At 40.9% G+C, this 121,896-nt stretch overlaps 3 protein-coding genes and 3 long non-coding RNA genes across 12 annotated transcripts; 3 read left to right on the forward strand and 3 right to left on the reverse strand.

Annotated features, from left to right (window-relative positions):
• Nucleotides 1-3,094: 3,094 nt before the first annotated feature.
• On the reverse strand, nt 3,095-27,637 carry LOC310675765 (gap junction beta-6 protein). Of its 2 annotated transcripts, none has more exons than XM_083436843.1 (2): nt 27,426-27,637; nt 3,095-4,769 (listed from the first exon to the last, which is right to left on the reverse strand). In XM_083436843.1, the coding sequence occupies exon 2, from the start codon at nt 4,745-4,747 to the stop codon at nt 3,956-3,958; it is 792 nt and encodes a 263-aa protein (XP_083292969.1). In that variant the 5' UTR covers nt 4,748-4,769; nt 27,426-27,637; the 3' UTR covers nt 3,095-3,955. The 2 variants fall into 2 exon arrangements, with proteins under 2 accessions (XP_083292969.1, XP_083292968.1); XM_083436842.1 differs by lacking the exon at nt 27,426-27,637 and adding an exon at nt 16,639-16,810.
• Nucleotides 16,991-71,366, forward strand: LOC310675852. Of its 6 annotated transcripts, none has more exons than XR_014510239.1 (3): nt 16,991-17,333; nt 19,546-19,662; nt 69,850-71,366. It is a non-coding gene; the product is annotated as an uncharacterized lncRNA (long non-coding RNA). The 6 variants fall into 6 exon arrangements; XR_014510240.1 differs by having other exon boundaries at nt 19,546-19,658; nt 69,837-71,366; XR_014510241.1 differs by lacking the exon at nt 69,850-71,366 and adding an exon at nt 63,351-64,253 and having other exon boundaries at nt 19,546-19,658.
• Nucleotides 20,044-22,813, forward strand: LOC310675883. Its single transcript, XR_014510279.1, has 3 exons — nt 20,044-20,483; nt 20,750-21,982; nt 22,759-22,813. It is a non-coding gene; the product is annotated as an uncharacterized lncRNA (long non-coding RNA).
• Nucleotides 44,691-81,864, reverse strand: CRYL1 (crystallin lambda 1). Its single transcript, XM_083436747.1, has 8 exons — nt 81,650-81,864; nt 76,096-76,203; nt 71,386-71,512; nt 62,187-62,348; nt 60,027-60,221; nt 51,462-51,567; nt 49,460-49,566; nt 44,691-47,644 (listed from the first exon to the last, which is right to left on the reverse strand). The coding sequence occupies exons 1-8, from the start codon at nt 81,688-81,690 to the stop codon at nt 47,516-47,518; spliced, it is 975 nt and encodes a 324-aa protein (XP_083292873.1). The 5' UTR covers nt 81,691-81,864; the 3' UTR covers nt 44,691-47,515.
• A 3,564-nt stretch (nt 81,865-85,428) lies between these two features.
• On the forward strand, nt 85,429-120,715 carry IFT88 (intraflagellar transport 88). The gene is made up of 27 exons (XM_083436335.1): nt 85,429-85,609; nt 85,710-85,776; nt 87,711-87,806; nt 88,249-88,311; nt 89,348-89,404; nt 89,990-90,043; nt 91,952-92,015; nt 92,109-92,178; nt 93,711-93,801; nt 94,530-94,634; nt 95,129-95,231; nt 96,068-96,182; nt 96,990-97,221; nt 97,798-97,868; nt 98,372-98,458; nt 99,515-99,614; nt 104,613-104,699; nt 106,329-106,515; nt 106,988-107,096; nt 107,305-107,455; nt 108,965-109,080; nt 110,224-110,276; nt 112,568-112,633; nt 114,249-114,355; nt 119,581-119,641; nt 120,196-120,297; nt 120,442-120,715. The coding sequence occupies exons 3-27, from the start codon at nt 87,717-87,719 to the stop codon at nt 120,561-120,563; spliced, it is 2,463 nt and encodes an 820-aa protein (XP_083292461.1). The 5' UTR covers nt 85,429-85,609; nt 85,710-85,776; nt 87,711-87,716; the 3' UTR covers nt 120,564-120,715.
• On the reverse strand, nt 99,846-104,606 carry LOC310675895. The gene is made up of 2 exons (XR_014510292.1): nt 100,392-104,606; nt 99,846-100,047 (listed from the first exon to the last, which is right to left on the reverse strand). It is a non-coding gene; the product is annotated as an uncharacterized lncRNA (long non-coding RNA).
• Nucleotides 120,716-121,896: the final 1,181 nt, after the last annotated feature.

Below are 121,896 nucleotides of genomic sequence, written 5' to 3' on the forward strand. Positions count from 1 at the left end.
TGCAACTGGATAAAAGCCAGTGTGGTGTTCAGGTTAGTGCTGTGTAGTGGCTGGAGAGTTGGACTAGGACCGGGGAGACCATTTGCCTGTGAAGCTCACGGTATGATCTTGGACCAATCACTCCGTCTCAGGGCTTGAGCCTAGAATACATGGGTCCAAGTAGTTTTCTGCTTGTCTCATTTTCAGGAGTAAGCTGGCAGTAAATCACATCGTTCAAGTCAGAGCTAACTATGAGCAAAAACACAGTGCACACTGCATTGCAGCGGGTTGGGTCTCTTCCAACTTTACGATTCCGTGATTCTAGCCTACATTCTTGCTATTGCTCTTTTGATTTAGTCTCATATATGACCTTGAGTGGCATGTGAGCTCTCACACAGTGAGGGGAATGTAATTAACCAAGATTAACTGAACTTGGTTTTGATTTCATGCACAGGTTCCAACACATCATGCTGCTCAAAGGAAGTATCTTTTTTTTTTAAAAAAAATTCTTATTACTTCACATCATGTTCTATGGTTTGGCCCAGGGAAAGAAAACAAATTCAGAACTTGAGCTGTGGCTCAAAATAAGCCTTGGGGAAGATATATTCCTTCCTCATAGGCGTATCATGTGGCTTAACTTGTTGAAACAATGTGTGACTAAAGTAAAAACCTTAACAGTGAGAATTGTGCTATACGTTGTATGCACCACATGCTCATTCTTGTTTGCTGGCTACAGGTAATATTTGTATGTGTGTGTTTTACAGAAGATATTGGCACAGTCCACATGAACAGAGCTAATAAAGAGAATTGCAGCCCTTCTGTGGAAGCAGAAAAAGTGTAGAAGTGTAGAATATGGTAGTCAATACAGAATGCAAACTCTCAGTTTCCATGTTCAAAAGCATGTTTCTTGCTCTTATGGCTGTGGCTTGAAAGTGCGCAATCAATGGCTGCTGAAATTTCAGGGGTCAGAGATTAAACCCAATAACATTTTCAGCAGCTGGGGTGGGGGGCAGAAGTTCAATAGCTTGGCTACTTCCATCTCAGTGACATTTTAATGTTCAGCAACAGCATCGTGGTACCACTGTGCTTCAAGTGGAGCCAACCCTTGTTTCAGAGGCTCCGATTGTCCTCAAATGTTTCTCAGAGCTTTAAAAACAAAACAAAACACCACCCAGTTTTTTCCTCCTGACATAATATTCCATCTATGCATTGGTAGCTTGCAGCTCTACCCACAAAAGAGGTAGCCTTTCTGAAGCAGCTCTGGGGTTCAGCATCTTGTCTAGCAATTTCAAGCACTAGATAACACTAGTCCACCATGGCTAAGCTGCAGACTCGGAGGCTTCTCATTTCCTCCCACTGCATAGATACCAATGGCCTCCTCTCCTTTCCGGCTCATGGTAGCCATAGTCTGTAGCAATAACACTCCTCTGCAAACTATGGTTAATGCAGGGAGGGGGAGCCCATAGTGCTGCAGCGTGGTCCCACTTTGATTGTGACATCTGAACCAAGCCTACAGTTTCCAAATAGCATTGTTGTCAGTGACTCGTCTCGAGCTCTCTTTCTATCTGCCAAACTGCAAGTTCCATAATGTCCACAACCTTTGCACCAGGCACAAAGGCTTCATGTGGGCAACATGCCGACCCCAACCCAAGCCCTTCATGATCCTCATTATCAAATCTTCCAGCAAATCCTGTTTTCTCCCCAACTCCCAAGGTGTGTTATCAGAAATGGGTGTTTTAGGGATCATTCTCCTCTGTCAGGCGAACAGCCCCCCGTTTCTCCTGTGGTGCAATGGGCCAATGCATTGGTGGTTTCAGCCCACCCAGGGAAAGCTGTAGGCAGAATTCATAACCCTCAGGCTCCCTTCCAACTCTACAATTCTAGAATTAGAATATTGAAGCCAGAAGCTAACTGTATGAAGCACACACGTATTAGATGACTTCTGTCTTACCAGCAGTGGTAAACACTGGATAGTCCCCGTATCATGCTGATTTCTAGCTTCATGAGAGTTTTGTTTTGTATGTTGTGTTGTTTATTTTTCAATATGGTGCTTTGCTTCAACATTTGCTTTAAGGTTATGAGGTACAGGAAAGGGGTTAGGGTCATCTTACCTTTACCATGGCTAGCTGAATTTGCACAGGTGCCTAAGTGTGCGTGTTTACCTTTTTACTGTTTACCTTTGTTTTGAATCTTTGCCATCGGGGCTGTGGCACTTCATTGCTGTGGCTGCTTGAACTCACACAGCCAGGGCTCCTATAGAAAATGCCTCTAAATATGTAACGGTGGCTTGTTCCCCTCAGCTCTTGTTGCAGTGATGCCATGGCTGGCTCACCTATGAAGCAGAGTGTAGTAGCCACCTGAGGTGGTGGAATCTCATGGGATGGTGTGTGGTTCCCCCCCATGGGTGCCCCCCCACCCCTGCAGTCATGTGGCAACAGCAGCTTCTGGCGAGATGTTACAAGAGTTCTGCGCAACCCTAATAAGTGAGACTTTGGTAGTAGGGTAGCGGGGCTGGAATCTTCCCGTTTCTTCTCAGGTGGCGAAATGGGATAAATCAGGGGTCAGCAAACTTTTTCAGCAGGGGGCCGGTCCCTCAGACCTTGTGGGGGGCCAGACTATGTTTTTTTTTGGGGGGGGGAATGAACAAATTCCTATGCCCCACAAATAACCCAGAAATGGATTTTAAATAAAAGCACACATTCTACTCATGTAAAAACACGCTGATTCCCAGCCTGCCCACGGGCCGGATTTAGAAGGCGATTGGGCCGGATCCAGCCTACCCGTGCGATAAGCTGCCCCTGATTAATGCTGTTGATAAATTAGAGGACCTTACTGATTAGCGCAAAGGCCAGTCAGATCTTCCAGATGAGATGAATGCTGTGGAATGCACAATACTAAAGCTACAGCATATTAAAGGAGATTCAAAGCAATTTCACATCCATTGCAAGTACCAAGCCTGCCCCACCTTAAACTTGGTGAATTCCACACTTTTATCTTCAAATCTTTTCTATCATTTGGTATCTCCCAGAATACAGCCGAATGTGGGGTTGTTGTTTTTTACTTAGCTACTAACATTTTTTTTAAACTGCATGCAAAATATTAAACACATACCAAGTTAAATATATTTTTTCCTTTATTTGAAACACTTTGTTCTAAAAATTTGCTCATACTGGTTGAGAGAAATTTCTTCACATTATTTTCAGCCAGTTAACCTCCCTTTCCCTACTACTGTCATTTCCAGTCTACAGGTTTTCATTTATTTATTTTAAAAAAACAATACTCCTTGAAATCTTCTGCAGCGTACGAAACCAAAGTGTCTTTGTTATTCAGATATGACTATATCATTCATGGATTATAGTACAAATAAATTTAAAACTGGTAGTATGTAAAATAGAGTATTCATAGAATTATTTACAGCATGTAGTCATATGCTTAGAAATGATTCACTTCCAGCAGCGTGAAGACATCGGCCGTCATGCTAGCTTTCCACAAAATATTAAAAAGAGACGCTACTCATTCATACATGTTAATACCAAGGAACATGGAATATCAGACCATATAAAAATACTTTAATTTAGATGCAAGCTCACAATTAAAACTGCTACCACAGTAGTAAAGTGTCTCATAATACTAATAGTATCTAGTCTGGAAGGCAGCTATTCCTTTCCCTTTGGCTTTAGGATGAGTCTCAGCAAGAAGTTACTAACAAGTATTACTTTCTAATGCAATCAAAGCTGACTTGGTACAGATATGCATAATACGATGTAATCTCTTTAATTTCCAATACTCTTTACATTCCTAGGTTGTTATTGACCTTTTAAAAAAAAGACACCACGTGCCTAATTCCAACATGTTGTAATACTCATGTTTCCCCACTTAATTTATTGCTTAGTTAAATCTAACCAATATCACAGGCAGCTATGAATGTGGCTATTCATTTATTTTGTATGAATCGCATGTTAGGCTTGTGGCCACTTTAGCTGCTTGGAAATCCTGTGACTGTGTTCTGGCAGCTGTCAGATATGAGCTCGTTCATTTCGTTTTGTTTGCTTTCTTCTTTGTTCTCATGGTTAGTGTGATTTTTTGGTTTCCCTGCTCTTCTGGATCTTTTGACACAAACCTTCAGCAGCAAATAGGAGAGCTCGGCCACATTCAGCAGAATGCAAATGCCGGACACTGAAATCATGAAAATGGTAAAGACGGTCTTTTCAGTGGGGCGAGAAACAAAGCAGTCCACTACGTTGGGACACGGCCAGGCGCTGCATTTCAGTAGCCGAGGCATGTGATATCCCTGGTACATATAGTAAAACACATACATGAAAGAAGCTTCGAAAATCAGCCTGAACAAGATGCTGGCAGTGTATGTCCACCACAAGGGACCTTCGATGTGAAATTTCTGTTTCTTTATCTCTTCTATGTCCTTATATTCACAGCTTTTATCTCCCTTTCGGAACTTCTTTTTCCTTTCGTGCCGCCTGTATGCGACATGCATTGCCACCAAGAGGGCAGGGGTGGAGACAAAGATGAGCTGGAGGGCCCAGAGTCTGATGTGGGAAATGGGGAAAAAATGATCATAGCAGACGTTTTTGCATCCTGGTTGCAGCGTATTGCACACAAAATCATCTTGCTCATCACCCCAGACTTCCTCCGCTGCAACAACAAGGATCATAATACGGAAGATGAACAGGACAGTCAACCAAATCTTTCCAATACTGGTAGAATGTTGGTTTACACCTCCTAAAATGCCCTGCAGCGTTCCCCAGTCCATGTTATCGTTTGAGTCTTTGGACCTATTATGACAAGAAGAGGGTGTAAAAAAAAAGAAGGAGGATTGAGTTATAAAATACAACACATTAAACATAAGCTGCTCCGACACGTATCATGGGAAAAAATATTTACTAACTGAAGAATGATTTAAAAAGCAAATGAATCTTCTACTAAATTAAAGTTCCAAAATAATGTGTGCCCAGAAAATAATTCTAATTCAGCTTCTTAGATAAATACTAGTTCTGCTATAAAATATGAATGAGGCTGCTATCCTATACAAACTGACTTGAGAGTAACTCCCATGGAGCTTAGCGGAACATTTTTTAGTGAACAAACAATGGATTGTGCTGTTAGTAGCATCCCATTAATGTGCATATATGGTGGGTTTTCATGATATTCTGCATCTGTTTCTTAAAACGGGCAGTTTTTGCATTTCATTACTAGGCTACATGTTCCAACTAGGCATAGCCAGAACTTGTACAGCAACTGGCACCAATAGGGAAATTTATTCCCACTGCAAACAACTTCTACAAACAACCACAGTAGGAGAGGAAAGGTTAAAACCCCCCTTCAGGCTTGCTGCAATCCTGATCATTACATGCCCACGCCCCCCCCCCCAAAGCTGTTTAAACCTGAACATTAAATGCAAAGATGCATTTAATGTTACGTCTAGTTTGGCCCCAAAGCTCTAAGAAGCATGACTCACTGTACTCCAAGCACGGCATAGAAGCATTATTGAATTTGTAATAGGAATGGAGAGGAAATACTTAAACTCGCTGGAGAGCTTGATTTCCACACATTATCCCACTTCACATCAAATTGCTATGAATTATCTGCTTAATATTCTGTTGAGAACCAATTCCACCCTCAATGGAACAAAACAACAGCAAAGCACACACCACTGCATCAAGAGGCTTAAACTGCCCTTTTAACCAGGTAAATGAACATATTAGTGAGGTATGACAAGAAGTCAAGAGTGATATTCTACGTAGTCATACTAATGGTGCATTGAAATAAATGCATGTCTATTTCAAAGGGTCTACTTTGAGCAGATATCACTCTAGGAATCTTACTGCTTTCTTTAAGTCAGAAGCAGTGCACAAAGAATCGGGGGGGGGGGGGGGGACGGACTAAATTTTCTGTGCAATTTAGATTCACCAGAAAAAGATTTATCTTTTTTACATATCCCTGCTCCAAGGGAAATGCCTCGTTCTGGCAACAGTGCACTGCAGTGATTCAAAGCTAAACTACTGGCCTTCGATTGGTGAGTAAGGTCACAGCCTGTTCTAACATAGGTTGCAACAGCAGCACTTCACAATATAAATACATGGTAGAAAGTTAAAAAAAATGCATGTTTGTGTTGAGGATGGATCCTGGGTTTGAAAAGTTTGAAGACTATTGACCTAAACTATATACTAAACTGTTACGGACTAAGCTTGGATCCGAGAACAATAGGCAGGTAGGATCCTAGAATGCAACAACTGATTGGCCTGCAGGAAAAGACCAATCAGGCTCCAGGAGGGAAGCAGAATCAGCGAATCAGATGTGACTCATTGTGTAAATAATGTATATAAAAGCCTGAGGTTTGGGGGAAAATTCAATCACTGTTTTACAAGCTGCAATAAAGAGCTTGAAATCACTGCAGGACTCCGAGTATATTTCATAAATTATATGTACTAACGTAAAATTTAACATTCAATATATCAAGCAAGTAATACATTATCTACAATGAGTGATTTCATACAAAATGTATTGTTGTCCTAGGTGTCCTAGGCATGGAAAATTTAGCAACATTCAATCATTGATCTTCTACTTAAATCTGGAAGAGGACTATCAATTATGCTGCCAAACACATTATAGTCAACTGGGCAACCTTCCTTTCCCCAGCTCCACTGTGTGTGTGGAAAGGGTTAAATGCCCCTCTCCCTTCACTGCACAATCCTCCCATTGCAACTGGGAAGTGAGAGAAACTGATATCAAAGCTATGCTATTTGGAAATGGAAGCGCCAACAGAATATAGTTGGCTGTAAAGAGAAGAGACAGAACGTAGAGAAGGAAACGTCTAGAGCAATCTATCCATGCCATAACGAACCAAGCAGTAGTACAAGAGGCCTTCTGCAACTATTCCATTAAAGTGCTTGTTTTTTAAGTTTAGAAATTCTGAGCTCTAGTGGGAAAACCTGAAGCTGAACAGGGAAAACATAACTTCAAGAAGGATGCACTGCTTATGTTGTGAAGATGCCCTGTAAAGAGTGAACGGAACATGGTCATTCCACAGTAAGTTCAGTCTCCCACAGTAAGAAGCACTCCTAGTTTCTTATGACTTAATAAAGATCAACTCTTTACATAATAGGTTTCTGCTGGTTAGGAAGGCAACTTCCAAAATAGGAAGAATTTGTTTCAATGGATGAGTAGTAGTCTTTCTTTTTTTAAAAAAACACAAAATTATGTATGAAGAAAGAGAAAAGGCAATCAAAAACTCATGTTTTGAACTGGGAATGATATATTTGATTTTGGATTGAGATAAAACCTTTTCTGGAGGAAACTGGCATTCATCCTGCATTCATCAAATTAGTGGAAATAACCTTCATAAAGAAAAGATATGATGAATGATTTCCATCTTATAATTTTTAAGTCATCCTGTAAGGCTGTTCCATTTCAAAAGTTCAGAGGAAGCAACACAAGTGAAAGTGAGCAACAGAATAACATTCCATCGATCTCTCTACCTGACTTAACCATGGGATAAAAGAGGCCATCACAAAGCGGTAGGTCTTACAGTGCTTTTGAGAGCTGCCAATGCTTAACTTATGATTCTATTTGTGGTCCAAAATAGTTGACTCCAGACCTTGGGTTTATGTTCTATTCCATTCATTTCTGCATAATTAATTTCTGCATGATTATTTTTGTTTCAAATCACATTTTGTTTACAGATGGGATAGTGTAACATTATATGCAGGATGCAGTTAATTCTGATCCATGTATGTGTCATGGATAAAACCTTTCATAACCCTGACTCAAGCTATGAGCACTGGGCAGGAAACAAGCTCAGCCACTTGCAAGCAAATTTGTGTGTCACACCCTTTTACCCAAGAAAGCACCAAAAATATTTTCTGCTCTGCTGGTTGAACATAATACAGCACTGCTGTTTAGAGTTAGAAGCTGCTAGACAGAGTCAAAATCTTAGATAACCAGGATTACTTAAGGGATCAAAGAAACTGAAGGCACTGTCTTGCCTTACAAAGTTTACAATATCTCTAGCTAATCTAGAAGATTAACTAAGCACCAAGTTTAGAAACATGTTATATTTCTTGTTTACAACAGGGATAAAATAGTTATATCTGAGTATCAGTTCTGAGCTGTGCTTAGATCCATTTATATATCACATGGTACTATGGGTACACCAGGGCTTGACCAACATTTGCTCAGTAAACACATGAAGTGTGAAAAGGCATTTGTTCCCAACTACACAGTGGGCAGGTGACAGGAAGCTACACCCAAATATGACCACCTATATATATATATATATATATATATATATATGTGCGCACGCGTTCACTGTACCTCACTGTACCTCCTCAAGTTGTGGGACATGCTTCTTCCCTTCACATTCTACATGATTACCACAGAAGTCATTGATCAAACATCAGTACACTTCAGGTTACATACGCTTCAGGTTACAGACTCCGCTAACCCAAAAATAGTTCTTCAGGTTAAGAACTTTGCTTCAGGATGAGAACAGAAATTGTGCTCCGGCGGTGCGGCAGCAGCAGGAGGCCCTGTTAGCTAAAGTGGTGCTTCTGGTTAAGGACAGTTTCAGGTTAAGAATGGACCTCCGGAACGAATTAAGTACTTAACCCGAGGTACCACTGTATATGAAGCTCAAAAATACACCTTAATAACACAAAAGTTAGTGGCATTTCTACAAGACATCATGTTAGAACCTGGCCACCGATATCATGAATTTCTGTTGAGCCCAGATTTGTGCTTCATTTCTTTATTAGTCTTATTGCTTTATTAAGCAATACTTAATACATACTTGGGAGACAAGAAAGATCCAAAGGTCTGCTTCCACACTATAGGAAGAGCTGTAAAGAATATGCTGCATTCAGTGCTGGCCCAATAAAACTTGCTGCCCAAAGCAGAGCCCAAATGGTTCCCTACCACTGGTATCTACACTGCATCCTATGAGCCAAATACAGCTGGCTGGGTTTGCATCCCAGCTGACGACATGCATTAGGAACAAATAACTTTATGTCTGTCTGAGCCAAAATAAAGTTTTGGAGCAAGGTTTGTAAAATGCTTGGATATGTCATCAATAAGGACCACTCAACTAATCCAAATAATGTGATCAATATAACACTAAGGATGTGGTCCAACGTTTCCTAGGAGAGCATCATAGGGTTCTTAGGAAGGACTGGATCAGCTCCTACATTGACAGCTCCAACGACCAACTCAGCTGACATTGGTTTTGTAATGTTGGAAGATGCTAAAGGAATCCAAAGGATCCAAAACCCTCCTAGACACTTGTCAAGTCACCAAACAAAGGGGGAAATGAGACATACTTCTGCTTTCCCATTCCTTCCCACCAGAAACAAAGGGAAAGAGAATGTGCTTGTATGTGTATGTGCATACACAGTTGAAAGCCCTGCTGGCTAGAGCCCAACAGAGCTTTAGATAAGGCAGTAGAACCACCCTCCCCCAGTCTTTAGCTGAAGTTGTAATCCTATGCACACTTATCTGGGTGTAAGCCCTATTGAAAATTATGGGACTTCTGAATAGACAGCTATCTGTCTGCCTCAGAAAGACGTCTGTTGCCTTCTAGAGGCACTTCCCCACAACAGTCTATTGTGGACTTGGGCATGCAAGTTTTTCTTCAGTGTCCAAGCAACACCACCACCATAAAAATACCTGTAGAAATGGTAAATCCAGACTGAGAAAATAATATGGGACAGTATTTTGGTGAGGAATACCATTTCTTGCATGCATGAGCAGCAAGCACACAGTTCACATTGAACTTCTGTCCGGAAATACCCCTTTGTCTAGCTAATGCAGAATATGGTATGGTGGCATATAATACAAAAATTGCTCATTAAAGATTGAATGGCTTCTTCAAAGAGTTAGTATCAAGTCAATCCGCTTCAGTTTAAATTGTAGTATAATCATCTTAAAAGTACCCTCTTCAGCAGTAAAAGTGGCTGGAAGAACTGCATAAAGCAGCAACCAGCAACAGCACCAGTGCATAAATACATGGTTCATCATATTGCAGTTACAGAAGACCGTGGTTGAGTTTTGTTTAGAAAACCTCCAAGCACCATCTCATATGGTAGTCAATAACGTAAGGACCAAATAAGATAAAGGTAAAGGGACCCCTGACCATTAGGTCCAGTCGTGGCTCACTCGGAGGTTGCGGCACTCATCTCGCTTTCTTGGCTGAGGGAGCCGGCATATAGCTTCTGGGTCATGTGGCCAGCATGACTAAGCCGCTTCTGGCAAACCAGAGCAGCACACGGAAACACCGTTTACCTTCCCACCAGAGGGGTACCTATTTATCTACTTGCACTCTGACGTGCTTTCAAACTGCTAGGTTGGCAGGAGCAGGGAATGAGCAATGGGAGCTCACCCCATTGCGGGGATTCGAACCGCCAATCTTCTGATCGGTAAGCCCTAGGCTCTGTGGTTTAACCCACAGCGCCACTCGCATCTCCCAATATAAGATACTGACTAGTGGACAATTCTAGGCCAGGAGGGTTTCCTTTCTTTTTTTCTTTTTAATAATGTTTTTATTTATTTTCATGGTACAGAAGATAAATAGAAGGGTTTCCTTTCTGACAGATAAATGACCACCAAGAACTGCTTTACTTACCATGAAAATAAATAAAAACATTATTAAAAAGAAAAAAAGAAAGGAAATCCTCCTGGCCTAGAATTGTCCGCTAGTCAGTATCTTATATTATATATTATACTAATCCTGGATGCTACTAGCAAATAAAATATTAACTCTTGTCAGTCTGTCAAATGACTGTCTTTACCTCTCAATTTGACTTCATCTCCGTGTATCAGATGGCTACTAGAAATCATCACAATTACAATATGCTACCTCAATTCACACATAATGCTAAGCCATAGTGCGGTTTATTCCAATGTTCAAAGGCAATACAGGACACTAAGCATGGTTTGTTCACTTGCAACTAATCACAATGTGAAACCATGGTTTGTTGTTCACTTCCAGACCATGGCTTCTTTTAGGAATGGTTTGGAGATGACCAAACCAAACAGCCTTGTCCAAATTCAATAACCTTGGTTAGCTTTGCAAATATGCTAGCTTTGTTATACATAATAAAACAAAAACAAACAAATAACCCTCCACCCACAAATATTTAAAAGACTGTAGAATGTTAATCAGAGAAAGGCCTGGTTATAGAGAAAAAATTGTCATCTGGCGCATAAAGATGTGTAATGAAGGCGCAAGCCAAGCCTCCCTGGGGAGAACATTCCACAAATGGGGAGCCACTGCAGAAAAGGCCCATTCTCGTGCTTCCACCCTCCAGACCTCTTGTGGAGGAGGGCCTCAAATGATGGGGAGAGGTGGTCTCTTTGGGGAAAGCATAGATTTTTTAGTGATCAGCAGCATGGGATTTTACAAATTGTGCTTGCTATGCTAGTTTTCTTTCTATGTGTATTCTACTTTTTTATTATATTTTCACATACCTTGAATGTAGGTGTAACTTAAGATGCCTTTGAACAGTAATATGTGAGATAGTGGGTGGTGAAACCTGATGCATGATTAACAATGTTAGATGGCATTCAGATTGTTATCTGTTTTCAGTAATGGGGGTGGGAGGAATACATAGCCTGTTTGCAACAGATTTTGGCTAGACTGTAAGAAGCCCACTGGGTGAGGGATACACACACAAATGGAGCCATTTGGAAACACCAGACCCTTGGACTACTTATTAACTAAGATTGCAGAGAGAAAACGGCATTTTACTTTCTGGGTTAAGTTAAAACGTGCAAGGTACATGCACTTAAGAAACCTCCTTGTTAAATGTTTACCATTGAAGAAGTCATTCAATGTGGATTTCAGTACCTGGAGAATCTCTCGAGTGCATTTGTGATATTACAGATGGCATTCATACAACAGATAGATGAGAAATTCTAGATGACATCCATCCTCCAGAAAATTGTGGTTTCTCAGCTACTACAGAAGAGGTACATGTCCTCCTACTAACACAAATCCAAGTGAGATATTGTTACTTCTAGAAATGCCCTTTTTTGCTGTCCTTGGTGCCCCTTGCTATAGGAAGAGCAGCACCACACATTTAAAACACATAACTTCTCCAAAGAAACCTGGGAACTGTAGTCTTTTAATGTTGCTGGGAATCGTTGCTTGGAGGGGGGAAACTGCAGATCCCAGGATTCTTTGGGGAAATTAATGTGCTTTATTTTTTATTATTAAAATTTGTATACCACCCTTCATCCAAAGATCACAAGGCAATAATTCTTGTATCTATAAATACTAACAAAATATCCACTATGTTTCAGGTGCCATGGTGGTGGGTGGTTTGTATGTTTTAGGGATATCTGAGCTGCTACCATGCATCTCTATATGCAACCTCTTTGAACCTTTAACAGTTTGCCAAATATAAATCACTGCACAATTAAAAAACAACAGCATATGGTCAAGAAGACTGTCAAAGCTTGATTCTGATGCAGCATCTCAGAAACTAAGAAACTTTTAGAGCCTGCCATTCATCTTAAATCCCAGAGCATTTTATTTTATAATTCACTATTTAATGTAATGTAACTTATTGTTCTTAAATGCTATGTCACAATTCACATTAAAGAATGGTAAATTGTTTCTTAAAATTCTTCCTAGCCTTGCACAACAAAATAACTTATTTGAAGCATATTGGACCTGGCTTCTGAGACGGCTCAGAGTCTTTCCCTTTGCTAAAGTTGTAGATACTCCATATGATTTAGCCATGGAAACTGGACTTATTCATACCCTATTGAATTGTGAGGTTAAGGGCTGACACTGCAACCTTACATTCATTGCCTGGATAAAGGAAGCCATGGTAGTTGCCAAGTGGTTGATATTCCAGTCATGGAAGGCCAAAATTCAGCCTGGCATGGAGATACAGGTCATGGATATAGTAGACATTCTGGCAAAGGTGTAAATGGAAATAAACAGACCTGAAATTTTTAAAGAGATCTGGTTCATACCTTGAACATTTGACCACTTTAATTTGCCCCTGGACCAACAAACATATTGGTAAATGTTCCTTATCCATCCTTTAATTTTTATCCTTTGCATGATGAATGGGAAAAGTGAAGAAAGAAAGAGAGAGGCAAAAATATTGGGCTAGGAACAGAGGAAGCTGCGTTTAAGTCCATTTAGTTCAATATTGTCTGGGTGGATGGGCAGCAGTTCTTCAGGGTTTCAGAAAGAAGTCTTTTCTAGCCATACCTGGAGCTGCCAGAGATTGAAACTGGGACTTTATGTATGTAAAGCATTTGCTGTGCCATGAGCTAGGGTCTTTCCCTGCTTCGTATTCTAAAGATTTTCAAAGGATACTTTTCAAAATGTTAACTTAGGGCCCACTGAAATAAAGATTAAAAGTTATTATTCCAGTGATTTCAATAGCACCTGTGACTAATAGTATTCTGTGAGTATGGTGGATGATTGCCCCATCCACATCAGAATGCTCAACCTGGATTAAATTGGTTAGATTTTTTTTGTAAGAATAGGCAATGGTTCCCATCCAGGGACACTACTAACAAGTAGTGTCCCGGGATGGGAACCAATGACTAGTTGCCCATTACAGCAAATTTTGTAGAACTAGGCAGGGGAAAATATCTATAAGATGGGCAGGTAACAGATTACCGTAATTTGAGCAAGTTATGTTAGTGTTTGTGCAAAAGCGTGCAATTACTCAGAACTCTTTTTCTAATTCTGAAGTCAGACATACCCAACTTAGCAATTCCTTTATTGTTCTATGTTCTGTGATGTCCAAATGGAAAATTGTACAATAATGCCTTAGCTACTAGTCTCTCAGGGCAAAACTATATGTTATCTGGGCAAATGTGTTACTTGACCAGAGGTCACTGGAAGCAGTAGGACAAGAGCTATAACTGTTTCCATTTCCAGACAATGCATGTATTTTTGTAAACTAAGAAATCTTTAATAAAAAACAATAAACAACCCATAACTGTTTCCATTTACTACATCACACTACTGATGCAGTTGCATTTTGTAGCTTAAAATTTTAAGTATTTAAGATCTATCAACTGCCTTTCTACAAAGAAAACATGATACTATTTTATTCTTGTTATCTGTATCACTTCCATTAATCACAGTGACCAAGAAACCGCACACTTTTAATTTACTGATCAATAATGTGTTGGAGCATAGGTTATGTTGGACCTGTGACAGAAACTCCCAGAAAGGAATCTAATGATTTTACAAACTAAAGTCTGTTTCATCTTCATGTGAGGCTTTTGTAAAAAAACAAAACCAGACTAGGTGTGTCACAAATTAACTTTAATTACTTCTGCCTTTATTTATTTTGCTGGATGGTTTGGGTATGTCATATACAGCTAAAAGAACTACACATTTACGGTAATTGGCTGCAAGTTAACAACAGAATAAGGAAATCCCCATGACTGCCCAATGTGATGTGCACTCCTTGCGATACTAGGCAGGAGAATACGGCAAAAGCTTTTATACTCTGTAGAGAACCCTATGCAGAACTCTTAAACGCAAATGAGTACATTGCCAAGCCATCCGAACAGGTGGTGGAAGGATGAAAAGCAGAGAGGGAGCCAGTTAAGATTTATAGAAAAGTTTTGCAGAACACCCCATTGCTCTTTACTTCAGTGGAGAAAGTTAATTAAATAAATATCTACAATAACTGTACTCCACACATACACCAAAATTGGGTTAAGATGCTGAAAAGCATCATTCTGCTGGAGCCACCAATAGAACATTTCTGAACATTTGGCTCTCCAGAAGTTGCTGAACTACAGTTCCTATTATCCTTAGCCTTTGAGCATGCTTGGTGGGGCTGATGGGAGTTTTAGTTCAACAACATCTGGAGTGCCAAATATTATCCACACTTGGATTGGAATCACAATTACACCACCAAAACAGATAGAGCTGTCAGTATGTTTGAAGGAAGTGATTTATTTATATTTGTCTAAATATAATTTCTCTAATAATCTCAAAGCATTATTTTAAACAAGAACCCAGACAGGCTCGAGCTTTTTGCTGCTTTTCTGGATCAGAGCTAATGATCTGCCAAAAACTGATCAATGAGGCAGGGGCTATAGAGAGATTTGAATTCATATCTTTCCAAGTCCAAAAGTTTACATATGTTATATATGTAGCATGCTATCAAATGTATCAAAATCACATCATCATAGGAATATGGAATAACCACACCTACATGAAGCGAAGGGAGCAATACACCATTGTAAAAGGTAATTACATTATGAGGACCAAACAGAACTGAAGTAGTGGCCACCGAATCAGATGAAATTAGTGGGCAGGGTAGAAGAGTAGAAAAGAAATATGAAATAACTATTCACAACAAAACTTGCCAGATCTGTTTCTGAAGTGATGAAAAAGTAAATTAGAGGCTTTTGAGTCTAGTAATCTTAAGGTGCTATTAGGTGTGTAAGTGCATTCTTGGCAAGGTCAACAGAAGTACCATTTGAGGACTAGGCAGTCCAATTTCCAAACAGTAACGACTTTAGTCTTACAATGGATATCTGAAGGAGGCATTAAGAGCTCAGTTTTATGACTTTGATTAGATGATTTGTCCAAGATCTCATCATTGTACGTGATAGAAGAAAACAATACACATAGACTGATTTCCATTCTTGTGCCTCTTCAAAAAAAGAAAAGAGAAATCTGATTATCTGTTAACCTATTTTTGCTCATAAACTTGTTGTATTGTCTTTCCCTACAATTGCCATATTGATCAGCCTGGTGAGAGACCAGAAGTAAACAATGTAAAGCGCAAAAGAGCAATTGAAGAAATAGATTCTACAGAAAGGCATCTTCCTGAACACCATGTTTACCAAACGTGTTGCGCAAGTTGATTACAAACTAGCCCATTTATTTTGTAAAGAGGCATATGGGACTCATGACTCTCTTTATCCCGAAACTTCACAACTAAAGGAACTATCCAGTGAGGAAGTCCCACTAAGACTAAATGTAGTGGAAATCTGGAAAGGAGATGCATGAAAGGGAATTATTTCTTTCACCAAAACCCTCAGAGAATTAAAAAATAAAAATAAATCACACACCCACCCCAAAAGTGTGTGCATGGGGGAGTCTTGTGGCATCTTAAAAATTATTGTGGCCGGAACTTTCAAGGGCAAATCCTCTCTTTAATTACTCTCTTTCGTATTTGCTTGCTATGACAGACTCCTTCAGGATTATTATTTTTTTAACACAAGAGGAAATGCTTTATAAAATAACTTGTGCTGAGTAGCACCAAGCTCCATCTTGTCTACATGAAGCCAACAGCCTCCAACCATGGGTGCCATGAATTTGCTTTGCTCTCTCTTCACCTCCCTTCCCACCCCGCCTATACAAGTTAAACCCGGCTTTACCAAGTCCCAACCAGGGCTCGGGCTTTCGGCTTCCCCTCCGAAAAACCCAGCACGCAACAAAACGACAGCAAATATTCCCCTTTTGAGCATGTGCAGAGGGCGCTTTCTCTAGTCCGTTTGGGATTAGGGGTAGGTAGCGCTTCTGTGATCGTTGGGAGAACGGCGGCATACGAATTCCACTAAATTTTTATTTTTAATGAAGAGCATGGCGCCGGCTCGAGAGGGTCGCCCGGCTCCCCGGGGTTGGCGGCAGGCGCGCAAAGTCTCTCTCACCTGTCAGCGTCTGAGGGAAATCAAAGCCCCTGAGCGCCTCGCCGAGCGCACCATGGGCTGGAAAAGGGCGGGAAAAGCGGGCTTCGCCGGCGACGGGCTGCCCCCTCGGCGCTTCGGTGGGCGGCGGTCGTCCGCGTCTCCTTCACTCTGGGGCCAGGCGGCAACGGCGGCAGCTCGCGGTCTCTTTCTCTCCCCCTGAGAGCGTCAAAAAGTTCTTCCCTGTTGCTTCGCCGGCGGCTTTTAACCGCGCCCCCTACCTGCCTCCCGCCCTCCTTCCCTTGACGTGCCGGGACAAGAGGAGGAGGAGGCGAGGCCTCGTCTTCAGGGAGGCGGGAAAAGGGCGCGAGGGAAGGAGAAGGAGAAGAGCGGGCAGGAGAGAGAGGAGCCTCTCTCAGGGTCGAGAGGCGACGCCGAGTGGAGGGAGCCGGGCGAGGCTTCCCTCAGACCCGGCGCCCCGCAGGTGTTCCTGGAGGGCGGTTCCCGTCACCCCCGACCGCGATGGTGCATGGCGGGCACCCGGTTGGGGAAGTCCGCGCTCTCGACACCCCCCCCTTTTTTTTTTGCTGGGGCAAAATCGGCTATTTAATGGTAGAACCTCCAACTACATACCAAAAGCATCCAAACCGCAGAGGGTAGAGTTAGGACATTTTATTAGAGCCACCTGAACGTCCCAAGAGGGCTTCAACCGAGTTCAGGTAATAAATGCAGGTGTGGTGGAAAACTACACGCAGAGCTGGTCTGACCATGCATGAATTAGCTATATTTGTATATCACTTTCCAGGATACAATGCTCTGGGGAACTTCTGCCCCTTCCCAGCCAGAGTTGAGCACATTTGAATCCCACAGATTTCAGCAGGAGAGATCATAAAAATCTTGTTTTTAATTATGCATGTGGTGCTTTTATATTGTATTTTTATGCTGTGAACCACCCTGAGATCTACAGATGAAGGGCGGAACACAAATTATAATAATATAATATATTATAATATAATATAATATAATATAATAAATATAATAGTTGGAAGGAACCCTGAGGATTATCTATTCCAATCCCATACAGTGCCAGAATAAGTAGCTGTCCAATACAGGGATCAAACTTGCAACCTTGGCATTTATCAGCACCATGTTCTAACCGACAGATCTATCCAGATCTGACCCAAGTCTATACACAACTCCATCCCATAGCAAGACATGTTTAATTTGGTGCGAACAGGATTAATTATTAATTAATTTGCTTAATTAATTTCAGACATTTGATTGGCTATTGAAAATACCTCTTGAAAACTTTGCAAATCATGTCACCACTAGACAGGCACGAACTTTGAAGAAAGGGTGTGCAAGATCAACTGTTGGGATATTGGAAAGAGTGCTTGTGTCATACATAACACTCCCTTTCTGCAAGGATTAGGAAGGAGAGGCAGGGCATTCTGGAAGCACTTGTGAAAGCTGGTCTCCAAGTTCATATTTCTTCATTCATGTGGGGGAAAGTGTTGTCTCCTTTCACAAATTGTGGAGCAATTATTATGCCTCATAATAAAAGTCCCCTGGATTAAATCTGACATGGTCCCCTATTCTGTGCCAAAGTTATTAAGTGCAAGGATACGGAGAGGAAATTGCACAGGGCTACCTTGAAAGCAGATAATCTGCTGAATGGTGGTTTAAGTTGAAACACATCTGCATCAGGCAATAAGATATGCTGTTGCTATTGCTAACACGTGCCAAAAAACCATTTGAAGATAAGCTAAGTTTTCTGTGAATCTACCTCACAGGAATAACTAATGTGATTTAAATATAATTGATATCCATATCTTCGTGAGATTTTTGAAACGAATGGAGCTTGCTTGAAACAAATGCAGCTAACTTCAGGTAGTAAGAATTCAGCCTATTGGTTAAAAAGAGAGTTGAACACCTCTCCATTCTTTGCTATCATTGATATTGCACAGATGCAAAGGAGAAGTAATTTTATTGATTTAAATATTTATTAAATTTCTATACTGCCCTTCATCCAATGATCACAGGGCTATTTGCAACATCAAAATATAAGACAAGAACACAAAATACATAAGAAAAACAAAACAAACACATCTGTACACCATTCATTTTCTAAATCACTGTCAGGGAAGAGTGACCAGCCCTGACAATCACCTAGATTGCCTTTTGAGTGACTAAAAACAATTGATCTGGTATATGACATCAAAGTTTGATTTGTTGCTGAAACACTGTATGTTTTGATAAATAGAAGATACAACTGCTTGATCCTTTGGATCTTAGAGCACTTGCAGACTCACTATTTTTGAGTAGGATTCAATCAATCAGGTTGGCAACAAGATTAGATTTGTTACACTAAGGAAAGAGATAGGAAAATGCACTGGAAAGTATAGGGAAACACATGCTTTTAACGCAATGTCATCTAACCTCCCCACAAACAAATCAGAATGAATTCTCATTAAATAGCAAACAGCATCCAATTTCCCTCTAAACAAATCAGGATGAGTGCTCAATGAACATGTTGGCTGGGACCACATTTAATGCTGCAGTCAGCATGTTTCACAGATAACTCTTCAAACTCAACTTTATCACCTGAAGTCAGCAAGCATTCCCCACCTCCCCAAGTATATTTTTGTTTCAAGGTTAGTTTACCCAGTTTTCAGATCTCACAACTGAATTGCTTACCAAATTATTTCTAACAAACAAAATATTTCCTATCTGTTTGGCTTTAAAATTCTGGCTTTCCTGTATGCTATATCATTCAATGAATAACTGATATATATTTCTCAACCTGGGATAGCTCTGTTATCCCAGGTTGGGATAGATTAAGAGCATGAGATTGCAGGGGGTTGGACTAGATGATCCTCACGGTCTCTTCCAACTCTACACTCCTTTGATTCTATGATTCTCTCCCTTTAGGCATCTCCATTTATCTTATGCTGCCCACCAGTACACAGCTTGGTTTAGTATTTCAGCTTGTCAAACAACAAAGAATGAACAGCACCTGTATTGTTCCTCTGACTCTGGAAAAGGTACGTGTGTTTTTACTTGTTAAAATTATTGGCAAAAGCAGATAGCCAAATGAACCAAACTAGATGGTTTCTTTTTCCTAGCTACTTTCAGACAATACTTTTGCAAGTGATAAAAGCACTGAATCAGCATACATAGACCGCTCAATGCGAAGAACTGTTCAGACTCTCATGCTGCTTGTTGCACTGCTGATCTATACATAATATCAGGTTCAGCACAGCAACTATGCAAAACCACAAATTGCAAACTGATACCTCTTGATTGAGGTATGTTTCATCACCAACACATGGACTTTTTTTTTACTTACTCCTGCTGTTTCTGGAGGAACAACTGTTTTGAATAACTCCTACAGAACTAATGGGCTAAACCAGGCATAGGGCAAACTCGGCGCTCCAGATGTTTTGGGACTACAACTCCCATCATCCCTGACCACTGGTCATGTTAGCTAGGGATGATGAGAGTTGTAGTCCCAAAACATCTGGAGGGCCGAGTTTGCCTATGCCTGGAGTAAACAATTTAGTCTTGCATATCTCAGAAACTCCCAAAAATTATTAGAATCTTTTAGTTAGCTGAAAGTGCTATCTGCCTATATCTGTGCACCCAATAAAAGCATGCAATGCTTTCTGTAAAGTTTTCTCTTTCTGTAGAGATTTCCTAAACCTCCAGTGCCAGGATATATACATATGCTGCAAGGGATGCCATATTTTAAAAATTTGGTCTGAATTTAGTGGTCAGGTAATTTTAAGCATAGTTTAACAAACTTTACATTGATTGACTGATATGTAGATGCCAGAGAGAGGGGTGAAAGAACTGTTTTACGAAACTTTGTTGTTTAGTCGTTCAGTCGTGTCCGACTCTTCGTGACCCCATGGACCAGATCATGCCAGGCACTTCTGTCTTCCACTGCCACCCGCAGTTTGGTCAGATTCATGTTTGTAGCTTCGAGAACACTGTCTAACCATCTCGTCCTCTGTCGTCCTCTTCTCCTTGTGCCCTCCATCTTTCCCAACATCAGGGTCTTTTCCAGTGAGTCTTCTCTTCTCATGAGGTGGCCAAAGTATTGGAGCCTCAGCTCCAATACTTACGAAACTAGGAATGGTCATATATTCAGATGTATTGCTTTACTTTATATGTGAATGGGGAACCTATGGCCCTCCATATGTTGTTAGACTACAGTTCCCATCAGCCCTGAACACTGGTCATGCTGAGCAGGGTTTATGGGAGTTGGGAGTCCATATTTGGAGGACAAAGCTTTCGCATTCCTGCTTTAAATGCATCACCAATAGACTTTTAAATTGCCTTTATATATCAATAAGGAACAAGTATCTGCTTCAGTAAATGTGATATTATTTCATTCTTAATGGCCAATGGCAGCTATGTAATGGGAATACGTGTCTAGTTTAATATTCATTTGCTGTGTGTGGATGGCTATGGGATCAATCTCAATCTCATGAGATCAAGAAACCAGCTTGCTTGAGAATTAGATGCCATTCGTTAGCTACAAATAGTTTTTTGTTTTTTTAATGATGAAGCTTTAAAATACAACTCAGAGCTCCTCCTATTTACTTCTTTCTGAAAGAGGTCAGCATTCTAGACTAAGTCACACTAGTAGCTCTAATGTCAAACATGCCCCCTTGATGTTTGCCTCCAAAGGTCATTCTTGAAATAAGTTATTTAGATAAATCTTATTGTAAATAAGAACACTTACTAAAATCTTGTATTAGCTTGATAAGAGATAAATTCCAGTTGATTAATGTGGAATGCAGAGCATCTGGTGTTAATTCTTATTTTTATAACAGTATTATAGCATATTGCAAGAGTACAAGTGGAACCTGCAACAAATGGTTGCAGTGCATTACCCAGCCTAAAATGAGAGTTCCTGTTCAGAGTTCAAGCTGCCCATCCCTTCCAAGCAGGATATTCCACTTCTCCCTATTCCATTTTCCTTTTCCAACTGTTGTGCTGCATTTCATGACTACTGAACCCCTAAGGGAATTATACTACTGTAGTGTTGTTATTTTTTAAGAGTCTTTGTATTTCTGAAAACCCAGAGTTCCCCTAAGCATGCTGATTTTCCTCTTGTTTTCCAATGGCCTTGCTGCCAGCACTCCAACTTAAGCTCTGTTATGAGAGCACAATATTTCAACACAATTAGCCTTTGATGTACATGGCAAGACACACACTCGTTAAAGCAGGAAAAGAAAAACTCACTTGAGCCCTAAAATTACACCCACAGAGTCATTTCCTTTTCTGCATAATTACCACATGACAATATGAAGTGTCACAGAGGTCTCCTGTAGGTTGTTCGTTAGCTATTGCATGGCAAGTTCCCGCCCCCCACCAAGGATAAATGAAGACACCAGACACCAGAATTTAAGGTTAAATGGGAGAATTAGGCCACAACTTTATTGAATTCAGGAATGAGAGGCATTGGCTTAGGCATTGGTCCTATCGACTATCCGGCTCCAGCCCATTTGCTGGAGACATGGGAAGGGTTAACACCATAGAGGGGGAGTCTCCTGCTCAGGCACGTCAACTAGGAGCTCCCCTGGGTCACTGCTCGGGGGCGTGCCTTAGGCCCACACCTCCATAGGCTTCGAACAGGGCCACGCCCCCGGAGTCCTTTATTGGACCACCCTTCGTTCACTGGGGGGAGGTGATGGCGTTCCTCTCTCCCCCCCCCCACAACCTCTAAACCCCTTCTTACCAATGCCTAACCGCCAATGCCACTGAGTTGTGACGAGTTGCTACGAGGTAGGCGAAAAACCAAAAGGCTGCAAATTGCCAATTGGGAAAAATTCCTACCATGCCCCTTGCAGCGACAGACCGAAGTCCATAGCAAAGTCAGAAACCTACCTAAAGGGAGGGAGGGTGGGAAAACGTGGGGGCTAGCCGGCAAGAGAGGGCGAGCCCTGGCCGCGCCGACCCTAAATAGGGCAGGCCCCGCCCCTCCAGCCACCCGATTGGCTGGCTGGGGGAACAACGCGGCCAGGATTCCCTTGCTCTCACGGGGGCCGAAAACCAGCCCCCGCTCACGTGGGGTGGGCGTGAAGCCTGCAACCCCACCTCCTGCTCAGGTTCGGAAGTGGCTTTCTAGCTCAGGCAATGGGATCCTTAAGTTTTAAGATCTATACAGTATTAGAAGGAACAAGGGTGTATTTTGGGTTTCTTCATTTAAGTGAAAACCTGAGGTGGAAGAGTCCACATGTGAGGTGAAATAGAATGTTGCCAATGTGGCAGTAACTCAATGACTTAAGATTTCAGCTGTTATGGTCAATTCATATTTTTCTTTTTTATTTAGTGAAATGTTTAGACCACTAAACATCAAAATATCCAAGCAGTTTACATTGTGCATTGCAATAATCCAGTCCTGAGGTATGAAATGCATGAATCACTATAGCTAAATTATCCCAGTCTGGGATCAGTTGTAGTTGATGTATCAGCTGAAGCTGGCAGATGACACTCTTAGCCACTGTGGTCACTTCCAGTGACAAAAATTAATATAAGAGCATGCCCCAGGCTGCAAACCTTTTCCTTCAGAGGAAATGTGACCCCACCCAGAAGTGGCAAATCTTATAGATTCCTTGTGGTGTATTCAGTTCTTACATTGCTGTGAACAACAGCAGCAGCTATCATCATCACCACCACCACCACCCACTCTTCACCAGCAGATCCCAGGATGGGTTACAACTTTTTAAAAACAGGTAAAACTGAGGATAACCGAGAGTTTTGTGTGTACCATCTCATGTGACAGAGCTTCAGAGGTCATTTTGTATCAGTTTGGCCAGAGTACCCTAAAATGCTCAGGGTGGGTGAAAAGCTGTCTGATAAAAGTTTATTTATTTAAAGAAGCTCCTTGCAGGGTCATCTGAGATGTCAAAGCAGGCATAATGGCACAGCAGCCTACAGGAGCCTGAACAATTTTTCTGCAGGCTTCTGCTTGGAAACAAGAAAAACCAGTTGCTCATAACTTGATTCTCTGAGAAGGGTTGTGCATCAGGCCAAAAGGGATGAGTGTGGTTCCATAGCGGAATGACCTGTTTGAAGCTGAAAACATTTTATTCCCTTTGCATGCCTGCTTGCTCATCTTTGTGAAAGTCATGTATACTTCTATGGACAATTCACATAGAACTGTAACCAACAAAACCAATGACTGTAGCCAGTGATAACTGCTGAGTGTTCTATACTGATTCCTGTTGAATCCAGAAACAATCCTCAGCCAGCTGCACTGGGCTTCCTTCATAATTATACCTTTCTATACCATGCTGTCTGATCCTCCCATCCCATTTGATCATTTATTCTAACTTGTGACTCTGGATAACATTTGTCTTCCCATTCCTGAGCTAAAGCAGGACACATGAGAAAGGAAATCTGCATGCTGGTTATTAAGGTTACACAAAATGGCTTAACATCCTTGCTCCTCCTTCCACTTTAATAAGATCATAGCTTCTCTTAAGTCTCTCAAGTGTCCTGACTGCAACTATCACCCATGAATGTATGGAAAGTTTTATGGGAGAGATAAGGCTGCAGCTGAGCATTATAAACGAAGCTGTCAGTTGTAGCATTAGTCCAAAACTTGGAATATCCCAGCTGATTTATCTTATGTATCTTTCAATCCATCCCTTTGTTCTCCAATTTACATAGCAACCCAGTGTGGCTGGGGGAGGGAAAATTTGAGACACAGAAAGCACCAAATCCAGAGCTATATAGAGGTCACAAGGTCACACGCTGGGTGGGTTTCCATGACTTTTAAAAAAGCCCCTCCCATTGGTTCCATTAGGGTAGGGTGGGGAGATACTAATGCTAGCTCCAGGACCAATGTACTTCTTCCCACTACACGCCCCCCCCCCAATTCTGGGGGCACATCAGGGAAATAGGAGGACAATTTTCTGTCATGCCCCTCCTTGGCCCCCTTGTTTTCAGAGCAAGATGTCCTTTATGCGGCATCTAGGAGAGGGAGTTCTGCAAAATCCTGTGATCCTGAATCACTCTCCCAGGATCCATAGGATTGTGCTTATTGGTTTAATTTCTGTCGGTTAAATTAAACCAGTTTGCTTCTAGTTGCCTCTAATACCCACTAACTGTCATTTTAATACACTACTCCTTATCAGATCTTTTGTTATGAGTCATTGCTGTATTTCTGTACAAAAACCAGGCCTGAATCCCAACTGCAAGGAAAATCTTAAATTACACATTTGACATTTATATGTACCCACTTTGAGGGTTTTTTATGGCTGTTTGTATTGTTAGTGGTATCTTAAGAACAATATCATAATAAATGATATTTATTAATGCTTCCTTTAAATTTCATTCATGCTTCCAGTAACTTCCAAAATGCTGCATCAGTGCAATCATCTCCTAGCTATAGACTACTTTGCATTCACCCAATTTCATTATTTGCTCTCTTTTTTCCATTCATATGCTGTTATCTTCCCTTTTGCCATCAGCTGCACTATGGTTTTTTCTGTTGGTATCTAAGGAAGGAAAATAAATGCTCTCGTAGCCCATCCAACACTACCCTTTATGAATGCTATTTATTAATGAATACATTGACTCAGATGGACAAGTTATATTTGTTCACATGTTACAGTCCAAATTAACTACTTGCCAATTGGCCAATCTCTCTGTAGTGGGTATTTTTGGATATATTTTTTGCTCCTTTTTTGAGTTAGTGCTACTGTAAGCTTCTGTCTTGAAACAACATTTCTTACACTTTCTTATGCCTTACCAAGTTTGTTTCATGTTACCTAGTGGCCATTGGAGACGTTTCCATTGCTGAGCAAAGCTAAATAATAATATCATTGCACTGATGCCAGTTGAAGTAACTGGTCATCACCCACTTTTAACACCCAGTCTCTTTCCTGTATATAGTATGGATTAGCAAGTACTTCCCAGTTCTGTAACCTGTGGTTATTCATACCTAGACTATGTGATTATTCATTACTGTTTATTCATGTCTATGTTGTTGCTTCATAATGGAGACTATGTTATTTCCAAATTGTTATTTCAATGTTACTTTTTAAAAATAAATAAATCACATTTTGCTACATTAGAAATCATTTCCTATCAATATCAGTAGCATGTCTTGCTTTAATTTAACTTCTATGTGAGAGGTGGCTAACCATCTTCGGCTGAGGGCGGCATTGCCAAACAGCCACCTCTCAAGGGTCACATGCCAATGGTTGTCATGGCCAGTGTATGCACATGTGTGTGCATACAGGCCATGCACACATACATTCACCACATATGCATTCACACAGCACTTTCCCTCTATTCCTCGCTCTCTCATAAACACACCACGCATAGTGCTAGGTTGAATATAACTTACGTGTGTGACTAAGAAGAACGTTCCATCAGTTCAAGCATGACTGCTTGCCCAGTGGAATGACCCCACCACACCACTGCCATACTGTTCTGGGGATTCTTCCAACCTTCTAGAGCAGATTAGGGAGGATGTCCCATTGCATTAGAGGGAATCCTTGCACTGGCTTCTCTTAGTGCACGGAATTCCTTTAATATGACTCATACACTCAGACATCCATGCAGACACACACAACCAGAATTTGCAGCCCTCAGCTAAAGTGTCCCACAAATGACAAAGCCTCCTGCGATCTGACATCTCATAAGTTGATCTCCTCTATAGCTTCAGTCAGAGGAGCTACCAGCAGCAAAGTGCTGCATGCTGCCTCATGCTCTACAATAGGTGAGATAGTAGTAGTAGGATTGCACTTGTTTACACTACTAGCCATGCCAGCAGCCTCAGAGCCAGGGAGAAGGGGAAATGTTCAGTTGTGTATTCACTGCTTCTGCCTGCAACAGTGAAGGTGCACTTAGGTTGGGTGGAGGAGAAATGAAATGGTCAGTGCTGCTGCTTGCAGTTGCAGCACCTCTTGCATGTACCTCATCCCTGGGGGCAACTGCCAGTGTGATGTACATACCTCATGATGACCAAACATAATACTGGTAATAATAGGGATAGGACTGTGGTGATGACGACAGTAACATGATGAAAATGATTGTTAAATATATATGGTGTGATGCTTTGCTGCCTATAACAGTGAATGTTTGTGGGCACACAATAGCACTCAGGCAGGCACTAAGAAAGAAAGAATTTAATAATACAGTGGTGCCCCGCAAGACGAATGCCTCGCAAGACGGAAAACCCGCTAGACGAAAGGGTTTTCCGTTTTGGAGGTGCTTCGCAGGACGAATTTCTCTATGGGCTTGCTTCACAAGACGAAAAATGTCTTGCGATTCCTGGGGGTTTTTTTCCGCTCCCCACCCCCTTTTTCTAAGGCACTAAGCTGCTAATAGCCTTTTAGCAGCTAATCCGCTAATCCCTTAAGCCTTTAATAGCCTCTAATAGCCGCTAATAGCGCTAATCCGCTAATGGGCTTGCTTCGCAAGACGAAAAAACCACTAGACGAAGAGACTCACGGAACGGATTCTTTTCGTCTTGCGAGGCACCACTGTACTAGTAATAATAAGAGTACTAAATAAGGCAGACTATGCTTGGCTTCCAATACAAAATTACTTAGGTTTGATGAAGGGGTGTGTTTGATAACAGCCACAACACATACAGAAAGAGGCACTAAGAAATGACTAGTTTAATAATAATAACCACTTTACAATTACTTGTATAAAATAATTAAAAATCACCAGGACTACACACATATAGTGAACTAAAAGCAAACTATTTTGCTAAGGAAAAGAGAGGATCCATTGACTTGCCTAGTAATAAGAATAAGCAAGCAATCAGCAACACTTACACTCAAATTCAGTCATAAAGGAACTCCCTCCTTCTCCTCACACTGGTGTTCCCATTATATGAAAAAAATAATCACACTTTTGGCAGACACAAAGCAGCATATATATTTTTTAAAGACGGAGTCCATAAGGTCCTTAGGATGGGATCCCTACTTTAACCCAGGGTGTCTCATGCAGATCCCACATGGAGAACCCCCAAATCCCTCTGAGGCAACCTGCCCCAGTTCAAGATTCATTTGAATCCAAAGCATATCTCTAGCTCCTGAAATCTTTATAATCTTTGCAAGACTAGACATGACTAGGTGTTGGATTGTCAAGTTGCTAAATCACAATTCATACCTCTTTCAAGATAAGATCCCTTTGAACAATTCTTTCTGACATCACTGCAATAGATCTGCTAGTGTGGGCAGCTCCTAAATGTTGACTGTTTCCTGATTTAGGCAATTAACTTGAAATACGAAAGCAAGATACAAAGTGTATCTTATTTATATGTTCATTCAGGGCTATCTGTTTATCTTATATGTTCTATTTCATAGAAGAAACCTTGGTAATTTTTTGCACCTAAAGAGCCCTGTTTAAAATTGTCACAGCCATAGGAACCAACTGCTAGGGGCCAGAGGGGCTTCACTGCCCCAATACATTATTTGAGGGGGCAGTGCCATTCAAATGGTATGCGTGCACCGCATCATGTGATTTATTATGGCAGGCAGGGCTTACCTGCCGCTCCTATATTTTATTCAAGTTCACAGCCATATTGTTCCATCTCAAAAGAGGAGTGGCAGGGCAGGCAAGCCCAATAATACTAGTGAAGTCTAGTGATAAAGTCCAGTCCAGTCAGCCAGGCAAAAGACTGCTTGCTGGTCAAGACCCTGGATAATTCCCTTTGGGCACTGTTGGCTAGAGAGCTGTTGCCTCAACAGTATACTGAGGTCTTGTGAAGATTGGTTGGCTAGATACTTCCTATTATCCTTCCCCACCCCTTTGTTGAGGAGCTGCCTATTCCTTTAAAATGCAGTTACCCTGCTCTCTAACCAGGGTTAGACCAAGGATATATTGCTGCATCAGCAGCCTATAAAGCACTGCCAACTCCATCTTAACATGGGGATGCAATCTTGTTTGCACTCGTCAACTGATTTTACTATTAAAATTGTTCAACTCGGACACTGAGATCCAGCACCAAGAGCATTCTGGTGGTTCCCACACTGTGAAAAGTGAAGCTACAGGGAACCGGGCAGAGGGCCTTCTTGGTAGTGGCACCCTCCCTTCAAATGTCAAGGAGACGAGCAATTACGGTACATAACATTTAGGAAACACCTGAAGGCAGTCCTGAAGGAAGCTTTTTAAGGTTTAATGCTTTATTATGTTTTTATATATGCTGGAAGTTGCCCAGAGTGGCTGGGGCAACCCAGTCAGATGGGTGTGGTACAAATCAACAAACAGCAACAACCAACGTGGGAATTTAGAGGCATGATTCTTCTGAACTGGTGTGGGACAAACAGGGAGGGCTGTTTACCTTCATATCCCAATAACTTGGAGCATTTGGCTGGCCATTGCATCAAGATGTTTTGATCCAGCATTGATATCATGCAATGATATGTTATGTAATTACAATTTCATGTTTAACATGCTTTCAATATGAAATTCTCCAAATGCATTTAAATAATGTTTTTTAATTGAATGAAGGCCTTTTGAGGTCTTTGCTTGGAGAGTAGTCGTATTTTATTGCAACTGAAGGGTTTCCTTTTCTTGGCAATTTGTGTCTCCCTGGTTAAATATTACTAGATAAGTAAATGTTTCCATTTTCAGATTTGCTTCATAGTACACTTTTGTACTCAAGATCCGTGTACTTTAGGGATCACAGAACCTTGGGACTGCAAAAAACCCCAGCACACAATAAAGTGTAACCTTAGTTGGACAAAGACTGATGTTAACCAACTTTTCTATTCCAAATACAAGAAAGAGACTAGGCAAACAATCAGAGGACTTGATAGCTGCAGTCTTCAGTCTTTTCAGATCCAGGAACCATCTTTAACCCAAACATTCCTTAATTTTTTACCATTTATTTGTACAATGGTAGTACTGCTGTTGCAATTCACCAGTTCAAAATGAATGGTTTAGAGTATGATAATGTTCAGACAGAATTTAACCAAACTCTAAACTCCACTGATCTTTCCAAATACTAAACTTTGTTGTATGTTCAACTCTTAGCTTTCAGAATGAGACAATTTGACTTGTATTTCAGTTATAATGTAGAGTGGTACCTCGGGTTACGTACGCTTCAGGTTATATACGCTTCAGGTTACAGACACCACTAACCCAGAAATAGTGCTTCAGGTTAAGAACTTTGCTTCAGGATGAGAACAGAAATTGTGTTCCGGCGGCACGGCGGCAGCGGGAGCCCCATTAGCTAAAGTGGTGCTTCAGGTTAAGAACAGTTTCAGGTTAAGAACGGACCTCCGGAACGAATTAAGTTCTTAACCCGAGGTACCACTGTACTCACATGGATAATTTATTACATTTCTGGAACTTTATATCAGAAATCCAGACTAATCTCAGGTATTATAAAGGGCCTTTGGGAATTGTACTTTATGTCTGCAAAGTGTTATTATAAGCCATAATAAGATTAGGCTTGGAATAGTGAAAACACATGAGAATATAACATCCTCATATTGATATTGTTGCATGCCACCCTAATCTCTGAGTGGTGTGAGATCTCAGGGGTTCCAGGCTCTTACCCAAGATTTTGTTGCCTTTGGAATGAGGCACAGCGGAGACTGTGGTGTCTTTATGATATATGGTTTATTTACACATATACACAACCTGAGGCTATGATGGAGGGGTTCACAAGGTCTTGCTTCTCTCAAAGCCCACAGCCTTGGATTCAAACAGAAATCAAACATCGCTCTGACTCTCTGGCTTCCCAGCCTGCTGCTTCCAGCTTCTATCTCACATCACTCCACTCTAGTGTTTGTCTTTCTAACTACCAGCCAGTTGAGGGAGGGGGCCCAACCATTTGTCCTCTAGTGCTGAGCCACTCCCTTTGTTCCCTTAAGGGCCCAATACCTAGGCTAGCATCCCACCAGGAATTGAAATCCTTGCTTACATTTTAACACTTGCTGGATCCATATCATAAAGAACAAATACATGTTCCTGTTTCAAGATGGATATCTGTCTTAAGATGTATTTCCAACAGTATTTTCAAACACAAGGGCTTCCAGTTGGGGCAGTGTGCCCTATTCCCCCACCTGGCCTTCTATGTGCCTTTTATTTTCATTAGGTATAAAATTAGATTTTAAATACCACAGTGGAGGAAAAAGAGATCTGTCTCTTGTAATGTGTGTAACCTTTGCCCTTCTCTCCTCCTTGCATCCTGCCTGCTTCATCCTTGTGTTATGTCTTGTCAAATCCAGTTTGTGTAGCTTTCAGTTGGGATTACATTCAGTTTACCTCTTCCTTCCTTAAAGAAATACTTTGAGAATTGCAAGGATTTTCTTTACAACAGGATATTATTGTCAATAAATGAAATAAAGATATAAAAGATACACAACAACAGAAGAATAAATAAGGAAAATTTCAAACCAAAAGGATGATTAAGAAAAAGTTTCAAAAACCATTATAATTTTCCACCTAGTCATATAAAATTGAAGATTATATCACTGCTAGAAACTATGTTTCTACACATGACAGGTCTTAAACCTACACCCACACATATCATTTTAAGTATACATAAAATATCTTCCAGTCAATATGACTGTTAATATTCTTGCAGCTGTTGCTATAAGTAGCCGCTTTTTTCTGTATACTTCATATGGCATATCACTTACTATAGATAAACATAAGCCACAGCAGCAAATATCATTAATACTAAATATACTTTTATCTGGGATAAAAGTATATTTAGTATTAATAGTTCATTCGTCTTGGGAAGCATAAAAATTATACTGAATGAAAATACTGTATAATAAAATTATGGTTGACACAATCCAGTCAAAAACGTTTTAAAATTATTTAGTGGTACACAAATGTTTACTGGCTTTGCTTGGATCATGTTCGTTATGTGCGACCTATATCTCTCTATACAGCAAAGATTATAAAGTCTATAGAATCCTTATGATTCAATAACCTACATGGATGTCACTTCAGTATTGGAAATTAACATACAAGCTGCAACTATTTTGTTGCATATACAGGAAGTAGAAAGCAGCAGCTGGCTGTAGCTTCCCTACGTATGCAGACTCAGCAAGTAAGCATTTATACTCATCACATCTGAAAGAGTTCCTAGAGTCTGGACTCAGAAGTGAAGAAAGATATAGCATTCTTTCCATGAAAGACATCCAAGCACAAGACATGCTAAATGACAAGAAAGCTAACAATCGCACTCTCTTCAGTTCTTTCTTACGTGAATGACTGACCTATGAAAATAAGTTCTATCATCCATCTAATAGTCATAAGGGAAGGGGAGATGGGTGCATTACTGAGCAGAGCCGAAGTCTGGCAACCTGGGTGGGGATATTTCTGAGATGTCAACACCTTGCATAATCCTCATGGCTTTAATTCTGTGTAATGGAGTTGGGATAGATTCTGAATGTTTCACATGCTTCCTTAGAAGTTTAGTGTCAAGCTCAGAATCTGCTTTCAGTAAAGCTGTGGCTTAAGAATTGTAATGTTAATGTAAACTCTTTTGGAGCAGTTGTTAAGGAGCCAGTAGAAGTGCTGTTTAGGCTTTTCATGACTAATCTCCTAAATGCTGCTGAAGATTATGTATCCTCCTTAGTAAATAATATATATATATGACACAAAACTTTTAAGAAACAACTGTCAGATTAGTTGGCTTTAGTATGCTATCAAGCCCTTGAGGGGAAAAGGCTGCAAAAGCTCTACAAAGCTATAAACTACACAGTATACTGAGGGTTGCTTTTTCTGTCTTTTTAAAGAGCTACAGATCCCTAACAGAGCCCCAATGTGCAGGTATTTTCGCTCAATCAGTGCTTCTTACCACAGCAAGGGAGGAAGTTGTGGATACGCTGTTTAGTTTTAAAAGAAGAGTTCAATCTCTATATCTGTTAATTATGCACCACTGTTTTATGTAGTGTGCCATCTGCTGACTGAAAAGATAATAGTTTAGTTTCCTACTGCCTCTACTACTGCTGTCATTAATTATAAGCATGTAAAGATATTCTGAGTACTGATCACCTGCCAAACTGACCCGCAATCTTACCTCGCTCTTTCTACTTTAAACTATGAATTATATTTATATAATTCAAACAAGGATTAACTACATCTTTTTATCTGTCTTTTTTTTTTTTAAAGCTGGTTTGGAATAAGCCAGTAATCAGCTTCAGCTTTGGGGCTTATACATAATGGCCATGGAATGTTCAAAATTCAGTCGAGATAGTCACATTCCCTGAAATAGGTTGATTTTATTATGCATATTGACAATAAAATGTAGTTGAGAAATATTTCAATTTTTCTATTTGCATAACATGCATAAGAAAAAATGATATTTATTTTTCACTAATATATGTATTTGTATGTACTGTATACTTTTTTGTTGAAATGCACTGCAAAATTTTTAGTGAAGGTTTTGAAAATGGTTCCATTTCACTTCACACACTGTATTGTTATAGGAAGTGCTATTTAGGTACTGTATATGTTCACATTAGGGACGTGGGTGGCGCTGTGGGTAAAAGCCTCAGCGCCTAGGGCTTGCCGATCGAAAGGTCGGCGGTTCGAATCCCCGCGGCGGGGTGCGCTCCCGTCACTCGGTCCCAGTGCCTGCCAACCTAGCAGTTCGAAAGCACCCCCGGGTGCAAGTAGATAAATAGGGACCGCTTACTGGCGGGAAGGTAAATGGTGTTTCCGTGTGCTGCGCTGGCTCGCCAGATGCAGCTTTGTCATGCTGGCCACGTGACCCGGAAGTGTCTTCGGACAGCGCTGGCCCCCGGCCTCTTAAGTGAGATGGGCGCACAACCCTAGAGTCTGTCAAGACTGGCCTGTACGGGCAGGGGTACCTTTACTTTTTTTATATGTTCACATTAAAATGTGAACTGAACCAAATTTCTCCCCCATTCCTACTGGAGTTAAGTCTCATTGTCTTTAAATTCTTAGAATCATAGCACTGTAGAGTTGGAAGGGGTCCCAAGGGTCATCTCGTCCAACCCTTTGAAATGAAGAAATCTCAACTAAAGCATCCATAACAGATGGCCATCCAACCTTCAAGGAACAGGTGGTTAAGACCCTCCAAGGAAGGAGAGCTGACCACCTCCTGAGGGAGTTCCACTGTCAAACAGCTCTTCCTGATGTTTAGCTGGAATCTCCTTTCTTGTAACTGCTTTGTCCTAGTCATGTAATGATTCCTCCCCCACACTGATGGACCTGTTCAAATAAAACATCCCTCCCCCAGATTCTATCCAAATTAAGGGAGGATTGAGAGTGGATCTTGGGTTTGCAGGTTTTTCTTTCCTGCTCCTCCCTTTCCCACACTTCATCCGCCCAGGAAGAAGTTGCCAGGGAAATGGGTGGATCTTGCAAGTGGGAGCTTTCATTCACAGCACACCCTGTCCAGTTAGTATTCCAACTCTATTCCAACTCATTAGAATTCTGTGATTTTGTGACTGAAACTCTGGGGAACTCTGTGAGTCAGTGAAAACAATACTAAGCTATATGGACTAATAGTCTTACTCTGCATGAGGCAGCTTTTTATCTTCCAACAACTATGGTGCCAGAGGAGGTTTTAAATTGAGAACAGAACCAACATGTGGACAGAATGTAGTTCTTGAGCAAGGAAATTCAGAAGTGAGAGCTATTGTTCACCTCCAGGTGGTGCATTGTTTCGCACTTTTCCTGTCATTGTTTATACACACAAACACACACTGATTGATTGTAATAAAACCTCTAAATGGTTTACTAAAAATATTAAAATTATCAGCAGTAAAAACAGTTAGTTGTGCTCTTTAGCTTACACAAATCAAGTAAGGTAATAAATAAACATAACAGACCAAGAAAGGACCAGTTATGTATGTATAGCCCCACAAACTCAGACATCAAATCATTGACTGGAAATAAAGGGACAGTTAAGCCCAGTCATGAACAACTCTGGGGTTGCAGTGCTCATCTCGGTTTACAGGCCGAGGAAGCTGGCATTTGTCCGCTCCGCAGACAGTTTTACCGGGTCATGTGGCCAGCATGACTAATCCGCTTCTGGTGCAATGGAACACCGACACCAGAGCAGCGCACAGAAATGCTGCTTACCTGGAAATCCAGACCATCATTTCATTGTACCATATTTATTCTTATCAAGCTAAGGCAAACCTTAAAAATATTATAGTTCTTCTGAATAATTTTTGCACAAATAAAGTAGTGGAATCTGAAATCCAGTTTTATTAATGAAATCAAATAAGTTATTTCACGGGGGGTTTTCCTAGTCTGTGTCTGCACTGGATTTAAAGTAGTTTTAATTGCTTTTATAAAAATGAAATCTATTTACATGCATTTTACTGTTGCTATTTTATTGTTAAGTTGCTTTAAGATTGTTCATAGGAAGTGATTCACAAAATAGAAATAAATAAAAATTATATCCCATTCAGTCATGCTTGCCAATTCTAGAATATGAGTTTTAACTTACTGGCTTTTGAACTTAAACATTACATTTGGAAAATACTCAGAACTGGTAAAAATTAATAGGATTTATAATCCTGTCTTTATATTAACATACTGTATATACGGTAATAATACTTAAAAGTAAAGGTAAAGGTACCCCTGCCCGTACGGGCCAGTCTTGACAGACTCTAGGGTTGTGCGCCCATCTCACTCAAAGAGGCCAAGGGCCAGCGCTGTCCGAAGACACTTCTGGGTCACATGGCCAGCGTGACATCACTGCTCTGGCGAGCCAGATATAATACTTAGCCAGATATAAATTACAGTGGTACCTTGGTTTGCAACTGCTTTGGATTATAACCACATCAAACCCAGAAGTGCGTGTTCCTTTTTTTAGATTACAACCCAATTTTGGGGGGGAAGCCCCATTGGCGAAAGCGTGCCTTGGTTTACAACCTGTTTTGGTTTACAACCGGACCTTTGGAACGGATTATGGTTGTAAACCAAGGTACCACTGTATATGCTTCTTTATCTGGTTCTTAATGTCCTTGCAATTATGTTCCTGTAATAAATGCGTATTTTGGTTAAATTATTGAAGTTCTGTTCTGACTTGTTGTGTAGTCATTGTCATTGGGCTTAAAATATTAGAGCAGAACTTTCAGGGAGTAGGCTGGGAGAAGTTGGACTTCACTATGTCAAAGGAGGAAGAGTTTTGTTTCTTGCCAAATCTCAGAAGACTCCTGGTGATGTATTTAGTAGCTACTATTTTATAATAAGTAGGGACTGATGGCAGAATTTCCCTTTTAGATTTGAAGTACCAGTACAGTGGTACCTCTAGTTACGAACTTAATTCATTCCAGAGGTCCGTTCTTAACCTGAAACTATTCTTAACTAGAGGCGTGCTTTTGCTAATGGGGCCTTTTGCTGCTGCTGCGCCGCCAGCACACAACTTCTGTTCTCATCCTGGGGCAAAGTTCTCAACTCGAGGTAACTCTTCCAGGTTGGCGGAATTTGTAACCTGAAGCGTTTGTAACCTGAGGCGTTTGTAACTCGAGGTACCACTGTACTAAAAAAGAAGTGTAGATTTGGTCCATAAGAAGTCATGACTTAGGGGTTTTTTAAAGCAGGAACTTGCCAGAACTCAGTTCCAGCACTTCTCATTGCCATTATAAGAGAACAAGGGAGGTGTTTATGGTAAGTTCAGGCACCTCTTTTTCTAGAAAAATAGCACTGGATAGGAGTTACTATATTAGCACAATTTTGATTTTGTGTCATATATCCACTTGCTTGTCAGTTAAATTAAAGGTGTTGTTCAGTGAACAGAATTCTATTATTTGCTCTGGAAGCTGTAGATTGGCTGTAAAAGTTGAGAACATATGGGAGCTGGAATAGCTCAGTTGGTAAGAGCATGAGACTCTTAATCTCAGGGTTGTGGGTTTGAGCCCACATTGGGCAAAATATTTCTGCATTTGTAGGAATCTACAATTCTGTGATTCTGTTCTAAGAGACAGGAAGCACAAGTTTCATTCTCTTACTTTCTGATCCATGTTTTTCTTTTCCAATGTCTAAATCTGTAGTCAGATTATCAAGATCTCAAACTAGAGAGAGAGAGGGAGAGAGAAATTCTCCATCGCAGATGTTTTGATTTTCACATCAGGTGTTTCAAAGAATGAGGAATATGAAACATGAGTCACTTGTATTTCCTGTCACCACCTTTGCATGTCATGCATCTGAAGCTATTCAAGGTCACACACAAAAACCTCTTCTTAGTTATGGACTCAGCAGTAAGTCTTGGATAAATTGTTATTTCTCAATTTCAGATCTGCATCTGTAAAATGGGAATAATAGTGGCCTCTTTCTCAGGAGTAATCAAGAGAAAGATAATAAAACTGTTTCCACACAGCAAATGATCTCTGTTATTAATTAGAAATTTGTTATAATAAAGTCAGTGAGACATAACCATTTAAATCCATGTAGTTCACTTTAATTAGTTATTTGTGTTGGTGCACCAGACCATAAAGACCAGGTGCAAGCCTTACCATGTTTACTCAGAAACAAGTCCTATTTAATTCAATGGGGCTTACTCCCAGGTTTAGGATTGTCAGCATAAACAATACTGTAACAAGTAATAACTTGCCATTTCAAATCTGAAGCTTTCAGCTTTATGAACAGTATATAGCTCTACTTGTATTATCTAAGAAAAGAAATATTTTAAAATTGCTTGTTGCCTAAAACTGGTTATACTGGAAATCAGTGTTAGAAACTGAGATATCAAAGCCAGGAGCTAAATGGCACCTTAAACCTAGGTTATGGGCGCAATAACAGAATGTCTAGGTGCACTTTTTTATAAGAAGAATACAACGCTGAAAATAAATGAACTGCAGCTAAAATACTATGTTCATTTTTCACATGGTCTAGTCCTTCCCCTGCCCACCCTCCTAATATTCTTAAGAGGGTCTCTTCTCCAGTCTTCAGAGAGTAGCTGGAAGTGGGAAGCAGAAAAAGGTCCCCCTTTCCTTCCACTCTGCAGTTTTAATCTGAAGTCTTAGGCGCAGTACTGCGCCCAGAGCTCAGAAACTTCTCGCACTAATGAAATTCCGCAGCAAAATGCGCCTATTTTGAAACTATTCAACCCACACATGTGGGCAGCTGGAGGCATAAATTACAATTAATGTATCCTCTACTACCCATTAAAACCCATCCCATAGCTTGTGTGTCACTAATGCATGGATAACTGGTGAAATCCACTGTCTCAAGGTAGGGTTGCAAAGCTGGTGCATCAGCCTATGCTGACGCAAGGCAATCCTGGCCACAGCTGAGCCTCCCAGTTAGCAGTGTGTCCAGGAGCACACCCAAGCAGTTATTGTAGTGGAATCCATCCAAGACTAGCTGTAATACTTCGCGCTTTAAATTGCCACAAGATCCTCATGATAGTTTTGCTGCAACAGACTAACATGGCTAATGGAATGTTTCCCTTGATACTATTCTGCTGTTTGTTTTCATTACTTAATTTTGCTACTTGATTTCCGATCAAGACTCTTGATCTATAGACGATGTTGTAAAATGCCAATGCTGTGCACTGTTTTCATGATGCCAAATACAGTGGTACCTCTGGTTACAAACTTAATTCGTTCTGGAGGTCCGTTCTTAACCTGAAACTGTTCTTAAACTGAGGTACCACTTTAGCTAATGGGGCCTCCCACTGCTGGCGCACGATTTCTGTTCTCATTCTGAAGTAAAGTTCTTAACCCGAGGTACTACTTCTGGGTTAGCCGGAGTCTGTAACCTGAAGTGTTTGTAACCCGATGTGTTTGTAATCTGAGGTACTACTGTATATAGGACCCATGAGGAGAGTGGGGGAATATTATAGTTCTCTTTGAGATTTTCCTGACAATAATTACCATAATCCTAGCATAAAGATAAGGAGAGTTTGTTGAGCAAAGGTTAGGTGCATTATAGGGCTACCCTGTAAGGACAGCAGAAGGCAAATAATGTGTGCACTGCTTCAAGAGGCAAGTGTAACAGTGAGTCAATGGTGGAATCCACACACATATGAAAAAATGCTGTGAAAATGCTTTTTTAAAAAATTGTTTTGAAAAATCCATTGAATTTTGCATAGCTCTCCATCTAGTTTCACACTTGTATATTGCACTTTACAACATATTTAAAACATTTTATTTGCAGCTGTATAGCTGAGTCCACTATCTGTTCTCCGTGTTTCATGTTGCTGGCTCGGCATACTGGGTGGCTGTCATTTGGAGGAATGTATATACCTCTTTCTGCCTATCCTCAAAAGAGGCAGCATTGCAACCCAAGTGTGCCCTCCTTCACCCCACTGAACTTCCTTAGAAACTAGTCTTGTAACTTGGTCCTTACAAAGAGGGCATGCTGAGCAAGATTTGAGAGACACAAAAAAGTCCCGGGTTGCAATCGTACACTGACACAGGAGTAAGAATTACTGAACTCATTGGGACTTAACATCTGACTAGACAGGTAGAGGACTGAACTGTTGGTTTTATTACCGCCTTTTCTACAGCTGCTGCTTCCAGATTATTATTCACCTTTCTTGACAACAAGCTAGTAGGAGAGTAGACAGCCCACCAACCTAAAAATTATACTCACTAGTAACTACAGTGAAACCAAAGAAACCAGCACAGGGACCAAACCCTGCAACATATCCAAATACCTACTCAAGCAATACTGTGACATGACCTAATGATATTGTGCCTGGCATCATGGGCTTATTCACCTGCTCATTCCAATATGATATGTGATATCATCTACTAGAGATGCCTCTCTACACAGAAGAACAAACGGCTACAAATCTTGACACCAGAAACAGCAGTAGCCAGAAACCATTATGAGAACATGTCAACATGCAGGGATATAACTGTCAAAGGAATTTCCAAGAAAGACTCCAGTGTGCAACCACTGAATTACTACAGAGGAATCTTTGTTCAGGAGCAGGCTTCACTTCCTCTTCTGTCTTCCTGAGAGTCCAGAGAAGCCCTGTTTATCACGGGGTGGGGAGGGATTACAGATTTCTAATCCCATGTACCAATACCAGGATATTTGTCTACTATGAGGCATGGCTGGCATAGTGGAGTGGGTGTCTCTTGGCTGCCATTCTGACAATGGCATTGCTGCTGCTTACCTGGGTGATGCGGAAATGCGGCTGGGTGTTGGCAAGGGCAGGGCTCCGTGGGTGCAAAAGTTGAGCCAACTGCTGCTACCCTACCTAATTTCTGCACCATCCAGGTGAGTAAAAAGGTAGAAGGTAAAGGACCCCTGGATGGTCAAGTCCAGTCAAAGGTGACTATGGGGTTGTGGCACTCATCTCGCTTTCAGGCCAAGGGAGCCAGCGTTTGTTCACAGACAGCTTTCCGGGTCATGTAGCCAGCATGACTAAACCGCTTCTGGCGCAATGGAATACTGTGAAGGAAACCAGAGCGCACCGAAACACTGTGTACCTTACTGCCACAGCGGTAACCTATTTATCTACTTTTGTAGATGGCATGCTTTTGAAACTGCTAGGTTGGCAGCAGCTAGGACAGAGCAACAGGAGCTCACACCGTCGTGGGGATTCGAACCGCCAACCTTCCGATCAGCAAACCCAAGAGGCTCAGTGGTTTAGACCACAGCGCCACCTGCGCCCCTTTCATATCCAGGTGAGTGGCAGTGACAGCACTGTCAGAAGTGCAGCTCCACAGCAGCACTGATCTCAACAGCCACTCCTGGTTATGACCAACACTGCCTTAGGAAGTCTAGACATTTTGCTGCTATGTAATTATGTACCGTAATTATCACTGCCTGTTCTTTTTGCCTTTCTCTACTCTTTGACCTCTCCGTTCCACTATTATAGACTTCATGCATTTGATTAAGCAGACTCTATTATTAAAACCATTGTTAGCCTTTAAGGTGCTTCATTGTTTTTCTTGCATTTAGGCTGATTGATATTTTGGGATTTCTTTGATGGATATATTATTTTGTATTAGGGATAAGTGGAAAAGCCAGGCATATCCTTTATCATTTTAAAAGGAAAAAATCCAAAGGAAAAAGACTGTGGTGGTAGTTTAACTAATTATACAATTGTGTTGACACAGTCCCATGAACTGCATTCCAAGCATTATACCTGAATCTTTTCCAGAGTGTATAGTTGCATAATGGTACTTTTCCACAGTTCCATATGTTTGAAAACCCATACATGGGAATTGTAAAGGGGGGAAAAAACACTAGCTGGTGTAATATGAGCAAAGGTGCATCGTTTTGTAGAATATCAGCCTCTCTGAACAATAGGCCAATTTATTTAGAAGCAGAAGTCAGGCCTCTAAAATCTGTACATCATTAACTGGTGAGGGTATGATAAGGTAGAACCACTGGATTAGATCCATACCATGTTATTTGAACTTGGGTTTCACTGAAATCAATGTGAAACATTTGCATTTACATGGGAAAATGCTGAGTAGACATGATTAGGATTGCACTGTTGGCCACAGTCCTACTGATTTCAATGGGAAAGTTTGAAAACAAATGACTTTCCCTGGTGAAAGTCATTTATTTAGATAATTTATATGCAGTACCACCTTTTGCACAAGTCATACAGGTAAATAGATAATATGCATAAAATAATAGTATCCTTTAAAAATACTTAACAAATTATTAAAGAACCAAGGATTAAAAACCTAGCTATAAAAACACCTAGCACCTTTAGCTATAAAAACACCTAGCTAGGTGCTATAAAAACACCTAGCACCTTTAGAGAATCCAGACAACTAACAAATAAATCCCTACATGCAGGTTGCACATCCCTGCATTGTCAAATTGTCAAAGCAGTCCACCTAACCATTGTTGGCAATATTCATAAGACAAGATGCTATATCCAAAGGGCACCAGGGAGCAAATAGTTTGTCTATTTGCCCAAACTCAAACCATCTATGGTTTACTGAAACAAGGTAACTTCAAACCTTGGTTTATAAAGTTGCTTGTTTCAATTAACCATAGTTAGGATTAAACAGTTCAGCGTTCATATGTAGCCCTAAACTGTGGTTAATCAAAATAGAAAGAAAAACTTCCAATTTCTGCACAGCCACACTAGAGGAGCAGAAGGGAGTGAAATCACATGAGCCCAAGGCTCATCTAGCCTCATTCCTGGAACAATAAAGTTTATCACCACATTCAATAGCAGCCAGTAAGCCTGCTTTGGAGATACTGACCAGGTTCCGGCACTCCCCACTCCTGCTCCCATCTAGGCTGAATCAAGTTATTTTACATCCAAATATTCGCACTTGCCATTGTGGTGTTCCGTAAGCAGACCAAGACTATTTTGTTACATTGGGCCTTCTGTTGTTAATTATGTTGTGTTCGTGCTAGTTTGCCATTTTCTTGCAATCAGTTCTCATGATTTAAAATTATTGTTGCTGTGTTCGAGTTGTGTGGTTGTAAACCACTTTGAAACCAGTCAGCGAAAGGTGATGTAGAAACTTTGAAAATGAAATAAATTGGCAACGTATTATGAAGTTGGTAAAGTAATATATAAAGCAGTTTATATACAAAAGCATTATTAAATAGTTATTGATAAAGTTTCAAGAACGGCTCGTAGAATACCCTAGGCTTTTTAAGCAATTACTAAAGTCACTTGAAAAATATATTCTTTCAAGAAAATCTCTTTGCAAACTTGTCTTTAAGCTGTCCCAAAGCTGTGGTGGTGGTGGTGGTGGTTTTCTTATGCAAGGATATTAACATAGCTATCCCTCTGGAACGTGTTGCAAATTTGTGATGTAAGAAACCCTAATTATCAAAGGAGATTATAATTATATACCCTTTCATTTCAGATACATAGAAAATAATGAATTATGACAACCAGGATAGTATGTGTTGCTGTAGTCTTAGATGACTGCTTATATAAACCTCATTCATTTACAATTACATCGTAAATACAAATCCCTGATGAAAGTCAACGTGTGCCTGCAAGCTACTTGGACTAGTAGAACTGGTGTGGTCAAAACACATCACCAGTGATGGTTCCATAGCAGATTTTCCCAACCCCAGTGCCTCAACAGATGTACCGTCAAGTACTTCAGCTGGAAACATTGTGAGGTTCAAACCAAAATCCTGTAGGACTAAATATGTAAATTCTTCACATACATAGAAATCCATATGGCTACTGCTAGGTTTCAAAAGTGAAACATTTGTTGTGGCTTCCTTATACCATGCATCACATTCCACGTTATGACATTTAAAATTGGCTCTCTTGCATGAAGCACATCCGCCCAATTCGACTCAGCAATTTAAGACCCTTGTGGTTCCTTCCAACGCTACAATTCTAAGTCAATAGTATAAAGGTTTAGAAGTCTCCCTTGAAGAAAAGCTATATATATCGATTCATCTTCAGAGCAGTCCTACCTCATAGATGATATTTTCTCATGCACCTCAGCCCCAGCGAGGAGGTCTCAAGGCACAACTTCACGGTCTTCTCAAAGAGATGGCGCAGCAGTAAACCAGGCTTCTCCTCCCAGGGCTCTGCTTAATGAGGGGAGGATGAAGCAGTTATGGAAATCACCTATGAATGCAGCACTTATCACCCACTATCAGATGCTGCACCCACAAGGGATTACATGAAAGCCCACCAGAAGCCAGGCTCCTCTGTTGGATGTCATATAACAGGTTTTCAGCTAATCTGCCTAGCTCCAATACAAAGCACTAACATTCACCTACTTATAGGGATGCTTCGCGTAATTAATGTCCAAATAATAACTGAATTGCTCTTCAACTGCTTTACTCCTCCTCTGATACGGTTTAGTTCCACTCATGGTAATTTGCAACATGATTTAGCAGAACACTTTAAGTGGGTCTGCCACATTAGCAGAAGACTGCGGCTACATTCTCAGCAATCTCAATGAATATATATTTACTCCTGAGAATAGCAATTTTTAGCAGCATAAATCAAAGCCACTACAGCTAAAACTAAAATATTCCTCAGAATTCCAGGACAGCCATGAACTTACTTTTAATGGCCCTGGCAACCACCATTTAACTTCTAAGATTTATAATTATGGTAACTTCTTAACACAGGGGTTCTACCACTGAGTTAAAGAGAATCTTGTCCAAGCTTAATCTTAGGGACAGGTAGAATATAAATTTAAATATGTAAATATTAATTCATGTACTGGTTAAAACAAATTGTCCATTCTTGCATACCACGTTTTTCGTGGGGCTACCTTTGAAAGTGACCCGGAAACTACAACTAATCCAGAATGTGGTAGCTAGACTGGTGACTGGGAGCGGCCACCGAGAACACATAACACCGGTTCTGAAAGACCTACATTGGCTCCCAATACATTTCCCAGCACAATGCAAAGTGTTGGTGCTGACTTTTAAAGCCCTAAATGGCCTCGGCCCAGTATACCTGAAGGAGTGTCTCCACCCCCATCGTTCAACCCAGACACTGAGGTCCAGCTCCAAAGGGCTTCTGGCGGTTCCCTTACTGTGAAAAGTGAGGTTACAGGGAACCAGGCAGAGGGCCTTCTCAGTAGTGGCGCCTGCCCTGTGGAACGCCCTCCCATCAGAGGTCAAGGAGATGAGTAATTATATAACGTTGAGGAAGCACCTGAAGGCAGCCCTGTTTAGGAAAGTTTTTAATGTTTGATGCTTTATTGTATTTTTAATATTTTGTTGGAAACTGCCCAGAGCAGCTGGGGAAACCCAGCGATATGGGCGGGGTATAAATAATAAATTATTATTATTATTATTATTATTAGCATAATTTCAAAATTATTTACACAAATTAAAATGAACATTAACAGCAAGATTCTCAAACTGCATTAAAACCATAGTGTAATGTGGTGGTGTGGGAATTAGACAGTCACTTTTGCCTTTTTATGATAAGCACAAGATGAAGTACATAAACAGTTGAATTCTCTGTAAGGTTCCACAGTGTTATAGACTGAAATACATTTACCACTAGCTGCAAAAACTTTCCCGTCCAAGCTAGCTACATTGGCGTCAGTAACTATCATTCAATGAATCCCTGTTCAGACCTGTACAGATAACAGCATGTGGTAACTTCAAAAGTAAACTTCACAGTGGGATGATGTATTATCCGAATCTACCCTAGCTTATCTCAAGCTCAAATTTAATACTGGCATAAAAATAGCCCACAAACATAACAGAGATTTCATTACATATGTTTATTGACAAGCAAAGTGAAGATATTTACCAGTGTTAAGAGAGCTTCAATATTTCAGAACAGAAGCAAGTTAGAACAAAATGACTTTTAAAAAGCCACACTCATGTTTAATAAAATGAAATTAATGTTATGGCAATTATTTAGAAGTTGTATTATAATTCCACCATGATGTGGTTTAAATAAAGAAAAGAAGTTCTCTTTCTGTTAAATTTGCTAATGAAGTTTTGAACATCATGTAGCTATTAGCATAATGGAACCAATCAGTCAGTATAGCTCATCCCCGTCAACAAAATAGCCCTGAACACCATGCAATCATTAACAGACAATTGAAAAGTCATCATCATAAAATGGCAGCACAAAAACAACATCACCAGTAACCAAAAATAAAACGATTATACAGGGCTGTGATAATTAATCCAAGCTGAAACTCAACTAAACAAGATGGTCTTTACAGATCTACAGTCTAGCAGAAGCTAGGGTAGTCTCCCAAAAGAGGAAAATCCAGATGAGAAAACACTGTGCCCAGCACCTGCCATCCAAACGGAGGACAAGGAACTCCTCTGAGCAGAGTCTCGCCTGCTGAAGTTTCTTCTGTATCTATAATCCTCTTTAAAACTTCACATTAAGACTAGGGCTAGGCAATATCTGATTTTCAACACTAATATATCACCAGCTAAACATTATGATATATTGATATATCACAATGTCTGAAATAAGGATGGAGCTATGCAGAGGCATTTGTTGGCTTCATGGTTTTTCCTGCACCATGATTTTTGCACAGTATGTGTGCGCATGCACACACACACCACGATTCACTATATATTGCCCGGTCAAAAATTATAAAGCCAGTATCACAGTACAGTGGTACCTCAGGTTACATACGCTTCAGGTTACAGACTCCGCTAACCCAGAAATAGTACCTTGGGTTAAGAACTTTGCTTCAGGATGAGAACAGAAATTGTGCTCCGGCGGCGCAGCGGCAGCTGGAGGCTCCATTAGCTAAAGTGTTGCTTCAGGTTAAGAACAGTTTCAGGTTAAGAATGGACCTCCGGAACGAATTAAGTACTTAACCCGAGGTACTACTGTATGGCCTTCAAACTGGCTTTGGATGATATACTGATATATCACCCAGCCCTAGTTAAGACATGGAGGAAAACTGAGCAGCTTGCCCAATGTTGTGTATAAGTTATGCTACAGGAGGACCCTATGAGGTATCAACTACACTCCTCACCTGTGAAGGCATCTGCCAAGGTTACTGATTCATTCCGTCTGGTATATAAAATACTGATATTTGTCCCATGACCTAAGGCTTTCAATCTCACAAAAAGGTAGTTAGTTGGTTAGCAATGATGAAAACAAGGTCATCAGTTTATCTGCAGAAATATTTTAAATCTGATATAAATTGTTGCCAATAAGAATTCTTCTACTTCATAAGACTAAAAAGGGAAAAACTGATTTTAAAAATGCTTTTCTCATATATATTTTTGTATATTGAATATGGTACAGTAATTTGTGGCATTGGTTGGTTCCACCTTCATAGTGGAGAGACATGCTTTGCAAGCAAATGACTCCAGATCCAACCCTTGGTATCTCCAGGTAGATACGACTCTTGTTTGAATTCCTAGAAAGCCAGTGCCACTCGGTGCAGACAATACTGGATGGACCAATGATCTAATTTGATATGACAAAGCATTCTTGATTCTTTCAACAACCAACACATAGTTGCATAGCTTCTACACAGACTAGTACAAGAAATGTGTCTGCAATGGTATTTGAAACTTGGAATCACTGTAGAGAACTGAACTAAACAGAAGGAACGGATTCAGGTAAGATAGTCAACACAGTAGCCCAAAGGGTTATTTTTGAATGAGCTTCTCTTATCAATGAGCTGTATAGAACCCTGTTGAGAAAACTGTTTAGCTACCAAGCTATCAACATCATATGGGTCCTGAATTTAGTACTCAAGGCTTCAGACAACACATCTGGAACAAGTAACATAACCTATGGCATTGTAAACTGCATTTGTTTACTTGATTTTAGGAAAAGCTTTTTAAATCCCTAAAGTCACGTTGCAATTGGAAGAACAGTCAACAGAACCAGGTTAAAAATGACATCTTCCAGTCAATATTATATGTTCCTGTGTAGATTTATTGCCATCACAGACACCATACCAAAGTCTATGATGCAAAGTTCATAATGTTAAAGGCCCTTTAACATTAATGAAACAGACTTGTCTCCAAATGCTTATAATCTCAATTGATCATAAATCAGGGTGTGATGTCTGGAACGCAACAGAGCAGAATGCAGCCCAAAGAAACAACCAGTCATTATTTTTGTCCCAGCCTAATTTTATATTCCCCAAAATGCAAGCTCAAACACATCTTGGGCTAAATTAACCACAAAGTATGATTATAACAAGCATAATTTTAAATGAATAACATCAGTGTTCTGTACTATTAATATTTAAGGGAGGGCTGATAAGAAGCCATCCCGGAGTAAAATTACTTAAATTACATAATAATTAGTAATTTCTGTAATACAGGATGTTACTTAAAATGAAGGAAGTCTTGCATTGAAGGTGAAATTTACAATCAAATATGCGGTCCCACTGAAATCCATGCATCTGCCCCAAGGGTTTAGGATTGTAGCTTTAGATAAAAAAATTTCCAGCCTTAATTAACTTGACTACAGTTATGTGGATTGACCAACTCTGGCATTTGCAACTGAGCCTTCCATGCTTTTAACATCTGCTTGTGGAAGAGATGCATGTGCCCATTCAAATACCAATCCAATGATGACTGCCCCTTTGGTTTAAAGATTATGCATATCGTCAGATTTAATTTCCTTTTTCAGTTTAGCCAGGCGTGCAAGACATTCATCTCGCCAATGTCTTCTGGCATTTAGGTGTTCAGGGTCAGCTGGGGTCTTTTCACACATTGCCTGGTAAGAAAAGGTAAAAAAAATACAAGTCACAAATAGGAGAACTACAGTCATACCTCGGGTTACAGACACTTCAGGCTGCGCGTTTTCGGGTTGTGCACTGCGCCAAACCCAGAAGTACCGGAACGGGTTACTTCCAGGTTTCGGCACATGTGCAGAAGCGCTAAATCATGCATGCGCAGAAGCGCTGAATCGTGACTCGCACATGTGCAGACGCAGCACTGCAGGTTGTGAACGCTACGGGTTGTGGACATGCCTCCCGCACAGATCATGTTCGCAACCCGAGCATCCACTGTACAAGTAGGACCTGTAACAAAATGTTGCATTGTGTCCTTCTACCTAAAAGAAGTGCAAAGCAATTTCAATTTGTTGTGGAAGCAAAGGTCCTTTCCATTCAACCAGTATATAGCACAACAAATGGTGAATCCAGGTATCTCCCATCCATCTAGTTAGGGCTACAGTTTTGGAGATATCACATTAATGTTACTCCTCGAGAAAGAAGTTTGTACAGGAATCATAATGTGTAGACTAATTTTAAAGTGTTTTTTTTTTTAAATACACATCAGACAGTGTAATCAAAGTGGGATGCAACCATGGTTTATCCTGTTTATTCTTATCTGGTCCTGAACAATGCCATTGCGTTTTTTTTATTTTAATTTTTTATTTATGGTTTTCGGTTATATACATTTCAATAGTTTTGCAGTCATTTAAACATTTCAAAACTTGACTTCCTTCCTCCTCTTTCTGCAGTTCCTTAAATTTATTTTTATCATTTCCTGCATATTTTAACTTAACTTATTCTTTTATTAATCTGCTTTAATTGTATACTCTTATGAAACTGCAGGTTATTACAATAATCTTGCCAATTTGTCATGCCACTGCGTTTTTAAGCAACATAAAAGATTCCTGGTCCTTGGCCCTGTAGGCGTAAGCACATGCTGGGCATTTGACCTCCTTTTTGTCTCCTCATAGACATTGTAAAGCAATTTGTCTGTTTAGATGTCATTTTGAGTGTATCCTTAGAGAGGTAACTTACGTAAGGTGAAATACTTAAGCCTCTGCTTTTGTGAGGCATAAAGACAAGAATGGGCCTTGAAAGTTAAGAGAGACACTGGTGCCAGTAAGATAAGAATGAGACAGGCTGTTCTGGGAAGATTATACATTAAAGGAACTGAGTGGAAAGAATAACATGACTAGCAAGAAGAGGTTCAGCTTTGTATCATGGAAGCATTTTTGCCCAATGTGTAAGAGTGCTCCAGATAATGACAACCAGTTTGTTGAATTAATGAGGTGACCCAAATATTCCAAAGATGAGCACTTCAACTTAGCTCTGATGAAAATACAGTCTTAGGTCCTTTGGGCATGTATAGTGGTTCCTCCACCCCCCCTTAGATCAAACTGTCATTGCCTTTGGTGACAGCCATATTGCCTTCTTATTTTGCATGTGGTTAATGTAATGATGTAGGGCGTATAACAGTTAAAGCTGGCGTATAACAGGTAATGGTGGTGCGTATGCACAATTCATTCTGTATGCTACACTGCAGAAGTGCCACCCAAAGTGGTAGCAGGCCATGAGCAATTGCTCATTGAGTCATATGCCTGCAGTTCATGCAAACTGGGCCCAGGTTGACTCTGCTGATCTCAACAGCTATTAATTTATACAGTATCGGAATTCATTGTTCATTAAACTTCCAAACAAAAGCCAACATGTGTAAACTGTACCAAAAATGGGTAAGAGCTGTTTCCTAAAAACAAGATATTAAATGCAGGCTGTAAGTTTGATGGATGTCATGTTACTCCAATTTGCACATGTACCTGATCGATTTTCTGTTCCGTTTTCCCTGCAAAATCCGGTATTGGACCAAAGGTTTTCAAGACACGTATCATACCTTCACGGTATCTGTCACAATAGTTCAGCATTCCTGAAATACAATAGGAGATCTCTTGTTGGTCTTTCCTAAACAGAGAATTCTACATATACAAAGAACCATAAAAGCAACAGAATTTCAGACCTGAGAAGAATTTCAAACTTGAGAAGTACAAATCATGTAGACAAAAAGAAAATATTTACAAGATGTCTGAAGTAGCTGGTGGTTGTTACTTCACATAGATCCATTGAAACCAATTGATCTGCTCTGATTATATTAATGGATATCACCCATTGATATTTACTCCATCTCTTGAGTGATTCAAACTTGGAAGCATTAGCTATGAAATAATCCTGCTGTCATGAATACTACAGAAATATACAGAGATTATGATGGGGGAGCTGCCTGAAGCATAGTATCCAATACAGTTTCCCCTACTTGTTTTGCAGGTGATTTTTTTTTATAAGCTTAAAGTAATTCAGAAAGCTTGAAAACAAGCGTATAATGTTACCACATAATGTGGAACCTCAAAAGATTAGGCACCCACACAGGAGGTACTTTGTGTTAAGATAATACTGTGATAGGTAAATGAGAAAATGTCTCTAGAAGCACTGTATTGCTGGCAGGTTTTTTCACTAAAAGGATCTGATAGCGTTTCTTTCTCTTTTTAAGTGCTGCTATGCCAAAATTTTAAAATGCCCAGCTCTGGTATAAGAACTCACTGGACCCAAAATCAGCATTCACCATTATCATATTAAGTCAATTAGATATCCTTATAGTACTTCTCTTGTTAAAAAATGTTAAGGGCTTCCTTTCTGTCTGTCAGCATTCAGTTCTCATGTTTCTCCCTCTCTCTGTGTTCTCACTGACTTGCTGTTGGCACTTGTTCTCTAATCACAAGGCTACTGGCACAGTGCCCTACAGTCAGTTCCCTTCCCATCTATGAAGGATTGTCATTGCAGAGCAAAGACTCTTACGACCCTACTCAGAAGCAAGCCCCAGTAGTGCAGACAGGACAGCAGCCATAAGCAACATCCTTGGGAGGAGCAGCTAAAGGCATTCATTTCCCAAATAGTGAAGTCCATTGGATAGCCTATAGGTTTATGGGTTGTTGTTTTTTTAAATTCAGACCCTTCAAAAATGAATCAGGTTCTCCCTTCCAGAACAAATGGAACAACTCAACAAGTTCCATTTGTGTAGTATCCCCAAAGGTTGAGAATAAGTTGGACCCAGCAAGCTTTCACAGGTCTAAGGGATTGGTATTATTTTCTTTTCTTAGTCAAGCCAGTGAAGTAACTCTTGTCTTTTTGTTCCTGGATCTGTAGCTGGAGATGTTTAGCAGATGAAATGTACCAAATGGACTAGAACAGTCTGGCACTTTTTTTGATAGATCAGACCAGACCAGACAGAGCTCACCACAGGCTGAATTAACTTTGTTTTTGTTTTCTACATAGAAATGCAAAAAAGTTTGTGTGTGTATGAGACAGCATGCGAGTAGAGCTCCTTGCATGTCACAATACAGAACTGGAAGTTTATTGTTGTTTTGGTGGATCATATATTGTGTCGACCTAGTCTTAGGGTGCTTCTATGTGATTACACTCTGAATTGGAACACTAGTCACCCACAAGCTGCATGTAAAAAACAATTTTTACCAGGCCTGAATTGGGGATAAAGCTACATGCCAAAGCAGTAATCCTTTATCTAAACCCCATGCTCCTCTTTAATGAAGTACCTCATGTTGCCAATTCTTATCATTCATCATGGTGATGTTTGGAACAGCTTTTACAAATGGCTTGGAACATCCTGATACTGAAGATTACGGTGTAAAGAAGAACAGGATTTAGATCTTACATCTGACCTGTTAAATTGATATTCACAACAACTCCATATCATGAAACACTTGCCTTGGAAACTCCCATGTTTAAATCTTAGTGGAACAAATGGCATACCTTCTGCATTCAGATGCATGGTTTCCAGGGGTCCAATAAAAGCGTACCGCATTCCCAAGCCATCAGACATTACAAGGTCCAGATCATCAGAAGATATTACTCCATCCTGCATGGCGAGAACATTACACTGGTCAACCACAAATTTGTTGTCTGCATTTTTTCAGCTGATTTAGGACAAATCTGATGCGCTGAATCCAAAAATCACATTGGTTTTGCTCAATCAGGTCAAGTTTCTGAGCTATGGCCACATGTCGTTTTTACGTTTTTGTTCACATGTACGCTTGTGTGGAGCATTTTAGAAGAAGTTGGTGGGGGTACAATGCCTTGTCAAATAATTGTTTTGATTGGAATTGATTATTTTAATGACAAGAAGTATTCAGGTCCAATAGTTCTAGGTGATTATGTCGAAAAGGGATCAGTTCGAAGTCATAAAACCTCAAAATCTTCCATATATTGGTGCAGCAAAGCATAAAGTTGGGGGATCAAAACTAAGTTAATGGGGCAGCCGCCCCACGAAGTATCCTGATCTTCAATCAGCACGTCGTCCTGTAGCTCATTGTGATGAAATTCCAGTGCCTATCTTTGGAAAACTTCCTGACATTAGTGACGAAGATGCCTCCAGTGTTGAAGGACATGAAGAAGAAGAAGTGGTTCTTGAAGATGATGCTCCACATCCATTTTCCCAAAAGGAGTTGAATGATCTAGTTCGCGACCTCAGCTTGTCAAAGGACTCTGCCAAACTGTTGGCATCCAGATTGAAGGAAAAAAAGTCCTCTCTGACAGTGCTCGCATCAGCTTCTTCCGCAACAGGCATTAAGAGTACCTCCGTTTTTTCTTGGAAGAGAAGGACTTGGTGTACTGCGCAGCTTCTGCTCAAGCTTGGAGTGCCACAGTACGAACCCAAAGATTGGAGACTGTTCATTGACAGCAGCAAGTGATCACTGAAATGTGTTCTGCTACACAACGGCAACCAGTTTGCCTCTATACCCCTGGCTCACATGAGTACACTGAAGGAGAACTATGAAGCGGTGAAGTATGTGCTGGAGAAAATTGGTTATGATCAGCATAAGTGGTTTATTTGTGTTGACCTGAAGATGGTGAACTTTTTGTTGGGACAACAGTCTGGCTTCACCAAGTACCCATGTTTTCTGTGCATGTGGGATAGTAGGGACCGTGCTCAGCATTAGACGAAGAAGGACTGGCCTGTGCGGGAGGTGCCTTGCAAAGAAAGGAACATCATCAACGACCCTCTGGTGGACAGAGACAGAATACTCTTTCCACCGCTGCACATCAAGCTTGGCTTAATCAAGCAGTTCACCAAGGCTCTGGACAAGGATGGTGACTGCTTCATTTACTTGTGCCAGGCTTTTCCAGGATTGACCATGGAGAAGTTGAAAGCTGGCATCTTTGACGGTCCTCAGATCCATCAGCTCATCAGAGATCCAGAGTTCGGAAACTCAATGAACGAAGTGGAACTGGAAGCGTGGAAGGCATTTGTTCTGGTAGTGAAGAACTTTCTTGGCAACAATAAGGCCAGAAACTACACAGAACTTACTACACAGAACTTGTCAACAACATGCTGACTGCTTTCAGAAACCTGGGCTGCAACATGAGCGTCAAGATGCACTACCTATTTTCACATATGAATCGGTTTCCTGAGAACCTGGGTTCAATGAGTGACGAGCAGGGGGAGAGATTCCATCAGCACATGAAAGAGATGGAGACCTGGTATCAGGGTCGCTGGGACGCAGTCATGATGGCTGACTACTGTTGGACTCTGAAGAGAGACCTCCGTGCTGCTGAGCATTCCAGGAGTTCCAAGAAACAGAAGTTCAATCCGTGAAGTTTGAAAAATGGTGAAGCAACATGCAATTTATGTGTACTTACCTTTATCAATGCCCACCATTCAGTTTACAGAAAACCTGACCTGATGGAGAGAAACGGATGCCATTTCCTGATTCAGCAGTGCAAAAATACCCTAAATCAGCTGTAGAAATCTAGACAACATTCAAAAAGTAAAAAATTGTTACCCAGTGTTATGAATGCTGAAGAACTTCACAAATTCTACTTCTTTGCTTAATCTTTAATCCCAGGGATGGAGAATATATTGAAAACAGACGTGTGTTTTTTTAAGTAAACAAATCTGTTACTATTCTTAAATGAACCATATATATTATATACGTGTATTACATCACATACTATATTCTCTACAGTTAGCTACAGAGTTACCTTCCTATAATATTATTATTACTGTATCATTATTTATATTATAGTATCAGTGTGCTTTGTCTCTTTTATGGCAGTGGTGTGGAAGCATTGGCCCTCCAGTACAACTTTATCAGCCCTAGCCAACAATTAAAACATCTAAAAACTAATAACAGAAGCATCACACAGGTTTTCTGAGAGGTAAATCCAAGTGTATTTGGTAGAGAGCAAAGAGTCTTTGGAAGAAGCAAGAGAATCTTGGATAGTGGTGGGCTGAGCTGGAGAAGTAAAGGTCATGTATTGGGATAGAAGAACAAAGTAATGGAAGGCTTTGAAAGTAAGGACAAGGAATAGCAAAGAAGTCAGTGTTTGGATTTAAGAGTAGGCAACTCATGATCGGGACATAGGTGGCGCTGTGGTCTAAACCACTGAGCTTAGTGTTTGCCGATCGGAAGGTCGGCGGTTCAAATCCCCGCGACAGGGTGAGCTCCCATTGCTCAGTCCCAGCTCCTGCCAACCTAGCAGTTCAAAAGCATGTCAAAGTGCAAGTAAATAGGTACTGGTCTGGCGGGAAGGTAAATGGCATTTGCGTGCACTGCTCCGGTTTCGCCACATGACCCAGAAAAACTGTCTGAGGACAAACGGTGGCTCCCTCAGCCAGTAAAGCAAGATGAGTCGTTTACAACTGGACTTAACTGTCAGGGGTCCTTTACCTTTACCTTTTTAACTCATGATCAGTCTAATGAGAAAGTTTGATAATTTGGGCGGAAGAGTACCAGAGACCAAGGTGAGACATGGAAAACCACAGGACAAAACTCCTGTAGTTTAGGTGAGAGATAACCAGGACATGGAGCAGTTTTTTGCTAAGGGGATGAAAAGGAAGACCCATATTTTTTTTTACAATGTTGTGAAGCAACATGACTTGGGCATGGGCTGAACATGGGGAACAAAGGAGATGAGTAAAAAATGAAATCAAGGCTATATGCCTGTTCAACAGGCTTAATGTTAACACTATCAAAGGATAAGCAAAGTGTACACAGAGAGAGGAAGATTTGGGATGGAAGAAGTTCAGGTTTAGATACAGTAAACAGTTTAATTTAAACTTGACACGGTAACAAAGCATCTGCACAGAAATATATGAGAAAAGCAGCAGGAGATGTGGGATTAGAGTGAGAGGGAGAGATAGAGCTGGCTATCATCTGCGCATAGATAAAGGTAAAGGGACCCCTGACCATTAGGTCCAGTCGTGACCGACTCTGGGGTTGCAGCGCTCATCTCGCTTTATTGGCCGAGGGAGCCGGCGTACAGCTTCCGGGTCATGTGGCCAGCATGACTAAGCCGCTTCTGGCGAACCATAGCAGCGCATGGAAACGCCGTTTACGTTCCTGCCAGAGCAGTACCTATTTATCTACTTACACTTTGACGTGCTTTCGAACTGCTAGGTTGGCCATTGCGGGGATTCGAACCGCCAACCTTCTGATTGGCAAGTCCTAGGCTCTGTGGTTTACCCACAGCGCCACCCGCGTCCCTATCTGTGCATAGGTGGTACCAAAAGCCATGGGATTTAATGAGGAAACATGGGGTTAGCATAGAGAGGGAAAATGAGGAAAAATTGGAGATTATTTAAAAAATACATTCACTTATCTCCTATTTATTTGTTTATTTTTAGAACAGTGGAACATTGGCATGTTCAAAGAAGTGGGAGAGATCTGGAGATCTTAGATCTTGGGGGGGGGGGGAGAAAGACAGGAAGTTTTTTAAATGTTTATTATGTTTTTATATATGTTGGAAGTTACCCAGATGGCTGAGGCAACCCAGTTAATTGGGCAGGGTACAAATATTTTATGATGATGATGAGGGTACAAATATTTTATGATGATGATATAGACAGCGGAGAGGGGGAAGAGACCAGAGTGAACGGCTTTGGATATCAAACTGTATACTTTTGATTATTAGAATATTTGACTTTTTAGAATAAATGAGCATTTAAATTTGATGCTGGTAGCTACAACCAAAAAGAACGATTCTTTTCAAAAGACTTGGCTGCATAAACTATTATGAAGCTGCTCTGTATATTGTATGTAAGTAATGACTTTCCAGTTTATGCAAGGCACATTAGTGCAATCCTGCAGGGTGGGGCAGGGCACAGATTAGGAGTAGAAGAGAGCAGAATTTCAGAATAAATGTTAAGCGTTCTTGTCCCACTTTCACTTCTTTTCAACAATTATGGTTTCCACCTACAGTACAACTTTTGCTTTTGCTTTAAAAGTGTATTTTAAAATGGTGTGCGTCTTCATGGTTGGAACAAGATGACTGAATACAGACAATGCAGGTGCCACACAACTGCTATGAGAAGCTGCTTGCATCATGTAGCCAATTTGCATGGCTTCAACATGCCAACGCTTTCAGGAAACTCCCAAATCTCCTATGTGGCATCCGTCACAAAGTGCTGTTCAAAGCTCAGTTAAATCTACAGGGTACATTTCCAAGAAATAGCAGCACACCCTAAAAACAGGTTAGGACAAGTGCATCCTCTTGGCTATTCCACAGGTTACTGAAAATTTCTATAAGGCTATCCCTAACATATTTACAAAGCTGGGGTTTCTCCCCCTCCCATTTTTAAAATAAAGCTTAGATTAGATTAGAATACATATTCTTAGCTAAGAAACTCACATTCCATTGTGGCATACTGAACAGTTTCTGTAGCCTAACTAAGAAAATTACAGAAAGGCAGACCTCATTTCCAGAGGGCTACATATACACAGCTCTGTCCCTGTTTAGCTGGCAATGCAGATCTGTAACACTCATAGTAGAAACCACAATCCTGCATCACCAGTTGAACTGGCACGTAATTGCATGTTCAGTGAATTGTGCTGTTTGGAGCCATTCTGTGATTCTGAAGAAACAGAGCTATGGTAGACATTTTTCTAGAAGTTATATAAAAAAGATACACAGCAATATAGATCCCTGAAGAAATACCATCCAGAAAAAATGATGCCAGTGGCCAATCTGACATACCGCCATACATATAAAGTCTCTAGATCATTCCATTAAAATGCATCTTAAAAACCAAAAGCAGTGTTGAAAGAGTTCTTAACAGGAGTTTGATGAATTCCATTCATTGGCAATTTTCTCAGTTTCTTTGTAGCTTGCAGATATCAGGAACTCTACTGCACAAAATCTATTTTCCCTTCTCTAGGATACTTACTATATAACTTGTCAGGGACTTGAGGCAGGCCAATTTAATTTCTTTCTCTGTCCTCCATTTCCTTTTATTTTCTCCTTTGACTGACACACAAAACACTGGATGTCTCAACTATAGATTCAACTGATAGACCCACACTTGACTTAATGTTTCTTTAGACTCTACTCTTCATCCCTAACACCCACCCACACCCACGGTTCAGATGCCATAATATTTTTGTAAGCTCTCGTCTGGATGTTGTTTTTCAAATTAACATACTTGTGTACTTCTGTCTACCTAGGGAATCCACAAAGTATGTACAAGTCACTCCTTTATTTCTGGGTAAAATAAAATAAATAATGACAAAACATGATGTCAAGATATCAAATTTTGCTGTACGGTATTATTATCCTTCAAAATGTCTCCCCCCGCAACAGAACAAGGCCTTTATTTTAAAAGTGCTTAGAAATCTGTAAATAGCTGGCATGTCTATAGCTAGAAGGCCATCGACAAGTTCAAATTTCACATTCCCTTAGTAAGTCAGATCAGATGTTCAATTGACACACAAATAATTTTGTCCCTGCTGCCAAAATAGTGTCTTTTAAAGACTACCCGTTGTTCTTTGTGCTTTTAGGAGTTCTTTACAGTCTTACAACATACAATTACAAATCCTTTGACTAATTCCCTTAGGAAGCAATCCTGCTCACTTTTAAGCTGGGTAAGCAGCAGTGAAGAAAGCAGCTGCTGTCCTAATGGTGCCTTCCAAAGGTCTCTCTGGGGGCAACAAAATAAAGGAAGAAAAAGAAGCTGCTCAGTTCCACACATTACAAAAGCACCATGAGCAACTTCTGCTTCTCCTTTTGCCATTGCTGCTGCAATGCGGCAAGTGGGAGTTATGGATCTCCTCCCCTGCAAGATCACTGGGGTCACAGGTCATGCTGTGGTGACTAGTCGCATGTCCCACATTACAGCAAAGGCAGACTGGGCTTGATTTTTCTTTGAAGTGTCAAAAGCATCTCCCACCCTATAGCACAATCTGTTTTCAAAATGAGTTTAAAAACTCAAACAGAAGATGAACCTGTAAAAGCAATAGCTTTATGGGCTTCTTTGGTTTCCTTCCCTAGAACTAATATGGTAAAACTCCATGAATGGATTATGCTGTCAGCGTGTTGTATTCATACTATTTTAAGTGGGAATGAAATAATGTTTAGGCAACAGAGATTGGATGCAACGTATTTTAATAATCCTGAGTTGGTAAATAGTATTAGTAAAGAGTTAAAATATATTTCTCAAAGGAACCAGAGGTCTCTTAGCCTACTATATGGGATGCAGGTAAGGCATATATAAGAGGTATAATTGTATTTTTAAAAGGTGTCAGAAATAAAGAAAAGGAATATTCCACAAGAAACTCACTTAACAATTACTGCACAAACGAAACAGAAGTGTGCAAGGAGGTGAACAATTGAAGAGTACAAGACAACAGCTTGAATAAATGCAAGTTCAGAAGTGGGGGAGATCTTTAATGTTTCTTAGGCAAAAACATTTTGAATTTGGCAACAAGCCATCTAAAATGTTAGCAAAGGTATTAGGACAGGCTCTGGCAGAATAAGCGGGTGAGCCCATTAGCGGGTCCAACAGTCAAGAAGGCAGTTTCTGGAAGTGAGGGGCAGAAAGGGCTCATCAACCTGGGAAGGTTGCCCATCTAGGAGAAGGAAAACTCTGATCCTACACCTCTGTTGCCTTGTGCCTATACTCATCCACCAGAAAGGCTTCAGGAGTAAACTCTGAGGAAAAATCCTGGGGGGCATCTTCAGAAGAAGAAAAGGTAAAGGAGTAAACCCTACACAAATTTGGAGTGGAGCCCCTAAGATGGTTGGATGGCGCCTTGTACGCCTCCTTCTGGCAACTCCTGCAGCCAAGCTGGTGCCAAATGTATTGCTCTGCTTTCCTTTGGACCACATCAGTGAGGCTGGGGGTGGGAGTCTTGTCCTCTGGTGCTGTCCAGGACTTCCGTACCCAGTTCTCAGGCTTGCACCCTGGGGAGGTCACTTCAGTGCTGCAAATGCAGCAGTTTGATTTCATCCCCAGAGGCACACTCATTGTCCCTCGAGACAGGCAGATGCCAACAAGTTGGCATCCACACAGTGTTACTAATGAACGTATGAAATGGAAAAATTCCTGCAGAAAAATAAAGCGCAAGAAACTTTTCCAAGCCACATCACTGATTGAAAACACATATCATATGCAGCTTAATCCCAAGACCCCATATGTGAAGCAACTCACATACAAGAATGAGGGTGGGGTGGGTAACTTTTGGCTGTCCATATGTTGTTGGGCTCCTCCAACTCCCATCTTCCCTGACCACTGGCGACAATAACACCATATTCAGGGCTACACCTGATCTATGATATCAAGAGAAAGAAACCATATATAACAATGCTTCCTTCCACATTGTTTACAGTTATACACAATGGAAAAACAATAATGGCCTTCACAATTGAAACTCAAGACAAAGAGAGGAGACTGAGAAATTGCCTTTTTGCACAAGGAGGTCATAGCTAGTATCAGAGAATATGTAACTGTGGGAAATGCTACAAGCAATGTCACTACAAGCCATAATGAACTACACTCCAAAAAAGCAGCAGCAGGAGAAATTTGTCTTTTATTCCCTTTTATCAAATGATTATCAAAAGTTGAGAGATGTGATTCTTGAAAGCTGAGCTTACTGCTGCTTAAAGGATTACTTTCATAGTTGTTTCACTGAGCACAAATGTTATAAAGTATACCCAGAGCTTTCTGAATGCAACAGGAAACGAAGGGAAACAACATGAAAATCAATATTTCTCTCGCTGACCTTTTCACCTTGTTCTTCTGGGCTTGAATGAAAATGGCATTGTTTTGGAGTGATCCTCATATTACTGTGCAACTTAGCTTGCGTCTCTCTTTTTTTTTTTAGCATTGGCTAATTATCAGTTAATGTTATTGCACGGGGTTGTTAAGAAAATAATTAAAATCTTTTGGAATATTAAATAACTTAAAATAATAATAAGTTTCTGATCCTATTTATCAAAAGTAAGCTCCACTGAGCTCAATGAGACTGATCTCCAGACTAAGCAGTACAATGTAGTCTACTGGAAGCACATTCAAGTCAGTTAAAGAATAAAAATCATACATACACCAACAAGTCTCCATGCTTCACTAATGATTGCATACTGGAGTCGGTTCAGAGCAAAACCATCTATCTCTTTTGTCAACCGAACCGGAGATTGCCCAATCTTCTTCATCAGAGCATAGGTTTTCTCGACTGTAGAAGGTTCGGTTTCTGGGTGGGGAACCAATTCAACCAGAGGAACATAATATGGTGGGTTTACCTTTACACAAAACATATTTAGAAAGAAAAGAAACATATTTATGAACATACCATTACGGTCAGTTAACATAATTTGTGATCCTCGCATTTCAGGGGGTGGACAAGGTAACCCTTGAGGTTCTTTTCCAATTCTATGAATACCAGTATTGACATTAGGCAAGCCCTCCGATAGTAGTATTAGATCAGGGGTCAGCAAGGTTTATCTTGCCTGGGCTAGATTGGTTCCGCGGAGATCCCTCTCCCTGCGCAGACAGGATTTCCGGCACCATGGAAGCACATCCCCACGCCATGCTGCACCAGTGGCTCAGTTCGGGGGCGGCTTGTGGGCCAGTCAAACAACCTCTGTGGGCCGTGACCCCTGTATTAGATGATAATATGGGCACACCCACCCAGCATTCTACTCACGGACGGACGCGTATTTGCATGGCACTGGAAAATATAATTAAATCATTCAATTCAAACCTGGAAACGCCAAGGGAGAGCAGGAGAGTCCTTGTGGCTTGCAAGGGAGACCCTTCCCAGAGCCCAAAGAGGCACCAGTGAGGGCGGAAGAAGCCCTGAAGAGACTGGAGGTGCAGCGGAGTTTTGTTTATGCTGCTCAGCCTCCCTGCCTAGCAGCCACATGCGCCAGTGGCTCCTGGCAGCCCCAGAGCTTCAATTCTAGTGGTGGATATTTTTGGATACGGTATTTTTTTGGTATGGATTGGTGAGAGAGTGGCAGAGGGGCAGTTTAAAGGGTGTTTAGAGGGTCTCTCCACTTTATGTGATTTCGCTTATGTGTGCCTGGAACATAATCCTTGCGTACGTGGGGCGTCACCTGTAACATATCATCAGTGTGGATGGCACTTGACAAAGTACAAGGGGATAGGCACCTTCCCTGACAAGCTTACAACCCAAAAATTAACACATGCAAAATAGTTTAGGGTGAGACGAAAGGGTTTAACAGGAGAGAAGTATGTGGTTGGTTCAGTTGCACATGCCTAGGTTGGTTATGGTCCAACTTAAAGTGGGACATGGGAACCAAAAGTTTGTGCCACAAGTTTCAGGGAAATGTAGGATCTGAGTGTTGAATTCACAGGGGGAAGACCAATTTGTTTCCTGTCTTTCCCAAGCCCAGTTTGGGTGCACATCTTGACAATGGACGCTGACAAAAACGAACCAAGGTCTTTTAAAACTTGGAAAGGCACTGACTGAACCTGGGAGCTTCTGGATGTAAAGCAGGTTGCTCTGCCACTAAGCCTACCCTTCCCATGAAGAATATGATCTGCCCCCAGTGACCAGAGGCAGCAATGCTTCTGAATATCAGTTGCTGGGAACCACAGAAGAGGGAGGAGAGGGCTCTTGTGCTCTGGTCCTGCTTATGGGTTTCCCACAGACATCTGGTTGAATCATAGAAGGGACACCAAGGCTCATCTAGTCCTGTGTTGCAGGAATCTCAACTAGACCAAACATTACCGGACACTGGACTAGATGATCCAGCAGGCTCTTCTTACATTCTTAAAGCTTCTGATGGCTAGAAGCAATACTAGAAGCAGCTGATGGCCATCACAAGCAGATGAGGACCACTGAGCTCTTATCGTGCTTGTGGGTTTCCCTCTGGCATCTGCCTGGCCACTTCAAGCAGCATAATGCTGAGCTAGATAGGACTTTGTTCTGATCCGGACTGGCTTTTCTAATGTAAATGTTAATTGTGATATACTGGTATATCACCATGCTTACATGGTGATATATCACGATGTTGAAAACCAGGTATTGCCCAGCTCTACTGATTACTGTATTTATACCACTCTTCCCAGGGTAGCTTGCAAAACTGTACCATCATAGATTTAATGCAACATATCAAAGTGGCATCCCTTTGGAAAACTTGCATATAAATGAGTAGGAACTGTACTTATGACATACAAGCTGAACACCACAAATTTAGGCTTCAACACAATAAATTACTGAAGTATCTTGGTGTACTTACAGGATGTGCCACTATACACTGCTTAACGTGCTTTAGCCCGGTGAACAACTTTGTAGGCATAAGACAAGAGGTTGAGCTGCCTAGTATTACATCATTACTGACAATAAGGTCTAACTGGCCAAAAATCTTCTTTTTCAGTTCAAGGTTCTCAGGCGTACACTCCTAGAACACAAAAATAAAGTTGAAATCATTTAATAAAAACACCCATTACATACATTTCACAAACTCTTTAGAAATAAACTAAGAAGTCATTTTGAAAAGTGGCAAACAAACATCTGCTTACTTCTTTATAAATCGAAACAGCTTACAACTTTCCACTGTCAAGCTAACACTTTATGGATCTTTAGGATCAACATTTCCAGATGGAAAAGTGATTGCACCAGATACAAGAGCTAGTAAAGTCACAATATTTTTTACAAAATGGTATCCTTTTATTAGCTTTGTAAAAACAAGTCTTTGATAACTTGCCTATCATCAAAACAGGTTTTTCATCTCATGCAAATACTATCTAGGTTGAAAATAATACGCATGTCTGTGCATTTAAATGCCCCAATGATGATGTAATATTTATTTAATACATTTATAAAGCATTTTTCGAGATAAGCTTTTCACAAATAAGTAGAAAATAGTTAATCTCTTATAATTTGTAACATTTTATTTTATCTTGTTCAGTGTTCCTGATTACATAATGTAAAAAACGATGTGCAAACTTCTGTCTGGAGTAAAACACATTTCCTATGAGGCCCATAATTCCTCAAAGTTTTACAATGCCAATTTTATAAAGTATACCAGTTAACTGAGAAATCACTGCACTTGTGGCAGATGTTATATGCTCCAGATTTTGGGGCTTGGGGAAGAAGCTTGCACAGGATGGAATTTTACTGACCTTTTAAAGTCAACAACCACTGCCGTTCTGAGTGATAGAACAGGGCCATTTTCGAACATCAGAACCGACTATAATGCATCCCTTTATTGGTGCAAAACAAGGCTTTGCTCGTAATTCCTGGATCGGTTCAGTCTGCAAGGTGGGTTACCTTTAAATATTTTCCTTTAGCAAAGTCACAAGGCTAGAACTCTGTAGATACTTGTTCAAACTAATAAAAGAGCAGCAGTGAATAGTTTTATTGTGAGATTCTCCACCTGAAACCCAAAGCTTTCTTTCAGATCAGATGATAGTCACAGAGGTGAAGCTCAACACTCTTGGAAACTCAAACCTACAATGATTATGCAAGGCTTCTGAATAGACCATTTGCTGAGGGCTTCTTTGATAGTGGCACAATTGTATTCAATTTGTTGGACTGGTGCAATAAAAGTTTCTGTACTTGTCAAGCATGGATTTGTTTTCTTAGCTAGGGAGACTGACTCCCTGAAGAATAGAAGGAAAATTTAGCTCTAAACCAGCTATTAATCCAGGGCTTCATCACTTGCGACCAACTACAGAGCTTCTCAAACTATTCAGATCACCCTGAGAAAAAGATCAAACATGAAATGGATAGGCCTAGTACTGAAAAGCCAGCTCACCTCAGTACAAGTCCACCTGAGTGAATTTTAAAAGGACATTGTATATTCCTGTGCCCATTTCTGTTTTGCTGAGGATCACACAGCTCGTATGCACCAAAACAGTAGAGCCTTATTTGAAAACTTTAACACTTGAAAAAAAGGCTATTGCTGTAACCTGAATTTCAACTTAATTGACCCTTGTAAAAGCCTTATTAGGACATGCCAAATTGTTGGCTTTAACAACAATTCACTGTTGAGACTTCCCCCTTAGGTGTTTTTTAAAAATGCATGCCCCAGGTTTACAATGTAAATGCAGACAATGATGGTTAAAAGCCATAGGCACACACTGTCCCTGAAAGTACCAGAAAAGCATCATGCGAGAGTTCCCAGTTAACTCAATGAACACTTGAACTGCTGTGAATTACTCTGATATTATGTGCCCAACACCAAGAAAAAGCCAACTTGTTCCAGTCCTCAAGTATGTTTTGTACTGTACCTAAATGGAGCAATTTTACAATATGTAATTTTGAGGTACTCACTACACATGAGCTGAATCTTTTTACTTATTTATTTAAAGTGTCTTCTTAAAAGGGAGAAAAGGTTGAGATCTGGGAGAAGGAACTCACCAGTTCAAAATCAGAGGTGGCTACTCGCATTTATATAAAGGTGAAAGCAAGCTTTATTTAACCTCTGTCAAAGACCCAATTTGACACCCCCATGTGCATGTGCATTTGTGTACACATAAACATACAGAGAGAGAAAGATAGAGAGAGAAGGGCTGGGAGCCTCAATGGCATCCCTCTGGAGGCTTCACCCTGGCAAAAAACACAACTAAACCCCCCCCCCCCAGCTAGAACACTGTATAAGGTATGTCTATGGTGTGAATTAGGGATGCGGGTGGCACTGTGGGTTAAACCACAGAGCCTAGGGCTTGCCAATCAGAAGGTTGGCGGTTCGAATCCCCACGACGGGGTGAGCTCCTGTTGCTCGGTCCCAGCTCCTGCCCATCTAGCAGTTCGAAAGCACATCAAAGTGCAAGTTGATAAATAGGTACCACTCCGGTGGGAAGGTAAACGGTGTTTCCGTGCGCTGTTCTGGTTTGCCAGAAGAGGCTTAGTCATGCTGGCCACATGACCCAGAAGCTGTACGCTGGCTCCCTCGGCCAATAAAGCCAGATGAGAGATACAACCCCAGAGTCAGGGGTCCCTTTACCTTTATGGTGTGAATTGGCCCCATTCTCAAGACAGTCAGACTTGCAAATGTGGCCAGCTTCTACAATCCCAACATCCCTTCACAGTAAGAGGCATTCCCCCTCACTGAATGTTCAGCCCTAGGAGGGTAAAGGCTAGAAATATCTAATACTGCAAAGCCTATGTTTGTAATATTGAGACTCTTAAGTTGAAGTCATGCCCTGGATTTTCAGAAAGTTCTGCCCCCAATTACAGAGCCACCTTTTGGTACTTCAAAGACCCAATTTGCAATTAATAACACACCAGCTGCACTATACATGTAAAAACAGGTATCATATCACTTTAAACAGTTATGGCTTCCCCCAAAAGAATCCTGGGAAGTCTACTTTGTTAAGGGTGCTGAGAGTATCGTGCAGATGGGGCTAGCAAGCAGTAAGAATTAAGTGGGAATGCCTGCAGCCAACAGGACATCTATTTGTTATGTGGACACTGAACGTCTTTACATCCCAACATTGTGTGTTATGCTACGGTAGGTATTTTGTTTGTAAAAATGTCATTCAGAAACATACCACACTCGCAGAGCGAATGACAATTATATCTTTGGCATAGCAGGCAAGTGCTGACCTGTACTCAGATCCATTTCGGGGATTTTTTGTTTGTACTGCACATAATTTTACATGAGCAGCTATGGAAAGTAATATAAGGGAAATGTTAGATGTAGGCAGTTGCACTCAGAGCAGATAGCAGATGGATTGCATCAGGGTTCTTTAAAACCCCTGAAGCTTATTTATTTATGAAGTATTTTCATACTGCCTTCTCAGAAGATATCAGGGCAGCCTGTACAACATAAAAAACAATTAAAAAAGTAAAAAATATATATCATTAAACTGAATGTTTAATCAAAACGTTTTAAACAGCTGCATAGGCCTCCCGGCCTAAAAAGTGTCTTCAAGAGATGCCTGAAAGTCAAAAGCAAATATTCCTGCCAAATCCCCGCTGAAAGAGTGTTCTTCACAGTGCAAATATGAAAGGGAAAAGAATTGGAGCTGCCGGGAGGGACTAACCGTTGGTTAAGAAATGACGAAACAAAGCTTGCATAAGTGAATTTCAGTTTGCTCAGCATCAGAGTGTGCACCATTTCTGCAGTACGGCAGGCAAGTGCTGGCAAGTACAGCAGATGTCCTAATTCTCTGATTTAACTGGTATTAAGGAGAACATGAAGTGCAGGAGTTCTCCTTCAAACAATTCATCTTACGAGAAGTAACAAGGGAAGGCCCTAGAGTAGGGGTGAAGTGCAGGGCCTGAATTTGGCCCTCCAGGCCTTCCTACCTGGCCCTTGGGACTCTCCCTGGGTTATCTCCCTCCCCAGCCCTACTCCACGCTCTCTGTGTACAGTGGTGCCTCGCAAGACGAAATTAATTCGTTCTGTGAGTTTTTTCGTCTTGTAAATTTTTTGTCTTGCGAAGCACAGTTTCCCATAGGAAATGCATTGACGGTTTCCCATAGGAATGCATTGATGAATGCACAAGACGTTTTCGTCTTGCGAAGCAAGCCCATAGGGAAATTCGTCTTGCGAAGCAACGCAAAAAACAAAAAACTATTTCATCTTGCGAGTTTTTCGTCTTGCGAGGCATTCGTCTTGCGAGGTACCACTGTATTTTGTATGGTTGGAATGTGTCCATGAACTAAAATAACATCAGCTTTCCTGGATGGAAAGATAACATATCTTATATTCTCATTCTCACATTGAGGTGGCCTTATGACTGAAAAAGCCCACCCCCCATGACAGCCTCCCTCATCCCATGGGAACACTTGCAGTTAAGACAGAGTGTATACCATGCCCCTAACAGTGTGAACACGACAGACGAGAAACGAGAACCACAATTACCCAGCCCTGTTAATTCAACTGCTGCCTTAAATAATTGGATGAAGGATTTTGAAGGAAATAGAGGGGAATATTCACTCCCTTCTTGCACTACTAGCATCACTCCATTCAGGCTGCTCAGATTATTAAAAGCAGGGGGAGGAAAGAAAGAGAGCCCCTCCTTATAATATGTCAAAAGTGTCTTATGGAGAGGGTGGCAAGAGATTCTTCCTCACCCAGGCCTGCTACTATTTTAACTGGCCTGGATTGAACATGGCTTGGCACAAACATGCGATCGTGCCACTTCCAAGAGGGGTCACGGTTCTTTCCTCCTTCACCAGTCGCTGTGCTGTTGCACACTCTGCTGAACTAAGTCGTGACTTGGCATGTCGTTCAGATTCCAGCCTAACTGCAGGCTGTAGCCAAGCTTTGTCGCATGGGATACAGCCGAGTTAGGCAGATTTACTTCCACATTTGATCCATGTTAACCACAAAACCTTTGAAAAAGTTTTTTTATTTTTTTATTTAATGTGTAACAACATTTCTTACAATAATGAGATTTGTCACGCCTGATTGAGACTATATACTTCTGTTGCCCAATTTTTATCAGATTTCTATTGGTGTTAATAAAGTCAACCATGAATACAGAAAATAATCACTCCAGTAACTATGTAGCTATACTTTACTTACTGAATAACTCGGAGCCTTTACTAATTGTGGTGAATTATCTTCTAACAAAAGACAAAGTCCAAAAATACAACAAAAATACAAAATAGGACTTTCGAGAATCACAACCTCACATTGGAGGAATGAGAGTGAGTGAGTAGACATTCGTATCACTTTGTAAAATTGAGAGGCTGCAGATAACCAAATATTACACCTATGTGTTCTTCTCCTGTTCAATTGTAGGGCTTATGGGATAGATGCCAATGATATTTGAAGAGGGTATTTATAGGTTTTTGCAAAGATGGCTCTCAAGAAAAATATCCCATTTCTCATTTCCCCAAGGCAACATTGTTATGACCATTGTATAAAATTAACAGAATTATGGCATCAAGTAGCCCATTCTTTAACAACCAAGACCAATGGTCTTTAAAAAGAGAATGAGGGCACTTCCAGGCAACTTGTTTTGAGCATTGACGCCAATCTGATTGCTGGAAGGCTAAACAACATTATGTCAAAGTGAGTATTATCCTGCACTTCCCACTGAATTGTCCAGCTTTGGCACAAAAAGTCCAATCCTTTAGAGAACCTGGTCTGCAGCATAAGACATTCCAGTCAACTATCATTGTGCAACCTGGATTTGCTGGTATGTGATTGAATCCCACCCTAAAATAGCAAAGGTCCCTGGAAGCAACTTTAGTTTAAAGCCCCATTGATTTCTGTGGGAAACATTTAAGACCATGATTACACATTTCCCAATAATTTTGCTTAGTTAATAAGTGACAATAGTGAATTGAAAAGCAGGGATGGAAGAACTGTACCTAAATCAATTAATATGAAGAGTATTTGCATTATGCTAGACAACTCATGTTTTATGGCTATGAAGTAAATTTGCCCGCTGTATCTAGTGAAGGAAAGAGAAAGTTTTAAATAAGAAACAAAGGAGAACGAAAAAGAACTCGCTAGATTTTATCTGTTTAATGTAGTTTAGGAAGTTTTAAGCATTAACATTCTCTTAACAGGTTTTTAAAAAAAGAATTTCTACTCTTAAGGACATTGTTCATGACAGGAGTTCCAAGGAATGCAGTGAAATTACCGTATTTATGATTGCATCTTATCTTACTCACAACCAAGGATACTACAAACAGGATCACAGACAGGGCTAGGGTAGCACATCCACAGCAGAAGTAACCTCTGGAGCAGTGGTTCTCAACCTGTGGGTCCCCAGATGTTGTTGGACTACAACTCCCATCATCCCTGACCACTGGTCATGTTGGCTAGGAATGATGGGAGTTGTAGTCCAACAACATCTGGGGACCCATAGGTTGAGAACCACTGCGTCTGGAGCCACCAGGACAGGAAATTGGAGCAGACGTCAAAGGCCTTCATTCAGAAAAAAATGAGTAGGAGGGTCCACAAACTCAGAAGGGACCCTCATTTTTTATGAGATCAAGATAATAAACATTATCATCTAAAGAGCAGGGATCCAGGGGTCTTAGTAGACCACAAGCTTAGGACGACTCAACAGGCAGCAGCAAAAAAAGCTAATGCTATTCTAGGCTGCATCAACGGAAGTATAGTGTTCCGATCAATAGAAGTAATGGTCCCACTCTATTCCATCTTGGTCAGACCACACCTGGAATACTGTGTCCAGTTCTGGGCACCACAGTTTAAGAAGGCTATTGACAAACTGCAACATGTGTAGAGGAGGGCGACCAGGATGATCAAGGGTTTGGAATGGTTGAGAGAGTTGGGTATGTCTAGCTGAGAGGAGGTATGATACCCACCTTCAAATATCTAAAAGGCTGTCATATGGAGGATGGAGCAAGCTTGTTTTCTCCTGCTCCGAAGGACAGGACATGAACCAATGAAGTAAAGTTACAAGACATGAAATTTCGACTAAACATCAGGAAGACCTTTCTGACAGTGAGAGCTGTTCGACAGTGGAATGGACTTTCTTGGAAGGTGGTGGACTCTCGTTCATTAGATATTTTTAAGCAGAGGTCGGATGACCTTTTTTTGTCATGGATGCTTTAGTTGAGATTAGCCAAGCAGCAGGAAGAATGGGAGAGGGTGGGCTCCAGATAAGTGATCAACTTATATTTTCCTCAACATATGTATTAAATGATTGAGATATATATATATATATATATATATATATGCAGGTTTTGGTGTCCTCGGGTGTCTTCCCGTGTAAAAGTTGGGGTGTCTAGGCGACGTTTCGACGAGGTCTCACTCGTCATCTTCAGGCTGGTGCTTTCGGAAGCCGAAAGCACCAGCCTGAAGATGACGAGTGAGACCTCGTCGAAACGTCGCCTAGACACCCCAACTTTTACACGGGAAGACACCCGAGGACACCAAAACCTGCATTCCTGTACCCGTGAAAATCTACGAAAGCAAATATATATATATATATATATATATATATCTCAGGGTCAGTCCCGAGCATCTCTAGGCAGAGCTGTGAATGTTGCATCTGAAATCTGAACTGCGCAGACTAATGGTCTGAGTGAGTACAAGGCAGTCACTTATGTTTGGTATTTCACAGCCTCTCTTGACACGGTACTAGTCTGGCCACTGTAGGATGTTAACAGAATGTAAATGGAGGTACAGAAAGCTTAGTCAAAGTTCTGAATCCACTGGCCATACACAAAGCTTGTGAGATACATAACTCATTGGAAATCTGGTCAGGGGTTAGTGTCAGATACGTTTAAGCTTGCTTTAGCAGTAGCTTCAATGCACCAGCTCCCTCTTCTGGAAGAAGAAGCAGGAATATACAGGTAGAAGTTATCTTAAGCGGGGGATTGTATAAGCAAAATTATGCAAAGCCAAGCCCCTTCCCCCCAAATAGTCCTGCACATCCATTCCTATCTCTCTGAGGCCAGGGCTGAGCGGGCCTGGCCCCCTCCCCGGAGATGGCAAGCTTTATAAGCCCCTCAAGCTTGCTTACTGAGCAGGTCGTGCAAGGCCTTTGGAAGCCTCTGCAAAGTTGTGATGAGATAGTCTCAGAAATCTGGAAAGTAAGGCGGGGGAGGAGCTTAAAGGCTCTTTCCACACTGTGTTTTCCCACTGCGAAAAGAGCTTTTTAAGCCCCCACCGTGCCCCGCTTGCTTTCCAGGCTCTGGGAAGGTTGCATGTGGGTTCCTGTGAGATCTCTTCTGGGGCGGGAGGTGTTTCCTGTTCTCCCGCCCATTTTATTTATTTTATTTTCTGTGATCACATTTGCAAAATCAGTCTAAGATGAGAGCTACCGGTATTGCAATTCTGTCTGTTTATAGTATTACATCACAAAACTACATGGAACCTTAACTGCATAGTTCTGCCTTTGAGAGTATGCCCCTCCCCCCGCAAGTTGCCAGTGCAGGGCATCAATCCAGATCAGGATATGTACAAACAACCCTTAAGAAATACATGTACAACTAGGGTAGCAAAATGTACAATAAGACCCTTTTCACTCCTTTCACTTTTAAGTTTATTTATCTGGGGGGTACACTAGTAAAATGAAGCAATAGAATTGAACTGACTGAAGCAACAGAATTTCCATTTCTGCACTTAGCTAAATCACCTATTTATTAAAATCTGGTATATTCTTTATGCACAACCTAACCACAAAGCATTCTGTACAAAAGTATGTCCTTTAACCAGACTTCTGAAAACTTTACATATTAAGTGTGGCTGATTTAAACCAGATTTAAACTTATCATTTACCTGGCCCACAAACTGCCGGCGAAAAGAGGTAGGAGTACCACTTACAATTTTTGGTCAGTTAAGCTCTATTAGATGTAAAAGTTTTGCTGGAATGGTAATGACCAGCTGCTGCATAGTCAAGGCTGTATTTAGAGGCTGGTGCTTTTAGTTTCATCCAACTATGAGATAAAGCTGGTGAATGAACAAATGATTAGAGCATAGATAAGCCAGTGAATTCCCCACAAAATTTCCTCCCTTTGGCCATTTCAAGTGAACAAGCATGTACTGTACTCACCTGAAGGTAAATGGCACCCTCTACTGCCGCTTTTAAATCTGTGCAGCCGCTAATGAGAGACAGCTGCTTGTCAGCTGTCAGAGTACCTTTCAGCATTCCTGTCTTTCCTAGTTCTTTCAATTCTTTGCTGTTTGAAAACAGAAGAACAGCAGAAGAATTACGAGTTTTATTTATCACACGTACTAATAAAAATATACCACAGGAAAGATTAACTTTTTCCATGCATACTTATTAAATGGAACCCTTGCGAAATATGGTGCAGTGTATGGCATTCTCAAGGACACGGGTGGCGCTGTGGTCTAAACCACTGAGCCTCTTTGGGCTTGCCGATAAGAAGGTCGGCAGTTCGAATCCCCGCGACGGGGTGAGCTCCCGTTGCTCAGTCCCAGCTCCTGCCAACCTAGCAGTTCGAAAGCACGCCAAAAAGTGCAAGTAGATAAATAGGTACCGCTCCGGCGGGAAGGTAAATGGCGTTTCCGTGTGCTGCTCTGGTTTCGATGTTCCGTTGCGCCAGAAGCGGCTTAGTCATGCTGGCCACCTGACCCGGAAAAAACTGTCTGTGGACAAACGCAGGCTCTCTCGGCCTGTAAAGCGAGATGAGTGCCGCAACCCCAGAGTCATCTGCAACTGGACTTAACTGTCAGCGGTCCTTTACCTTTTTATGGCATTCTCTAGATTCATGCTTCAGAGCACAATGCAAGCATTGTTATTCATTTATTAATTGCCTCCCATGGCAACATCTCATGGTGGTGTGCAATAAAAAATAGCTAAAAATGGCTAAACACAGCACAAAATAGCAAATACTTTCTTTTTAAAAAACCAGAAAGGCAAAAGCAATACAATACAGACACCCTTGGCAGAAATCCAGCTGGGAAAGCCTGTCAGAACAAAAATGTCTTCATTTGTTCCCGGAAAGTGCAACTGGTGGGCTCTTCTTGTATCCCAAAATGCTATTCCAAAGAAAAGGGACAGACATACTGAAAGTCTTGCTCCAAGATGCAGACTTCTGATATCTTTGGAATTTCAAGAAGGAGCTCTTCCACAGACCGCAGCGACCTCCTGGGCATACAAGGGATAGGGTGGTCTCTCAAGTTACCTGGTCCTGAGCTGCATAGGGCCTTATATGTTAGTACCAAGACCTTGAACTTTTCCTTGTAGCAGATCAGAATCAGGCCAATTGCCCATCTAGTCCAGCATCTTGTTTTCACAACCAGAGCCTATGAGAAACCCACAGGCAGGACCCAAGTAAACTCTCTCCTCCTGCAGTTTCCAGCAGCTGGTATTCAGAATAATAATAATAATAATAATAATAATAATAATAATAATAATAATATCTTTATTGTCATTGCCCCCTTCGGCGACAACGAAATTACTGAGGAAGCCTAGTTCCTCAGACTATGGAGGCGGAGAACAACCATGATGGCCTTTGCCGCCATTAATTTGTCCTCTTTTAAAGCTATCCAAGTTGCTGGTCACCACTGCCTCCAGGGAGCCATCACTGATGTCCATGAGTTCTACCATTATGAGAGAAGAAACTTCTCTCTATCCACTTTCTATGTGCCATGTATAATTCTATCATGTTGCCTCTTACTCGCATTTTCACTAAACTAAGGTAAAGGGACCCCTGACCATTAGGTCCAGTCGCGGACGACTCTGGGGTTGCGGCGCTCATCTCGCTTTATTGGCCGAGGGAGCCGGCATACAGCTTCCGGGTCTTGTGGCCAGCATGACTAAGCCGCTTCTGGTGAACCAGAGCAGCGCATGGAAACGCCGTTTACCTTCCCGCTGGAGCGGTACCTATTTATCTACTTGCACTTTGACGTGCTTTCGAACTGCTAGGTTGGCAGGAGCAGGGACCAAACAACGGGAGCTCACCCCGTCGCGGGGATTCAAACCACCGACCTTCTGATCGGCAAGTCCTAGGCTCTGTGGTTTAACCCACAGCGCCACCCGTGTCCCTTTTCACTAAACTACAAATTCCCAAATGCCGCAACCTTTCCCCATTGCTCCATCCCCTTGATTGTTTTGGCTGCCCTTTTTATATCTTACTCATTTATTCATAGAAATATTTATATACCACCGTACCACAAAACATGTGATCTTTTCCAGCCTCTGCAGCACATGAAAACCTTTTGCATGTCTGTTGATGACTGAGCAAAGATTATGCAGGAATAGGCAGACTCTTATTCGATGGAAGCACAGCATAATGTGATGTCCCAGACAATATTAACATACAGATTACCCAGTCATCAATCTGCCAGTTTCCTCAACCTGCTCGTGTCTCCACCATTCTCATGCAGAGTATATTGCAAGTGGGACCTGCAACGCTCTCATCAACCAGGAGGTGTTTAAAGTTATGTGCAGAGTGGTCACAACTTAAAAACGAGTCGTATGCAATAAATAAATACCGGATGTGGGGAAAACCTTGAAACGAAACAAAACCTTGAAAACAACTTGGCGCTCCTTCTCACATGTCCGTGCTTCTGGCAAAGCCTTATGTTGATTATTGTTAGAGCAGTAATGTTTTCGTATTGTACAATAGCAGTCCCATCACCCATAGGTAATTAGATGCTTCCTCATATTACAGACAGAGAAATCAGGGTAAACAACTTAACAAAGCAATTGGGAGTGAAACACTAATCTGACAAGGGGCTTTGCTTAGCCCTTAGTCCAGTCAAATCAATTCTGAAGGAGAAACAAAAAAATGCATTCCTTTTCACACTTTTAAGTATCCCTTACCACCAAGCACTCAGAAACATGAAACTGCTTTGCTGAACCCTCTCTCCGCAAGTGTTTTGTTTGCTTGTTCATTCTGCTGTTACCTAGGCAATGCCATTTTGGTAGTGCAAAGAATATCACATTTCTACCCTCAACAAAGAAAACTCTGGTCTGTATGCATAACTTTCGTGATCGTCATCTGAAGTTTGCAACGACATGGATATAAGATGGGGCAATGTTAGAAACATAACTTCTCTGACATTTCAGTGGTACATCATGCAAGTCCTCAGGAAGCTGGACGTGGGAATTTAAGCCAGAACCAACTCAATTATTACAATTTAGCACAGCTGACGTGTCCAAAGTGCTTCACGTGCATTATCTCAATAATTCTTACAACAACATTGTAAATAGGTCACTGTTGCCACCATAATAATAATAATAATAATAATAATAATAATAAAATTTATTTATATTCCGCCCTCCCTAGCCAAAGCCGGGCTCAGGGCGGCTAACAACAATCAAATAATCAAACAATCAAATAATCCAACATTCTAAAAACATTCCATTATAAAAATTAATTAAAATCAAATTAATGACAACCGTTGAGCAAAATTCTGTGCAGGTTGCCAGAGGAGGGAGTCAGGCTGGGCCCTGACCAAAGGCCTGGTGGAACAACTCTGTCTTGCAGGCCTTGCGGAAAGATGTCAGGTCCCATCCCATATTACAAGGGGTGGGGCTGACGCCAAAAGAACAGTATCTTATCTAAAGACACCTACACAACTCCCGATTGAGTGATTTGAATACAGAAACTCCTAACTCTCAATAAGCATCCTGGAAACTTAAGTTTCCACTTACTAGTATTGGAAGGGACTGGGCATCTTAAACAAGCTTTTTTAAGTGTTACTGATATTTTTATAACACACAAAAAATAACAAACACGTGGAGCATCTGAAAGGTGAAGGTATGTGACAAGCCAAGCAAGCTACTGAAAGGTGGAGGAAGCTGAGGCAGCTTCCGCTGCTGCCTTGAGACAGGCAAGGGGGACTGGCGAGGCTTAGCTGGGGGGCGGGAGGGCTTCTTTAAGTCTTCTCGCTGCCCTCCCCCCAGCTGAACAAGCCCCATATCCCTCCAGTATGCACAAGCCGGAGGGACAGGGGGCTTGTTGAAGCAGAGGGAGGAGCAAGCCGTATTGTGCCTCAGCAATGCTGGTTATTTCTCCCTCTGCAGTGGTATATCACTGGTGAAACCGCCACCGCTCCCGAGTCCCTCTGCCGCCAGAGTCCGGATGCAGCTTGTTTTCCCCTCAGCGTGCTGGTAGCAATGGGACTCAGGAGGTAGCGGTTTCACTAGCAATATGCCGCTGAGTGAGGCATCATCACCGTCTGCCCCTAATACCAGTCCTGGGCGATATATGGATATATTGCCCAGGCCTACTAGGTGACCTTGGGCTGGTCCCAACCTCTTAATCTACCTCACAAGGTTGTTGTGTAAGGATTACATGAGGAGAGGGGTGCACCATGTACTCCTTGGAGAAAATGGTGGGATACAAGTGCAATAAATAAGCTCTTCTGTGTACCTGGAGGGACCAGCCAGATGGAGATGTCAGACTAAGCACTACGATCAGAGATAAGGGACATCCTATCTCCCTTCTATGTGCTAAAATCAGAGATAAGTCTCTGCCTGCTGTGTGATAGTAAAAGGATTTATGCCTGTGTGTGTGTGTGTCTGCCTGCTATTGCTTTTAGAAGGCAGTAGAGGACACATTGGACAATTGATCAAAAACTGGAGGGTTGGTAGAGGGGCTTGTGGGTCTCACTGAAGATCTACTACCTTTTATCCCATAATTTGAGCAGTACCTTGAATAGATAATCTGAATGCATCCTGAAATCCCATTGGTCCCCTGTTCATCTTGTTTAGAACTAAAAGCTAACCACAGTATTCAAACAATTATAATCCTGACTAATCTGTGCTAAAGGAACTCAAATGACTTACCCAATTTTTTCCAGGGCTTTTGTTACCTGTTCTTGTACAATATCATAAAGCTTTACTTGAAATCCAGCAGAAGCAAATAACATGGCCCAGCTACATCCAATGAGTCCACTAAGAAGAAAAGAGAAAACGGTTAGCACAAATCTTTTATTGTTATTTATTTTAAAATACTTACATGCCACTTTTCCAGGCAAAGCCTGCCCAAAGCAGCTTACAGCAATAAAAACTACAAGTATATAAAGATGCTTTTTACTAAAAATCAGTAATTATTATTGATCTATTCCACAGAAATTCCACAAAGAGAGTTTGGAATTCCAGTAACATAACGATATTCCAGTCTCTTTCCGGCAAGCAGGACATAAATTATTCAGGAGAAGGCCAACTGAAACAAATGAGTTTTTAAGGTCTTCTGAAAAGTCTGAGGTGTAGCTGCCATTGCAGCATTTCTGGGAAAGAACTCCAAAGGTGTGGTGGAGCCACCACAAAAGAGGCCCTGCCTCTTATGCTCAACCACCTCACAGACCTATTCCTGTCACAACACAGAAACAAAACAAGGTTTTCCTGTTTCAGCACCTGTTGAAGGCAGCAACCTGGATAGTTAACCAACCCACAGATTCAGCAACAGAAGTTCAAGGTATGTTTTGAAAGGGCAATGAAGGATGCAACAGACCAATCAGCATATTACAAAGCAATTTGGCTCACACCCTACTTTTGGAACATCTAAGTTTATTAAGCAGAGAGCAAATGTTGAACAAAATGGACTTGGATTTAAAATAGTCGTTTCACTATTCTGTGGGTTATTCTGCATGCTACAGGCCTGAAATTCTGCACACAGAGCATCCCTCTAAGTACATATGGAATGCAGAAACATTCAGGTGAACATATATAGTCATATGAAGTTGCCTTACCCCAAGTTAGGCTATTCATATTGCCCACTAGTATATACTCTGATCATGGCTCCCTTGCCTGTCAGGATTCTTCCCTGTCCTGTTACCTGAAAAACTTGAGACTAATCTGGGAGATTATGCATGTGCTCTACCACCACTCAGTCCCACTTGGCAATTCTTTTTTAATGTTGTATTGCATATTGAGTCAATCCTTTCTTCCTTTTTTTTTAATAGAAAATTTTATTCTATGCAATTCTATCTTAGATACTGCTTAGTAATGATAATACTCATTTCAAAGATCAGCTAAATTGCACAGAGCCAATAAATAGTCCTGTTTAGTATCTGCCTGCTAACGGGCATAATTCTTGCTAAATATTGGGATCTAATTTGGATATCTAGATGCAAATTTTCTGGTCCTACAACAAAATATTAATATGGAAGGCACTCTCTAGCCCCATTCATTTGTTCAATTATGTATATGTAGTCAATTTCTCTTAATTTTTTTAAATCACCCTTTTCATTTGCAGATAATATACTTGTATTACTTATTATTGTTAACTGAATTTATATATACCACCCTATACCTGGAGGTCAGGTCTCAGGGCGGTTCACAGAACAAAATCAAAATATAAAACCACAAAATATAGAATCAAAGTAAAAACAACAACCCAATACCCCCCAAAAAAACACACCACACATTTTAAAAGGGCATAGGATGTCAATCAAATCAACCAAAGTCCTGTTTAGCAAGGAACGTTTTTGCCTGGAGCCTAAAGGTACATGATGAAGGCACCAGACGAACCTCCCTGGGGAGAGCATTCCACAGATGGAAACAGAACTAAGTGTCATCAGCATACTGCTGACAACTTACTCCAAACCTCTGGATAACCCACACCCAGCAGTTTCATGTAGATCTTAAACAACGTGGGGAATAGGATTGAGCCCTGCAGAACCCCACACTGAAGGTTCCACAGGGCTGAAAAGCATTCCCCAAACACCCCCCTCTAGGAACAACCATCCAAGTAGGACTGGAACCACTGCAAAGCGGTGCCACTCATCCCTAGTTCAGACAGTCGCTCCAGAAGGCATCTAAAGCCACTGAGAGGTTGAGGAAGAATTAACAGGGACATGTTTCCCTTGTCTCTCTCTCAACGGAGGTCATCATACAGGGCGACCAAAGCAGTTTCTATGCCAAAACCCCAACTGAAATGGATCCAGAAAATCAGTTTCTTCTAAAAGTGCTGGGATCTGGTCTTGCTCAGGAAAGGGAGATTAGCAACAGGCTGGTAGTTAGTTAGGTTTTCTGAATTCAGGGAAGGTTTCTTAAGGAGTGGTTTTACCACTGCCTCCTTCAAACAGGCAAGGACCACTCCCTCTCATGTGCTCTTATTTATTGTTTTGTTATTTCTTCCATGTAAAGATCCAGTAAAATCCATGTTTAAAAATACGAGACTACTCCTAAATTCTTTTCCATGTTTCTGTATTGCTGTAGTTGAAGGAATAATCTAAACGGAGAGGACATGTTGTAGTCGAGGTCCCTTCAGTTGCCCTGTCCACATCCTCAAACTACAACAACAGAACATGATTCCATACACTTTGACTGGCCAGTGCTCTAGAAACCTCCTCTAGAACTTTATCAACACTGACATCTAGTTTGGATCAAAATGTAAGTGACCTTGTGCTCAAAGTGCCTTGCAAATTGCTCACCGCAGGTCTCAGGGATCTCTCAAATTCAACAAGTCCGACAGCAGACCATCCCAATAGGTCCTTCACCTCTGCATTTGGGGGGTGGAGGAAAGATTACCAAAGGCAATCTAAATCTCAACAGGTAGCTATCCATCCATGACAACAACACTGTTATATTAACTCGCACTAACAATTTCTCTGTGGCAATAAACAGATTCGGTGGACTTAGGATATATGTTGATTCCACAATGTACAGTAATACCTCAAGTTGAATGCGCTTTGGGTTGAGCGCGTTCGAGTTGCGCTCCGCGGCAACCTGGAAGTAACGGAGCACATTACTTCCGGGTTTCGCCGCTCACGCATGCACTCAAAATGATGTCACGCAAATGCATGGTAGCAGTGAAACACGACCCGCAGACGCACCGTCCCGTCCTGCGTTCTGTTCGGGATGCGAACGGGGCTCCAGAACGGATCCCGTTCACATCCCGAGGTACCACTGTATTGAGAGAGAGTATGGCAGTCATGTATTCCTCAGTTAGATCAACCAAATGGAGTTGTCAATACACAGCTATAAGAATAAGAATAATATTTTATTATTTATACCCTGCCCATCTGGCTGGGTTTCCAAGTGCAGTGAGGAAACTCTCAAAGAGGCAAGATAAGGCCACATGAAGTCACAAGTTATTAAAGGTTGTAGCTATAGTCAGGTCATATCAAAGTCACTGAAGAGCAGACATCAGAACAGAATATTCCAACAATATTATTCTATTCTGCAGTCAGGCAGTCTGTGCAAACACCTCTATTGATTTTAAATGCAAGGATGTGTCATGAGATGCAAAACACTCTCTTAATTAACATGTTTTTATTATTCTTAGGTAAGCATGTGTAGAATTGCAAGCTAAATGTGCTTAAATTGGCCTGATTATGCCCACAGCAAAGTCCCATTGAGTTCAGTAGGACTTAATCTGAATTGGCATGCATAGGATTGCACTATTAATTGCCATACATTTTCACTAGAAATTAAGCACATGCTCCACTTCAGACAATAAAATGTCTTGGGCACTGACATTATTGTGAATGGAACTGAATTGCCCAATAACTAAGCAAAATAAGGAAGTATTTATCTCTTTTTATAACTGGGGACAATGAGGCATGGTCAAGTCAGATCTCAACATCTGCAAGTAAATGTGGAAGTATATTGCAAATGTGGCTGAGTAAGCTATCTACACTACAATACTGTATACTAAACTAGGAAGACAAGATGCTTTAGATTAGAATAACAAACAGAATTTACAGAGCAATCATAACCCATACAGGTGGAGTTTGGGCAAATAACTGCTACGGTGTCATCTCTACTTGAATATGTCTTATAATTCAATGTATTAGTATTTCCATAAAATGCTTTTAGACTTCAGAAAAGGCTTACTTGAACTTCTGATCAGTTTATTGTCAGTATTTTCCTTATAATAGCAAATGTATATACAATACACTTTTTGCCATATTCGCCATAGGAAATTAAAGCTTTCCACATATAAAGGCATTGATGACGACACACTTTCCTTGTAGTTTTACTGATTTCAATGGTACTTTGTTTTCATACAGTTAATAGTCGTGTTAAAAATTGGCAATAAACATGATTTGTTTATCACTGGTTCTCTTAATCAGTTAACAGGATACAGGAACAATACTGGTGCAATTCTACATAAAGGTTACTAATGGTACAGAGGTCATCTACTTCACAGTTTTATTCAGACGTACACTCAATATTCAGAACAAACATGTACTTTCATTCACTTAGTTTACAAGAGAGTCTCCTAATCACATATCTGACAGCAATTCATAGTCCACAGTGCAGTAGCCTCAACAGACTACCAACAAACCTCTAGCACAGAAAGAATTGCTGGTTGACCTTTGTTCTGTGCTAGCTGAAGTGTTCCAATTTCTGACATTTAAGCAGTTTCCCAGTTGGTGTTGCCATTGGGCAAAGTTTGACCTTACCCTCTACATACCACTGGTGACCGATGCATAACTGAGTGCAACCCCTAGCTGCTGCCTTAGTCTAACAGCATGCGACAACGTAAAAGGCACATGCTCCAAACACAATTCACACCTCTTATGTTCTGCGGTCGGACAGCAAGACTGCATATGGAGCAAGCCTTGAGGTCCCTTTGTTTGAAGAGTTAAGGTTGGGGCGAAAAGTCAATTATAAAAATAAGCAAGCCAGAGTTTTAGGCCTTATCAAATGGGGAAAACAGAGGCATATATATTTTTAAGCCATTTGTGAGCTTCCAATAGACATTTGATCAGCCACCAAGTGAACAGAATGCTGGACTACATAGGCCTTCCATTTGATCCAGCAGGGCTCTTTTTTTCCTTAATTATAAGCAAGCACACACAGTAGCACTAATTTTAGGTACAAATTTCCTGTTACTTTAATTAGATGCAGTTAATTTAGAGGGAGGAAAAAAAAGAGCAACACATACAACCTGAACATAAATACATGAAGGTTCTCCAGATTTCAATCAAGTTACTACACTATAAAATTATCTTGGCAAAAATCTACATTTTGCGGCTTATAAAAGCTTTCCAAAACACACCACACTTTGAATTTCCATGTTGGCAATGGACTTTTTCCCGTGCTGCCATTCACCTAGAATGTCCTTTAGCTCTCCATGTGTTTCAAGGTAATCTGTACAGACTAAACGCAAACAGATTAAATGGCTTAGGTAAGTGTTCTATTCACACGCAGGAAAGTTACTCATTTGTTTTGTCTTTTTTAACACCTCGCTGCAGCAACAGCAAATGCCAATGTAAAAGTTGTGGTTTGGTGGCTTTGAAGATCCCACGCCTAAAAGGCAGGTTCCACGTCCTTCGCGCTTTTCGGGGGGGGGGGAGTGGGGCACAGGATCCCCTTCCCCGGACTGAAACACCCTTCTCCCTCCTCTCTCCGAGCCAACAGGAGAGCCACTCGTCAAGGGATTTACCTGCCAACAATCACAACACGTCCCTCTTGCACGGGATCCATTGTGCCAAGTTCAGGTTGCAGCACTCACACGGCAGGAGGAGGAGGAGAACCCGGGAAAAGCCACTGGAGGGGAACGTGGGCCAGCGGATCCCTTTTCAAGGCGACGTTTCCTCCCCACCCCGCCACCCCCCAATTCCAAGGGATGTCACGGCCACTACCATTGGCTCCCAGATAAGAACACTTCCCATTGGCTCCCCGGGTGCCCCAAGCGGCGGCTCGAGGGAACGTCTTCAGATTGGGGTTACCCGGGTCAAGGGAAAAGAGAGGCGGGAAGGCGCGTGGGGCTCTTCAGCGGAGGGGGGTTCATTTGCTTTTTCCTGGCTTTGTTGTGGAAGGAAGTCGGCGGGGTGGGCGGGCAGTTCCGAGAGAGAGAGATTCCACAGCGACTTTGGCTTCCCCCTTATGGCTATGCATCCATATATATACAGTATATGGCTTCCTCTTCCGCTTCTCTCTGGGGGGTGCAGCGCGGCTCGGAGGATCGGGCCCTGTGAGGGTGCCCACAAAAGGAGAGAGCATGCGCAAGCCAGAAAAGGCGGCAGGAGGTGCTGCTTTGTTGTTGTTTAGTCGTTTAGTCGTGTCCGACTCTTCGTGACCCCATGGACCAGAGCACGCCAGGCACTCCTGTCTTCCACTGCCTCCCGCAGTTTGGTCAAACTCATGCTGGTAGCTTCGAGAACACTGTCCAACCATCTCGTCCTCTGTCGTCCCCTTCTCCTTGTGCCCTCCATCTTTCCCAACATCAGGGTCTTTTCCAGGAAGTCTGCTCTTCTCATGAGGTGGCCAAAGTATTGGAGCCTCAGCTTCAGGATCTGTCCTTCTAGTGAGCACTCAGGGCTGATTTCCTTAAGAATGGAGAGGTTTGATCTTCTTGCAGTCCATGGGACTCTCAAGAGTCTCCTCCAGCACCATAATTCAAAAGCATCAATTCTTTGGCGATCAGCCTTCTTTATGGTCCAGCTCTCACTTCCATACATCACTACTGGGAAAACCAGAGCTTTAACTATACGGACCTTTGTTGGCAAGGTGATGTCTCTGCTTTCTAAGATGCTGTCTAGGTTTGTCATTGCTCTTCTCCCAAGAAGCAGGCGTCTTTTAATTTCGTGACTGCTGCGGTGCTACTTTACTCACCTCTTTCTCTTTGGGAAGGATTGCACAGCAGGGGTCCAGAAGAGCCACTTTGCAGGGACTCCATCCCAAGGGATGTGGGGTGGTGGCCTCCTTGGCTGCGGTATTTGAAAGCTTGGGGTGGGGGGGAGAACTCACCACCACCACCTTTTCTCTCTCCCCAGGAGGCAATGATGGCCACCAAGTTGAAAGGCTTTAAAAGAGGATTACACAAATTCAAGGGAAACACGGACAGATAGGCGGTGAATAAGTAATAAATTATTATTATTATTATTATTATTATTATTAGGCACACTGTGGCAGATGCCACCTCAGATGGTGGAAGCCAAGGTGTGCTGCCAAGGGGAAAGTCATATTGGTCACAATTCCAATATTTTGGCTGTGGTCCATACATGTTTTCTTGAGAGTAAGATCCATTTAGTTCAATGGGACTTTGAGCAGACATGCCTAAGGTTGCAGATACTGCTGCAAGTGGGAGGGACACAAAGACTTTAATTCCACTGATTACTCAGGGAAAGAGGATACACAAACAAATCCCCTTATTCCTCTGCTGAGACAGAGGAAGGAGAAAGTGATATGCTACTAAATAGTCAATATTTACTCTGAGAGACCAGAGATAAGCACCCGTCAACAGGGCTTCTATGGACTTTTGCCATATACTATGAAATGGAAGCAGTGTTCCTTTCCATTTCATTTCCCCATTGTCCACATAATTTGGGAAAATTCAGAGGGCTTAGAAGCCATTAAAAAATTGTATTGCGCATTTTGGGGGACTTTTATATTTAATTAGTTACTGTAAATTGACCCAAGTACTTCTTTTTGAAGGGAAGGGTATAAATGTTTAAAAGAAAAACAAACCCACTTTTACTTTCCTAGTCTATAGAATATTATTATTAATATATATATATATATATATATATATATATATATACACTCTGTTTGTGTGTCTCTGTGTGTGTATTTATTTCCTAGTCTATATAAGCAGTTCTGTTAAATACTGTGAAAATATTTCCTTGCTCTGTCATGTCCTTTTCTGTTTAACATGTACTATTATTGTACACCAGTAATTCCCAAACTGTTCCATATGAGAACTATTAGTGTGCCATGAGAAATGCATTGTATAAATTAAAGGCTTGTGTGAGCCCAGAAGTACCCCACCACAAAGGAGGATGTCTACAACATCCCTGCAAAGGTGATTCACTCTAACTTTATTTCCTTCTGGTCATTGTTGAGGGTAGGCAATTCTGCCATCTATGTCAGGCTGGTATGATTATAGCACTCAGTCGTTCTCTATGCAGAGATGCAAAAGGATTACTGTATCGCAGAGAAGACTACCTCTTGCCTCTCTGTATGATTCATTGCTCTGGACCTGCCTCCTTCCAGTTAGTGTTAGAAAGGAAAAAAGTAAAGGTTTTTGGAGGACATTTCCTATATGTAGACATATAGAAGCTTTTCAGTTACTCAAGTAGAATTATGTATAACTAACAAGCTTCTATGTTTCTGCACCAACAGAAGCTGGCCCCATAAAATAAAGCGACATACACATTACTGTTTACTCTGGTACACTCCCACTGGTGGTGTCTGAAGCTGTGTACAGTATACATGAAGGTAACCACAATGCATATCTACAATGTAGTTTTCTTGGGAAAGACTGCTGTTTAATGTATTTTCTCCCTTAAAACCAGCTTCCGTCTAATTTGAAAATGTAAGCCACATTCACTTTACAATCTGAGGTACTTTTGAGGTAGCTGTCATGCATGCACAATGACATGTATTTACAAAATTGTTATATGCACTGCAGCAGCAGTAGGATCAAGTCCCCAATCTTCTGAAAATAGGCACTGGGCTTTTGTACATAGTATGCACAGCACAAACCTTTGGATACCAGGCAGCTTGTCAGCTTAGCTAACAAAGTGTGGGATCTGAGAGAGGTTAGAAAATAAAATTACTGGAAACTACTTAAATCAGTTAACATGGATTTGTGATTCCTTCATTACTCCTTCCTGTTCCTTTCACTCCCACATCAATCACTGTTGTTGTACTCCGGTTTCCAAATTAACTAAACCTGCTACAACTTGTTTCTTGTCATTAAACAGAACCTAAACATCGAAGTGGAACTGCACCAATCCATTCAGAACAGGAAGTGTGCATACTAATAAAGAGATGAAAGTTCCAACAAAATATTGTGCCATCAAGCCACATGTTCCCATTGTTTAAACCACTTTAGGGCAACCTTACAAACTTGAACAGCGGGAAAATGTTAGAAGTTTCTAACTGACGAGGAGCATAGCCTGATCCTTATTTAAAATAATAAGAAAAAGGATTCTAATCAGGATAATTGCGTATGAGTGTGAAATCTTACATAGCTTAAACTCATCCTATTTATGCCCTTAAATTGTTCCCCTTTTATACAACAAATTGCACTATTTTTCTGCTCTCCCTTTTATTTCCCTGTAGTGCTCCCTTCGCTTTATGATCCAAACCTCGTCCTTATGCTCGCGCTAGGAAGTAGGACGTGACCAAAACTGTGGGCGCGCTAAGGATGCAGTAGCTTCACCTTGTGCTACTGCGCATGCTCTAATGCTTTCCCCTTTCCGAGCAGAGCGTTCTCGTCGCTAAGCAACCTGAAGGGGTGCATTGTGGGCTTGCGAGGGAGAGATATAGGCCCTAACGTTGACAACGACCCGGGGCTGCGTCGGTCGCCCGAGTAGAGGGAGGCAAGGTAGCGCGGACTTGCTGGACGTCTGACAAATTTCCTGAATATTGATTGTCAATCTTATTACGCTTACAGGTTTTTTTTAAAAATTTTATTATTCTGTAATTATTTTACTGTTTTGAAAAATATTTTCAGCAGTGTAACTCTCGTTTTGGTGTTTGTTTTTACTGTATAGGCAAACCGACACAAGTGGAGTAGCTAATCGCAGCTCCCGACTCCAGAAGAGTTTAACGTCCATTGAGGTAAGCATGAAATTTTAATAAGTTTTTCTTTAAAAAACACTGTGGGGTTTTTTTGCTGTGATGGTTTGTATTGGGTTTTTCCCGTGATGATTTGTAATGCAAATACAAATATCAGTAAGAAACTGATTTTGCTGGTGCAAGAGCATCGGTAATGCAAGTTAACTGTTACACAAAAGTATGTGCCGATGCAGCTGAGCGATTACTATCTGTTCAAACGCTGTTAGGAATTGTCACCGTGGGCGTAGTAGACAGGATTTTTGTTAGGGGTGGCAGGCTTTTGTTGGAGGCAGAATCTCACATTTGTATTGATTTTTATGGATGGGGGGGGCAACTGCCCTTTGCCCCCCCTTGGCTATGCCCATGATTATAACTTTTCTGATTTATTCCATTAGAAGTATATACTTGATCCTTATCAGTCTGGATTTATTGCTTGCAACTGATGGTCATTACATTGTGAACCACAAAAAAGCAAGGCATTCCAAGAGCAAGTTAAAAATGTAACAACTTTTAGGACTGCAGGTTATCAAAACTTAATGTTATAAAGTTCCCAAAATCATTTGATTTAACAATCTCCCTGGCAGTTGTCACTGTTGTGGGTCCTATAATAAAAATGTAACTTCCTCACAGCTAGTGCCTATAAAGCTACTTTAGGTAACCAGCTTGTCTACATTGGGCAGCACAGTAGTCATCTAATTTTGAAAAGCTGCTTAGTAAATTTTGAAATGAATAGAGGGACCTTTCCATAAGTAGATTGCATAAAGGACACCATAGGATATAGCACACAATGTTTTTGATCTGGCCTGATCCACAAACACAAAGGCTATACTTCGTTGGGCTGTTAAAGAATTTATTCAGAAAATATTCTGTGAGCATAAGCTGATCCCAGAAGAAAAAGATTTAAGTTGCACACTTATTTGTAACAACTAATGAACGCAATAAGACTTGAGCAGACACTCCTAATTAGAAGATACCTCAGAAGTGTTGTTGTTGTTTAGTCGTTTAGTCGTGTCCGACTCTTCGTGACCTCATGGACCAGAGCACGCCAGGCACTTCTGTCTTCCACTGCCTCCTGCAGTTTGGTCAGACTCATGTTTGTAGCTTCGAGAACACTGTCTAACCATCTCGTCCTCTGTCGTCCCCTTCTCCTTGTGCCCTCAATCTTTCCCAACATCAGGGTCTTTTCCAGGGAGTCTTCTCTTCTCATGAGGTGGCCAAAGTATTGGAGCCTCAGCTTCAGGATCTGTCCTTCCAGTGAGCACTCAGGGCTGATTTCCTTAAGAATGGATGCATTTGATCTCCTCCAGCACCATAATTCAAAAGCATCAATTCTTCGGCGATCAGCCTTCTTTATGGTCCAGCTCTCACTTCCATACATCACTACTGGGAAAACCATGGCTTTAACTATACAGACCTTTGTTGACAAAGTGATGTCTCTGCTTTTTAAGATGCTGTCAAGGTTTGCCATCGCCTTTCTCCCAAGGAGCAGGCGTCTTTTAATTTCGTGACTGCTGTCACCATCTGCGGTGATCATGGAGCCCAAGAAAGTAAAATCTCTCACTGCCTCCATTTCTTCCCCTTCTATTTGCCAGGAGGTGATGGGACCAGTGGCCATGATCTTCGTTTTTTTGATGTTGAGCTTCAGACCATATTTTGCGCTCTCCTCTTTCACCCTCATTAAAAGGTTCTTTAATTCCTCCTCACTTTCTGCCATTAAGGTTGTGTCATCTACATATCTGAGGTTGTTGATATTTCTTCCTGCGGTCTTAATTCCGGCTTGGGATTCATCCCACCCGGCCTTTCGCATGATGAATCAGAAGTAATCTAGTTCAATGCATAATTTATATGTTGTAAAAATTTATGTAATTGGACTAACTGAATGCTTACTGAATGCTGAAGATAAAGGTAAATATTTTAACATAGTCAATGTTTTATAGGTTAAAATGATGAAAAATGTCCACCTGGCAACCGAAGCAGATGAAGATGATATTTATTCTGGTTACAATGACTATAATCCTACCTTTGACACAGAGGTAAAAATATGGTGATACCAAGTTTATATGTGGATATTTTACAGTTTTGGTGTGATAAGGAAGCACATTCCCTGTTTCCATGACCACTTGCTACTTTGCATAGAAGCGGAAATGAAAATGTGCATAACAGTTTGGATCAGCGTAATTGATATTAAAAAGCTTGAGCTAGTGAAATAATGTACTACTGTGAGTCTGCATACAAATGTAGCAAAGGCCATGAGTGATATCCAATGTAAGCCACACTCGAAGTCAACCTGCTGTAACTTAAGTCCATTAATTTAAGTGGGTTTAATCTAGCATGATTTCATTCTCTATCACCCTATAAGAACAAGTTAGTGAAAATCAAATGAAATGCATGTCTGTATTATCTAGCTACACCAGCAAACAAAATGAATTGCAAAGTTAATTATTCCAATGTTTATCTGTTTTTATGTTATTTTAGGATTTAGAGAATGATCCAGCTTTTCAACAAGCTGTGAAAACTAGTCATGGTAGAAGACCTCCTGTAAGTGAATATTAAGAATTAAAATATATCAAAGTAAGCATGTGTAAGCACTTCTAGAAGCTGCATTTCTGCTGTAACAAATTCAGCCTATATGCTTATTGGTCCCACTAAGTTCATCAAGGCTTTCTTTCTCCTGAGTATGCTTAAGATAGCAGCAGCCTTTGCTATTTTCATGCCCAGCAGAAATAGCATGTGTAGTGCCATAACTTTCCTCAGCTATTCTGTACCTTTCATTGTGAAGTTTGAACTTTTCTTACATTTGTGCCCTTGAGACTTCCCAAGTAGTTTTCTTCTGTAATCAGACTCCAAATATGTGACTCTCAGTTGTGCCCCTTGGAATGTTTTGCTCAGAAAATCATGCTAAGGTTCCAGAGATGCAGTAAGGACAACATATTATGATCAAGCACTGAACATATGCAGTAATTAGCAAGTTATTGGAATTGAAGAGAAATGTGCAAAAGGACAGTGAAAATTTTCCTTGATAACTGTGCATAAGTACCACTTAAGTATTCATCTATGTATGTTTCATCATTCTAGTCAAGCATTGTTCATACTGACCAGCAGCACTTCTCAAACCCAGCTCTTCAAAGTCCAGAGCAGAGGGTTTTTTTCTGAGACTAGCTACATGAGATTCCTTAAATGAAGATTCTGGGGGCCATATCTGTGGCCTCATACCCACAAGGCACATACTTTCTTGCTGAGCAACAGATGATTTTCTATCAGTGTTGACTTTCTGATCAACCATTTAGTAATACAGTAGGTTGGTAGCCTATTGCTTCAATAGATCTGACATGTGAGGATTGCCCCTGTTTTTGGACAGTAGGAGACAGTCTTGTCTGAATTCTGAGAGTGAGTCACGACTTTTTAGTCTCTTGTCAAGAGGCTGCTCCAAAAACACGACATGGTGACATTAAAACATTTTTAGAAATTGGTATATAGCTTTACTGTAATTTTCTGTAATAATTATATTTTTAATATGTGAGTTTCTTTGAATGAATACATAATTCTTGTTTAACCTTTAATCTTTTCTAATAAGCTTACAGCCAAAGTTCCAGGTACATCAGGTTCACGACCCTTAGCTACTGGATATGGGGTAAGTTTTTATTTTGTACTGAAATTTACTCCGCTTTTCTTTCTTTGGCTCAGCACTTTCTCCAATGAACCAATACACATTGCTGTTTAATTTCTGATTCCAATAAGCCTATACAGTTGCATAGTGATGGGTCTTACATTATGCATAGATGTACCAGGGATTGATGCCAGACAGCGACAAGTGAAGTTCTGTAGCTGAAGAATCTCAGGGTGGCCTTCAGGTCACATAGTACAAACCCAGGAACTGGTCCTGGTACTTGTTGGCCTTTGCCTTTTTCATGGTTTGTTTCACCTGCCATTCTTTGAATGAGATTACTTTCCCACTTCAGAGAACGTCAGTGTGAAGCTAGTGTTGCTTGTGCAGGGTGGAGAAGACAATTGGAGTTGTATCTTTCTCTGCTGCGCTTTAGAAATCTGGTATCTGCAGTGAGAGGTCCCATCCTTAGTTCTGTAAATTCTGTAATAATAGAGCAGTGTTCCCTTTACGGTATTAGAACAGTGTCCTCTGAGATCCAGCCCTGTTCTTCCCTTAGAAGTAGAGCATGCAGTGATTATTGACTTTAAATATTTTCTTACATTGTGCTAGTCAAAGACAACACTATCTTCATCAATGGGCAGACCAATGACAGCAGCTGTACAGGTAATATTGCTACAATTATTTATAGTTTATAGGCAAGCATCAGTGTAACGTATAGACCAAGTCAAGAGACAGGTCGTTATGGTGAAGAGTTGAACTTCAAGCAGACAGAAAAAGAGCTGAGAAAAAGAGGGGAGGGAGAACAAAACTCAATGAACACAACATTAAATTTAATCTGTCTCTTTTTCTAAGCTATCATTATCTGTTTGTTTCTTCATAATTGTCATTGTATTTATCATGGGCTTCTAAAAGCTGAAGGTGTATCTAGATTAAAACAAGCTTACACCTTTTCACGTATCAGCTTATTGCTTGTTTTGGTGTATTTCCAAAAATAGGCCAGTTTCTTTCACATGCTGCAGAAGATGGAGGAATCTGCAGTAGTTAAGAAGCTAGAAAAGTTTCAGGTTGTGTTGTGTTGCCACCAGGTTGCAGGAGGGGTAAGCTTGGACAAATTCCTGAGGATGTTCTGTACTTCAATATTTAAAAGCACCTCTCTGGCATCAAGTCCTAAATGTGCTTCTTGTCTTGTAATACAATCAAATGCAGAAGCTGTGCTCTCATCACTTAGATTAATCCAAGTGATTAATCAGCCAGTAAAAGCAGGGGTCCAGAGGGCATGTGATCAGTTGCATCTCTGTGACTATCCTGTCCGCATCATCAGGCTGCTTCAACTGGATTTGGTTTGGTAGCATCCAGGTCACTTTGAAATCAGATGACTTTGCCCTCAAAGTTTCTTGCAAAGCTCTTACAGCTAGTTACCATGTCCTCCAGGAGTCTGTCCCTTGAATCTGGGGTGATGAGTCTCTGGTCCTCATGCAACAACCCTGTCAGCTGATTCCTCAAGGATGCAATAGATGCAGTGAATAATGACTTCTTTGCTGCCTTCACCCATGTGGTAGGCATGATTATGTGTCATAGTGTGTGTTCAATTGGCTTCAGAGCAAGATTTGCAATCCAGTCTTCATATAGCCTGCTTCATCAACCACAGCTCCTTGGAGTACCAGGGAACAATACAATGCCCACCATTTCTCAGCCTTTTGGTATTGTACCTTTGTTAGTCTTTCTTACATTGGAAGCCCCTGAAGAAGGGCTACCAATAATGATTTGCCAGCATCCTGAGACAATGTAACATATCATCTAATGGGAGCAATCCATTAGTAAAACCATTGTCTCCTTTCCCCCATTCGTTATACAGGGGTGGGGGGAAACTTCAACGTATGTTGTGCAGCCTTTTGCTATGTCTAAACTTGATCAGTATTTTAGAAATGGTAAAATTAGATTGTTTAAAGAGAATAGTGTAAGATTATTCTGAATACCTCTAAGACTGATGCATTTTAGTAAAGTACATTTACTGAGAAGTAAGGCTCACTGGGGTCAGTGGGGTTTGCTCCAAAGTAAGCGTGTAGAGCAGCAGCAGAGTCCTATAACAGAACAAGAAGCATTTATCATCTGTGATCTTAGCATGGTGGGGCTACAGTACTAAATTCTGAGATAAGCCTCTGCTGCTGCCTTTTTCTATCCAAGAAAGGGTATCTTCCTGCTCTATGACTTAAAGTTTGAAATGCCTGATGCCATATGGCATCAGGTGCTTGGTGGGTGAGGGGCTCTGCCCATTTGTCAAAATGGCCTGTGAAGGGTGGGCCAATTTGTTTATTCTGTGAACTGCTGTGAGATCTTTTAATGAAGGGTGGTATATAAAATTAATGAATAGTAACAATAAGTAATAATTCTTGGATGTAGTCCTGGCCAGATGCCATTCTCCATCTCTGTTGTAGAGTATTGCAGTCTTGACAGGAGTTCAACTAGTGTATTTATTATAGAGTACCTAAAAGGTTATATAATTCAGTGTGGTATAATTTATAAAGCCCTGCTTCCTCAGTTATCCATATAAATAAGCTTTTGTTTTTAAAGGATGGTGTTGCTCGACCGATGACAGCAGTTCAGGCAGCAGGTTACACCAAAGCAGTTTCCAGAGGTACAGTTTTAGAAGAATCCTTGGCAATAATAGGTTTTTTAAAAGCCTTGGGAAGGCACTTTCTTACAGTTCACACTATTTACTAATCTGCAGGGTCTGTATTTGATCCTCTTGGTCAAGCAAGGGGACCAGCTCCTCCCCTAGAAACAAAGAATGAAGATAGGTATGTGGACAATGTTTGACTTTTGCAGTTAAATGCTTCAGATCTGTTTTGTTGTTGTTCAGTAATTTTTCATTACGATTCCACCATTTGTGTATCTAGATTCTGAAAAGAAAGAAAACAATTTTATTAGAAGAGGCTTTTTGCTGTGCCTTTATTTTTCTTAGGTTGCTACAATATGGCTTTGATAATGTAGCAGTGGTCCTGGGTTATCTCACCATATGGTCAGTTGTACAAAGTTCAGCTTGCTTTCTGTGATAAAGTGCTTTGCTGGCACGTTTTGATTTTTTAATATAAAAGCTAATAAGTTAACAACAGAGCTGCATTTAGCTATATATCTACTAGCATGAATGAATTCAAAAATATATTATTTACATGTTGGTGGATCTGCAGACATAAATCGGAACGAGGCTGGCCAGCTGTGCACAATAACAGCAGAATCTTAAAGCAGCCAAAAATAACAGGGCTTCAGCAGCTTCTTTTAATTTCTTCTTCCTAGACCATCAAGTAAGGCATGCCTTTTAATGATCAAATGTGTTGTAATTTATCATCATCAATATTTATTAAATTTTGATAAAGTTCCATTACAATGTTCCTTGTGAGGCTGATGATACAGAATTAAACAATGACTGCAGTACAAAAATAAGGATCTAAATCAACGTTTATAAAATATTTCCCATGGCAAACAGATGCAAAGTAGTTTGTTGGCCAAGGCTTAGTTAAAAGGCTAAGCACCAAGTTAATTGTAGAAGGGAACTGAATGATTATTCTCAAGGGTTCTGTTTGGATTCAAAATCAGAGTGACATGGTAAAAGTAACAAATCTTTTTTCATGTAAGGAATAAAGCAGTTTGTAGCAACTGGAAAAGCTCGCTGCTAAGGGTCACATCAGTCTTTATATTTTGTTTATTCCTTTTTGTATTCCTGAGGCTTATAAGATTATAAAAAAACTCCACAATAATATGATGTATGCAATTGCAAGAATAATAGCAGCTTATAAAGAAATGGCATCATCAAAAGTTGGAAGATTAAAATACAAGTCAGAACAGAGACGAGAATAAAACAATTATTCCAATACCAGAAATCTTTCAGGTGCCAGGTAATTGCCCCCCACCCCATCTGTAGGTTGGAACCAGGGAAGTGCAAGCTGATTTCTGCTCATGCAACAGGGTGTTTTCACTGAAATATGCTTTTGAGGATTGGGGGATCCTCCAGAGTGGCTTGGGATGGACAGTAGGGTCCTGCAGTGTGAAGGAAGAATCACTGGAATTGGAGGAGGGGCACCTTTCATTGGTGGAAGTGCCTTTCTGCTCATGCAAAGCACATTTGAATCCAACCCCTTGATGGTAGCAGGCAAACTCCTGCATCTGAAGAGAGTATTCTATAAATGTACCACCAGAGAAGACTCCCATCACCAGCTTAGTCAGTTGCTGCTGTTGTTTTTAAAAAGCACACATTACCAGTGGTGTTTAATTTTTGTCATGGTATTTGTAGATCTTCATGATAATTTGATTCCATTGTGTTCCCTAACTTTAGTCCAGAGGGAAAGATTAAGCAGTTGGAAAAAAAAGTGAACGAGTTAGTTGAAGAAAGCTGCATTGCTCACAGTTGCGGAGACTTGAAGTTGGTAAGACATAGCCTTTCATTTAAGCTGCTGCTTTCAGCTTAGCTGGCATACTGATAGCTGAAGCATATGAGACGGCTGCCGCAAAGAAAGCTTGCCTGTGGAAGCATTCCGTGAACATCCCATAACATAGGAAGTCATTTGCCACACAAATTGGCCCATTCATTTGTTAGAGGTAACACAGTGGTGGTGCACTTGTGCAGAGCCATCAATCACTGACTCCCTTGTGTTAAGATACTGACATATGCAAGTATATTTATATGTGATAGATTGTACATGAAACACTTAAATTGACTAGCACTTCACCACTAGTCTGTCTATTTTAGACACAGTACACTTCCTCCTGGAAGAAATGCAGCCTGTTTCTGTTCTCAAAATGCATTTATTAGAACCCAAGTCATGGAAACTCTCCTGGCTATTTAGTGTCCGTAAACTATATAGAGACAGATGTAGATTGTTTGCTAGCTCCCTGATGTGTGTGTATTTGTCCCTAAAGAAACACTATTGAATTTAGCCAGAAAGTACAATGAGAGCTGCAATTTCTACTATATCTCCATTTTATCATTCTTTCTGTGTGAATATGCTGTTTCTTGTTCTTTTACTGTTCTTCCCCTTATTGTCTTTATGTATGCTATAAAAATGTGTTTGTATAAGTGAAAATAAATTGTTTCATACAATATTTTCTAAAGAAGGGCAGAAGGTGCTACTGAAATGTGATTTGTTTCTTTAAGGCTCTTGAAAAGGCGAAAGATGCTGGAAGAAAGGAAAGAGCTTTAGTAAGGCAACGTGAACAAACTATGTCTCCTGCCAACATCAACCTAGATCTTACTTACACTGTAAGTACTTGTCTGTTTAGCAGATCAGTTTCTGTCCTACCCTTTCTCAAGGACTTGAGGAAAGTAATGACAGTTCAGGGGGAAAAATATGTACAAGAAGAACAGTATTCCAGTTTATCAAATAGAGTGCATGTCTAAAATGTGAAGAATGGTGATATTCACATGTGAATGCTGACACTCGGATGAATTTTGTAAATGCCTAAAATTAGAACTATACATTGTCCTGCCTCTATGATGTTAATTCAGCCACCTGGGATCTAGGGGGATTTAGTGAAGGAAGGGAGAGAGACAATGCATCCCTGAAATACTGTCTTCTCCATAGTGAAGCCAGTTGCTGGTGTTGTCATACCATTATGCTGCTGCTGCTTCTGGCTCCTCCAGGGGGCAGCTACTCTCTTGCTACTATGCTGACTGATGCATCATTTGTGATTATGAAATTCAAAGTTGGTTGTTTCTATCATATGATGTAAATGTTCTCACTTATTTTCTTTCAGGTGCTCTTTAATTTGGCCAGCCAGTACTCTGCTAATGAAATGTATGCAGAAGCATTAAATACCTATCAGGTCATAGTGAAAAACAAGATGTTTGTCAATGGAGGTAGGTTACACCCACAAACCCCAAACATTCAAATCAGTTCTTGGGTATATCCTAGGAGATGGGGACTCTTGGTCAGTGTCTTTAATTTGCATTAAAACGAGTGAGAAGGGAGAATCGGCAGCATCTCCTGATCCAACTCTGAATTCTGATTGTGTTATTGTGATTAGTTTGAAATCTGAAGTCATATATATTTGTAAACTTACAAATTCTGTACAGATGCCAAATACTGGTTGCTTTCAGCTAAGATGACTTTATACTGCTATAGTTTGTTTCCTTCAAAAATAATTTGATAAATTCACAACCTCCCTCTTTTCAAAGTCACGGTTATTCCAAACACAAATGCACTTTTGGAGTCAATTCAGATTTTCCTATTAGGTTAAAACATGCAGGAAAAGGTACTGGGAACAAGTCCAAACCTACCCCAGCCTGCCTGCTCCCCCCTGCGCTGCCACGGCTCCCCACTTTCCCTTGGTAGAAGCCAGGTTAAGAGAGTAGATTCAAGCTAGTTTTGTGCTGGGCAAGAAGTTGCTTTTTACTCAAGGAGAATGGGCAACAGGAGAGTTTATGCTATCCTAAGGCCTGCTACTACACTCCTTAACCTGGCAGAAAATGAACCAAACTTTTTTTTATACCATTGCTTGTTGCCACCAATAGTAATTTCCCATTTCAAGCAATCACATAATCATTTCGCCAGCAGATTGCTCATCCTTGCCCAGTAATTTAAAGGCTGCAGATTCATCTGTATCCAAGGTATAGATTTTCTGCAGGTAACCCGAGTAAAATCCTGTGCGAGGCATGGGATACATCTGTGTCTCATTCTGTGCATTGTTTAATAGGCATGCTGAAGGTGAACATGGCAAATATTTATTTGAAGCAGAGAAACTATTCAAAAGCTATCAAATTTTACCGAATGGCTCTAGATCAGATTGCAAGTGTCCATAAAGAAATGAGGTGAGTTCCAACGAGAATAACTTTGACATTATTTGCTTATAATAATGTGATAAAAACAGTTAGAAAAAACTTTATAATAAGTTATAAAAACAAAAATTGCCTAAAGAGGTCCACCAGGCTTGGTTTCTTCCTCTTTTTTGGAGGCTAGTTCAGACGTTGCTGTGTAGACGGGTTTTCAATTGATTTAACTTCTGTCTTTGTTTTATCTTGGGGCCAAAGTTCACATGATGGAGGCAGCCATGCCTGTGCATCCACCTATCTGCCCTCTTCATGTATAATGTTGAGAGGAGGAGTGTCTAACATTAACAATATACAAATTTAGTATTTATTATTACACAAATAAAATAAATAAATAAATAAATAAATAAATAAATAAATAAATAAATAGCATTAACAGCAACGTGTGAACATGGATGAGAGCCAGGTTGCCCTCTTGTTGCATTTCCATTACTTTGGGCATTTTTTCTTCCACTCTACTAGCAGTGAGCCAGGCTGGGAAATACCAAGGGAGGTAAAGTGGGGAAAGTTTCATCTCCACTCACAGCCTGCCCTTTTAATATAAATCACTGGCATTATAATCATCATCTTCCTACCCTACACCCCTGTTTATGGTTAAATGGGGCTGACACATGGCTGTTTTTGGCCTAGTTTGGCCCTTGACTGGTTGCTGTTTTATCGTTTATAATATTGATTACATTGTTTAAATTGCATCCATTGCATTTGAACTGAAGTGTAAGCCGAACTACTAGTAGTATTTTTCAGTCTACTCCTGTACGATAAGGTTCTAATGGTTATTTACTTATTTAGGATTAAAATAATGCAGAACATTGGAGTCGCATTTATTAAAACTGGCCAATATACAGACGCCATTAGCTCATTTGAGCACATCATGAGCACATCACCAAACCTAAAAGCAGGCTTCAACTTAATCCTTTGCTATTTTGCTACTGGAGACAGAGAACAAATGAAAAAGGCTTTCCAGAAATTAATTGCGGTGCCACTGGGAATTGATGATGACGACAAATACATTTCACAAGGAGTAAGTAGGAGCAAAGTTATATCTCCAATTCATAGGGCAAATAAGCTTGAGATGTTGATTACAGGGGTTCTTTGTTGGTATAGTCCAGTGGTAGTGTTGGTTCAAATCCCACATGTGCCATGCTGAAAGGGGGGGGGGATGAGCTGCATAGCTTAGGACTGTTGGTCTAGGGCAGGGGTGGAGGCCCTTGAGCTGGGGGAGGGGGCCACATCTCTTCCCTTTGGGAATTTCCCCTCCCCAGGCCACAACCCTCCCTGCCCTTGTTTGAATGCTTTGGGGTGAATGGATTGCACTTCTGAACTGTGATGATGCCTCTTGCTTGTCTGTGGAAGGGATAACGTGTTTAGAAACTCCAACTTTTGCATATTTGCAATGCAGTCTATTGTAGTTCTTTCAGCATTCTGTTACCAACAGTGACCAACCAGATGCCACTGAGATGCCATTTTCTGATAGAAAATATGACATGTAATGTACTGTAGTTTACGGTCTGTTCTAATATGTGTATGTGGGTTTGTATACATCCTTGTCTGCTGATGATGTAGCTGTAGTGAATAGACATTTATTTGCCTTATTTAGGATGATCCACATGCAAACCTACTGATTGAAGCTATTAAAAACGACAGCTTGCGGCAAATGGAGCGTGAAAGGTAAAGTTTGAAGTCCTTTCAAAGTTGCACCATCATAGTGTGTTCTATGAATGTGCGGAACAGCTGAGCAGAGGTCTGGTCTAGATTACTGATTAAGCAAATATTGAACTCTCACCTTTTTTTCCTTTGCCATCCCCGTTTTTCTATGTAACTTCAAGTACCCATGTTCAGTCCTATTTGAGCTTTTTGTTTAGCTTTGCTTTTCTATTTTTATTTTTTACACTTCTGCAAACATATGGTTTTCCCCAAGTCCCTCTTGTGTGGTGTGGATGGTACTCCTTTGGCTACATAAGGATCCAGACTCAAAGAATGAGTTCACTATTACTATATAGGATGTAGACACTACTACTGTTAATGCATCGGATGAAGTGCTCTGTGTAGTTCACAAATGCTTATGCCATAATATATCCATTAGTTTTTAAGGTGCCGCAAGACTCTTGGTGTTGTGTTCTGCTTCTATATGTTTGTGATACTTGTTTGAAATAATTTCTTGTTCTTTAAAGGAAAGCTACAGCAGAAAAGTATATCATGACAGCTGCTAAACTAATTGCTCCAGCGATTGAAACATCATTTGCTGTAGGCTATGATTGGTAGGTGGCATTTTTTTCAGCTGAGTTGCCTTTCTCAGATCACTTATCTCAGAAAACTCACATATTAGTCAGTGGTTCACCAACTACAGCCTGTAGTAGTTTGGCCCAAGCTATGTATACCATTTTCCGCTTGTATTACATTTCACCAAAGCATCTATCTGTAAACAAACAATAAATGTCCATAAAAATGGCAAAAGTGTCTTTCCCAAATCAGTTTTATCTTAAACAATAGGGAACACAGTAAATAAATAATTCACTTGTAACTTGTGATATTACAAGTGAACTCTTTATTTACTGTGTTCGCTATTGTTTAAGATAAAACTGATTTGGGAAAGAAACTACTTTTGCCGATTATGTGGATGTTTATTGTTTGTTTACAGATGATATTATCTTGGTGATATTATCTTGTGACGATTGCAGTAATCATTGTATCACCACCCTGTTCATTGTTTTCTTGTATTACAGTTCATCATTTTAAAATGTGGCAATTCCTAAAGGTTTAAATGTTAAGATCTTAATTCAGCAACCACATTTTTTTCTCCCTAGGGTTACAATGAAACAAGTCACAGTTAATTCATAGTATACTTGCCTGTCAGACCTCCAGAGTGTAAATCCTAATCTGAGAAGTGGTACTATAGGTAGTGGCTCAGAATGAGAGCTGTGAGCTAGGAAATCCCTGGTTCAAATCACACCACAGCCATAAACGTCCTCATTGGCCTTTGGCAAGCAGCTTTCAGTCTCAGTCTGAAGTATAGTAATATTGCAATAGCAATAATACTGAGCCACCATACAGGGCTGCTATAAGTCAGGCCTGTGGAATTTTTCACTTGCCAGGATAGGCTCAGTGCATTAGCCTGTTAATAGACCACCAAGTGTATAATAAGCCCCTGTTGCCTGTTTGCAACTGTAAACAAGCACGTAGTTTGTTTGGATCCTAAAACCAATATATTGGATTCGCCTGTAACTGATGCTTGGCAAAAACTGTACAGTTGCTTTCTTGACTTAGAGAGGCTCACTGCAACCAATAATTTCTCTGTTTTTTTTATTCTGCTCCAGGTGTGTAGAAATGGTAAAAGCTTCTCAGTATGTGGAGTTAGCCAATGACCTGGAAATCAATAAAGCAATTACATATTTGAGGCAAAAGGACTTTAATCAGGTATGATAGTGTACATAGCTTTCCCCTTATTTTATCCTTACAACCACCCTGTAATGCAGATTAGGCTTCAAATGTCTGACTACCCCAGCCATCCTGACAATCTGTGTTCTAAGCAGTGGCATTTGCCACCAATCACTGCTTGCTTTCTTGGAGATCATAGAATCATAGGATTGTAGTTAGAAGGGATCCCTAGGGTCATCTAGGCCAGCCTCCTGCAATGCAGGAATCTCACACATGACAGGTGCCCATCCAACCTCTGCTTAAAAACCTCCCAGGAAGAAGAATCCACCACCTCTCATGGGAGTCTGTTCCATAGTCAAACAGCTCTTACTGTCAGAAGGTTCTTCCTGATGTTTAGTCAGAATCTCCGTTCTTGTAACTCGGATCCTTGCAGTTATTCCAGGTAGCCAGTGGGAAAATTTTTGCTGTGCTCCTTGGCGCTGTGGGTTAAACCACAGAGGCTAGGACTTGCCGATCAGAAGGTCGGCAGTTCAAATCCCCGCAACGGGGTGAGCTCCTGTTGCTCGGTCCCTGCTCCTGCCAACCTAGCAGTTCAAAAGCACGTCAAAGTGCAGGTAGATAAATAGATACCGCTCCGGCGGGAAGGTAAACGGCGTTTCCGTGCGCTGCTCTGGTTCGCCAGAAGCGGCTTAGTCATGCTGGCCACATGACCCGGAAGCTGTACGCCGGCTCCCTCGGCCTATAGAGCGAGATGAACGCCGCAACCCCAGAGTCGGCCACGACTGGACCTAATGGTCAGGGGTCCCTTTACCTTACTAAGCTTGCCTCTTAACTACTGCAAGGTCCAGGGCAAGCTGCACTCACTCTTGCCCTTGTTACCAAGTGATACCATAATTAAATAAAAAGTGTGCCAGCTACACACTGATATTATAGGAATACTGTGGTTGACACTAAGATAGTGGGCAAATCAACTGGCTATATTTGACTGGTCCTTCAACCCAAATGCTAACTCTTGATAGGATTGGTTTGTGTAATGTGTCTGTCCTAAATGTGTCTCTTCCACTCATACATTTAATTTATTGGTGTTCAGCTCAGCTTATCTCAAAGTTTATCAAAATGTTACTTTTCCTTTTCTTTTAATTATTCCTTTCCTTCTTTTGTACTATCTCTCCCATTTTGTTTGGTACTGTAAGTATGAAGAGGTAGGTACTATACCAATACCTATTACAAGATGAAATTTGCATAGGTTTAGTGTAGTTTGTCAGTCTTTCAAATAATTTGCAGCACTTAATGACTGGGTAAAGATGTATTGTCTCTTGCATTCTCTTCTCCTGCAGCTCAAGTCCAGCTTTCCCCACCTAAATATGGCATTAACTGTCCAGGGAACTGAATGTTGATTCAGCAGTCATGTTTATTAGGGTTGCCATACATCCAGAATTTCCAGGACATAGCCGGGATTCGGCCGTTGGAAACAGCATCTGGACGAAAAGTGGTTAAATGTCCGAGAAAATCTGGACGTATGGCAGCTCATGATGGAGATGTAGATTCTGGCAAATGTCCTTTAAAATAGCTCAAAACTAAAAAAAAAAAAAGTGTTGCATGTACATTTATTATTTATTTACTTTATAATAATAAAATGTACAGCCATAGCCATACCCATAGAAAGAGCTGAATCTGTTTTTAAATTTGAAAAACTGCTTCAGGGAGGGGAAGGAAGGTGGACTACTGATGTCACTGGCTTCCAACCAATCAGCACTCTGCACAGCCATCTTGTGCTGTACACACACAGAAGTGGTTTCATCTGGGCTCCATCTGCGAGAAAGGCTGTGCTGCACTTCTAAAACATAAGTCTGAAACAAAGCACTGTGAGCGTGCTTCTGCCGCAGACTCTGTACGCATCCTCCTTCCGCTATTAATTCTTATTAAATTCAGGTCCTTGGTTAGGCAAGGTTCCATATGCATTGCCATAGTTTTACTGTAGCTGCATTGTTTTAGTTCTGTCGCTTTATTGGTAGCAATCTAGGTGTGTATCTTCTACAACTCATGCTGTAGTTCATTTGCTCATTATTGGTGCTTTCCCATTTTCTTATCCTGAGAGAAATTATATCTTCGGGGAGGTTTTCAGGAAGCCACTTGAGCACCAGAGGTGAAGAAACCATGCAAAAACTGCCCTTTGATGGCTTGGCTTCACTGCCCAGCGTTGCCTTTCAAATTATTTCTGACATGGCTGTTTAATTATTGTCAGTAAAAATGAGGGGAGGTGTAGAATAAAAAGCAACCTCCACTTAGCTTCAGGGTTGTTTAACACAATACTTATTAATAATTTTAACACCTCTGTATAGAAAAATGACAAGTACAGCAAATTATAACACATTTTTATTTTGCTATGGGTAAACACAGTTTTTCCTATAAATCAAGAACATCTGTAGGAAAATACTTTTCATGACACTACTGGCTGTATTCCGACATAATAATGGGTTAGTGCTACACTCTAGCTTAGAATTACGTCCAGATGAGGGCAATGGAAGGAAAACGATGATTACTGATCAGGGGTAAGCCCTGGTATCAACCAGTTTGAAATAAAATATAATAAATGGATAGTATTTCTAGCAAGCAGCATTCACTTTGCAAGATAATCTGTTATTTAGAAGGGAAGGTCTGTAGCTAAGTGGTGGAGCAGGCAGAAATCACTGGCATTTCCAGGTAGAACTGGGTAAAGTCTCTGTCTCAACCCCTGGAGAGCTGTTTCTGACTTGGGTAGATAATACTGATCTAAATGGACCAATGGTCTATCTCAGTATATGGCTGTTTTGCTCAATTTCCCATGTTCTTGCATCTTATTGAGAAATTTAGATGGAGAGAGTGACTTATTGATGATTGGACTTTACTTAGTATGCTAACTCTTGCACTATACTTACTATACTGACTTGTTATGATTACCTAAAATGTTTCAATAACAGTTTTATACTCAAGTCCCTATTCCCATTACTTGGACACAAGTCTTGTGACTATAACAGAATTGATTTGGATAGGTGTGTTTAGGATTATAGCCAGATATTCTTAGCGATAAACAAAAACCCATGGTTGAGAGCTTCCATAAAACCTAAGCGTAAGTCACGCACATCTGAAATGCTTTCCCCCCGCACCTCTGAAATTAATGGTTTCTTTAGATAATTCATTGTAATGAGAAAAATGTTCTGCTATAGTAGAAGTATGGACTTCCTAAGTGGTTTGCTGGGGAGCAATAAACTTGAGCTAGCCCCATGTGTTTTGCATATGCCCTCTTTTGCACCTCATAAATTAAGACAGTAATGCACTTTGTGCTGGAAACTGTAAACCTAAAATATACTTAAATTCTTGGCTTGCTGCTTTAAGGTACATTCACTTTATAGTAAGTAACTGAATTTCTGTGCTCCATAAACTTCTGTGTAGGAGAAAATGGAGCCTGGTGAATTGTAACAAGTATTTTTATATTGTAGGGGAAAAATGAGTCAAACTGAAACTGAAAGAAGTATAACTTTCCAAAGCAATTTCGCATTTTGGTGGTGGCTGATATGATTATGATCTATATTTTTTCAGCAAATTTTGGAACCTGCTTTTAAAAAGCAATGAATTGCATTTATTTTAATTCCTTCTCCATGCGCCAACATAATTTAAGTTCTAAATGTTTAAAAACAAAGCACTTTGTTAAGAATACTTGTGCCTAGTGTAAATCCAAATCCAATAGTACTATATTCTTTCTCCACATAGTAGAAAGTAGAGGAAACTTTGCTGAGGAGGAAGGAAAAGAGTTATTGTTGGGCTGCTTGTTTTTGTTTTTTTTTAAAGTAGAGATGTGCTCTAAAAGCACTGCAAAGCTGGTATGCACAGCTCTCGGTTCTTGTTAAATTTAGCAAAATTAAGCACCTGCAAGAACAGCATTATATGTCTGTCTGCTGTGGCAGAATTTTACATAATTAATTACCTAATCATTATGTTATTCCACGCTATTCATTTCAGCACAAAGGAATCACAATGCAATTGGAAAAGAAGTGATCAATGACATATTATTTGCGGACAAAAAACAACAGCAGCAAATACTGATCATATGTGCAGAATTGATTTCTTTTTCAGATACGAATAAGCAAACATCAACAATTTTCACTCCCATTTCTATCAGAATTATCTGACGTCCCTAGTTACATCCACACTGTAGTGACATTCTCTGTTGCTGCTGCCCACAAATTCCCCCACTTAGGATCAGGGTGCCAAAAATGCAGCCATGAGCTGGCGTCATCAAAATCCAGTAATTATTTTGAAAACAAAACACTTCAAGAACCTTGCATTTGTAATACAAAATGCATACAACAAATTAATTTGTTTTAAATTAATGATTCAGTGATGTCTACAAATTTATTTATTAAAAATATGATTCAGGGTTGAAAAATAATAGTGTGAATCCAGAATAAAAATGTACTTATCCTGGTTTCTTAAGACTGGTCATTGACCATAATAATAAAGATTTGATTTGATTTGGTTAAAACAGCATAAAATAAAAATGCAATAATGCCTAAAGCTATTCATTGTTAAAGATCTCAGTGCTCCTTATCTTGAGACATACAGTAGATCTGTTTTATAGCTACTGAACTTACATGGCTTTCCTCAGATCACTCTGGGACGTAAAATTTCCAGTGCATAGTTATGCACGTTTACTCAGAAATCTGTTCCTTGCCTCTTCTTCCACTGAACTTCAGGAAACAGGGCTTGACTGTAGTATATAGGCTTCTAAATGCATTTACTTGGGGAAAAGTCGCTTTTGATTTTATTGGAGCATCTTGAGTATTAATGAGTTTCTGATTGCTATCAAATGTATTTTATTCTGTGATCTTAAACATGACACATACTATCATGATTTATGATGTTACACTGACAGATAGACACTATATCCTAGCCTAAGTGTTTATTTTGCATTGCTTCTCACTACAGAAAAAGTGCATCGGCCCCAGTTTGTTTGAATGGTTTAACAACGTGAGTCACTTTATTATTACTTGCTTCTAGGCTGTGGAGACTTTAAAGATGTTCGAAAAAAAAGATAGCAGAGTTAAAAGTGCAGCTGCAACGAACCTTTCGTTTCTTTACTTCTTGGTGAGTGAATGCGTGGTGGGTGTATTTCAGTTAATTTACTTAATCCAAGTCTGAGAGCATGTGGCCCCTTTGGATTTAATATATTTTGTCTTAAATTCAATTAGTGTGGTTTCGAAGATAATTGTTGAACACATTTATTTGAATTAGAATGTTAAAACTGGCAACTCAGCTTCATTTTAATTGTTTCTTATGGTTGCATCCAACAAAGTCGCCCTAATTCTGCTTGTGCAATGGGACTTTCTTTCCTCCATTCCCTCACTCAAAAAACCCCCTTCTGCTCTGGAAATTTGGGGAAAACCCCAGAACAGATTTACTGCAAGAGAGGAGAGGAAGGAAGTTCCATTGTGAAGGTAGAAGCCCTTGTGTTTATAGAATACATTCATTGGATACAACTCTTAATGTTCTAACACTTGGATATATTATTCTAATACCAACACTGCCCATTTTGAGAAGCTCGGTCTGCATTAACTGAATAAAAACTCATCAAGAACTTCAGTAGAATCTTGATTTCACTTAATGCAGCCCACAAATGTCCATGACAAACCTGTCGCAGTGCCATAGACCTCTCTGTAAAAACAAAAAAGAATAATGAGTTCATTGTGATCTTTAAAGTGCACTGTGGTGTTAGGACAGTTGTCATGACATGACAGACCTCTTCAGATGCCAGAAGTAGACTGGAAATGGAAAAGGCAGAGAATATTATTTTAATATTGCCTGCCTGCCTGAGATGTGATCAGTGCATTGTTGAAGCTCATCAGACTAATTGTGTATGATAAGAGCAGTAGAGGACAAGACACGAGCCAGCGCCTGCTTTTCCCCTCTCTCACATCCAGTGGTGCAGGAAGAGGGGCAGGGGGACAGTTCCATCCCTGAAGGGGGTGACATCGCCGCGGGCGCCCCCATTGGGATGCTCTTGCATGGGCAACCGCTGCCCCCATTGTGGCACTTGCGCACGAGCAGCACCTCCATTGGGACGCTCTTGCAGGTGACATGCCACGCCCCCCCCCGCTCCAGGTGCCAAAGCCCCTAGCTCCGCCACTTCCCACAACCCACCCTAAGAAATGATAATGCAGACAACACGTCACCTCTTGGGTGGCTTGTGTAGTTTAGGACATTGCCCATGGATGCTGGATTGGAGCATATACCCTGAATAATAGCTCTTTGTCTGGATTTCCTAGATTTGGTTATTGACATCAAGAGCCCTGAGACATAAAGGAAGAGAAAAACTATTAAAGTCCCTTTCCCAAAATTTGCTATAGGACAGTGGCGTAGCGTGGGTTGTCAGCACCCGGGGCAAGGCAAGTAATTTGCGCCCCCTAACCCGTGGAGCCAGGTAGGGGCAGAGAGCTGCGAGTGCGAGCGCGCCCCCCCCCCCAGATGTTGCACCCGGTGCGGCCGGCCCCCCCTGCACACACTACGCCACTGCTATAGGATAGAAGGATATTTGGAATGCTGATGTTAAGCTTGTTTCCCAGATTTAATAGTAAATGGAATTCAATGATACATTTTTAATGAAATTTCAGAAACAGAATCTCTCCCATCTCTAATTTGATCAATCTACTGCTTGTGCCAGCAAAGTATTGAGGATGCAAAATGGCAACTGCTTAATTTGTATTGTGTTTAATTCAGGAAAATGAATTTACACAGGCAAGCCACTATGCAGATTTAGCAGTAAATTCTGATAGATACAACCCATCTGCTCTCACAAATAAAGGAAATACGATCTTTGCAAATGGAGACTATGAGAAGGCAGCAGAGTTCTATAAGGAATCTCTAAGAAATGATTCTTCGTGCACTGAAGCGCTTTACAACATTGGTAAGTCTAATATACTCTATGATAAATTTTGTGCTTGACATTCTGGTTATTATATGTATCCTTTCTAGAAGGGATTGAGGGACTACTTTTGAGCTTTATTATATCCTTCTGATTAAAGCTGTATTAACTAACGAAATAGTAGTGTGTGATATAATTGTAATTGTCTCTCTTTAGAATCTGCTGTCCACACCGATGCTGAGACAGAGTTTCTGTCTGAGCAAGTTTTCTTATCTCTTTCAACACTGACATATTGTTGTGCTTTTAACTGGGGTGAGGGGACACGAGAGGTACCCCTTCTTTTTTAATGTTTATGTATTGTTGTTTAACTAATGTGCCTTTACACCAGCTTCTTGTACATAGGATTGCTCCCTTATTTCATTTTCCATAATAAACATGTTCTTAAATTTCTGCTTCTTCATCTTATGAGTCAATGAGATTTGAATCTTCCCATTTCGATGACCTTTGTTTTTAGGTTTAACATATAAAAAGCTGAACAGGTTAGATGAGTCATTGGATTCTTTTCTGAAGCTTCACGCTATCCTTCGAAACAGTGCCCAGGTTCTCTTCCAAATAGCAAGCATGTATCTTTTCAACAATTATAGAATCAATCATATTACACACTAAATCCTCTGTGTGTCTTTATAATGTAATAAAGATCTTTTTGAAGGAAGGGCGGGATACAGAATTTATAAATAAATAATAGTAAAGTGTATGATTACCTGAAGATTGCAGTTAAATTCCCATGCGTCAGACTCACAGCGAGAAGTTCCTTAACTGGTGGTACTTCAGATATGAATTAATGGAGGATCCTAATCAGGCCATTGAGTGGCTTATGCAACTCATCAGTGTTGTTCCAACGGACTCACACGCATTAGCAAAGCTTGGAGAACTCTATGACAGTGAAGGAGATAAGTCTCAGGCTTTTCAATATTACTACGAGGTATGTGCTTTTGCCTTCTGCAGTAGGCATACAATGCAAAGGAACGCATGCTAGCTTAAACTGATGCTTTGAAAAGGAAATTGTGTATAGTAGACATTTTTATATAAAGTAGTAGCTATGTAAGTGTTGAATCTAGTTTGATGGTCACATTCAAGTATACATACGGCATAGGTCCCAATATGACTAATCCAACCCTCTGGGTTGGAGTCAGAGAACAATAAATAGCAGAGCTCTTACAACTTCCCTCTCCCAACTTGCTACAGTCCCCTCTGTAAATGTCTAGGGTGGGGTACAGGGGGCTTCAGTGGTATGGGAAAATCAGAGAACTTTGTCGGGGATGTAATTCAGAAGGAGAAATATCTTTCTGTTTGCACAATACAGTCAAACTTCAGTTGTCGAACATAATTCGTTCCAGAAGACTGTTTGACTTCCAAAACATTTAACAACCAAGGCGCAGCTTTCGATTGTTTGCAAGAGCTTCTTGCACTCAAGCGGAAGCTGCGTTGGACGTTCGGGTTCTGAAAAACTGGAGGATTTACTTCCGGGTTTTTGGCATCCGGGAGCCAAAATGAGCTGTTGAAGAACTGAGGTTTGACTGTATTTTTTTGGATACATATATATGAATGAAAGAGAATTAGATATAGTTTCCTATGAGCTGCAATATTCAAATAATGGCTCTCTTTTTAATTCCTTGCTTTTAGCTGTAGCATCAACTAAAACTTTCCTACTGCAGCATCAAATAAAACTTCTGTATTTCCCTAAAAGCTTCCTTCTTTCTTTTAACCACACAGTGGCCCTTTGAATCACCATTCTCATTCTGTTCTTCCTCCTGGCAGCGGCCTATAGCTATGTTGTTGTTTTTTGCTTGCACAAGGAGCAGCACGTTCTGTATTATTTTTTTAAAAAATCATAACAAGAATGGATTTGATCTGATATTTTAGCTTTTAGGGCAGCAGTCCTAAACACACTAGGGGAGTAACTCCATAGAGCATACTGGGATGTTTTTACCATGTGGAAGTGCATAGGATTGCACTGTAGATGTAGCTTATTGTTGTTGTTTTTTAAGTCAAGACAACTAAAAATATTTTTCAATTGCCATTTTTACCTTTCAAAATATAAAATACACTCCTCCAACAGATTGGCAGGAAACCTGTCCTGAATACAGCTTTTTTCAAAATTGTAATGTAAATGAAAAAATAAATTATATAAGAAAACGAAGGTACTTTGTGGAGTGTATCTTTAGTTTCACAAAATAAAAATGTTTGAAAATAGGACATGCAGAAACCTACCTCAGCAAAGTTTTCTAAAATGTCTTTTTGCTATTTGCAAAACCTGCCACATTTTCTTTAGGGATTAGTTAGTGTATTAGCACACTGCTCTCATTCATAAATTACATGTTTTCAGCATCTGGAGGATTAAACACATAAATGAGTAAGATATTCCGAAAGCAGAATAAATATGTTGTTTATCACTAATGTTGTATTTCTTCCACCTTCTTTATTTTGTCAGTCCTATCGGTATTTCCCTTCAAACATTGAGGTCATTGAATGGCTTGGAGCCTATTACATTGACACACAATTTTGTGAAAAAGCCATTCACTACTTTGAAAGAGCAGCACTTATTCAGTAAGCAACCATTCATGATGTTGTTATTTTTGTTGTTGTTGTTGAGTGTTTAGACCAGTATCATTTGTAAGGGGACTTTCTGCAGTACACTTATATTGGACACAGGGGGGGAGCACATTGATATATATTTATGTATTATGCTACATGTAAATTATGGAGTAATTTGTTTGGAGTTTTAAAGGAAGGAATTCTAAGACTTCAGCTTAAGCCGAAATCAGGCACTGAGCAAATGCATCTACTTAGGTGGTCTTCATGTGATCAGAAGGTTTGATTACTCTGGATGACTTTTTTCCTAGGACTGCATTCATAAGAAACAGGAGGCAACATCCTTTAACAATCCTAGCCTACCCAAAGATGTTTGCTATATGAGAAAGTTTAGATTTATTTCCAGTGTTTGCTGCAAGCGACGTAAGAACAGCAACAGGAATCACAGAGAGCTACAGAGATGCTTCAGCCATCATGTCCCCTCCCCAGTATCTCTCATACCCACCCTCCCAAAAACAAATTAATTGCTTTGATAATTTTAAATCAAGAAATGTTTAGTGAGGACAATATACTAGATATAAAAAAGCTATTGGGCCTGGGATTTGCTGCAGCTCATACATAAACCAATATTGAGCTACCTTGATCAACGTTCTAACTTAGCCTGCAGCAGCCTCCTTATTTTATTTTTTAAAATTCCTGTAAATGCGTTTAATTCTCACCAGCTGAAATAGTTGAACTTCAGTGTGCTTAACATTGGCTGGGACAATATCTTATATGTGAAAAGAAAAAAATGTTGGGCTCCATCTACTAAGCATACTGTACAATCTTCAACAACGTCCTTGCCAGATTAAAAACTGGCACGGTAACTTAATCCCAATGAATACCACATTTCGCCCTCATGCTGGAATCCAAGCAAGGATTCATTTGGGTAAAAATTCACTTGGTGAATAATTTCCTTTATACCCTTGATGTTTAGAGCAAAGATGCATTTATTTAATTAATATCTTGCCACTCTTCCCAAGGGAGCTCAAGGCAGCAAACTAAACAACTAAATAGCAAAACAATACCCCCCCCCAAAAAAAACCATGTAGAAAAATAATTATATCTTAAAAACATTGAAACATTTTATGAGTAACACTTTGGGATATTTACCTGCAGACCAACTCAGGTGAAGTGGCAATTGATGGTTGCAAGCTGCTTCAGAAGAAGTGGTAAGTCTCCTTTCGTATCTCATGCTGACTTTGATCATCACTTTGATCTCACTGTTTCACAGTGTTTAACCATTGCAGGCAATCGGGAGGGTCTTTTTTCCATCCTGATCTTACGCACATTTACTCAGAGATAAGTTCAATGGGACTTAGGTAAAGGTAAAGGTACCCCTGCCCATACGGGCCAGTCATGTCCGACTCTAGGGTTGTGCGCCCATCTCACTTAAGAGGCTGGGGGCCAGTGCTGTCCGGAGACACTTCCGGGTCACGTGGCCAGCGTGACGAAGCTGCATCTGGCGAGCCAGCGCAGCACACGGAATGCCGTTTACCTTCCTGCTAGTAAGTGGTCCCTATTTATCTACTTGCACCCGGGGGTGCTTTCGAACTGCTAGGTTGGCAGGCGCTGGGACCGAGCAACAGGAGCGCACCCCGCCACGGGGATTCGAACTGCCAACCTGACGATCGGCAAGTCCTAGGCGCTGAGGTTTTACCCAGAGCGCCACCCGCGTCCCTAACTCAATGGGACTTACTCCCTGATAAATATGTATACGATTGCAGCCTTAATAACTAACTGGTTTCATTATGTGTTTTTATTTTGCATTTGAATGCTTAAAGAGCGTGCTATAATGTTTGGACTATTTGTAAAGTAGATTATTAAACATCAGGGGTTGTATTCAGCAAAGTTGACCCTTTAATGCAAGGACTTCAGCCCGTGCAAAGGGATTTCCTCTCCCTGCGCACCGCCAATACATTTTTGTGAGGGGGTTTTCCAACCCTCCAGAGCAGATAGGGGGCGCAAACAGGAAGAGGAAGCAGGAGAGGATGTCCCGTTGCACAGCTGCAAGTCCTTGTGCTAATGGGACGACTTGGTTGTATATAACCTGTGATCTCATTTTCCACATGTTTTCAGGACAGTGGGTTTGGTCTTTCCTCAATAGCTGTGGTACTGTCAAGGACCCTGTTGCCTGAATAATACTAACCCTGTAATGGGGAGGGACAGCATTCTTGTATTATTTTTTTACAAATGGGTAACAATAAAAATGACATGTTTGACTATCTAACATCTTGAATTCTGATGTGACCAAAATGCAGTTGAGATGTAGGAAATCTTTGATCTCTTGGCATATTTTTCTTTAGTTAAAATCAGCCATGATAGGGGTAGGATATGGATTCGAGTTGCAATGCTGTGGTGTTTAACCCTTTCCCTCCCCATACCGTTTCCTGAAATAAATTGTCCTTCCAGAGCTACTCTTAACTGCAGAGGATGAGGAAGACGGGTACCCACATTTTCCCATTCTGCAGCTTTGGCAGAGCAGCTTTGGCAGAGCAGACAGTTTTAAGCAGTGACAGACTCTGGCCTTTAAAATTTTAGCAGTGCCAAAATCCCCATTTCTCATCTTCCATTGTTTGTCATTGTTGTGGCACCCCTGCAGAGCCCTCTCGGCTCAGAGCCCAGCGCAGGCAAACTGGTTGTGCTCCCCTAAATCTGCTTTTTTAAAGTTGGGGAACACTGTGATGGGAAAGAATTAGATTCTCCCTCAGCCCTGCAAGCCAGTCCACCCCTTGCCCAAGCTAAGGGATGCTGGAGAACCTCTGTTTCTCATGCAGAGCTGTAGCTGGGGGCAGATGAGTCTAGCCAGGGTTTCTGCCCTGGGTGAAGCCTCCAGAGGGACGCCATTGAGGCTCCCAGCCTCCTAGCATGTCTGGGCTGCAGACGGAGAGAAACATGAAAAAGTGAACAGCAGCCACAAGCTCCGTCCTGAAGAAGGCTTATTTACAATGTGATGCAGGGAGAAGGAGAGTTGGAAAATCTGGAGAAGCTGCGTGGCTCTCCCCAATGAAGAAGATAGGATGGCCTGTGGGTTTGCTACTGTGTGAGAAATAAATTTTGGAGGGGGGGGGGGCGGGAAGCTGAGGAAGAGAATCAGTTGGACTAGATGATCCTTCGGGTCCCTTCCAGCTGTACGATTCCGTGATCCCTTCAGAACTTTGAATGTGTTTAAATAGCTTTGGTTGAGTCATTTTACAGTCTATACATGATATACACACAGGAAAGTAAGGGGTGTGTGAGCATTTTTCCTGCCAGAGACAGTTCCCTGGCAAGCTCTGGTCAGCCCAGCTGCATTAGGAATGTAATGGAAGGGCACTTTCTACTTTAGACTCGCAAAAAGCATTTCTTCACCTTACACAGAACCTAAAATGACTACAAAATGTCTTTGGCCCGGGTGACAGAAAACCTAGTTTTGGCCCTGTCTCATGGTGTAGTGTCTCTGTGTGTTTTATATTACTAACAGGTAACTACCAAAAAGCTCTTGATACCTACAAGGCGATTCACAGAAAGTTTCCTGAAAACGCGGAATGTAAGTGGTTTTATATGATGCACCTTTTATCCTAAGCACACTTTTTATATTGGATAGTCTTAAGGCAAGGGGAGCCAATAGCATGGCCTCCAGATGCTGTGGATTTCAACTCCCGTCATCTCTGACCTACTGACTAGGGAGCTGAAGACTGTGTACACAGCATACATTTAAAGCGCTGCCCCCCTCTCCAAAAGAAGGATCTTGGAAATGGTAGTTTACTCCTAACAAAGCTACAATTCCCAGTGACCTTAACAAGCTACAGTACCCAGGAATCTTTGGATGAGGGGAGGGATATGTTTGAAACGCATGGTGTATATGCAGTCTTCGTCTACATACAACAACTGGAGGGCACCATGTTGGCTACCCATGTGCAAAGTATCAATACTTGCCTTAACACAGTGATAATCATGATCCATTTGTGGCAGGTCAGTGCCATCTATGTTGCTTCTCAAAATAAACCTACAGCCACCAGTCATGCCCTCATATGGCTCTGTGGTTAGCGCATAGCTCCTGCACGAGCAGGCTTCCCAGTGCTCTTCAAACAGAGGGAGCCTCTCCATCTGAGAATTTCCTGCTTTGGGGTAAATAGGAAAGATGTGGAGAAAGGATCTTTTCTGGATCTCTCATGTTGAAATCTGGAAGTCCCATTTGCATAAAAATCATTGGATATAGGGCTTCTCTGTAGTGTAGTGCATTGCATGCATAGTGCAGATGGCATTGGTGGGATACACACATGGGACTTCAACAAATGGCTTGTGCAGATCAACAGGTGCTGATATTCCTAACATGTATGAACAGTAAGTAAATTCAATTTATGAACAACCAACTTTCAGTATGCTCATTAAAGATGTTCAGTATTCTGCCTATAAAGAGCCATTGGCACTGGCCCCCTTAGATATATTCAATGCTCCTTCCTCAGTGTTCAGCATTGTAAGTAGCATTCTAGCCATTGCTTGCTCCCATCATCCCATCAACTCATCTAATCAGTGAGTTCAAACACACTGGAAAATTCTGTGCAGATTTTTCATGCATCTGATGAAATGGACTCTGGCCACAAAAGCTTATGCTAGAATAAATATGTTCAATTCTAAGGTGTCACAAGGCTTGTTGTCGCTTTTGCTACCACAAACTAACATGGTTAGCCCATTAATTTTTTAAAAAACTGATCTAATAAATTACTTTTCAACATATTAGACTGTCTTGTTGTTTTCTTTGGGTTACAACTGCCACCATGGGCTTCTGCCCACCTCCATAGCTAACTATGGGCCTGTAACTTATTATCGTATTACCATTCTCCATATAGGAAGGTATTTTTACAAAATACCATCTTGTTTTTATTTAAATGTATTTCTTTTCACAGCTTCATTACTAGACACTGGAGCAGAAAAATAGCTCTTTTTTACTACACCTCTGTCATGTTTGCTAAATCATATTGCCACTCAATAAATACAGTCGTCACAATTCAACACAGTAAAACTACTTGATCCGTTGAAATCACTGGGCTTAATTGCAGTTGGATTGCGGTCATTGTTGCTAGGCTGTGTGCTCTGCTTATTTTTTCAGCTGCTTTTAAGTCCAATAATGGCAACTAATGGTATGACTTTTATACCACTAGGTTTACGCTTTTTGGTCCGACTCTGCACAGACATGGGCTTGAAAGAAATCCAAGAGTATGCAACAAAGCTTAAGAGAGTGGAAAAACTGAAAGAAATAAGGGAACAGGTATGTTGGGTCACTTAAACAACTAAATCTCACTGTTTCTCAAAAATCTGTAAAGAATGTTCTCTTAAATTGCAATTTGTATAAGGAGCTGAGGTGCGGCTGATTTATTGCAAATGTTGCTCACAAGACCTGCGGAAATCTTGGTATCTTGCTTTCTAAAGCTACTTTTTATGCTTCTGAACAAGCAGCTGTTTTCTGTCCTCAATGCAAATTAAGAAGCGGGTGGTAAAATATAAACTTTTAGAGGTTTGTGATTTAATTAGTCTGTCTAGGACCGTCAAACCGAAATTTCACTTCAAATACAATTCTTAATATAATATTTAGAACAGAGTTATTGTCTATATCTTACTGAGCTTGCTGGACTATCTGAGGCTGTGATCAGTGATCTATCTATGCTCAGTAGAAACATACTTTGGAATTAAAAATAAGCCCACCAGCATCTGTGTTGTGACACAAACTGATCTGCATCTGTCATAAGTCACCCATTGTCCACTCCCATAACAGTTGCATACAAAAAGGACCAGCCAATATGCAGTGTGCCAGGAATGGCAATACTTAATATGAGAGCTGGGGTGGTGCAGTGGTTAGAGTGTCAAACCAGGACTTGGGAAGCCAGGGTTCAAATCCCCACTTGCCATTAAACTCACTTGGGCGAGTCCCTGCCTCTCAACCATTGGAAACTCAGATCAATTCACATGCAAAACTAGTTAAACTGACTTTTTGTTTGTTTGTTTCGTTTTTCTGAGTGGCTGATCAATCTTCAGGGAAAATGCATTGCTGCAGGTTTTCATAATGGAATGCCCTCCCCCAGAGTACCTCACCTGACAAAAAGTTTGATTCCTTTCCTTTTTATTCGCCTAGGCCTCCCAGAATATTTTGTAGCTATTTTTTTCTGTGTGTTTTATTTTACGAGCTGTTGTTGTGTTTCTGCAGATTTCACGTTTTGTTTTGTGTCTGTATTTTCAGTCTTAAGTTCTACTCAGTGGCGTAGCGTGGGTTGTCAGCAACCGGGGCAAGGCAAGTAATTTGCGCCCCCGCTGCACTGTCCCTCCCCCAGATAGTCCCTCGCTCTCTCTCCGCACCGCACCGCACGCCTGGCACCCTCCCCTCCACAGTGGGCGGCGACCCAGTGGCTCGGATCGGATTCGCACAGCCAGCACTGCAGTGAGAGAGAGTGAGTAAGCCAGGTAGGGGCAGAGAGCTGCAAGTGCGAGCGCCCCCCCCCCAGATGTTGCGCCCGGTGCGGCCGGCCCCCCCTACACCCCCCACGCTACGCCACTGGTACTACTTGTTGAAGGGGAGGGAGGTACGGCCCTGAAAATAATAAGCCATGCACAGGTTATTGATAAACAGCGAAAGGATCTTGCCCACTAGGTGTAGGCTTTGGCTGTAAAGTCTCTTGGCAGTACCTCACACCGCCCTGCTGCGCAGTACCTAGCAACTACAATACTTGGAAGGACTAAGAAAGAGCTTCCACTGCATCTCTTGGATACTGCTAATGCCATTCTACGAGAGCATGGATCATACATTCAGAACTGTTGCTTTAGTATGATAGTTTCAGTTGAGAACATTCACTTAATAGTCTGTGCACCTGCACAAATTCTGTAGACTTGTTCATGTATTTAGTCAAAGGTATTTCCATCTGTCTACAAGTTCATGACCTAAGAGACCTTACAGCCAAAGAAAATTTTCCTGCCTGTTTTTATGCTTCCTACATCAAGCTGACCTAGCAGTTTCTTTACAAGAAGTTGCTGAGGAACAGCTTTTTAAACACCACATATTCTGTGATTTTAGATGAATGCATACCCACACATCTTTTTTTTTTAAAAAAAGGGGTTTGCAAAATATGCACTGGCGCTGGGGTGAGATTTGTTTTTCAAGCTAGCAATTAAAGGTTAACCTTGGATCCATGCACCTGTTGATTGCAAATTCAAATGTTGATTTTTGCACAATTGACAAAATCCATATTGTGAAAAGTGGGATTTATAATTAAAATCCCAATCAGTCGTGACATTCAAAAGTGCTTCTTGAGCAAAATTAGCGATTATAAAATTTATGCAGCTGGGGAAAAAATCTTACCGCCTTCCTCATTCCAAGAAAGTGCACTTTCCCAATAAATATTTAACGGTTTTCATTTTAGAATTTACACTTTCCAACAAATAAATTAATGTTTTTAAATTCAGTGCCAAGTATATTAGAAACATAAAACCTGGAGGGTGGCAATTTTTTTAATGTGTTCCCTACAAGTTTGCAATAATAAAATAATTTTGGATTTACAAGATTTTAATATGCAGACGTTTTCTTGAAGTGCTGTTGAAGAATATCTTCACTATTTTTTCAGCTGAACCTTCCAACTGTAATATAAGGCATTTTTCATCATCTGTTTTATATGAACCTGATCTAAAATAGCATAGATTTTATTGAAATCCCTTTGCTGAACCTTCCAAGTCTATGCGAGCATTGTTAGGTTCAAGATTTTTATTACGTGCAACTTTTAACATCGTGTTTTAATTATGCCGTTCAGTGACAACATGCCAAGTCCACTTCACTGCAATTTTTATTATATCTAGAAGTAAATGTACTTGGCAACTAGAAGCGCAATCTTACTGATTTCTTGGTTTTGCTTAGGAATAAAGTTGATTCACATATGTATGTTCATCACTTGGTGGCTGCTGTGTTCAGTGATGACTGTGTTCAGTGAATAAATCCTTCATAAATAGTAGAGTGTTAGGACCTGAAATATCAACTCTGTCATTGATGATTTAGCTGAGTTTCCTACATTGCAGGGGGTTGCACTAGAAAGATGACCCTTGGGGTCTCTTCCAGCTTCTATGATTCTGCTTTTCTGCTTCAACAATATTTCATTATGGTCCTATCATTTTATGTAATTGTATTTTGTATAAATTATAAAAATTATATATAAAACATGTTCTATTTGCAAACAAAACATTTAAATAGCTACCTTTCTACTGGTAGGATGGGGGGAGGCATAGGCGTAGCCAGGACTTTTGTTAGAACCTCAGATTTGTGTTGGTTTTTACTTATTTGGGGGGCAGCTGCCACCCAGGCTACGTCCAAGGGGGGGGGCACAGGAAGGAAACGAGATTGGCAGAGGGACATGGTTAGGGAAAGGTTGGGAAACACTGCTGTAGAGGACATCAGGCATGGAAAAGTTCACGTAATCGCTGATGTAATTGGAGCACACTCTTAAGTACACTTCTGATTGTTCCTTGAGTGAGCCAGTGTGGTGTAGTGGTTAAGAGCGGTAGTCTCGTAATCTGGGAAACTGGGTTCGTGTCTCCGCTCCTCCACATGCAGCTGCTGGGTGACCTTGGGCCAGTCACACTTCTCTGAAGTCTCTCAGCCCCACTCACCTCACAGAGTGTTTGTTGTGGGGGAGGAAGGGAAAGGAGAATGTTAGCCGCTTTGAGACTCCTGAAGGGGAGTGAAAGGCGGGATATCAAATCCAAACTCTTCTTCTTTGCAGTCCCATTTTGAACTTTCAATGACCATATGAAGTCACGTCCTCCACAGGTGGGCAGCCCTACCTGCCTGTCCAAGTGGCCCTCAGTCCTGTCAAAGCGGCCCTTGTCCAGGATATGCTTGCCTTGCCTGAGGTCAATACTTGCTTCATTTCCCCCTGAACCATTCCAACAATCTCACTGATGCTGTTTTAGTTTGTCGTCTTAATTTTCATGCTTTATTATTTTCTTTTTTAAAAAAAGATTTTATTATTTCTTACTACTCTGGCAGCCATCCTTGGAACATAATTTATGAGGTGGGGTTTGATATAAGTGACATAAACAAGTAATAGGTACAGTGGTACCTCGGGTTACATACGCTTTAGGTTTACATACGCTTCAGGTTACAGACTCCGCTAACCCAGAAATATTACCTCGGGTTAAGAACTTTGCTTCAGGATGAGAACAGAAATTGTGCGGCATCAGTGGGAGGCCCCATTAGCTAAAGTGGTCCTTCAGGTTAAGAACAGTTTCAGGTTAAGAACGGACCTCCGGAACGAATTAAGTACTTAACCCGAGGTACCACTGTAATCAGAAATCTAATAGCTGCCAGTCATTAAATATACAGCAGTCAAGAATGGAGAAATCTAGTGACGTAGGCACAAGGAGACAAAACATGGATGACAAAGAAACAACATTAATTTGAATATAGGAAGCTGCCTAATACTGAGTCAGACCATTGGTCCATCCAGCTCAGTATTGTCTACACTGACTGGCAGTGACTCTCCAGGGTTTCAGGCAGGAGTCTCTCCCAGTCCTACCCAGAGATGTTGGGGACTTGGAACCTTCTGCATGTAAAGAAGATGCCCTACCACAGAGCTGTGGCCCTCCCCAATGCCACCTTGGGATGGAATAGCCTTGCAGGCCAAATGAGCACAGTAGCCCTTCTTGAGATATGCCTAGGGCTTCAGCTTTAGGGTAAGCTTTCCACTGGGAAGTTCTTTTCCACTTGCTTCACAGAAACAATGGGGATACCGCAAGACGATGATGGTGCTCTTGTATGATTCTCATTCATTTCACCAGAGTGTTGGACTGGAAAGCTTTCCAGCATGTGGAGCCCATCAGACCCTGAGTCGGAAGCCAGGGAGGAAGTACAGTTGACTGAGTGTTTGGTTTGTTTATTTGCATATTTAGCTGTCTTGGTCCAAGATGGTCTGAGAAGTTTAGAATTCATTCCAGTACACAGAGTAAAAACTGGCATTAGCGTTACACACGAATCTTCTTCAGTGATCACTTGTAGCCAAGTAAGATTGTCTTCCATAAACATGGTTTAAACAGTGAGTCTGTAAGTGACTGTGGAAGCCAATTCTGGATCCACACATCCTTCCACAGCGGGGACATAGGTTTTCAGGAGGGAGTTGATCGCAGCGAAGGTTTTGCCAAACGTGCCTTCCTCTTAGTATGTTTCTCCCTTTTGTCCTGAGTTTGAGTGTCTTCAAAGCCCATGACACCTTTGATAAAGGCTGTTCTCCAATTGGAGTGTTCAAAGGCCAGTGTTTCCCAGTTGTCAGTGTTTCTACTACATTTTTAGACACAAATATAGTGTGTTGAACCTGCAACAAATCCCCACTCAGTCATGATGCTCACCAAATGGCCTCGCTATCCAGCAGAAGTGCGAGGTATACCTTGTATGTTAAAAGTAACAGAAATGATTGGTGATAATATTAAAGAGCACTTCTGTTTCTTTCTTCCTCTCCTCCCTAGCGTGTCAAGTCTGGCAGAGATGGCAGTGCCCGGGCACGCAGAGAAGGCAGCGGTGGTGGTGGTAAGTGCTGCTCATATGCTGCCATATTTAAGGTTTCTGAAAGCAAAGAAAATGTGATTCCATTTATTAGTCCTGCTGTCTGCATTCTCTCTGTGGAGAGGGAGATGTGGATCAATGGAGCATTGGAGAATTGCAGGGAATGGGGTAGAACATGTGAAAGGAGGCGATAGCTAAATAACACTAAGAATCCTGATTTACTTTAATTTGTTAAGATAGAGCTAGTACTGAGTCAGGAAAACTGGTACTGAGTCAGGAAAACTGTGGTCCAACTCAAGATGTGATCAGTACCGAGACCTACTCACAGTGGTGGTTGTAAGGATTTCTGAGTTCACACTTAAGAATTGGTATTTGCTTGTGGTTTCATATCGTAAGCAAGGATTAAACCAATAAATCGGAAACTGATTTAGCAGCCCAAGATTGTTACATCTGAACCATTTGTGGAATTCTTTAAATACTGTTTTTGTTTTATATCAAACAGAAACACATAATCTTTGGTCTCTCATACGTGCCTTTATGGTCTAATATTTTGTCTAATATTCTCTCCATTCTGTCAGATCCTGGTAGCATCACGCATAAAGGGGAGCGTCTGAGTGCTAAATTGAAAGCTTTGCCAGGAACATATGAGCCCTATGAAAGCAGTGGTAATAAAGAAATAGGTAACTGATGTTTCTAATAGCTTCCTTTGAAACAAAATACTGACTGTCAGAAGGCACCCTTTTTCTCATGCAATTATTAAAAGTTAGAGACTGTGTTGCTTTTCTTTGTAAAAAATGTGTTTCTACTTCTTTTTTTAAATTTAGATGCTTCCTATATTGACCCACTTGGACCACAGGCTGAGAGACCAAAAACTGCACTGAGGAAAAAAATAGATGAAGATGAATTTGCTGATGAAGAACTGGGAGATGATTTGCTTCCAGAATAACCTGTAGCCCAGTATAGTAACCTTAAAAGCTTTGAAAGGAAAAAAAAGAGAAATGTTTCTTACAGGTTTTGATAAGGTTGTGAAGTTCTTATGTTTATTTAAGCAATGTGTATATGAACTGTGAATTTTGAGTAAACTGTTTTTATAGAGCACGATCTGAATGTTCCTTTGTTACTCATGCAGATTATCCCATGAGGGAGGAAGTCTTTTCTGAGTATTTGGGAAGATTAGGTAAAGATCTGGCAGGACAACATATAGTGAGCATTATGGAAATAAGAACAGAAGGACACTTCTAGATTAGAACAAAGGACTATCTAGCCAAGCCAGCCAGCTACCTTTGGGAAGCCTACATGCAAGGCCTGAATGTAGTAATCTCCTCCTACTCCTGTTCCCAGCATGCTCTCTCTGACCCTGAAAATAGAGGCATCTAACTCAGGGGTAGGCAACCTAAGGCCCGGGGGCCGGATGCAGCCCAATCGCCTTATCATTGCAGCTTGAGGATGGTCCAGGAATCAGTGTGTTTTTACATGAGTGGAATGTGTCCTTTTATTTAAAATGCATCTTTGGGTTATTTGTGGGGCATAGGAATTCTTTAATTCCCCCCCCCCCCAAAAAAATAGTCCGGCCCACCACATGTTCTAAGGGACAGCAGACCGGCCCACGGCTGAAGAAGGTTGCTGACCCCTGATCTAACTAGTATCCACATGAAATCTCCTAAACCCCTAATTTGATTATTCATTTTATGGGAGCAAATTCCATAGTTTACGCTCTGTGAATAAGTACTTTCTTTATCTGCTCTAAAGTATCCAACACACTCAGCTTTATTGGCTAGCCCAGGCTCTAGTATTACAGAGAGGGAGCAAAATTTTTATCCACTTTGTCTACATGATGTGCAATCGTATACACCCAAGTCATTTTTATTTTGAAGGAAAACTTTTTGCCTTTAATATCGTCCTTGCGTAGGGGAATTCTGTAGTGACTACAGGAAACCAAGTTAATTTCCGCTGTTGTCAATGCGATGGAAGCTGCCACCACTTGCCAGGCTTGCAGCTCTGAGGATCCACTACAAGGGTAGACAACGTGGTGCCCTCCAGAAAGTGTTGGACTACAACTCCCATCAGCCTAAGCCAACATGGCCGACTGTCAGCGATGGTGGAAGTTGTAGTCCAGTAACTTCTGGAGGGCAGTGTGTTGACTGCCCCTCTTCCACTTTATTGTGAGAAGTTTTCAACGATTTATCATCACCTCTGAAGATCCAATTTACCTTAAAGGTACTTAATTGCATTGTTCATGTCTGGATTTCATGGCGCAGTGTATTAGGATCTTAGCCTGG

The sequence above is a fragment of the Podarcis tiliguerta genome (assembly GCF_965153285.1).
Source record: "Podarcis tiliguerta genome assembly, chromosome: 4".
NCBI lineage: Eukaryota > Metazoa > Chordata > Lepidosauria > Squamata > Lacertidae > Podarcis > Podarcis tiliguerta.

What these genes read in the sequence shown, in the direction of transcription:
- LOC310675765 (XM_083436843.1), bottom strand. Translation starts at nt 4,747, where the DNA reads ATGGACTGGGGAACGCTGCAGGGCATTTTAGGAGGTGTAAACCAACAT.
- CRYL1 (XM_083436747.1), bottom strand. Translation starts at nt 81,690, where the DNA reads ATGGATCCCGTGCAAGAGGGACGTGTTGTGATTGTTGGCAG. An exon ending in CGTGTTGTGATTGTTGGCAG is followed by an intron (nt 76,204 to 81,649) that starts GTAAATCCCTTG and finishes TTTTCTTCTTAG; the next exon opens with TGGACTCATTGGATGTAGCT. An exon ending in CATGCATCTGAATGCAGAAG is followed by an intron (nt 49,567 to 51,461) that starts GTATGCCATTTG and finishes ATTGTATTTCAG; the next exon opens with GAATGCTGAACTATTGTGAC.
- IFT88 (XM_083436335.1), top strand. Translation starts at nt 87,717, where the DNA reads ATGATGAAAAATGTCCACCTGGCAACCGAAGCAGATGAAGATGATATT. An exon ending in ATCCTACCTTTGACACAGAG is followed by an intron (nt 87,807 to 88,248) that starts GTAAAAATATGG and finishes ATGTTATTTTAG; the next exon opens with GATTTAGAGAATGATCCAGC. An exon ending in CGGCAAATGGAGCGTGAAAG is followed by an intron (nt 97,869 to 98,371) that starts GTAAAGTTTGAA and finishes TGTTCTTTAAAG; the next exon opens with GAAAGCTACAGCAGAAAAGT.